This window comes from Phacochoerus africanus, chromosome 8 (genome assembly GCF_016906955.1).
Source record: "Phacochoerus africanus isolate WHEZ1 chromosome 8, ROS_Pafr_v1, whole genome shotgun sequence".
NCBI lineage: Eukaryota > Metazoa > Chordata > Mammalia > Artiodactyla > Suidae > Phacochoerus > Phacochoerus africanus.
The window spans coordinates 96,439,599-96,583,777 of record NC_062551.1 but is presented as its reverse complement, the minus strand read 5'-3'; the positions used below and the strand labels follow the sequence as shown (position 1 = coordinate 96,583,777).

General features: G+C 41.6%; 3 protein-coding genes across 8 annotated transcripts in view; 1 reads left to right on the top strand and 2 right to left on the bottom strand.

Annotated features, from left to right (window-relative positions):
* The window catches only part of SPIRE1 (spire type actin nucleation factor 1), a 180,378-nt gene extending 116,207 nt beyond the window's left edge, over positions 1 to 64,171 (bottom strand). For 3 of the 4 annotated variants that reach the window (XR_007136624.1, XM_047793645.1, XM_047793646.1), the window contains exons 1-2: positions 63,872 to 64,171; positions 37,958 to 37,992 (exon numbers count right to left, since the gene is read on the bottom strand). Coding sequence is in view for 2 of the 4 variants with exons in the window: in XM_047793645.1 (XP_047649601.1) it covers positions 37,958 to 37,992; positions 63,872 to 64,169 (333 nt within the window). In the remaining 2 variants the exon portion in view is untranslated. The remainder of the gene's footprint in view (positions 1 to 37,957; positions 37,993 to 63,871) is intronic. The other variant, XM_047793648.1, reaches the window with a different exon arrangement.
* Positions 64,172 to 89,110: 24,939 nt separating this feature from the next.
* CEP76 (centrosomal protein 76) lies at positions 89,111 to 107,067 on the bottom strand. 3 transcript variants are annotated; one of them, XM_047793640.1, is made up of 12 exons: positions 106,789 to 107,066; positions 106,117 to 106,272; positions 104,799 to 104,880; positions 103,966 to 104,190; positions 102,267 to 102,452; positions 100,358 to 100,455; positions 99,857 to 99,985; positions 97,354 to 97,542; positions 95,068 to 95,234; positions 93,004 to 93,337; positions 90,818 to 91,035; positions 89,112 to 90,129 (listed from the first exon to the last, which is right to left on the bottom strand). In XM_047793640.1, exons 1-12 carry the CDS (start codon positions 106,849 to 106,851, stop codon positions 89,991 to 89,993), a joined length of 1,986 nt encoding a protein of 661 aa, XP_047649596.1. In that variant the 5' UTR covers positions 106,852 to 107,066; the 3' UTR covers positions 89,112 to 89,990. The 3 variants fall into 3 exon arrangements, with proteins under 3 accessions (XP_047649597.1, XP_047649598.1, XP_047649596.1); XM_047793641.1 differs by lacking the exon at positions 99,857 to 99,985 and having other exon boundaries at positions 89,111 to 90,129; positions 106,789 to 107,067; XM_047793642.1 differs by lacking the exon at positions 102,267 to 102,452 and having other exon boundaries at positions 89,111 to 90,129.
* A 148-nt stretch (positions 107,068 to 107,215) lies between these two features.
* Positions 107,216 to 122,139, top strand: PSMG2 (proteasome assembly chaperone 2). Its single transcript, XM_047793638.1, is given in 8 exon segments — positions 107,216 to 107,357; positions 110,157 to 110,328; positions 115,027 to 115,085; positions 118,069 to 118,187; positions 119,835 to 120,008; positions 120,289 to 120,299; positions 120,302 to 120,408; positions 121,847 to 122,139. Coding segments are annotated over 8 exon segments (792 nt in total). The 5' UTR covers positions 107,216 to 107,300; the 3' UTR covers positions 121,940 to 122,139.
* Positions 122,140 to 144,179: the final 22,040 nt, after the last annotated feature.

The window sequence follows — 144,179 nt, the reverse complement described above, 5'->3', positions numbered from 1 at the left end:
TAATAAAAAATTTTGTCAGCAATTTAAAATTACTGAAAAAAATAAAATTACTAAAGATTCATTTGAAGGGCTTTTTAAATGTATAATAATACTAGTAATCTGTTAAATGTAATATTATCCCATTTTTCATTCATATGTCTTCTCCCAAGAGTAAGATTCTTTTTGTATTCAGATTCTTTTTGATCATCAGAAAAATCAGACCATTTCTAAAAGTGAGTTTAGAGATCACCTAATCAATTCCTTTGCTTTATAGAAAGGAAGATGACTGTGAAGACAGGCTGGACAGCCTGCTGAAATTCACACAACCAACCAGTGGCAGACCCCACGCCCAGCACCCCTTCCTGCCCCTCGCCATGGCTTTTCCTGACAGAGGGGGTCCAGTCAGTCTCCTGCAGGGCAGCAGTCTCCAGCCTGTGCCTATTTGCACACACCCGCTCATCACCACGCTCACCATGGGAGGGCAACATCACTGCCCGTGTGGGGAGAGGGTAAGGTGGCTAATCACCACCCTGCCACCACTGCCCTCACCCCAAGAGTGTGCTGCTGCCCAGTGGGTATCACTGCTGTCAGGAGTTACTAAGACGGAAAAGAAAGGATAACTGCCACTTAATGACAACACAGAAAACTTTGGAATATTCACTTCTATTTTATGAGTCTAATCAAGTGCTCTTATCATCTGCTACTATTAGGTTCTCTGATCCCTACTCAGGTATTTGCTGTATGGATATTCTTCCTGTTACCTGATCAAAGCCCAGCTATTATGAGCCATTAGCTACAAAAAATAAGAGCCTTCAGCTTCATGCTATAGTTTTAAATCAATTAAAAGCATAATTACAAGAGTTTCATCAGAGTTAATACCTAAATTACTACTTAAGATAGGCTTAAAAATATAAATAAATATAACCCATTAACTGAAATTAATTAGAAAGCAAATTCTCTACTTAGAAAAGTTAAGACCGCACGGGTATGAGAAACACTAAGGTTATCACTTAACTATCAATAAAGACTAATATATTATTTAATAGATCAACTCATTTGATAACACGTAATACTAACAACTTTAACAGTATAAAACAATAGTTTTGAAAATATTCTGTATACCATAAATCACTTCACAAATAAAAGGTATCATTAATTATTATCCTTATCCAATAAATAAAACTATAAGATTGTTAAAGATCATCAATGATATACATTGGAAACGGAGGCATCTTTCATGTGTTCATTCATTCAAAAACACATTGACTAAGAAGTTCCTGCTAAATACCCAGCACTGCCCTTAGGGCTAAGAAATGCAATCGGAAATAATACAGTTTCTTTCCTGAAGGAGTTCGCAGTCTAGTGGGAGACGTACTTCAAAAAGCATGCAAATAAAATATAGCAGACAAGTTCCCACAGTGGCTCAGCAGGTTCTGAACCCGACTAGTATCCATGAGGATGAGGGTTTGATCCCTGGCCTTGCTCAATGGGTTGGATCCAGCGTTGCTGTGAGCTGTGGTTGAAGGTCACTAGCGTAGCTTGGATCCCACATTGCTGTTGCTGTGGCTGTAGTATAGGCCAGCAACTATGGCTCCCAGCCTGGGAACTTCCATATGCTGCAGGTGTGGCCCTAAAAAGCAAACAAAAACAAAAACAAACCAGCAGACTGAGTGCTTCTAGAAATAATAAAAAAGGTCACTGATAAAGCACAATGAAGGAGTAATTAATCCAGTCTGAGAAAACTCCCAAGAAGAAGGAATTATAAACTTAGGTTTATAAAATGATACTAGCTAGTCAAAGTGGGAAGTGTGTTATGAGCAGAAGGAACACTACTGCAAATGTCTGGAAGTGAAATAAAGATGAGGTCTTAGAGGTGGATCAATACCACCAAAGCAAAAAATGAGAGGGAAGGGATGGAACAAGAGAGACATGCAGATTAAATACTCTATGAAATGAATAAATAAATCAATAGCCCAAGCGCTGAGAAATGAAGGACTGTTTAAATAAATTATATCCATATAATAGAATACTATGCAATCATAAAATATGATATTAAGATATATTTGATAACATAGAAAATGTTCTTTAAACAAATATCTATTGAGCATCTATTACTGCACTAAGCTAGTTAGACAAAGAAAAAAAAATTAAGTTGCAAGCCAGTATGTTCACATGTGATACAACTCTTATGGAAAGCATATAAATGTCCATAGGAAAAAAGATAAAACAACATTGTTGGGGAATGGGGTTGCAGGTGATTTTTCTTTTTTTGCTTATTTTTATTTTCTAATCTTTCCCCCTTATTATAAAAGTTAATATAAATCATCCAAAATAGATCAGAAGCCTTTCCTGAAGGCAAGTGTTACTAAAAGAAAACAAGTGGGGGGCGGGGGGAGACAGAAGCAAAGGACTAAGAGGTACAAACTACCACATATAAAATAAATAAGCTACAAAGATAAATAGTACAACACAGCAAATACAGCCAATATTTTATAACAACCATAAATGGAATACAACATTTAAAAATTGTGAATCACTACAATGTACACCTGAAACGTAGTTTTAAAAAATAAATGTGTATATTTAGGATGACATAATTATATCAAATACATATAAGAAAAAGGTTAGGAGTAAATGATACAGATATTACTTTGTTTTCTTATTTTATACCACACATTTCAAAACTAGATAATCTTATACATCAATAAGAAAAAAATGTGCCTCAGGTACCCAGGAAGTCATATTTATCCCACATCACCCTGACCAATTTGCCACAAGAAAAGATAGTGGGGAGGGATTAGAGGAGAAATTATACACACCGGGCAGGCTCTCAATGCAGCACTACTGTGCAAAACCTGCCTCACAAGAAGCCTCTGTAGAAGCGGCACAATGGCCTGCGCAGGAGACTATCAGATGGTCTCCTCCTGTCCTTCAGCACTCAGGCTATCAAGGGCAGACATGCAGCCAGAGCTGACTGTGTAGGAACAGAGAGCTTTCTAGTAGAGCCAAAGAGCTAGCAAAAATGAAGACCAGTATCACCTATCATTCAGTGAAAGAAAACAAAAATGAAAGAAAATATAAAAGCCAGGAGAGAAGACTAGAGTCTACTCTTATTTTATCTGCCAAATGAACTAAAACAATAATTTTCCCTGTGCATTCACCTTAAAAACTCATTACCAACTCTTGAAACAGTTCTGATTTTCTATATTTTCCCTTTTCTATTTCACAGACATTTCATTTTTCTCTTTCACCATACTACTTCCAATTTTCTTTTAAATAAGGTAGGAACAATCAAATATAAAGTATCAATCTGGCCACTTTGAGTATTTAAACCTTTGTTACACACACAAACTCAGGAAGAAATATTTTTTCTCACAAAGTTCAAAGAGAAATAGGAGATGTCCTATAGTGTAAATCACACAAGCGATTGTGATTTGAGTTATTATGAAATGTCATAAGGAGGAGAAATCCATAGCTTGTATTATAATGACTGTGGCACTAAAACTAATTTAAAATCATGTCTAATTTTGCTCACCCATGGTAAATATTAATATTTAAAATGATATGTCAATGCACAAAATACACAGTTGAGAGAGATGACTTTTGTCATTTACTTTGTAACCATCTACTGCATGTCCCTTAAGATCAATGTGGATGTAAGACCCTAACAGCACAGGTGCACGAATGTACTGCCTGCCACCCCTTTCCAATCTCCTCCTCCACTTGGAAGGTGTGACCACACAAAAACCTGCTCCAATCCTCACACCTTATTCCTTCATTCTAGATCTTGACAGAGGCCTTCCTGTCTTTCTTGCCTCATTCCCACATAATGCTCCTTTACATAACCTAAGTACCCCATTTTCATCATCTCTTAACTCAAAACTTCTATTCGTCATTTCATTTTTGCAACTTTTCTCTACCCTGTCTCTCTCAAACACACAGTTATCGCAGGCGTACAGTTTATGTACAACCCTTGTGGAAAGAGAGCCTACCCAGTGTGGCCAGCCTCGCTTCCTCGGGCCTGTATGGAGCAGCTGAAGGAGAACCAAGAGGCTGACAGGCCTGAGGTCCCAGCTAATCAGACAGATAAAAGCTGTCTGGGGTGGGACAGGGAGTGATGGGCTCTGCTTTAACCCCTGCTGAGAGACCTTGAAGACTCACCCAAACCGGCATGAGCCAGTAGAGTCTCCTATGCCAAACCAGTGCCAGACACTACAGAGAAACTGTAATACTATCTCTGTACCTGCCACTTTTCAACATTCACCCAACAAATGGCTTCATCTCAGGACCTCCGAATAGTTCAGCCTCTTAAAGGAATGTTTGGGAAGAAAGAAAACACTGCCTACTGATAGTCTGCTGAGAATTAAATACCAACAACCTCCATAGCTGGCTTCTCTTGCATAAAGAATATTCAAAAAAGTCGAGCAGATATGGTCTCCACTTTTTTTTTTTACCATCTGCTCACCTGCGTGAAAGAGCTGCTGAATTTCTCTGCCCTGCTTTCTAGAGGGCATAACCTCATGCAGGCTGTGGACTCAAATGGCACAGATGACCACATGACTGCATAGCTTGGTGTGTGGGCCCTCCCCGCCCCCAGCTCCCTGCCAGGGCTCCCAGCAGCCTGGGACTGGTCAGCACTGGAGGGAAGTGGGTGAGGAGAGCCAGGACTGCCCCGGCCAGTGTGCATGTGCAGAGGTGGCAGAGACTCTACATACTTTGGATTCTACACGAGAGACTAGCTTGAGTCACCAAACTAAAAAGGGTATATTATCTTTGACATTAAAAAGTTTTGAAAGATGTGGTATAAAATAAGAAAAGAAAGTAATATCTATATCATTTACTCCTAACATTTTTCTTATGTGTATTTGATACAATTATGTCTTCCTAAATATACACATTTATTTTTTAAAACTAAATTAGAATTGTACAACGATTATAAGATATTTTGAACCTAAAATTCCTCTCAATTATGTTGGAAGAAATAATTCTTTCAAGAATACTCCCTAAATTCCTGGTCCTTTATTAAAAGCAATATTTTGAATTCTGCCTAAGATCTCTTTTAGAGAGCACATAAAATTCAAATTACATTTTAATGTCCATACAGAGGAAAAAGTGTACTTCTGTCACCACTTGCTTTTAGGCTGTATCTATCCCAACATATCTTTAACATAAATCTCTGATTATATGCTTTCAGTTTTAGGTTTTTTAAAAAATAACAATGAAACTTCACGAGCCAAATTTAACCACCAATTTAAGCAAAAGTTTAAAGAACAGAATAAGCTTTTTATTGTTTTTTTATTTTATTTTATTTTGTCGTTTTAGAGCCACATACACAGCATATGGAGGTTCCCAGGCTAGGGGTCAAATCAGAGCTGTAGCTGCTGGCCTACATCACAGCCACAACAATGCAGGATCGGAGCCACGTCTGTGACCTACACCACAGCTCATGGCAACACCAGATCCTTAACCCAATGACTCACTGAGCCAGACCAGGGATCGAACCTGGGTCCTCATGGATTCTAGTCAGATTCATTTCTGCTGAGCCATGAAGGAACTCCCAAGAATAAGCTTTTTAAATGCAATTATTACATATTGTTAATCAATAAAATCTATTTTGATGCCCCAAAGTAAGATTAGTACTTTATGACCAACAGGGCAATAATAAAAATAAGCCTATAAATTAGCTTTAGCATATACAAATGTAGTAGATAACAAACCTTCATTTCAAATCAATGAAGAAAAGTAGAAGAACCATTAGTTAATGTCTTAGAAAACATTAGTTAATGTCTTCACACTGAACCATCCCCAAGTTTTCAGGTAAGATTAAAATTTACTTTTTAAAGTACTAGGGGAAAAAATGTGAAAATTTATCTCCCAATACTATGGAAAAGACTTCTCATCTCTTTGAGAGCAAAGAAAGAATCCATTTTTTAAATTCTGTAGGACAAAAAAAAATACCATATATAAATGTAAAAATGCTAAGAAACCAATTACAAATATTGCTAACATATGCCAAGGAACAAAATTAAAATAACAAATAATGGGCTTTTACTCAACACAAAGATGAATATCACAATAGAAAACCAAGTGAAAGACATAAATGAACTGATCAAAAAAACTTAAACCAAAATATGGGGATTTTTATGGTTGTTAAAAGTTCAATCATGCTGCCAACCAGTGAAGTGCATGTTTTTTTGGGTTTTTTTTTTGTTTTTTTGTCTTTTGTTGTTGTTGTTGCTATTTCTTGGGCCGCTCCCGCGGCATATGGAGGTTCCCAGGCTAGGGGTCGAATCGGAGCTGTAGCCGCCGGCCTACGCCAGAGCCACAGCAACGCGGGATTCGAGCCGCGTCTGCAACCTACACAGCTCACGGCAACGCCGGATCGTTAACCCACTGAGCAAGGGCAGGGACCGAACCCGCAACCTCATGGTTCCCAGTCGGATTCGTCAACCACTGCGCCACGACGGGAACTCCGAAGTGCATGTTTTTAATGAGATGTCCTTTCTGCCTACCATTCAGAAACGTATTTTTAAATGTTGATACTCAACACAGCTGCAGCTCAGATTCAGTCCCTGGCCCAGAAACTTCCATATGCCATGGGGGGGGGGGGGCAAAAAAGACATAAAAAACTGTCCTAAAATTTCCTGTATATCCTTCACCCAAATTTAGCCATAGTTAATATTTTGCCCATTTGCTTTATGTTCTCTCTCTCTAACACACATGCACGTACACAGTCTTTTTTGAAACCAGCTGAAAGTTGCATACATCATGTGCATCTCTTCTCCAAATATTTTTACTTCCTAAAAATAAGGAAGGACATGTCTTAGATGACCACAGTACAATTATCAAAATCAGGAAACTTAACATTGATATAATCTAATCTACAGTCTAAACTCAAATTTTACCAACTGTCCCCCAAGTATGTCCTTTGTTGCTATTTTTCCTAACCCAAGGTTGCCCACACCATGTGCTGGCCTGTCTTGTTTATCTCCTCTAACCTGGGGCAGTTCCTTTGTCCTCCCTGACAAGGACACTTGTGGGGAGCACAGGCCAGACTCTGGTCTCCCTCATGCCTCCAAGGTTCTGCAGACTTGGCAGGAATAGATCAGAAGGGGTGCTGTGACCCTTTCAGAGGGACAGAAGCACGTACCGCTGGTCTGTCCCAATACTGGTGATGTTAACATTAATACTATGGCAGCCAGATTCTGAGGTGACCCGTGACCCCAACCTCCTGGTGTTCAAGCCCTGTGTGTCCTCCCTTGAGGACCTGTGGCTTGCTTCTAACCAAGAGAACAGCAAAGATGACAGGATGTTCGTGACTACAAGTGTATGATTACGTCACAGAAGATGCAGCTTCCGTCTTGCTGGAGCGTCCTCTCCCTTGCTGGCTATGAGGAAGCAAGTGGCCATATTGGGGAACCCACATGCAAAATAGAGACAGCAGCTAAGAACTGAGAGCATACTTCAAACGGCCAGCAAAACAACGCAGCTGTCCGATCCTGACCACAAGGAACAGAATGCAGCAAACAAGCATGTGAGCAGGAAGTGGACCTGCCACCATCCAGGTTCCAGATAACCCAGCCCTGGTTGACACCTGGATTAAAGTTTCACTGGACTCTGGGCAGAGGATCCAGCAAAGCCATGCCCAGACTTGTGACCCACAGAAACTATGAAATAATTTTACACTGCTGAATTTGTGGTGAAAACTTTCTGGGCACTGTTATACATGGCAACAAAAAAATGAATACAATCACTCAAGGTGGTTTTGCCAAATTATCCCAGTGTACTGCTTCTCCCTTTGAAATCAACATGTAATTTATGAGGTGTCCCTCTGAAACCACGCCAACATCAGAGGTCTCATCAAACATTCTTTTTTCTTTTCTTTTCTTTTTTTAGGGCCGCACCCTCTGAATATGGAGGTTCCCAGAATAGGGGTCTAATCAGAGCTACAGCTGCCAGCCTTCACCACAGCCACAGCAACACAGGATCCAGGCCGCATCTGCAACCTATACTACAGCTCACGGCAACGCCAGATCCTTAACCCACTGACCAAGGCCAGTGATCGAACCTACAACCTCATGGTTCCTAGTCGGATTCGTTTCCACTGCACCATGATGGGAACTGCTCATCAAACTTTCATTGGCTTAATAAACCACTGGTGATTCCTGCCCAGGTCAACTATTACTATGATGTTTGGAAAATGACGATGTTCCCTCCATCATTCCTTCTATATTCATTAGTAGGCAATATGAGGAAAGAACTTTCCCTTCTCCTTCATTTATCTATTCATGTATTTATTTATATGTCAAATATACTTGTGGATTATTTTATTCCATGGCAGATTTAATCCACTATCATTATTTATTGTGATACTCAGATAACCCCAGATTTGACCAGTGGGAGCTTCTATAGGCTAACTCCTGAGTCCTTCTGACAAATCCAGTAACTTTTTTTAAACTGCCTTACTCAGGTACCATTTCCTTACCACAAAATTCACTTACTTAAAGTATATAATTTAGTGATTTTTAGTAAGTTTACAAAATTGTACAACCATCACCACAATCTAATTCTCAAATTTCAATTTTTATCACTCCAAAAACAAACTTGCCCATTTGCAGTCACTCCCCTTCTAATACCCAGCTCCAGGAACCCACTCATCTATTTTCTGTTTCTATAGATTCCCTTTTCGGGACATTTCAAATAAATGAAACCACATAAAATGTTGTCTTTTGTGTCTGGATTTTTTTTTTTCCACATAGCATGTTTCTGAGGTTTATCTGTGTTGCAGCACTTGTTCCTTTTTATTGGCAAATACCATTGAATTGTGTGAGCACGCTCCTTAGCTTTTTGGTGTGCTTCCTTAGCTCTTGGCTCAACCAAAAGTTCTGGGCTCATCTTCTTCCCTCCCTGCCCAGCCCTGGAATCAGCCATTTCTCAAGGGAACCCTGGCTACTTTCAGTGGGGAAGGCTATTTAGAAACCAAGATCTGGGTGGCAAGGAGTGCTCAGTGTTACAGGAGTGCCCCTCTTTAGTAACTTTACAAAATTATACAGGCTTCCAGACCCTTTAGCAATAGGTGTGTGTGCAAATAAATAGGTATCTATAAAGACACACATATATACTTACTTATAAACATAAAAGGTTGGCCTACTTTTTGTTGCTTACAGTTGAAAGCATCCTAACTCACATAAACAGCAACATCAGAGATGAGATAAAATTCCTTCCTTTTGGAGTTCCCGTTGTGGCACAGTAGAAATGAATCCAACTAGTATCCCCGAGGATGCAGGTTCAATCCCTGGCCTCAATCAGTGGGTTAAAGGATCTGGCGTTATTGTGAGCTGTGGTGTAGGTCGTAGACGCAGCTCGGATCCTGAGTTGCTATAGTACAGGCCGTCAGCTGCTATGGCATCGACCTCTAGCCTGGAACTTCCATATGCTGAGGGTGTGGCCCTAAAAGGCAAAAAAAAAAAAAAAAAAATCCTTCCTTTCTACAGTTAGGAAGGAAATGGAAGTGAAAACAAAACAAAACACCAGACTAAATGTTTAATTTCAATTGTGTTTTATAACTCTGAAACATGCCCAAAAGGCTTTACTTGGGCCTTTCTGGCAAAGAAATCTTTTTCAAGCAATGATCCCAAGTGCTGGATGTTAAATGTTTATTTTCACCTTCCCCTCTAGAAAATCACATAGAGGTACGAAACTACTCTGGTTGAGAGCTCCCCCACCCCCAATGCCTACCAATTCACAAACTGGCTTAGAAAACAGCTGGTGAAGAGGAATTTCTCATTCATGTGTTACTGTGAGTTCACCCTCTGAGATTGTCATTGTACATTTAAACACATTCCAGATAAACTACAACTAATTTTTTAATGTTTCTGAGATATGGTCATACTCACAAAAAGATTAGCATCTCCATGGACCAGAAACAGAACAGAAAGACAGCAATAAAGTCTTGCAGCCATGGTCTTTTGGTTTCTGTATCCAGAAGCAGCTAGAAGTTAGGGACTCAGGCACAGCTGGAGACTTAGGAACAGGTCTACTGTGTGTGGCTGGGATAAATCTGTCCTGCCATGAAGCCTATAATGTGGTAAATGGTACTGCCTGCTCAGGGATGGAGTCCATGATATCTATGACTCACTGCAGGAGGAGTACTTCAAGCCACCAATACAAGCACAAAGAGTGTAAGAAGAGTCAGTGCCCTAGTTATGCACAAAATCCTTCTATGGGTGTCAGGAGTCCAAGAACCCACTGACTTGTTAGGTAAACATGTGGTATACTGGAGTGTTTGTTTATCTGGGGAAAGTTCCTACTTTTTCACCAGACTTTCAATGAGGTTCTGTGATCTCCATATAGTAAAGAACCACTGCCCCAGTACAGGTGTAAGTTAACACAACATAAATCACATGATGGCCTCCAGAATTTGCAACTCAGTGTTCAGTTCTGCCACTTATTTCTTCAAAAATTTGAGTGCCAGAGGGTGTATAAATAAACACAAATTCTCTGCTCACTTATTTGTATGGAAAGAGAAGAGCCAGAGTGCCGTCTGTTTGTTTTTTGAACACTGCTCAAAACTCTCCAAGAATTGCACACTCATGGTTATAGCAGTACTATTTATAATAAGCAAGAGGCGGAATCAACACAAATGACGACCAAGGGATGAATGATTAAGTAAAATGTGATCCATACATACAGTGGAATATATTCAGCCTTAATAAGGAAGGAAATTCTGATACATATGCTTCAACATGAATGAACCTTGAGACATTACACTCAGTGAAATAACCCAACCACAAAGAGACAAACACAGTACAATCCCACTTAAATGAGGTACCTAGAGTGAAGTTCATAGAGACAGAAATCAGAATGATGGTTGCCAGGGGCTCTGGGGAGGAGGATTTCTTGTTAATGGGTACAGTTTCAGCTTTATAAGATGAAAAGATTCTGGAAATGTGTTGCACAACAAAGCGAATATATTTAGCCCTACACTGTACATTTAAAAGTGGTTAAGATGGACCCAGATACCTACAATCAATTAATCTTTGACAAAGGAGGCAAGAATATAAAATGGGAGAAAGACAGTCTCCCCAACAAGTGGTGCTGGGAAAACTGGACAGCTGCATGTAAATCAATGAAACTGGAATACACCCTTACACCAGGCACACAAATAAACTCAAAATGGCTTAAAGACTTAAACATAAGACAGATACCATCAAACTCCTAGAAGAGAACATAGGCAAAACATTCTCTGACATCAACCTTACAAATGTTTTCTCAGGTCAGTCTCCCAAGGCAACAGAAGTAAAAGCAAAAATAACCAGTAGGACCTAATCGAACTGACAAGCTTTTGCACAGCAAAGGAAACCATAAAAAAAGAAGAAGAAGAAAAAAAAAAGACAACTTACAGAATGGGAAAAAATAGTTTCAGATGATGCAAATAACAAAGGCTTAACCTCTAAAATATACAATCAACGTTTACAATTCAACAGCGAAAAAGCCAACAAACCAATTGAAAAAAATGGGAAAAAGACCTAAATAGACATTTCTCCAAAGAAGATATATAGATGGCCGACAAGCAAGTGAAAAAATGCTCAACATCACTGATTATTAAAGAAATGCAAATCAAAACTACTAAGAGGTACCACCTCACACCAGTCAGAATGGCCATCATGAATAAGTCCACAAATAACAAATCCTGGAGAGGGTGTAGAGGAAAGGGAACCCTCCTGCACTGCTGGTGGGAATGTAAATTGGTACAACCACTATGGAAAACAGTATGGAGGTACCTTAGAAAATTATACATAGAACTACCATATGACCCAGCAATCCCACTCTTGGGCATATATCCAGACAAAACTTGCCTTGTGAAAGACACATGCACCCGTTATGTCCACTGTAGCACTATTCACAATAGCCCAGACATGGAAACAACCTAAATGTCCATCAACAGATGAACGGATTAAGAAGATGTGGTATAGGGGAAATAACTATTAAAAAATAATAATAATAACAAAAAATAAAAAAAGAAGATGTGGTATATATACACAATGGAACACTACTCAGCCATAAAAAAGAACAAAAGCATGCCATTTGCAGCAACATGGATGGAACTAGAGACTCTCATACTGAGTGAAGTAAGTCAGAAAGAGAAAAACAAATACCATATGATTTCACTAATATCTGTAATCTAATATATGGCACAAATGAACCTTTCCACAGAAAAGAAAATCATGGACATGGAGAACAGACTTGTGGTTACCAAGGGGGAGGGGGAGGGAGTGGGATGGACTGGGAATTTCGGGTTAATAGAGCAAATTATTGCCTTTGGAATGGATAAGCAATGATATCCTACTATAAAACACAGGGAACTATATCTAGGCATTTATGACGGAGCATGATAACGTGAAAAAAAAAGAATGTATGTATGTATGTGTGACTGGGTCACCTTGCTGTATGGTAGAAAATTGACAGAACACTGTAAACCAGCTATAATGGAAAAAATAAAAATCATTATTAAAAAATGAGATAAAAAATGCATGCAGCAATAAAAAAATGGTTAAGATGATAAGTTTCATGTGTTTCTTTCCATAATAAAAAAAAATTTAATCACATTATTTTGTTTGCTAACAAATCTTAGAGGACAAATGTCCAAACTAAAAACCAGCAATAAAAGGAAAACTCAAAAATGTAATTAAAAATATCTCATGCATTACTGATGACTGAAATAAGGAGACCTTTGTGTAATAATACAATTATATTATCTGCAAGTTGAATTATTCCTAGGTAAGCGGGATTGGATATGTAATAGTCTTCAAATAAGTATCTGTTGATTCCATGTGATGGTATTTGCATTAGAGCAGTACTACTGCTGTACTAAGCCAAGCTCTCCAGTGGTCTACAAACTCAGTGGTGAGGACTCACTGCTCACAGGGCCCCGCCTGACCTGGCCTGCTGCTAGCCGGCTGACCTCACCCACCACCTCCTCTAGCCTCACTGGCCTCCCTGATATTTGGTGGCCACCTGGGTATCTCACTGCAGGGCCTTCACACTTGCTTGCTTTTTCTTCTGCCTAGCTCATTCTCTCACATCATTCAGACCTCTGTTCAAATGTCACTTCTAAAATATACCCCCCCTCTCCTCTGTCACCTCCACCCCTTGCCCATTTATGCTCTATTCCCTTGCCCTCCTCTATTTTTCTCATAGCACTTAATTCTCTATATTATTTTATATACATTTATTTGCGTATTGTCTATAAATAACAATGTAAATCTACACAAGCAGAGGTTTTTGTTTGCCTTGTCTGTGGTTATACTCCCAGTGCCTAGAACAGTGTGTGGCAAAGGTAGGTGTTTTCTTTGTAGGAAGAAAGAAAAGAAAAGAGAGAGGTAGAGGAAAGGAGGAAGAGAAGGAGAAAGAGAGAAAGAAAAAGGGAGGAAGGTATGGTGGAGGAGCGGATATCTACCTGCCCACCTAGCTTGTTTCCAGGGCTGCTTATCTACTAAACCAGCAAAGTATTTTCTTCCTTTAATTATTTGACTTTTACAATTAAAAATGCTAATGTTCCCTTTTATTAGTACTATACACATAATTAAAAAGCTGACTTACTCTCATATCTGCTGAACAATGGAATAAAAGATAACTTTGTTAGGATATACAATTTGCTTTTTACTTAGCTCAAGGTAAACAAATGTCAGAAAGTATTTCAAGTATCTGAGAAGACATCTGACCTAAGAGCAACACTAGAACTCCCAGCTTCATAATTATACTTGTTTAACTGTGACTCATGTACTGGTTTCCATAAGAGCACATTTCCTGGTTTTTAACTGCTTCAGTAACTTGTGACAACCACAATGTCCTGTTTCTTGAGAATGGATTGTGGTGATCCAACAATATTCATGGAAAAGCTTTAAAAGAAAAAGCAGATCATCTTTTTAGAAAGGCCTGTAATTGCCAACTTTCCTCTATGTCTCACACTTTTTTCTTTTGAGTCACCTCGGATAGATGCTTTCCACTGCAATCTTTTTTTTTTGTCTTTTTTTGTCTTTTTGCCTTTCCTAGGGCCATACCTGCAGCATATGGAGGTTCCCAGGCTAGGGGTCTATCGGAGCTGTAGCCACAGGCCTACACCAGAGCCACAGCAATGTGGGATCTGAGCCACGTCTGCAACCTTAACGGGCTTATTAGCAAGGTCAGGGATCGAACCTGCAACCTCATGGTTCCCAGTGGGATTCATTAACCACTGAGCCATAACGGGAACTCCCTTCACTGCAATCTTATTTTGATTTTCTCTCCTAGCCAAAAATCACTGAAACCCCTAAAGATATTGAATTTTATGGGAATCAACTAAACTTGTGGTCAGGCCCGAAGGCAATAAGCATGGCTTGTTGTCTGCCCTGCCCATCATCAGGCTTAGTCACAGGACTAGGCTTGAGTTTGGACAGCAGAAAGGTGCAGACTGATAGACGCACTCCAGACTAGTGAGAAAGCAAAATGTATGTTTCACCCCACATACCTCCTCCCCATCCCAATACATACCAGGTCTCTTTTGTTTTCTTACTATAAAAGCAAAATATATTCATTACAAATCTCAGAAAACATAAGCAATCTAAAAGATTATAGACTAGACCTAGAGAGTATCATACTAAGTGAAGAAGTCAAAGAAAGACAAATACCATACGCTATCACTTATATGGGAAATCTAAAAAAAGATACAAATGAACTCATTTACAAATCAGAAACAGGAGTTCCCATAGTGGCTCAGCGGAAACAAATCTGACTAGTATCCATGAGGACCCAGGTTTGATCCCTGGCATCGCTCAGTGGGTTAAGGACCCAGCATTGCCATGAGCTGTGTTGTAGGTCATAGGAGCAGCTTGGATCTGGGAGTGCTGTGGCTGTGGCATAGGCCAGGGGCTACAGCTCAGATTCACCTCCTAGCCTAGGAACCTCCATATGCCACAGGTGCACCCATAAGAAAAAGACAAAACAACAACAACAACAAAAAGACTCACAGAAATAGAAAACAAACTTAAAGCTGCCAAAGTGGAAGGGGGAGAGGGATAAATTAGGAATTTGGGAGTAACAGATACAAACTACTATATATAGAATAGATAAACAATAAAGTCCTATTGTGTAGCACAGGGAATTATAATTATATTCAATAGCTTGTAATAACGTACAATGAAAAAGAATATGAAAAAGTTTATAAATAGAAATATATAGATATACAAACTGAATCATTTTGCTGTATACCAGAAACTAACACAAAGTAAATCAACTATACTTCAATGAAAAAAAAATTTGTAATGAAAAACATTTATGACCCAATAAATGGAAGCATAATCTCTAATTTTAAAAATATCTATTTTCAACATAAATAAAAGAACATTATGTATAAAATATTACATTTCATATATATCTCACTGTTAACAGTTATCATATTGGTCCTGTGCATATTTGTTAATTAAAACTGGATCATTTGGTACCTACTATTTTAAAACCTCTTTTATACCATACTGGACCACCTTTTCACATAAACAATTCTATCCATTTGTTTTTAATAATGTAGAGTCTTCTGTTGCTTAACAGTGAGACATTAAGACAGATGCTAACTTTCCTCTCATAAAAAGTGCTGCAACAAAGGAAACAATGAAAAAAAAAAAAAAAAAAGACAACCCACAGAATGGGAGAAAATCTATACAAATGAAGCAACTGACAGAGGATTAATCTCCAAACTATACAAACATCTCACACAGCTTCATATCAAAAAAACCCAAAAAACCCAAGCAAAAAATGGTCAGAAAATCTAAACAGACATTCCTCTAAAGAAGACGGACAGTGAAAAGCACATGAAAAGATGCTTAACGTCATTAAATATTAGAGAACCGCAAATCAAAACTACAATGAGCTATCTAACACCTCACACCAGTCATAATGGCCGTCATCAAAAAGTCTACAAATAGGAGTTCCCTTGTGGCATACTGGGTTAGGGGTCTGCTATTGTCACTGCTTGGCTTGGGTCCAATCCCTGGCCCAGGAACTTCCACATGCCATGGGTATAGCCAAAAAAAGGGAAAAAAACCTATAAGCAATAAATGCTGGAGAAGGTGTGTTCACTATTGTGAACTGGAGAACAGTATTGAGGTTCCTTAACAAACTAAATATAGAACTACCATATGACCCAGCAATCCCACTCCTGGGCATATATCTGGAGAAAACCGTAATTCAAAAAGTTACATGCACCCTAATGTTCACTGTAGCATTATTTCCAATAGCCAAGACATGGACACAACTTAAATGTTCAATGACAGAAAAATGGATAAAGAAGATGAGGTAAAATACATATACAATGTGATATTACTCAGCCATAAAAAAATGCTATTTGCAGCAACATAAATGAACCTATAGGCTAACATATTAAGTGAAGTAAGACAACGACAAATATCATATGATATCACCTACATGTAGAATCTATTCAAAATGATACAAAAGAACTTACTTATAAAACAGAAACAAACTCACAGATTTCTAAATCAAACTTCCGGTTATCAAAGTTTACCTCTCACCATAATGGGGAGAGAGAAACTGGGAGGATAGGATTAACACACACATTACTATATACAAAATAGATAACTAATAAGGACCTATTGTACAGCACAGAGAGATCTACTCGATGTTCTATAATAACCTATATGGGAAAAAAGAATGGACACATGTATATATATAACTGATTCAGTTTGGTGTAAACTCGAAGCTAATACAACACTGTAAATCAATTATATCCCAATAACTTTGTTAAAAACCATTATGCTAAGTGAAAAAAAGGGGCTGCAAATAAGTATCTTATTGCTCCATCTTTGCACGTGTTCTGTATTATTTTCTTCGGAAAAGTTCCTAGAAGTAGAATTAAGCCCAGACTCCTTTTTTTTTTTTTTTTTGGCTACATCCATGACATAAGGAAGTTTCAGATCAGGGAATGAATCCAAGCCCCAGCTGCAACCTATGCCACAGTTGTGGTAACGCTGTATTCTTAACCCACTGTGCTGGGGTGGGGATCGAACCCATACCTCCACAGCAACCTGAGCTCTGCAGATTCTTAACCTAATGCACCATAGAGTGTACTCCTAAACTCAGACTCTTAGATATGTGATAAACTGCTCTCCAAAACATTAATTACAATCCCTACTCCTACATTTGCATATGAAAATACAGGTATATAATCTGATCTGTGAATTCCTTTTAACAAAGTTTTACATTAAGGTGATGACACCAATAATAATAGCAACAGCATCTGCCATTCCAGGAGCTGCTGTTCTAGATACTTTTCTTATCTGATATCTAATCCATACAACACCCCAGGGACAGGCGGTAACTAGGCTAAGGCAAAAAAACAGCAAATTTGAGGATTAGCACCAATACCAGGCCTAACTCAAAAACTCCCAAATGGGGCAAAACAATTTTAAAAGAATACACAGAGGAGTTCACATCGTGGCACAGTGGTTAACAAATCCCACTAGGAACCATGAGGTTGCGGGTTCAATCCCTGGACTTGCTCAGTGGGTTAAGGATCTGGCATTGCCATGAGCTGTAGTCTAGGTTGCAGACGTGGCTCAGATCCCGCGTTGCTGTGGCTCTGGCATAGACCGGTGGCTATGGCTCCGATTCGACCCCTAGCCTGGGAACCTCCATATGCCACAGAAGTGGCCCTAGAAAAGGCAAAAAGACCAAAAAAAAAAAGAATACACAGAATCAACTCCATGGCGCATGGTGTGCTAAAGAGCTCACAGGCACTATTAGGAGGCCAGGTACAAACTTTCAGAATTTTGCAGGCTGGCTGATTAACTTCTGATAGTCTAAAATTGGCCGACTCGTAATATTTCAACCACAGAAATCAGTGTTTTGTTTTGTTTTGAGAGTCATTTTACCAGTTCAGCAAATTCAAATATAGAGATCTATCTTCACTTTCCCCATCATCTCTCCTGGTTGTTTCCCAGAGGAGAAGAGCTGCTTATCTTTTCCCCACTAAACAGTTGCCTACTCTACTCCACTGCAAGGCAGAAGTCAGGTCTCCTACCTGCAGGTGTCACAGGGAGCCCCATCTACCCCTCTCTAGTGCCCACGGCCCACACCTCACCTGCTGTGAGCATGCCAGCACCTAAACCACCTTGCTGTGTCTCCACTGACCACAAAGGGACAGAAGTCACAAGCTCCCATTACCCATCTCCCACCTCACATCACACAAGACTCCACAGTTCCCTCTACAACACCTATGCCCACCCCTCCCCTCACCAACTCTTGAAACCCTTTCGTCAGGCACAACTTAGGGTTTCCTATATCTTCAACTTGTCTGAATGTTCCCCCTCACCTTTGTGCTCCCCAGAGGGCCATGCTGGCCTGGCTGTCTTTTCTGTACCAGTCCTCTGGGCCTGGAACTGGAGAAGATGTCCCCACACTTTCTCACATTCTCCCTCTCTCCTCCCCAAAGCCTCCACCGTAGACTCACAACCCCCACCACACACCCCAGTCCTCCTTGTTGCTGTCATCTAGAACTGCAACCACTCATGGCAGGGCAATGCCCCAGACTTCCTCATTACCAATAAGTGCAACTTTCCATCACCTCAATTTCAAGGATCCCTCTCTTTGACAACCTCCTTCTAGCTTTCTAATGCATTCCCTCTAGGATCTGATTGATTCTAATACTCTTTAGACCCCACTTGGACCTACAATCCATTGATCCTATGTTTGTCTCACTCTCCCTCACCTTCTTTAGCTACAAACCCCACTCTTCACCGACTCCCACCTGCCTCTGACAATCGAAGGTGACTCGAGCAAAACAGAAAACTATGCTAACTGATCTTACTTAAATTGATTTAAATTCACAATTCTGCATCTCATGTGTGTGGTTAATACAACCCAGAAGCCACCAACACTGCCTGGGTTCAGCCACTCTCCTAGCTGACTATCCTTCCTCCTCTCCCCTCCCCACACTACAAACAGGACCCTCAAATCACTTGAGAGCTGAAGTCATCAAAAGGGCACATCCACAAATCCCCACCATCACAGCTAGCTGCCATTTAATACCTTCTGCACATACACATACACTGTCTCCCCTCCTGTTACTCTACATGGACCAGCCTCACCTGTGTGCAGTCAGTTCTCAATGCCTTCTCTTATGCTCTACCCCCATTCCTTCAAGGATCACTTGCTGGCAATTTCCTCCTCTCTAATCTGCATCAACAGTTTCTCCTTCTATACTGGACCATGCCTGGATCAACATACAAATATGCTTACTTCTTTAATCAAGACAAAAATAAAACGAAAACTAAAAACTCTTTGGGATCCCAACTTCCCTGCTCCAGGGTTAGCCAGCCTCCAAGATATCTGGCCCCAGCAATCCCCACATTTGGCACTGGTCATCTTATGGAGTTCTTCCCACACTCTGTTCAGGTGACCAACAGAAGACAGCACAAGTGATGAATGTGACTTCTAAGGCTAGGTCATCAAAAACACCAGTTTCTGATGATCACACTCTTTGGAAGCAGTCAGCAGCCATGTCGTCAGGATACTTGAGCAAGTTCATTGGTGAGAAGCTGAGGCCCCTTGCAAACAGCCCAGTAAGCGAGCCGTCATGAATGCAGATCCTCCAGCCCTCACTGAGCCCTCAGATGACTGCAACTCTGGTCAACATCTTGACTAAAACCTCATGAGAAACTCGGTGCCAGAAGCACCCAAATAAGCCATTCCTGAATTCCTGACCCACAGAAACAGTGCGATAGCAGATGATTTTTGTTGGGTTATTTTGGTTTTTTGTGGGTTTTTCTGGCTACACCCATAGAATGCACAAGTTCCCAGGTCAGTGTTTGAACCTATGCCACAGTTGCAGCCTGTGCCATAGCTGCAGCAAAGCTGGATCCTTAATACACTGTGCCACAAAGGGAACTTTCAAATGTTTGTTGTTTTAAGCCACTAAGTTTTAGAGTAATTTGTCATGTCGTATATAAATGACATATCCACAGTTTACAGAAAAATGCCTCAAAAAGCTGTCTTTAGAGGAGTTCTGGCCGTGGCTCAGCAGTAATGAATCCAGCTAGTATCCATGAGGATGAGGGTTCGATCCCTGACCACGCTCAATGGGTTAAGGATCCAGAATGCCCTGAGCTGTGGTGTAGGGTGCAGACATGGTACAGATCTGGCGTTGCTGTGGCTGTGGTGTAAGCCGGCAGCCTACAACAGTACTCCAACTCCACTCCTAGCCTGGGAACTTCCATATGCCACAAGTGCAGCCCTAAAAAGCAAAAAATAAATAATCAATAAAAATAAGCTGCCTGTATACATTGTTACTGATTTCTTTCCTTTTAAACTCACTCCAGTAAGGCTTTTGCCCCCACACTAGTACACCAAAACTGCTTGTCAGTAACCACCACATTGTCAAACTCAATAAGCAATTCTTAGTTCTCATCTCACTTGATCTGTTAGACATTTCACAGAGTAGATCACTTCCTCCTCCTTGATATACTTCATTTACTTGCTTTCCTGGACACAACCTCACATGGTCTTCCTCCTACTTTTCTCAGAGGTCACTTCTTCTCAAGTTTTACCAGTTCCTCCTTGTCTCACCCCCTTCTTCGTGTTGGAGGATCCCAGGGCTCAGCCCTGAGCCCTTTCTCTTCTCTGTCTACCCTCATTGCTTTGAGGGTCTCAAAGTTTCATGTTTACATAGACCTATAATGGCTTTTAAGGCTCTGCTAACCAGTGAGGTCCTAACTTCAGCAGCAGCAGCAGCACCTAAAAGTTTGTTATCTCTGGCTCCACTCAAAAGCAACCAAATCAGGGAGTTTCCCATGTGGCACAACAGGATCGTTATAATTTTGGGAGCACTGGGACACAGGTTTGATCCCTGGCCCAGCACAGTAGGTTAAGGATCCAGCATTGCCACAGCTTCGGTTTAGACCGCAACTGTGGTTCAGATCTGATCCCTGGCCCAGGAGCCCCATATGCCATGGGGCAGCCAAAAAAGACAAAAAACAACAACAACAACCCAATCAGAATCTAAATTTTAGAAGATCCAAAGAAGGTTTGTATACATATTAAATTCTGAAAAGTACTGTCTTTTGTGATCTGCTCTCGCCATCACAGAGGCTTAGCAGGTACACTCCCCCACCTTAGGACCTGGGCAGTAGTATTCCCTCTTTCTGAAATACTCTTCCCCAGATATCTAGATACTCATTCCTGTAGCTCCTTCATAACCATTTTGGGAAGCCTATTGTAATCACCTTGTTAAAAATTATGAACATGCTACCATCATAGTTCTCTTTATTACTTTTTTCCAGTGCACTCATAAACTTCTACATACAATAGTTTATTTATTTATTTATTTTTGGCTTTTATTTATTTATTTTTTTTTGCCTTTTCTAGGGCCACTCCCACAGCATATGAAGGTTCCCAGGCTAGGGGTCGAATCAGAGCTGTAGCCACTGGCCTACACCAGAGACACAGCAACGCGGGTTCCGAGCCGCGTCTGTGACCCACACCACAGCTCACGACAACAAAGGATCCTTAACCCACTGAGCAAGGCCAGGGGTCGAACCCGCAACCTCATGGTTCCTAATCGGATTCGCTTACCACTGAGTCACGACGGGAACTCCTATTTATTTATTTATTTTGGCCACACCTGCAGCATATGGAAGTTCCTGGGCCAGGGGTCGAATCTGAGCTACAGCTGCGAGCTTACACCACAGCTGCAGTTGATCCTTAGCCCACTGTGCCAAAGTGGGAACTCCTTATATTTACTTTCTGTCTACCCCTGGTACAATACAAATATTTAAGGGCTGAGATTTTCATCTGTTTTGTTCACTGGTGAATCTCAAATCTTAGAAGAGAGCCTGGACACAGCAGGTGCTCAAGAAATATTTGTTGAAAAAAGAGTCTAGTCTTCAACAGCTTCTTCAAGGGCATGGCAATCAACTCACGCTGTGACTCATGTGCCCCTGAAATCACTTCCTTAGCAGTTATTCATGCCTGTATTCTCTCCCCCTCACCTACCTGGAATCTACTCAGTATATGTGAGAACATCCATCTACTCCTCTAACCAAGCCCCTCACTATACTGCCACTGCCTTCCCACTAAACCTCAGGATTTTTTAAAAAATAATTCACAACTAAAACTTTTGTGGTCTCTTCACATTTCTCATTTCTTAAATATTCCCATTCTTCTTTCTCCCTACTTCTTTAACTTAGTGTGGTTATAGAGCACTTGAAGCATGGCTAGCCCAAACTGAAAAGTGCTGAACTAAAATACACACCAGATTTGAAATACTTAGTATGAAAAAAAAGAATACAAAATTGTTCATTAATAATTCTCATATCAATTACATGTTGACAAGTTAGAAATAATATGTTAAATCAAATATATTATGCAAGTTGATTTCACCTGTTTCATTATACTTTTTAATGTGGCTAATAGAATTAAGTACATGGAGTTTTCCTGTGGTGCAGCAGGGTAAGGATCTGGTGTTGTTACTGCAGCGGCTCAGGTCACTGCGGGCCAATGGTTTGATCCCTGGCCCAAGAACTTCCACATGCCACAAGCACAGCCCCCACCACAGACACACATACACCAAAAAAAAAAAAAAAAAAAAGGACATTTATGGCTCCCACTATATTCCTTTTAGATAGCACTGCTCTACACCAGTTCCAAACAGAATGCTTCCTTCTGTCCTGGAAAATATTCTTCCCCTACTTTTTCTGTTTTTTGTTGTTGTTATTGACTGCACCCACTGCATATGGAAGGTCCCAAGCCAGGGATCAAATCTGAGCAGGAGGTTCAACCCACTCCTTAGCAATGCTGGACCCTTAACACACTTCTCCAAGCTGGGGATCAAACTGGTGCTTCCACAAGGACAAGTTAAATCATTAATCCACTGTGCTATAATGGGAACTCCTACTTTTTGTTTTAACAAGCAGGACACTAAGAAAAGAATGTCAGGGAATGCAACATGCAATTAAAAACAGAAACTAAAATCTCTGTAATGCTTTGAAATGATCACTTTGTGATCTTTGCTTGAAAGCAAAAATTTTAAGATAATGTTTTTCAGGCATACACATAGAGTATATTAAGTAATATTAAAATATAATATCACTATCTGTAAACATTTATCAAACTATAACTTAATAATCCATGCACTTTTTTCTCAATGTCCTATACTTCAACAAAATATTTAAAATATAATGTTAACACCACACAAATTAATTTTATCCAAACCAAGTGACAGTGTGTTTCTTTGATTCCTGCTTTTGCATGCTTCCTAAAATTGTAAAGGAGAGAAATAAAAGCACCCTCTTCCTTTCATTTCTTCCCTTTAAAGTCAGAGTCCAGTAACAGATCATTTAAATACTATCCCTTCTCACAGCAATCTCCTTAGCAACCTTTTACAGTTAGTCATGGGTTGCAAAATTTTCCCCATCTCCCATTCTTTAAAGAGCCTGTGTCCCTTCCAGAATAAAGAAATTTAAAACAGAAAACAAGCTCTTTAAATGGAAATGTTAAGGAGATTTCGCAATCTCCTTCATTGCTTTTGCCAAATCCTCTTCTCTAGCATTCTGCTTTTTCTCTCTTCTCAAGGTAAAGCAGATCTGGTAACCCGGACCTCTGTGAAAACAACAGTGGACACTTCTAATGATACCTGGCAGTCATTATGAAAGGCCATACCCACTAGCCCACACCCAGAGACCCCATTTCACAAATACAGGATATTGATTCATTTTTGTTGTTGTTTTTGATGATTCATTTTTAATTAATTTACTAAATTTCTTTCTTGTATAAGCTGAACAGTATTTAACAGTATATTTGAAAATATCTTCATAAGAAAAGTATCAATACAAATGATTACTCTCGATTCATTTTATTATGTTGGTATCAACTACCTAATTTTATTAACCATGCATAAGGAAAAAAATAAAATCACAAGTTTAATAATCCAAACTTCATATAAATAACAGTTTAAGGAATCAGGTACTAATGCCTCTAGAGTTATGGGAAAATATTTGTGTCCAAAGCATATACCAAATTAGAGCCGGTGCCCACAGTCTCCTATTTTATGCCATGCCCCAAAAAGTATCATCTTCTCTCTCATCTCTCTGGCCTTGACTGAAATATGGAGGCAGCCACAGGAGAAAGAGGAAGAAGCTCTCCTCACATTAAGAAAGACAAATCAACATGATCACCAACGCAAAATGGAAAGACTGTCTAGCATGGTCTTTTTAATATGACTCCAACTATTTATAAAATGTAAAGGAAAAAGACACATTAGGCTCTCCCCAACCATCGACTCGCACACATATAATCTCCCTTCCCCACAATCCAAGGAGAGTTTTAACTTCTGCCAGGCCAGCTGAAACCAAGCCCCCCTAAAACTAAGTCCCTTGCTGAGCTTATGATTAACCTCCCTATCCAAATCTTTATTCTCTCTATCATCCTGCCTCTGTTCCCCTGAGGAATGAGGACTATCCAAGACAAAGGGGGTCTAAACCAAGCAGGACCTTGTGGGGCCTTCCCAGGCAGAAAAGCCCCTTGGTGTCCCCCATTTCCATTTCTTTCTTTCTTTTTTCGGCCGCCTGCATCATACGGAAGTTTCCAGGCCAGGGATCGAACCCAAGCCATAGCAGTGACAACGCCAATTCCTTAACTGCTAGGCCACCAGGAAACTTCCATCATTTCTTGTTTGCAGGAGGAAAAAAAAAAAAAAAAGGCTTCAGTCTCCTAGTCCTTTCCCAAATTCCAAAGAGCAGGCTCAAGCAGGTACTGATGAGGACAACCAAGTCACAGGACTCCCAGCTCCTCCTGAAGCGATACAGACTGTTGCCGCCTGATGCATATCTCTGAGATACTCTGTAGAAACTAAGCCCCCCACCCAGATGGAGGTTGGTGACCACATGCTGCCCACAGGCATGTAGACCCCAGACTAGTGGGAACCAGAAGTTGAGACTCCCGAAACATCACACTGTTTACCTTACCACCAACCAATCAGAAGAAGGTCCACAAGCCATCCTTGGACCCTCTCCCCAACAGTGTCTTTAAAACCCTGGCTTGAGAGCCATCCATGAGTTCCGGTCTTCCGAGCATGAGCTGCCCTTTCTCCTTGCTTGGCCCCTGCAAATAAACCTCACTTGGCTGCGAATATCAGCTGTCCAAGCTTGGCTTTCTGCACTGTGGGCACACAAGCCCTCGCTCAGTCACAATTTGGGAATCTAGACAGGACCTCTACCCATCTCCTTTGGTTAGTGCCCTAGGGTTGCTGGCCCTCTGCCAGCATGGAGCCTGGCCTCTGCAGCTGCCCTGGTGAATTTTGCCTCAGGAGCCAGCTGGGGATTCCTGTCTCAACCAAGTATCAGCAATCCTGGGCAATACTGCAGGCATGCAGTAAAGGAATGGTTTGGGGATTGGAAGACATCTATTGGTAAGCAACCAGCACAAAGATGCAGGCTAAAAACTTTTACTCTTGTATATCGGTGTCTTTCTAGGTCCACTGCTGGATACTGGGCTGATGGGTGGGGAGGGGGATTGGATTTGGTAAAATTAAGAACCCAGGGTTGCTTTTGGAACTGGTTTGGCTTTTGTCATGTGTGTGTGTGTGTGTGTGTGTGTATGTGTGTATCTGTAACTGAAAAGGTTGCACTATTTTATTTTTAATTAGCAGAAATGAGAAACAAAATTTCAGCTCCTAAAAACAATCCTTTAGGATGCATCCTATAAAACTGTACTATCTTTAGTTATGCTTCCATGACTAAAGGCAGAACAACATATATTTTTTAATACTGCATGGCCATCACAGTCTTTAGACTCTGGAGAAAAACGCCAAAGATGAGGCTCATCTGACAATCCATAATTGGTTTTGTCAGCTCGATAAAATATCTTTTCAGAATTCTGACCCTCAGGAACCCTAAGTTCTTCTAGGAGAACCTTGCATTTCTCTCTCTGTGCCTTGAGATATAAATGTCCTGCCAGAGCTCTCACAAACACTCACCTTATCTAGACCACCTCCAAATCCTGAAAGGAAAAAAAAAGGTGGGGGGAGGAGGGAGGCTTTTTAAATTTAACTTAACCCAACTGTTATTTACTATTGAGTTTTACACTGTAATACCTGAAAAGCATGACTAAAATTCTAAAATTAGGCTATGAGATCTTTCTGCCTATATACACGTGTATGTGTGCATTATAAATATATGCCTTTACCTTTGGGTGGTATTATCAAAATTAATTTGTAAAAGTTCTACTTAATTGGCTTAAAGAAAATTAAGCACTTATCTACTTCTCAGAAATATGAAAGCAAATAACCCAAATGAATTTCAGATTAATGTGATCTGGCAAATATTCAATATTAAATTACTATCATATTAAAATTTATCAATTTAATTAACATAGAAATGCCTTTAGAGTCATCAACATTAAGCATAATACTCTTATTATACCTAGGATTACTGAAAGTCAAGTAAGTTCATATTATTTCTGTTGCAAAATTTATCAGCAAGAAAAATGATATGATGAAACCTTTAAATAAATTAAACGTAAATGAGGTAAGTGGTTTTTAGGTAAATGTGGTTTGTTTTTGGATTTTGGGTTTTTTTTTTGCCTTCTTTTAGGGCCACACCTGGGGCATATGGAAGTTCCCAGGCTAGGGATCAAATCAGAGCTGCAGCTGCTGGCCTATGTCACAGCCACAGCAATGTGGGATCTGAGCTTGCAATGAACCATCCAAAAATGAAATTAACATGTCATTTATAACAGCATCAGATCAATTGATTTTTGACAAGGGTACCAAGAATACCCAAGGGGGAAAAAACAGTCGAAGAAGTAATGCTGGAACAAATGGATATCCACATGCAAAAGAATGATGTTGGACCCTTACTTACTTCATACCTTGCCTAAAAATTAACTGAAAATAAATCAAAGACCTAAGTTAGGAGCTAAAACTATAAAATTCTTAGAAGAAAACACAGAGGTAAAGTCTCAGAAGAAAACATAGAGAGATGGTAAATGCCCTGACTGTGGATTTGGCAATGGATTCTTAGATAGACTACCAAAACAAACAGGAACTAAAGAAAAAACAGCTTGGACTTCATCAAAATTAAAAGCTTTTGTGCTTGAAAGGATACCCATCAAGAAAATGAAAAGAAAAAACCACAGAATGGGAGAAAATATTTGCAAATCATTTATCTGACAAGGGACATGACTAGAATATAAAAAGAACACTTTAAAAATGGGCAAAGGATCCACAAAAAATTTATACAAAGAAGTACAAAGAACCAATAAGCACATCAAAACATGCTTAACATTCTTAGTCATCAGAGAAATCCAAATCAAAACCACGATATGCCATTTCACACCCCCCAGGATGGTTAGAATAAAAAAATCAGATAATGGAGTTCCCATCGTGGCTCAGCAGTTAACGAACCCAAATAGCGTCCATGAGGACACAGTTTCAATCCCTGGCCTCACTCAGTGGGTTAAGGATCCCATGTTGCTGTGGCTGTGGTGTAGGCCAGCAGCTACAGCTCCAATTCGACCCCTAGCCTGGGAACCTCCATATGTGGTGGGTGAGACCCTAAAAAGACCAAAAGGAGTTCCCGTTGTGGCGCAGTGGTTAACGAATCCGACTAGGAACCATGAGGTTGCGGGTTCGGTCCCTGCCCTTGCTCAGTGGGTTAACGATCCGGCGTTGCCGTGAGCTGTGGTGTAGGTTGCAGACGCGGCTCGGATCCCACGTTGCTGTGGCTCTGGCGTAGGCCGGTGGCTACAGCTCCGATTCGACCCCTAGTCTGGGAACCTCCATATGCCGCGGGTGCGGCCCAAGAAATAGCAACAACAACAACAACAACAACAAAAGACCAAAAAAAAAAAAAAAGACCAAAAAAAAAATCAGATAAAAACAGGTATTGGCGAGGATGTGGAAAATCCAAAACTTTTATACACTGCTGGTGGGGATGTCACCCTACTTTGGTAAACAGTTTGGCAGCTCCTCAAAAGTTAAAACACAGAGTTACCAGTTGACTCAACAATTCTGCTTCCATATACATATCCAAGAAAAATGAAAACTTAGGTTCACACAAAACCTTGCACAGGAATGTTTATAGGAACATTATTCATTTATTCATAATGGGCAAGAGGTGGACATGCTCAAATGTCCATCAACTGATGAATGGGTAGAAATGAAATATGGTGTATCCATAAAGTAGACTATTCAGAAATTAAAAGGAATGAAGTATTGTGAGTTCCCACTGTGGCACAGTGGGTTAAGGATCTGCCATTGTCTCTGTAGCAGCTCAGGTTCAATTCCCCAGTCTGGCACTGTGGATTAAAAGGATCCAGCATTGCCACAGCTATGGCTCAGATTTGATCCCTGGCTGAGGAACTTTCATATGCTGTGGGTGCGGCCCTGAAAAAAGGAAAAGGAATGAAGTATTGATTCTATTAAATAGATGAAGCCTGAAAACATGAAGTGAAAAATCACAGTCACAAAAAAACACATTTTATGATTCATTTATATGGAATGTGCAAAATAGACAACCTAAAGAGACAGAAAGTAAATCAGTTCTTGGTTGGAGTGGAAGTGGGATAGTAGGGGGATGGAGGATTATAGAAAAAGGGTACTAGATTTCATTTAGAGGTGACAAAAATGCTCTAAATGTGATTGTAGTGATAGCTGCATAATTCTGTATATATACCAAAAACCAACGCACTGCACATGTTAAATGGCTGGTTGACTTATAAAGCTTGTGAATTATATTTCAATAAACCTCTCACAAAAAATTAAGAAACACTATCATCAAAAGAAATCACGGGAGTTCCTGTCATGGTTCAGTGGTTAATGAATCCGATTAGGAACCATGAGGTTGTGGGTTCGATCCCCGGCCTTGCTCAGTGGGTTAAGGATCCAGCGTTGCCGTGAGCTGTGGTGTAGGTTGCAGACGCGGCTCGGATCCCACATTGCTGTGGCTCTGGTGTAGATCAGCGGCTACAGCTCCGATTGGACCCCTAGCCTGGGAACCTCCATGTGCCGAGGGAGCGGCCCTAGAAAAGGCAAAAAGCCAAAAAAAAAAAAAAAAATTACATAATTTGGGAGTTCCCATTGTGGCACATCGAAAATGAATCCGACTATTATCCATGTTTTAAATGCCTTACAATAGCTGCCAAATACTAAAATCTCTACCAAATTGAGGAAACATGTCAAGAAACACCATACTGAACAGGAGAAGCTCTCTTCATCAGCCTCGCTCTACCTTACTCACCCATCTCACACTTCTGGTCCTTCTAAAGACCATACAGACTGATCTCCAGGACAAATACTAGCCAGGAGTAGGCTAGCTACTCTTTAGGTCACCAGTGCATTTAGGTCACCTGGTAGGAAGTTGTATGCTCACCACAGGTCAGTTGGGTCTATTCCCAAACCCATTTATACAACTGTACTTATGTGACTACAAAAAAAATTTAAATAAATGATACATTAACTGATTAAATATGAATGCATAAATACTATCCCCCTCAAATTATAAGCAAACAGCAAATAAAGATATATATCAGAAGAATGACCCTATAAGATAGAAGAAAATTTCAGAAAGAAATACTTCTTCCGGGAGTTCCCGTCATGGCGCAGTGGTTAATGAATCCGACTAAGAACCATGAGGTTGCGGGTTCGGTCCCTGCCCTTGCTCAGTGGGTTAACGATCCGGCGTTGCCGTGAGCTGTGGTGTAGGTCGCAGACTCGGCTCGGATCCCGTGCTGCTGTGGCTCTGGTGTAGGCCGGTGTCTACAGCTCCAATTCGACCCCTAGCCTGGGAACGTCCATATGCCGCAGGAGCGGCCCAAGAAATGGCAAGAAGACAAAAAAAAAAGAAAAAGAAAAGAAATACTTCTTCCTGGAAGAGAAAATGGACCTACCTCCAATCTTTTTCTTTTTTCACATCCAAACTTTAATACAGCCTATAAGACCTGGCACACCTTATCTCCCTGCATTTCCTACACCTCCCCCTCACACCCTCCAAGCTGATATCCTGCTGTTCAAAAACAGCTTGCTCTCTGTCCTCACTATAATGACCTTCTGCCTGCAAAGTTCTACCCCATATCAAAATCCTTTCTAGCAGCCTAGTTATTAACTCCCTAAAGCCAAGTTTGTCATTTCCATAAAGATGAATGTGTCCCTAAGAGTAGCATATAATAGATGATCAATGAATAAGTCAACTCTATTATATACACATTTGGAAAGAGATGTCTAGAATATTCTAAATAGTCATTATAACTAGAAGGGTGTGAAGCTATTTTTACTTTCTTCTCTGTCTGTGGTGATTTAATTTTTACAACAAGCAAACATCATTTCTACAAATGAATAAAAGTACTTTGAAAAGTAAATAAAAATATGTAGCCTGTTCCCACTGATCCTATCAGTATTATATTATCTGTGCCCAAAAAATAGTTTTATTTTATTTAAAACACTTAAAATTTAAACTATTTATTAAGGCAGTTGATATAACCCGCGGATACGGCAAATTGTTAGGCAAAATTTCTAATATTAAAGAACATAGAGGAGTTCCCGTTTTGGTGCAGCGGAAACGAATCCGACTTGGAACCATGAGATTTTGGGTTTGATCCCTGAACTCGCTCAGTGAGTTAAGGATCCGGGGTTGCTGTGCACCGTGGTGTAGGTTGTAGACGCAGCTCAGATCTGGCGTTGCTGTGGCTGTGGCATAGCCTGGCAGCTGTAGCTTCAACTAAACCCCTAGCCTGGGAATCTCCATATGCCATAGGTGCAGCCCTAAAAAGCAAAAAATAAAGTAAAATAAATAAAAAATAAAAAAATAATAAAGAACATAGAAATGTGTTAAGTTACCTGAAAGGTAAACTTTCTGCTCCTTCAACAATAAAATATTTACTCCCAGATAATTTGTGTACTCTGAAATCCTTTGCCAACATACATACAGAATAACTGTCACTGGACTTCAAATACAGTAAAACCTGTACAAAGGAACAGTGCTTGTTAGAAACTTTGTGTTCTATGGTCAAACAATGTCCCCTGTATTTAAGACACCTATGACTGTACCGCAGAAAGGCTATTTTGGACATAAATGTTATCTGAGACAGAGAGAAAAGAGAGAGGAGATATGGAAGAGAGGGGGGCAGGGAGGAGAAAGTCAAAGGAACTATTATGATGTCCCCAGTCCACTTCTGATCATACAGGAAATCTAGGTAGATTATTTATTACATCATCAGCATCTCACTACAACCTCTACTAGAACTGATACACAGAAATAACAACTCAAACATAGACACGATTTACTCTGAGGACACAGTGATTTCCAGACCATATAAATTGTCAATCAAATGATCATTTAAATTCAAGAATGTTTGGGAGTCTTTAATCCAAAAGACAGGAAGTAGAATATGAGTATACTCCTGTTCCTTTTAGCCAGCTGTCCAAGAAGAAAATGCTGTTGTTACCAGCAGTTAATTTGAATTTACTTTCAATTCTTCCTAAGAACACATATAATTTTAACTTACTGTCATACAATTCCATTTATTAACCATTACAGCAAGACAAACCTTCTGATGAAAGACAGATATGATAATAACACCTTTTTGTTTCTGCCAGCTATTCCTGGATTTATTTAGTTTGGTATCAAATACTATTTTCACAATTATATAAAACAGGTTCATTATGCAGCAAAAGTTGTGCACCAATGCAAATTTTTGGGAAAAATATTACATACTTATTTCATGTTAGAATTTTTTAGTTACTTCTGAAGTTAACTGAAGGCTATCAAATGTTGATTAAAAGAGGGATTACTCATCCAATTAACGCCATGAGTCTACATGAGCCAGAGGTGAAATCAAAGTACAGGGGGCTAAATTAAGTAAAGATAGCATGGATGTGTTAAAGCAGTGAACACCCACATACTATCTTTGGCAGTTTATTTTAGCTTGCTTAGAAAACATTAAAATTTTTCACATAGTCCAGTTTGTGTCAAAAACTGTATATAACCAGAATGAAGTCCCAACACTAACTCTGATATACTTCTTGGCCAATTCTCAAAATTGTTGGGTTCCCCCACAAAGTAGACTAGTTCTAGGTCTGATTTCCCAGGAGGTTCACAGGTACGGCATAATCCTTGAGTCATTCTGAGTAATTTAGAACTTCACTAATTTACCAACCACTGCAGTACAGACCCAACATCAGCTAACAATGGGGCTGAAGGCTCATGGATTCCGTGAGTCCTTCACTCCTTAGCCTGGTCTCCATCCGGCAGGAATGTATTCCCTGGCTACATAATGCCCTGAGAGAGTCAAAGGTGAAGGGCAGAAAGAGAATAAGGAGACATGCCGCCGCTCCATTGTCCCAAATGGGGCACAAAATTAATTATCAACATTATGCAGATACCTTACACTACAGATGAATAAAGGCTGGATAAAAGCAAACATAAGAAAGGTGAAGAGAAGTGGTTCTGCAACATACTGGCTATATGGCTTTGGGCAAGTTACATAACCTCTCCATACTTTAGCTCTCATTTCTAAAATGTACATAGTAATGTCCACTTCATAATTCTGTTGTGAGACCTGAATTAGTTAATATCTGTTACAGTACTCAGCGTATGGTAAACTCTAAATTACTTTTTAAAGATGCATGTGGGAATGAAACAGAGTAGGTATTTTTACATGGTACTTCTAAGATGTGAACATGAATCTTTTTAATAGTTTTCCTCAGTAAAGCTTAAATTTTTCTATTACGCTATAATTTTTATAAACTAGCTCTATCAAGATTAAAGTATTGACAAAAGTTATTTAATTTTATATAATGGTTTAACCAATCCCACTTAAAATACAGCAAATCCATCAAGGAGAACAGAACAGGACTGTTCTGGTTACTCATTTAACCTTTTTGCCTGCTAAAGGTAAAGGACCTTTGAGTACTACATAATTAAGTGTGGTTAATAGAAGACAGAATGTGATTTAACTTGGAAAGCTAAAAACAATGAAAACGCCTCAATTAAGACGCTTGAAAATTCAAATCTTATATGTTTTAGTATTGTTAGGTGACTAGCCATTTTTTTCAAATATAAAAGTATAACCCACAAAACTATTTAAATAATGGCAGTATGGAAAACTTGCAAACTGGGTTTGAAAGTTCCCCTAAACTGTGGACTGGGACTGCTTCTTTGACAGGCAAATCCCCACAAATACAGGTCAGTCACTCAAGAGTTTATAAATCACAGTTTGAGCTGTGACCCATTCCTAGAGGGGAGGCCAAGGGAGGGAACACACTACTTACATTACATGTCATCCTCAAAAGCACAGGGACAGAATACACATCAGCGATTGCCAGGGACCAGGGGGTTGGGGCGTTGGGGGGGACCTAAGGGGGTGATGAAACTTGATTGTAAGGATGGTATTTGTCAAAACTTGAAGAATTGTAACTAAAAAAAGTTAAATTTTACTAGTATGTGGAATTCCCACTGTGGCTCAGTGGTTTAAGAAACCAACTAGTATCTTTGAGGACGCGCGTTCAATATCTGACCTCACTCAGTGGGTTAAAGGATCAGGCATTGTCATGAGGGGCAGTGTAAGTCAAAGATGCAGATCGGATCCTGTGTTGCTGTGGCTGGGGTGCAGACTGGCAGCTGCAAATCTGATTTGATCCCTAGCCTGGGAACTTCCATATGCTATGGCTGCAGCCCTAAGAAATTAAAATTTAAAAAATTTTACTGTAAGTAAATTATATCTTCAAAACAGAGAAACAAAGTTGTAGGAAAAATTAAATTGTCTACTAAAGTAAAATTTTTGCTTGTCTTTTTTTTTTTTTTTTTTTGCTTTTTAGCATATAAAAGTTCCTAGGCCAAAGAAAATGAATCTGAGCTGCATATGCAACCTACACCACAGCTGTAATAACGCTGGATCCTTAACCCACTGCACCACAGAGGGAACATTACTTGTCTTTTAAGACAAATTATATGAAATATTTCCCTTCATGAGTTCAAATGCTGGAAAATACTAGCATAAACAAGAATAAAAATTTTCCAAACTGTGAGAAATAAAGTAAAATATCTGATTTTAAGAGACATTATGCTATTCCTGAGGTACAAAATCCCATACAAGTTGACTCAATGCCTTTGCATGGCGCTGTGTTCATTAGCCAGGCTGTGTGCTAAATGCTCTATGTGCACAACGGCCCACCTTTCAGATCAGGCGAGAGAGAAGGGAGTATAAACTGAGCTCAGGCACAAAACCCCCCAGCTGCCTCCGCCCAACAACACCTTCCAACGAGATTAGTCTCTGTGAGGATGTAGGTTGGATCCCTGGCCTTGCTCAGTGAGTCAAGGATCTGGCATTGCTGCAGCTCGACGTCCTCAACTTCCACTGTCCACCTCGGAGCTCTGGTTTTACCTCTCTCAACCCTCAATTCTACTGCACTGTTAGTACCTCTGCTATCCGGGCCCCAGCCCAACAGTTCTCAAACTGGCCAATCTTAAAACACTCAAAAACTACCAGGGAGTCCAAGAAGATTTGTTTATATGAGCTATAATCTATCAAACATTTACTGTTTTAGAAATTAAAACAGAAAATTTTGAATCATTCAAATTAAATTGTTTAAAAATAATATTAAATATGTTAGTATGTGTTAAGTAACATTTTTATAGAAAGAAACACTCAAAAACTTCACCAAAATAGAGCGGGGGTGGTACTCTTTTACATTTTTGCAAAACACTTGAAGTTCATCCTGAATAAAAGCCAGCAACATCTACTCTGCTTCTGCAGTCAATCTGCTGTGACGGTTATGGTCGTGCCGCCACATGGCCTCTGAAAGCACCAGTGTACACTCCTGAGACAGTGAGAGTAAAAGGGCAAATAGTGTCTGAGTATCACTGTGAAAACAGTTTGAGCGTGAAAGGGTGTCAAGAACCCCCAAAGCCCTGGCACCACCCTGGAAAACCACTGCTCTAGCTGTGGCCATCTCTAGTTGAGTCACTTTAGTGTCACCAGACACCCACCCATCCCCTCACTCAGACTCGGGTTTCTCTCGGCCCCTGTGCCATGGGCACCAAATGTACTGTCTTCCTCAACCCCAATAACAAAACAAAACAAAACCTCCTACTTAAACTGTTTCCTTCTCTCAAGTCAAATTTCTTGAGAAAGTTCCCACTGCCTCTACTGCCCCTCCCTTGTAATTACCAAAGTGATACAGAGACCTCTCATTTCAAAAAAATCCAAACAACAGATAAATCACCATCCACAACCCCAGCCTCTTCTCCAGAGGTAATAAACACTGTTACTTTAAAAATACCCCAAACCCATTTTGTAAACTAAATACGAGATTGAGCTTTTTATTTTCTCCTGATTTTTCCCTCTTCAAATAGTTACACCAAAAAAAAAAGTTCTGAAAGAGAGTTCTGTTTAAATCCCAATTCTTTTGGTGACTAAATTATGGATCACAGGACAAAAGCTATCACCTGGGAGATAAGATGAAGTGACATTCCTATACATAGCAAGTGCTAAACAAAATGTTAAAACCATGTTGATTTTATGGCAACATAACATAGTAATAAGAATGAGACTTTCAACTATGCCTTGTATGTAAAATCCTCACATTTCATTACCTAAATGCAGGTGAATGCTGATGACATTTGTATCACTGTGATATAGACAACAGTGTCTTCAGAGTTTATAAAATATTTGCAGCCATATTATCTCTTTAAAATTTCACCACCCATGAGGTAATTACCTTAACATTTTATAAATAAGAGAGCCAGAGTTCTTAGAGAAAAAATTACTTGCTCAAAATTACATATCCATAGAAAGATGCACACTATAAACCACAGACAGAATTTATATTTTTGGACTCAAATCCTACTCCTTTATATCATACTGAACAATACATCAAAAATGCTCACAATATAAAAATATTAGCTTCTTGCCCATTTTTACAGCTAATTTGGAAAATATAATCTCCACTCCCAAAGTTGAACAGAAAATACAAAAAAGAGTTGACTAAATTCTAAATGTCAAAAAGAATAAATCTTAGCTTCTTTATTACACAATATAATCCCTTTGGAAGTTTGCGTTTTTACTTAAAACAATTAAAATTTAATAAAACCAACATCAACACACAGATATATTATAAAATTAGAAAAATAACTTCTTAAATCCTTAATTAGGTACTACCATTACCAAAAGACCTTTATTAAAAAATAAGAAACGGGGAGTTCCTGTCGTGGCACAGCAGAAACGAATCCAACTAGGAACTATGAGGTTATGGGTTTGATCCCTGCCCTTGCTCAGTAGGTTAAGGATCGAGCATTGCCATGAGCTGTGGTGTAGGTCGCAGATGTGGCTCAGATCCCGAGTTGCTGTGACTGTGGCGAAGGCTGGCAACTCTAGCTCCGATTCCACCCTGACCTGGGAACCTCCATATGCCGTGTGTGCGGCCCTAAAAAGACAAAAGACAGGAGTTCCCGTCGTGGCGCAGTGGTTAACGAATCCGACTAGGAACCATGAGGTTGCGGGTTCGGTCCCTGCCCTTGCTCAGTGGGTTAACGATCCGGCGTTGCCGTGAGCTGTGGTGTAGGTTGCAGATGCGGCTCGGATCCCACGTTGCTGTGGCTCTGGCTTAGGCCGGTGGCTACAGCTCCGATTCAACCCCTAGCCTGGGAACCTCCATATGCCGTGGGAGCGGCCCAAGAAATAGCAACAACAACAACAACAGACAACAGACAAAAGACAAAAAAAAAAAAAAAAAAAAAAAGACAAAAGACAAAAGACAAAAAAAAAAGAAAGAAACCTGGAGTTCCCGTTGTGGCTGGCTCAGCGATAACGAACCTGACTAGTATCCATGAGGATGCAGGTTCAATGCCTGGCCTCACTCAGTGGGTTAAGGACCCGGCATTGCCGTGAGCTGTGGTATAGGTCGCAGGCACAGCTCAGATCCTGCATTGCTATGGCTGTGGTGTAGCCTGGCAGCTACAGCACCAGGTCAACCTTCACAAGCCTGGGAACCTCCATATGCCACAGGTAGGGCCCTAAAAAAAAGACAAAAAAAAAAAGAAAAGAAAAAAAACCTACTTAAATAAATGACAAAGCATTTAATTCATCATTAAGCTTACTGAAACACTTTCAAAGTCCCTATATTTTCCTACACCGAGGCAACTCCATATGAGTCCAACACATTTAAATGATTTATTATGACACACTAGATTGAATTTAAAAACTGAATGTAAATTATTTCTTATTAAGGGTTCTTAGCTAACTTCATTTCACAGATAGTAAGACAGGAAATTTCTTCAACTATAATTAAGCCAATCTTTATATCTTTATAACACACCTTGGAGTTCCCGTCACACCTCAGTGGTTAGTTAACGAATCCAACTAGGAACCATGAGGCTGCAGGTTCGATCCCTGGCCTTGCTCAGGTGGTTAAGGATCCAGCGTTGCCGTGAGCTGTGGTGGAGGTCACAGACGCGGCTCGGATCCGGAGTTGCTGTGGCTCCGGCATTGACTGGAGGCCACAGCTCTGATGAGACCCCTAGCCTGGGAACCTCCATATGCCTCAGGAGTGGCCCTAGAAAAGGCAAAAAGAAAAAAAAACAACAACAACAACAACAAAAAAAACACACCTTGACATTTTTAAATTATGGCAATTCTTCACATTTTACTCTTCCTAACTATAAAAGATATATATACTTTCTCTCAACACATCCTTATCAGAAGACCAAAAACCCATAGCAAGATATTTCTTTTTTTCTGGCTGTGCCCAATGGCAAATGAAAGTTCTAGGGCCAGGGATCAAACATGTGCCACAGCAGCACCCAAACGGCTGCACTCACAAGGCTAGATCCTTAATCTGCTGCACCACAAGGGAACTCCCATAGTGAGATATTTCAGTACTCAAGTTTGTCTAAATAGGACTGCAAAGCTGCATTACTAAGAAATATTTGAGCCTTTCTCTTACCTCTGTTTCTGTACAATGTGAATATCCCAATTTACCTGTAATAAAAATATAAAAAGTTACTTTCAGAGGATTTTGGCTTATCATAGATTAAAAAAAAAATTTGAGCTATTCTGACTATAGCTTAAATATATCTTTGAAAATCTATGCAAATAGAAGTTTCTAGAATGACCAAATATTCTAGAAGGTCCTGCTTAAAGATTCAAGATTAAATAAACCCATAAAAAAAAATTAAAAAGATGGAAAGAATTATACTTAACTGTAATAAGATGCAAAACACACATATATTTAATATGCATATATATAAATAAATGAAAATAAAATAAAAATACTTGTTCTTTTTAAATACTTCAAAGGCATTTAAAATACTTCGAAATGCCTTAAAAAGTATTTAAAAGACTCTTGGGCTCTTCCCCAAACATTTCCAGTTTAAAGGTACAGGATCATTTCAATGAAAGCAAAAATGTTCCAAATTCCTATTTATTTGAATCTATGAAGGGTCTTTTTCTTTAATAAATGAACAGATACCACCGCAGCATTAATTTAGTAACTCTCCAAACAGAGACTCATCTTCAGAATAAGCAGGCTGAACATTTATTTGGCTGCACCAACAGTAATGTTCTCTTTCCATTACTGAGATACAACACCAAAGGAAGTGCACAGTTACAGATCTCTGTCAATTTGGGTGATTAAAACATACTTTTTAAATTTTAAAAAAACCAGCTATTTTAAAGGAGAATCATTTATTAGTTTTAACAGAAACGATATTTATATTAAATACTAAAAAATTTAATTTCCCCAGTCTACACTTCTTAAATCTTATTTGTTCTAAGTTCAAATATACATCTATCTCCACCTCTTTCCCTCCACCCAAAACTATCTTTCCTCCTAACTTCCTCTCCCAGCCGAGTACTCCCATACCTACTCCACAGGGGTTGGCCCATCAGTCTGTGATTTAATGCTTAACTACAAATATATACCTTAAAGTCTACAATGATGCCACCAAAAAAATCCTAAATAATGTTTTTATATGCCTCTCAACTCTTAAGATGAAAAATAAAGTTGAAACCCACAATTTCTGATGACCTAATGATCCTAATGTGTAACACTGGCTGAAACTGAGACCAGAAAATAAGAAACCTTGGGTTCTGTAAATTTAAAAAGACAGGTAAGCAACAAATAAAAATTATATGAACACATAGATAAAATGGGTTTAATATATGTTTAGTATGTGCTACAGTTTGATAACATTTATATAATATTATTGTATCAAATTATATATTATAGTTATGTATATAATATTATATATTATCTTTTTGTTTATATATGACTGCTCAGAACACTAGTGCTTTTGGTAAATTAATTATACCTGACTCCTACGAGAAATGGTAATTAATTTAACTTAGGAATATACTGTGGAAAGGAACAGCTCAAAGAAGTCACCAAATACCTCTCAGCAAACACTTACGGAGGCTCTACTCTGCACAGGAGGAAGAAAGGAGGGGAAATACAGTATTAAGCTACAACAGAGAGTCACCTCTTTGAGAGCACATGGATATTCATTTTTGGTGGACATTCATTTTTGGTATGATGTATTCTCAGGGTAAAGGGAATTACAAAGAAATACAGAACTTTATGTAGTAGGTTTATTGTTGGTAATAGTGTTGATGAAAAAAATCTTTTTTTTTTTTTTTTTTTTGCTTTTTAGGGCCGCAGCATATGGAGGCTCCCAGGCTGAGTTGAATTGGAGCAGTAGCCACTGGCATACGCCACAGCCACAGCAACACCAGATCCGAGCCACATCTTCGACCTACACCACAGCTCACGGTAAACGCTGGATCCTTAACCCACAGAGCAAGGCCAGGGATCGAACCTGCATCCTCAAAGATACTAGTCAGATTCATTTCTACTGAGCCACAATGGGAACTCCTGAAAATTCTTGAATGATTTTGTATATATTGTAGCACTGAGCAATGAAATAAATACAGTGATATCGTTTGGAATCACGGATGGAAGGAAAGGAACATACAAACCTAACGTGAGGAGAGAAAACTGTGGGAGAGATAATACAGAGCTTCAGAAAACCGTCTACTTCCCAGCTCTGGGAGGGAGAAGCAACAGCACCCCAGTTTGCAGGGGCATACCCAAGCCATCCCCCTGAAAGGAACCAGGACTCCTTGGGAAACTGGCTGAAATCAAGGTTGGGACAGAGGAATTACAAGATGAGCTAGAACATTTCTTCGCACTAGAAAGCAATGAAGGTGCTCCTGAGTTGGAAAAATTAATACTGTAAAAATGGCCAAACTACCCAAAGCAATCTACAAATTCAATGCAATCCCTATCAAATTACCCATGACATTTTTCACAGAACTACAACAAAGAATCCAAAAATTTATATGGAACCACAAAAGACCCAGAATCGCCAAAGCAATTCTGAAGAACAAAAACCAAGCAGGAAGCATACACTTCCCAGACTTCAGGCAATATTACAAAGCCACAGTCATCAAGATAGTGTGGTACTGGTACCAAAACAGACAGACAGACCAATGGAATAGAATAGAAAACCCAGAAATAAGCCCAGACACCTATGGTCAATTAATCTTTGACAAAGGAGGCAAGAACATAAAATTGGAAAAAGATAGTCTTTTCAGCAAGCATAGCTGGGAAATCTGGACAGCTGCATGTCAATCAATGAAACTAGAACACATCCTCACACCATGTAACAAAATAAAACTCAAAAGGGCTTAAAGACTTAAATATAAGACAAGACACCATCAAACTCCTGGAAGAGAACATAGGCAAAACATTCTCTGACATCAACCTTATGAATATTTTCTCAGATCAATCTCCCAAAACAACAGAAATAAAAGCAAAAATAAACCAGTGGGACCTAATCAAACTGACAAGCTTTTACACAGCAAAGGAAATCAAAAAGAAAACAAAAAGACAACTTACGGAATGGGAGAAAATAGTTTCAAATGATGCAACTAACAAGGGCTTAATCTCTAGAATATGCAAGCAACTTGTACAACTCAACAGCAAAAAAGCCAACAACCCAATTTAAAAGTGGGCAAGGAGTTCCCGTCATGGCACAGTGGTTAACGAATCCGACTAGGAACCATGAGGTTGCGGGTTCGGTCCCTGCCCTTGCTCAGTGGGTTAACGATCTGGCGTTGCTGTGAGCTGTGGTGTAGGTTGCAGACGCGGCTCGGATCCTGCGTTGCTGTGGCTCTGGCGTAGGCCGGTGGCTACAGCTCTGATTGGACCCCTAGCCTGGGAAACCTCCATATGCCGCTGGAGCGGCCCAAGAAATGGCAAAAAAGACAAAAAATAAATAAATAAATAAAAGTGGGCAAAAGACCTGAATAGACATTTTTCCAAGTAAGATTACAGATGGCCAACAAGCACATGAAAAAATGCTCAACATCACTGATTATTAGAGAAATGCAAATCAAAACTACCATGAGATACCACCTCACACCAGTCAGAATGGCCATCATTAATAAGTCCACAAATAACAAATGCTGGAGGGGGTGTGGAAAAAAGGAAACCCTCCTGCACTGCTGATGGGAATGTAAACTGGTACAACCACTATGGAGATTAGTATGGAGATATCTCAGAAATCTATACACAGAACTATCCTACGACCCAGCAATCCCACTCCTGGGCATATATCCAGACAAACCTTTCCTTATAAAAGACATATGCACCCGCATGTTCATTGCAGCTCTATTCACAATAGCCAAGACATGGAAACAATCTAAATGTCCACTGAAAAATGATTGGATTAGGAAGATGTGGTACATACACACAATGGAATACTACTCATCCATAATAAAGAACAAAAGCATGCCATTTGCAGCAACATGGATGGAATTAGAGACTCTCATACTCAGTGAAATAAGCCAGAAAGAGAAAGACAAATCTTATATGATATCACTTATATCTGGAATCTAATATAAGGCACAAATGACCCTTTCCACAAAAAAGAAAATCATGGCCTTACAGAATAGACTTGTGGTTGCCAAGGGGGAGGGAGGGGGGTGGTTGGGGAGCTTGGGGTTAATAGATACAAACTATTGCCTTTGGAATGGATTAGCAATGAGATCCTGCTGTGTAGCACTGGGAACTATGTCTAGTCACTTATGATGGAGCATGATAATGTGCGAAAATAGAATGTATACATGTATGTGTAACCAGGTCACCATGCTATACAGTAGAAGAAAATTGTATTGGGGAAATAACTATTAAAAAAATAATAAAATATATATATTTTTAAAATGTTAAGATACAAAAAAAAAAAGTAATGAAAGACTCAAAGAATGATAGAGCGATAGCAAAAGTGTACAAAGTCCCATGAAGTAAGAATTTCTCAATGATCTCTATTATAAAACTGAAAACGCTTTCCTGGGAGTTCCTGTCGTGGCACAGCAGAAACAAATCCTACTAGGAACCATGAGGTTGTATGTTCGATCCCTGGCCTCGCTCAATGGGTTAAGGATCCGGCATTGCCCTGAGCTGCAGTGTAAGTCACAGAGGCGGCTCGGATCCGGCATTGCTGCGGCTGTGGTGTAGGCCGGCAGCTACAGCTCTGATTAGACCCAAGCCTGGGAACCTCCATATGCCTTGGGTGTGGCCCTAAAAAGACAAAAGACAAAAAAAAAAATGCTTTCCTGTAAGAACATCAAAAGTTTCTGTGAGAACATGCACCACTTTTAGTTATTCTATCTGAACTGGTGACTAAGTCATGCAAATATGGAAAGATGGTTAAGTATGAAGTGCCTACCACCTGCACTACCCTGTCATCCAAATCCCAGGCCCGACTCTGAGCCAGGAACCAAAAAAATCCCAATTACATGATAGAAGAGCTTAAAGGAACCTTGGAAATGACCTTGCCTAAGCCACCCATCCGCAAAGTAGTAATCTGAGTCTGAGGAGCCAAACACATGTGCAAAATGACAGCGCAAAGAGAAGACCCCAAGGCTCTGACCTGCTCATGAGTATCAGTGTGGCTTTGTCATCCTGCCCTTCCATTCCCACTTGCAGGGGCCAGTGTCCCAGCATCTACCGTGGATGTTAACGCTTCTGGGGAAAGGCACCCCTTGATTTAACAGTTGGAAGCTGCCAGTGCAGCACTTACAATTTTCATTTGACAACTTTTGAGGCTCTCTTCAAAAGATGGCCACCTCTGTGCACAGAACCAGACCTAAGGAACCCTTCTAAAACCTACAATCTTATGGCTTCACTTTCTGCAATCCCAGTAACCTTAGTTGATAGTGGGCCTAACCAGGTTGCAAATTATTAAATGCAATAAATTAATTCTTTCAATAAAAGTAACTTTACTGATACATTGATTCTATTGATTTGTATTGGGTTGAGTTTAATTAGAAGGCTAGATTATCTATTTGATGATATAAGACAAAAGCAAATACATGAAATGGTATTTAAACATTAAGCTTCAAAATATTTCAACCTTATCAAAGTACTCATACACTAGGAAGAGGGATGATTTGCCCAGCTAGCCAAAAATTCAGTTCAGTACTTCTCAAAAGGAATAAGCACTTCAACAGTGCTGCAAGAATCAAGGCTGGGTTTAGACCCTTCTTTTTAACTCATTCTAAAATATCTGATGCTCTTAAAATTTACTAGACAAGTTCTCTCATGTCTAGTAAATAGACACAGAAAATAGAAAAACTAATGTCTTCCTATAAATTGACAAAGAATGGCTTTAAAACACCACACTACCCCTAGTAATGCAATGTCCATCATAAAGAACTCATCGCCCAAAGAACACTGTCATCTTTAGCAGACATTTTATTTATTTATTTTTAGGTCTTTTTGGGGCCGCACCCACAGCGTATGGAAGTTCCCAGGCTAGGGATCTAATCAGAGCTGTTGCTGCTGGCTTACATCAGAGCCACAGCAACGCCAGATCCGAGCCGTGTTTGCAACCTACACCACAGCTCACGGCAACACCAGATCCTTAACCCACTGAGTAGGGCCAGGGATGCAACCTGCATATTCATGGTTCCTAGTCGGATTCATTTCCGCTGTACCATGATGGGAACTCCCTTTAGCAGACATATTAAATCTCAAATGCTGATCATTAGATGTCCCACTCAGTATGCCTGCTCAATAAGGTACCAGAGGGAACATGCCAATGAACACAACACATTTAGAAAGCCACAAAGCCTCGGCTGTTCACACAGCACAATTTCTGAAATGGTCTCTCCTCAATGGAATCACAAGTTGTGATTAACCACACATCTATTTGGTGGAAATTAAGGCACAATTTCAAAAACTTCACAAATGTTCATGTAAAATGAGTAATACTTTTATACTAAGGTAGTATTTTAGTCTTTGGAATAGAAACCTTAGTACATGGCTGAATTATCACAATCACAGAATTAATACGATTCAAATTAGCTTATTTGCAAAAGAGAAACTGTGCCCACCAAAAAGACATAGAATCTCTGGAATTTCTAGGACAAATAAATAGTTCTGAGAATTATTCTCCAATTTTCTCCTATGTGATCACACCATGGCCAGTGTTTAGGTCTGTCTGTTCTTTTTTATGCTGAAATGGAGCAATATCAATAGGTATATCCACCATCTTGCCAGCTTACCTCTGCCCTCCTCATTCCTTCAATAAATATTTATTGAACACCTACTATATATTTGAGGATCAAGCAGTGTGCTGACTACATTTTTTGGGTTTGGAATAAGAGAGTCTTTTTGACTTACTTTATCCCTGGAAAGAAGGCTTCAAAGACTTAAATGGTAATAGAGTTGACGTTTACTAGGTCCTTACTGTGTGACAGGCGACAGGACAAGCAGTTCACTTTATTACTTCTGAGCCTCACAACAACCCTATGACAGGTACAATTACTAACCTCTACCTTACAAACGGGAGATGAAGAGCAGAGGCCTTAAATACAGCCAACAGCCCATCTGAAATTCAACCCCAAAAGCCTGGCCTGCAGTCCTTGCTCTTAACCATTGTACTCTGCTCTCTTGTGCCCTGTGCGTCATTCTCTCTGGCACTGTCCTGTCACCCCAGACACCATCAAATGAGAAGCACAGTACAGATGTGTCAGGAAGCCCTGGAGAGCTGTAAGGTATGCTTACTTGTATAACCAGTGCTGCTCTCAGACTCTGATTTTGACCCCAGCCCTCATGAGAAACATAATTTTTCATCTTGATACCACTTATGCTACAATGCATTCATTATTCTCTCTTCATTCATGGACAATTTGTCTGTGTGACGGGTTCTCCCCAGAATCTGACTCCCCTTCTTTGAGATCATCTGACCCCCATCAGCAGACTCTGATTCTAGAACCTTCAGCCTCAAGTAGCCTTTCCCATAAATCTCAAGTTTATCCTAATTCTGAACAGTGGGAACTTCTGCCTTAAATTTTTTTTTTTTTTGTCTTTTATCTCTTTAGTGCCGCACCCGCATATGGAGGTTCCCAGACTAGGGATCAAGTTGGAGCTGTTGCTACTTGCCTACACCAGAGCTCATGGCAACGCCAGATCCTTAACCCACTGAGTGAGGCCAGGGAATGAACCTGCAACCTCATGGTTCCTAGTCAGATTCGTTTCCGCTGCACCACAACGGGAACTCCATTTTTTTTTTTTTTGGTCTTTTTATCTTTTTTTTAGGGCCACACCTGCATCATATGGAGCTTCCGAGGCTAAGGGTCCAATCGGAGCTGTAGCCGCCAGACTACACCACAGCCACAGCAACAGCAACATCGGATCTGAGCCATGTCTGCAACCTACACCACAGTTCATGGCAACGCTGGATCCTTAACTCACTGAGCAAGACCAGGGATTGAACCCACATCCTCATGGATGCTAGTTAGGTTCGATAACCATTGAGCCATGACAGGAACTCCTGCCTTAATTTTAACTTACTCTGTACTGTACTTTGTATCCTAGATTCTTTATATTAAAAAAAAAAAAAAAAAAGCAAGCAAGCCTTGACTTATTACTGCTAGTTGCCTTCCTAGGAACAATCCACCCTTGGACTTAACGTCCCCAGCACAGACAGAATACTGGCTCTATCTGCAGCCCCCGCCTCCCTTTCTGGCTCTGCATGCTCATCCAATGAGTGAGCCCAGCTGACCACTTCACAGAACTAACACCCCTGTTTCTGTCCCTCCTCCACCACAACACCTCCCAAATCTAGGTGGAAATTTGATTCAGACTACAAACCCTCCCAACCTATTCCTTTGTTCTAGAGTAACCAGAATATAACTGAGCTAGTTCTGAAATGAAAGTTCTAATAATATGTTTTGTTAATTATTGTGTTATTTTTTCTTTCTATTCAGCAAACTTAAACTTTCTATCATCTCACAGAACAAATATCAAGTATTTTCCACTGATAAATAATTACTTCATTATCAGCATAACTTTTTTCAACAAAACTCAATTATCTTTGTCTACTTCATGTAATTCAGCAACACTCAAAGGTTGCATAGCAAGTACCTATGCAGACTCTCCTCCTGTGCAGATTGTAATCGAGTGGCCATGGCTGTCTAGGATGCTATCTTCAGAAGAGTTCTAAGGGCAAGCATGAGGTGGGAGGAGCCTATGACCCTTCAGCAATGTTTCCCTGGGGACAGAAGGGAGGGGCAGTGCAGAGGCTGCATTTCTGACACTCCTGTGTTGGGATGTGATGATGGAAGTTGTAGTTCTTTTTATGTACAGTGTGGATTTAGGTTTAAACAAATTACCCTAGTGATATCAATTTAAACATTAGTTACCTAAATTTCATGAGACCTAAAAAATACACTGAGATCACAGCACTTTATCACTTTTTTCAAGAACAAGGAGACTAGCAACTGCCAATCCCAAATGTTCTCATATTTCCTATCAACTGAAGAAATCTGGTTTTCTTGCATTTCATACACACCCTGTGTATTCTCCTTAGAATCTCCTCTCTGCTGTTGCCTCTGATCTTGCCAAGAGAAACTCTGCCAGAGGGAGCTCAAGTACTTCTATTCTCAAACTCAAGCTTCTTTAGACACAGTACCATAACCAACATCCATATCCACTTGCCCAAATATGTTATTTATTCTCTATCAAGATTGGGCATATCTGGAAAAAAAAAAAAAAAAGGAGTTCCCGTCGTGGTGCAGCAGAAACAAATCCAACTAGGAACCATGAGGTTGTAGGTTCAATCCCTGGCTTCGCTCAGTGGGTTAAGGATCTGGCGTTGCCATGAGCTGTGGTGTAGGTCACAGACGTGGCTCGGATCTGGCGTTGCTGTGGCTGTGGTACAGGCCAGCGGCTACAGCTCTGACTGGACCCCTAGCCTGGGAACCTCCATATGCCCTGGGTGGGGCCCTAAAAAAGACAGGGGAAAAAGAAAAAAAAAAAAGATTGGGTATATCTGGAGTTCCCGTCATGGCTCAGTAGAAATGAATCTGACTAGTATCCATGAGGACGCAAGTTCAATCCCTCAGTGGGTTAAGGATCCAGTGTTGCTGTGAGCTGTGGTGTAGGTCACAGATGCAGCTCAGATCTGGCATTGCTGTGGCTATGACGTGGGCTGGCAGCTGCAGCTCCAATTCGACCCCTAGACTGGGAACCTCCATATGCCACAGGTGTGGCCCTAAAAAAGAAAAAAGATTGGGTATATCCGATTTAAACTATAAAAACTACCTAGGCACACATATTCAGCTAATTAAGTTATATACAGTAAGGGTTATTTTTATTATACCTATAAGTAAAACCCTAAATTCTTTCAACGCAAATAGAATCAGAATAACTGTTAATTGCAAAAGCAGTCAGAATCGAGGAGCAACTATCATTAGACAATTTTTTTATTATCTGTTTTTGTCTTTTTAGGGCCGCACTCACAGCATATGGAGGTTCCCAGGCTTGGGGTCAAATCGGAGCTACAGCTGCTGGCCTACACCACAGCCACAACAACACGGGATCTGAGCCACGCCTGTGACCTACACCACAAGCTCAAGGCAACACCAGATCCTTAACCCACTGAGTGAGGCCAGGGATCAAACCTACATCCATATGAATACCAGTCGTGTTCATTACTGCTGTGCCACCACAGGAACTCCCATTAGACAATTTTTTAACAAAATTTAATCAAAGCACTTCAAACATTCATCTGTTTACGAAGGGAAGAAAGGCTCAGTGAAAATGTATGTGTGCAGTATGTATGAGTAGACAAAATACTCTTACATAAATTTCCTCATTTGATTCTTCTAACAATTTTGTAAGAAAAACTGGACATATATTATTTCCACTCTACAGATAAGGAAATAGAGAGTCAGAGAGGTAACATAGCTTGCCTGACGTTATAACTAAGTGATAGTAAGTGTCAGAACCAAGAATCAAAACCACATCTTCTGGGACTTCCCATTGTGGTGCAGTGGAAACAAATCCAACTAGTATCCATGAGGATCCAGGTTCGATCCCTGGCCTCGCTCAGTGGGTTAAGGATCTGGCATTGCTGTGAGCTGTGGTGTAGGTCAAAGACTCAGTTCGCATCCCCCATTCCTGTGGCTGTGGTACAGGCCAGCAGCTATAGCTCCAATTCCAGCCCTAGCCTGGAACTTCCACATGCTGCGAGTGCAGCCCTAAAAAGAAATTAAAAAAACAAAACAAAAAAAACAAAAAAAAACCCACATCCTCTACAGCCAACTCCATGTTACCATGTGACATTAACAGTTGGTTTGCAACCTTCTGGAAGAGCAAAGGAACTTGCTAGGAATCAACATTACTCCATAGGAAAAATATTTTTTCTAGGCCAACTTAACTTCCAGCCAGTATAAGTCATCATCTTCCCACCCCATCCTGCTCCTCCTGCCTTCCTTACCATCCAGGCAGGTAGGCAGGAAGTCTGAGAGCCTTCAAGATTCCTTCCTCTTTCTTATCCCCAAGTCAAAACTAAGCAGCTCTAGCTCCTAAGTCAATCTCAATCTGACTCCTTCTTCCCATTCCTACTGCCCTTGTTCAGACCTCCATCCCCTCCTGTGTGAATAACCTTAATATTCCTAACTGGTCTGGCAACTTGAGGCTACTAAGATCTAATAATAGGATGCAGTGCCTAGTGCTGTCTCTGCCCTCAGTGTACTCAGTTCAATCCATCTTCCACAGGGCTTATCTTCCCAAACAGAGTAATCTGCTTACATCATCTTCCTGTTTTAAAATCCTTATATGGCTCTCCACAGCCTATACAGACTATAAATACAAACTTCACTGTGTGGCACAGAAAGCCCTTCATAGCTGATCCCAGCCAACATACCTTTCCTGCCTCCTTCTCCACCCCTCCCACACACATCCTTCGCTCCAGGCGCAGTGGCCGCCTACTGCAGAGAAGACAAACAGGTTCAACCTCACGTGCCAAGTCCAAATAACTGGTAGTGACTACTTGAAGCACCCTGTTGAGAACTCTGAAGCTGCTTATAAATTTAGCAGCAAAAATGTGATGACTGATAACACAGTTTCTGCTACTGGTATGGGGAAGTGGGCGTCAGCACAAATGCCACACTGCAATCTGTGTACCCTGGTTCTTTGAATAGTTCTTCCACATTTCTAAACCTCTGCGCTTACTGCTGCTTCTGCCCAACATGTTGTTCTCCTTTTATCCCACTGCTCATCCTCCAAGACCTCCAGGAAATAGACATCCATGGTGAAACTTGCCTTACGTCACACCAAGCAGAGTCGGCCACTCTCTCCCCTGGGCTCAGAGCTCTCTGTACATGTCTCTATTATTCTGGAATTAATGTACTATATTTTAAGTGTTGATTTACGCTCCTGTGATCTTCTTGAAGGCACTTCCTTCTTCCCTACATCTTCCACATCTAGTCCAATATACTTAGAAGGCACTCAAATATTAGTGAAGTGAATAAATGAAGACTTGTAATAGAGGATTCCTCTAACGTGGTATTTCACTAACATCAAGAAGATATGGCAAGCCCAAGAACAGACAGGTGACTATCTGTGTTGTGCCACCTCTACTCATCATACATTTCCATGTATAGCTTTATCTCTCTGAAACACATACTATTAAGGGCTATACTACATAAGAATTTGGCTTCCAATTAGATTAGGCAGAGGAGAAAATGGGAAACACAAGGGGAAAGACCACAGACACAATTTTTTAAAATATGTATTAGCAGGAGCAGTATAAAAAGATCTAAGAATTAGTTTTCAGAAGCTAAATGTGTACGAGCAAATCTTGTTATTAGCGATACAGCCTTTCCATGTACATGACACTAGGCAAATCCTTATTAAATTCAAACTAATGTCCCAGGTTGGCTTTAATTTTTAAAGTTTGTGAGGTACAGGAGTTCCCATCATGGCACAGCAGAAACAAATCCGATTAGAGGTTTTGGGTTTGATCTCTGGCCTCGCTCAGTGGGTTAAGGATTTGGCATTGCCATGAGCTGTGGTGTAGGTCACAGATGTAGCTCGGATCCCATGTTGCTGTGGCTCTGGCGTAAGCTGGCAGCTGTAGCTCCGATTGGACCCCTAGCCTGGCAACCTCCATATACTGCAGGTACGGCCCTAAAAGGCAAAATAAAAATAAAAATAAAGTTCATGAGGTTCAATCACTTTGGAATGCTTTTGGCAATATTTGCTAACACTAAACATACACATACACTATGAACTAGCAATTCCACTTTCAAGGATATTCTTGACACAAATACTACATTTGCTCACAAAAAGACATGTTTAATAATTATTCATAATATCCAATAACTGGATGTCTAAATGTAAGATCCAAACACTCAAATGTCCATCTAGAGTAAAACGGATATATTATACTATAGTCAAACAATGGAATAAGATACTAAAATGTAAATGAACAAACTACAACTACATGCAACAATGTACATCAATCTCACAAAGTTCAGAGAAAGAAATTAGACATAAGGCAGTAAAACACTGGCTGATTCTAGATATTTAAGTTCAAATACAGGCAAAACCTGTAGCATTACAAGTCATGATGGTAGTGACTTTGAGTGAGTGGTGACAGAAAGGGTGCATAGGGAAACCTTCTGGGATGCTAATACTGTTCTGGTCATCAAACTGTGTCCTGCTTATGTGAGTGTACTCACACTGTTGAAAATTCATCATTTATGATTTATGCATTTTTCTGTTAGTTATATTTTAATTAAAATTTGCTTTAAAAATGAAGACAAAATAGAAATATTTTCAGACTAACCAAAACCGTGAATTCAAAGTGGCAGACCTGTACTAAAGTAAATACTAAAGGAGCGCTATAGGAAGGAGGAAAATAATCCTAGAAGAAATTATAGTAATGTAGGCAGACACAAAGAGCAAGGAAAGAACAAATATGTGGAAGAATCTATGTGAATATTAAATTGTACTAAAATATTGTCATATTTTAAAACTATGAAAACTAAACTACATGTCAACAATCATAAAAAAGAGAACAAAAGAAAAGAGTTCTCATTGTGGCTTAGCGCTAACTAGCCTGACTAGTATCCATGAGGATGCGGGTTTGATCCATGGCCTTACTCAGTGGCTCGCGGATCCAGCGTTGCCATGAGCTGTGGTGTAGGTAGGCAGCTGCAGCTCTAATTTAACCCCTAGCCTGGGAACTTCCATATGCCGCAGGTGCAGCCCTAAAAAGAAAAAAAAAAATCTATACACATCTAACTATAGCCTCATTGACAAAAAGGTTAATCCACTAAGAAGATAGCACAACACTAAATTTGTAGACACCTAAAAATAGTCTCGGTGCAAATTTTTTAATATTTAATTTATTATTGGGAGTTCCCTTCATGGCTCAGTGGTTAACAAACCTGACTAGGAACCATGAGTATGCAGGTTCCATCCTTGGCCTCACTCAGTGGGTTAAGGATCTGGCATTGCCATGAGCTGTGGCGTAGGTCGAAGACACAGTTCAGATCCCGTGTTGCTATGGCTGTGGCGTAGGCCAGCGGCTGCAGGTACAATTTGATCCCTAGCCTGGGAACTTCCATATGCCATGGGTGCAGTGCTAAAAAGCAAAAGATAAAATAAAATTAAAAATTTAAAAATAAAATAAATTTTTTAGAATTTAAAAAACATTTATTTTTTATCTTTTGAATTTTTTATTTTATTTTATTTTATGGCTGCACCCAAGGCACATGGAAGTTCCCAGGCCAGAGACAAAATCTAAGCCACAGCTGCAACCTACGCCACAGCTGCAGCAACACCAAATCCTTTAACCCACTGTGCCAGGCCAGGGATTGAATCTATACCTCTGCAGCAACCTGAGCCACTGCAATTGGATTCTTTTTTTTTTTTCCTTTTTTTGGCCACCCTGTGGCATATGGAGTTCCTGGGCCAGGGATCAGATCCAAGATGTAGCTGTGACCTGACTAAGTCACAGCAGCAGCAATGCCATATCTTTAACCCACCAGGCCAGAGACTGATCCTGAGTTCTAGCGCTCCCAAAACTCCACCGATCCCGTGATGCAACATCAGGAATTTCTCAGGCTGGATTCTTAACCCATGGCACCAAAGTAGAAACTCCTCAATATAAGTAAAAACTGACAGAATAATCCATGGCTCAATGAAGAAATTACAATGTAAATTAGAAAGGTATTTGAATTTAATGATAATGAAAATGTGATGATATGTCAAAACTTCTAGGAGAGTGACATGAGAAACACAGCAAAGTGAAAAACTTCTATTCATCAAAATACACCATTAACAACGTGAAAAGGAAAGCCACAGAGTTGGAGAAGATATCTGCAATACATATAGCTGGCAAATGGCCTGTATCCAGAGAGCATAAAAATCCAAACATGTAAAAATGAGACAAAAGACATATTAGAAGTAGACTGGCAGCTATGGGGGGGGGGAAGAATAGGTAGTTTCTACTTAACAGTTACAGTTTCAGTTTGAGGTGATAAAAAAATTTGGAAACAGGTAGTAGTAATGGTTGCACAACACTGTGAATGTAATTAATGTCATTAAATGGTTAAAATGAAAACATTTATTATATATATGTACATATACACATACATATCTTATACATATATATACACATATGTATAGTGTGTGTGTGTGTGTGTATAGCATAAGAAAAAAAATAACAGAAAAATGGTCAAAAGACCTGAAAGGAACTTTACAAAAGCAATATCCTCATGACCAATAAACATATGAAAAGGCACTCAACCTGATTAGCCATCAGATAAAAGCAACTTAAAACCATTGAGATATGTATTACCCAAATAGCTAAACTTTTCATTTTTTCCAAGTATTAGAGTGCATCTGGAGCAACAGAGACATTGCTAGTAAGAATGGTAAACTCAAACAACTACTTTGGAAAACTGCTTGGCATATCTACTAAAACTCAAGAGACACACATGCAGCAATCCATATATTCAAAAATGTTTATAGCAGTGTTATTTGACATAGCTAAAGACTCCAAACAATTCATATGTGCATCAACAGCAAAATGGGTAAAACAATTTTGATATTTTCATACAAGTAAAAACTACATAGCAATGGAAAAAAAACTAAAGCTACATGCAAAGCACTATCTCACAATCACCATGCCAAACAAAAGTAACCAGACACAAAAAACACATCATGTAAGATTCCATACATAGAAAGTTCACAAACAAGCAAGACTAATGTATGGTGATAAAAGGTAAGGCTACTCGCAATGTTCTTTTGTTCTTCAGGTTGGTATTTACATGACTGTATCATTCATGATTTGTGCACTTTTCTGTATATAAATTGAACTGTCAAAAAAAAAAGGAAAAAGATAAACCCCAAGAAAATAAATTTTGAGAAGGAAATGTCAAAAGTAATTAGATTTTTAGGCTGAAGTGGCTAATGTTTCAATTACCTTCAAATAGACATAACATACACCAAAAAATCTTTAAGACATTCCGATGACCAGCCTATCATCATTCAAACCAAAAATAGCTGCTGAACTCTCATGCAACTAAATGAAACCTGTTCAAACTGTATATAAATCTGGTATAATGTTTTCTTAATGTATTTTCTTTGTACGATGAGGATAATGCAAGCAGCAAATAAAACAGGTTGTCTATTTAAAATCAACAGAATGCCAATTAGATATTGACCTTTCGACAGCAAAGGCTGGAGCAAACAAGCCAAACAATTTCAACAAAAGAAAAAACAAATCTTGTCTTGACCTTGTTACCCTGCCACTCAAAAGTAATTACGCAGAAGTCAGAATTAGAGAAAATATCACTACCAGAGTTCCTGCTGTGGCCCAGCGGAAACAAGTCTGACTAGTAACAATGAGGTTGTGGGTTCGATCCCTGGCCTTGCTCAGTGGCTTAAGGATCTGGCGTTACTATGGCTGTGGCATAGGCCGGCAGGTGTAGCTCCAATTCAACCCCTAACCCGGGAACCTCCATATGCTGTGGGTGTGGCCCTAAATAGCAGAAAAAAAAACCAAACATTTGCTCAATGATAGATACTTTAGTTTTCACCTCTTTTGTTTGTTTGCTTTAAGACACTTTACAAGCATATCACAAAGAGTACATTTTATCCATACTTTGTACTTCGGAGCCATAATGAAAATGCATGTTTACAACATGGGGAACTATTTCAAATCTGGCTGATTGTCAAGATTCTGCATGGTTCTGCCACCGCTTGAGGGACACCCCAGCCCAGAGGTGCAAAAGGTACTTGCAAGAAGGAGGCTAGTGGTCACAAGATTTGTCCCAAACCAGTTCTTGACCATCTACACACCTCAGTCAATCCATACTGGACCTCAGAGCACAATTCTCCGACTTCCGTTCAGCTCCAGTATACCCAAGTGTATACCCCAATACAGGCCCTCTGGCTTCAGTTCCCAGGCATCTCTCCCTTCTGATAAAGCTCAGACAGACTGCTCTCTCCGAACTTCCCCACTCAACATGGCTCCATGGTATTCAACAAACAACTGCAGAACAAAAGAACCAATGTACAGGCAGACAGTGGTGGGCATGGGTAAAAGAGAGATACCAGAAAGAGATATGCAAATCTAGCAAAGTCTGAACAACAAAAATAACCAAACCTTTTACATTTCAATTCTTCTTCTGTATGAAAAACAAAACCACCTCAGTAGCAACAAGGGCACCCAGCCCTGAGCTCCCTGGCGATACAGCTGATTCTAGGGCTGGGGTAGAAAATACATATGATAAACCGTGAAGCATCCTGTGCCAGAAAACAAGGATGTGCTCAAAAACACAAAAGGATGGGCCACATCAAAGGGACACAGGAGGCAATCTGAAGGAGCTTCCAGTGGCCACAGCTGGAACAATCTGAGCAACAAAAGAAATAACATGATAATGGATAACAACTAAAGTATAAAATACAGGTAAAATCAGACTTCATAAATGATTGAATAAATAAGTAAATGAGGGAGAAGAGGCAAATCCTCCTTACAGAAGAATTCCAAATAATACTAAGCAGATATTTGCTTCTCTGCATTCCCCTTGAATGCAGGCTGGACTTAGTGACTCCTTCCCAAAGTACAGAAAAGGTAAAAACAGTAACTCTTTAGTGGAGAAATCTGGCAAACAAGGAACACCTCACCAGTGATTCTGTGTGGCTTTCACCTGCCCCAATCTGGTATGATGGAGCCCTTCCCCTCTCTGGTACTCTCCACTCAAATGTATAGCCCCAGCCTAGCCAGGAGAACATCAGACAAACCTAAATGGAAGAACATTCTGCAAACCCCCCAACCAGTGCTCCCCAAGAAATAAGGCCTTGGGAAACAAAGGAAGTCTGAGAAACTTCCGAAGAAGAGAAGAAACTAATGAGACATGACAACTAAGGGCAATAAGGCATCCTGCGTAGGAATTCTGCAACAGAAAACGGACACTAAGAGAAAAACTAGGGAAATCCAAACGAAGTCCGGAGTTTAGTTAACAGTAATGTGCCGTTGGCTTTGACAAAGGTACCCACTAATGTAAGATGTCAACATCTGGGGTACCAGGTGAGAGGTACACAGGAACTCTCTGTACTATCTTTGCAACCTTTCTTCTATCTAAAATTATCTCAAAAAGTTTATTTAAAAAACATTGCATTTGGAGTTGCCCTTAGGCACAGTGGGTTAAGAATCTAACTGCAGCAGTTCAGGTCACTGCAGAGGTTCGGGTTCAATCCCCAGCCTAGCAAAGTGGGTTAAAGTATCCCCCTTTGCTGTAGCTGTGGCTTGGATTCAATCCCTAGCCCGGGAATTTCCACATGCTATAGGTGCAGACAAAAAAAATTAATTTAAAAAACCCTATATTTGGCAATACGGCAACAGGCAATATTTTCCTTATAGTTTTGAACAAGTACCTAGGAGAGGATACTTTCTTTTTTTTTCTACTTAGTCAGTAAGAAGCAAATGGGAAATATAGTATGACTCTAATGATATGATTATGAGTGTGGGATGCAAATGCTGCCATTTTACAAAACCTATGAAGCAGGAAAGTGATTCTGATCTTAGAAATAAAACAGGTAGTATTAATCATCTTATCAACATATAGACATATTGGTAGATCAGTTATTTTTTTTCTTCTAAAGTTGAGTCAAGGAGTTTCCGTCGTGGCTCAGCGGTAACAAACCCAACTAGTATCAATGAGGATGTGCATTTGATCTCTGGCCCTCGCTCAGTGGGTTAAAGGATCCAGCAATGCTGTGAGCTGTGATATAGGTCACAGACACGTCTCGGATCTGGCATTGCCGTAGCTGTGGTATAGGCTGGCAGCTGCAGCTCCAATTCATCCCCTAGCCTGGGAACGTCCATATGCCATAGGTGAGGCCCTAAAAACACTAAATAAATAATTAAATAAAGTTGAGTCAAAACTCTTCGTAAATGTCTTCTCAAGGGCCCCAACCTACATACCAATATCTATATGTGACTAATCGTTTTCCACCATTTTCCTCTGCATAAGGCACAAATACACATACAAAACCACAGATGCATTACTCCAAAATTTCTACAAAAATGTGTTGCCACTCTCACACAAATGGAGCACATTAGAAAATAAACTTGGAGTTCCCGTCGTGGCGCAGTGGTTAACGAATCCGACTAGGAACCATGAGGTTGCGGGTTCGGTCCCTGCCCTTGCTCAGTGGGTTAACGATCCGGCGTTGCCGTGAGCTGTCGTGTAGGTTGCAGACGAGGCTCGGATCCCACGTTGCTGTGGCTCTGGCATAGGCCGGTGGCTAGAGCTCCGATTGGACCCCTAGCCTGGGAACCTCCATATGCCGCGGGAGCAGCCGAAGAAATAGCAACAACAACAAAAAAAGACAAAAAAAAAGAAAATAAACTGAAGCCAAAGTGACAGCAATCTTAACTAATTAGGGCTAAAATATATTAATCTTACATATGATCATCTGAACACATGGTTAAAGCCCCTCCCAGGAGCCTAGAAGGGAAGGGAGTAAAGAAGTGGATTCCGGGGGAGGGAGTGGGAGGGATCGGGAGCTTGGGCTTATCAGACACAACTTAGAATAGATTTACAAGGAGATCCTGCTGAACAGCATTGAGAACTTTGTCTAGATACTCATGTTGCAACAGAAGAAAGGGTGGGGGAAAGAATGTAACTGTAATGTATACATGTAAGGATAACCTGACCCCCTTGCTGTACAGTGGGAAAATTTTTAAAATTATTAAAAAAAAAAAAAAAAAAGACACACACACACACACAACAAAAAAGAAGTGGATTCCAAGTGAAGCTGCATTTCTGGTAAACTGATCACTCTATGTTCTATTTTCTCCTCTATAGTGACTACAACTATTTCTGTTTACATTGCTCATGGAAACTTGAACACTGGCTGCATATAGCAGGGACTTGATGCATGTTTTTGTTTTTTGTGTTTTTGTTTATTGGCTGAGCCCACAGTATGCAGAAGTTCCCAGGTCAGGGATCGAACCTAAGCCACGGTAGTGACAAGGCCAAATCCTTAACCACTGGGCCACCAGGGAACTACCCAATGCATGTCTTTAAAATTGGATTAATTCCACATAGCTGGACATATTGCTCAAAGGGAATAACTGCTACAACTGATAGGGTATTTCACTGACCCCTAACACTGTCATTCACCCCCAGCCTCTACATCCTGGACACATACCTTATACCACAAGTATTCCTTTCACTGAACGATCAGGCTGTAAACTCTCAAGAAAATTACCAAGAATGAACAAAAATTAGTATTTTTAAACATGCTTTCACTATTTCAACCTTTTCTGCAAATATTCTGTCTCTGTTTAAAATCAAAAAGGATATTATTCCAAGACCTCTTCCTACCAAATTAGCATGAACCTTGCTGAGAAGCTAGACTGATTATATCCTCTTTTCAAATCCCAAACAAAGACCCAGTGTTCCCTATACCAAGGGATGCCTTTATTAATCTGTACCCAGTCCTTTATTTTTCCTCCTAGGAAAATCTACTACCAATCTTAAGATTATTTTAGATCAAGACGTACTCATAATTTTTTAAGTGTTCTTTATACATTTAAGCTAAAGGTACATCAAGAATTTTGAAACCAAAATCTGAAACAAGTTACTTTTGTTACATAGGTCCTTAGGGTCTAGAAAGCTGCTAAGACCACTGCACTGGTTCTAAGCTTTAGTACTACTATATTAATTCTTTGTGGCATCCCAGAAAAAACATGGTCTTATCTTGTGGAGACTGGAATATAACATAATTTCCATCAATTACTACTTTCTAAAGAATGTGTATACTAAAACATGTGTAAAGAATATGCCAGGAGTTGCCATCATGGCGAAGCAGAAACAAGTCTGACTAGGAACCATGAGGTTGCAGGTTCAATCCCTCACTCAGTGGGTTAAGGATCTGGCATTGCTGTGAGCTGTGGTGTAGGTCACAGACATGGCTGGGATCTGGCATTGCTGTGGCTGTCACAAAGGCAGGTGGCAACAGCTCCAATTGGACCCCTAGCCTGGGAACCTCCATGTGCCGTGGGTGCAGCCCTAAACACACACACACACACACACACACACACACACACACACACACACACAAAGACACAAAATAAAAAGCAAAAACAAAAACAAGAATGTGCCAGTTAGGTGCACTAGTGACAAAGAGCAGATTATATATCAAGAGCTTGAGTATCTTTAACTCGTTAGTTAATGGTGTAAGTTAAAACTTCATCAACATGTATGTAATAAACTTTTACCAAACAATAAGGTCTTTTTTTGATAAGTACATAAATACTGGGGGGGAGGGGGGATTAAGTAAGCCATCTAAGATAAATCATAAACCCTCTTGATTCCAATCAACAAATCGCCCTCCTGTCATCACAGAAACACTTCATAAAAGACACTGCCCATTTTAAGCTCCTCATTTATAATTTAATCTCTTCCTCTTAAGATATTCTCTAAAGAACTAATTTTTCAAGTTCCCATTGTGGCTCAGTAATAATGAACCAGACTAGTACCCATGAGGACATGGGTTCAGTCCCTGGCCCTGCTCAGTGGGTTAAGGATCCCGAATCCTGCAATGCCATGAGCTGTGATGTAGGTCACAGATGAGGCTCAGATCATTGCTGTGGCTGTGGTGTAGGCCAGCAGCTGCAGCTCCAATTCAACCCCTAGCCCGGGAACTTCCATATGTTGTGGGTGTGGCCCTAAAAAGCAAAACAAACAAAAAAACAAAAACAAAACTCATTTTTCCTTCTTTAATTTTTTTTCTCTTGCGGGTTCGTTTCTGCTGAGCCACAACAGAAACTCCTTTAATTTAAAGGAGGATTAATTTAAATCCTTCAGTCCTGTATCACACTGATTTCATGGCCATGTTAGTAAATGGCTTTAAGTTACATCTGAATGCTAAATAAAATTATTCATTCTTCATTGTCTTCTTCCGATATTGGTTTCATTCCCATATTTCCTACATTTTTCTATTTCTCTTACAGTATACTTCTAATTTTTTTTTTTTTTGTCTTTTGTTGTTGTTATTGTTGTTGTTGCTATTTCTTGGGCCGCTCCCGCGGCATATGGAGGTTCCCGGGCTAGGGGTCGAATAGGAGCTGGAGCCACCGGCCTACATCAGAGCCACAGCAACACGAGATCGGAGCCGCGTCTGCGACCTACACCACAGCTCACGGCAACGCCGGATCGTTAACCCACTGAGCAAGGCCAGGGACCGAACCTGCAACCTCATGGTTCCTAGTCGGATTCGTTAACCACTGCGCCACGACGGGAACTCCATACTTCTAATTTTTTAATTCAACTTGAATTTGAATATTCTGTATGTGTCAATACTATTAAAAGAAAATAAGGACTAAAATCAATTACTGCTACATTCAACCCCAAAACAAGTCAAGAATGAGTGTGAAGTGCATTTTCTTTCTATGGGACTAAATGGAGCAATACTGCTGATAGTGCTAAGAACCAACTATTCACTCAGCAGCAGAGGGAATGGTGGCCAGCTGAAAGAGTCACTCACTTGGGGATTACAACCAGGATCCATTTCTCCACACTGAACACAATCTTGGGTACCTCCCATCATATTCTAGAAAGTGGGTCTCAACAGGGGACAGCTGGCCGTGTCTTGAGACCTTTGTATAATCATGACTCAGGCGATTGGGCATGTAGTTAACTGGTACCTGGTGGGTAGAGACCAGGGATGCTGCTGACCATCCTACACAGGTACCAGACAGCCCCTACAACAAAGCATTATTCAGTCAAAAATGTCAGTGCATAGGCTGAGAAACCCTGACCTAGACATGTGTCCCAATTCTGAGTAAAAATACAGAACAGCTGGACAGAGGCAGTATGACCATATGAAAGGACCACAGGATTAGGAGAGGAAGGGAACTAAAACTCCCTGAGTAGCTGCTACATACCAAGCCTTGTGTTAGGCACTTTACACCTACCATCTCACTCAAACTTCTATCCTGTGGAAAAAAGTAATCTGGGAGTTCCCGTCGTGGCGCAGTGGTTAACGAATCCGACTAGGAACCATGAGGTTGCGGGTTTGGTCCCTGCCCTTGCTCAGTGGGTTGACGATCCGGCATTGCCGTGAGCTGTGGTGTAGGTTGCAGACGCTGCTCGGATCCCGCGTTGCTGTGGCTCTGGCGTAGGCTGGCGGCTCCAGCTCCTATTCGACCCCTAGCCCGGGAACCTCCATATGCCACGGGAGCGGCCCAAGAAATAGCAAAAAAAAAAAAAGACAAAAAAAAAGTAATCTATTCTCATTTTACAGATGTAAAGATTGCACTTAAGTAGATTAAGGAACTTATTCAAGGTCACTCAGCTGGAAGGGGAGGAATGATGATTCCAATTCAAATGAAATCTCTTTCATTCCACAATACTACCAGGACCTGGATTTGATTCAAAGAATTACCAGTGTGAATATGAGCATATCACTTAACTTTCTAAACCTCCATTTAGGAAAAAAGTCAATGGATAACATGTGAAAAAAAAAAAAAACAATGCAGCTGACTGCCAACATAAAATCACGTTAAATACCTCAGAATGAAAAAGAAAGTGCTTCTTAGAATGGAGATGTCACAATTACCATTTTTTCTTAGAAAAAGAATTTTTTTTTTAAATGACTGCACCCAAGCCATATGGAAGTTCTGGGCCAGGGACTGAATCCAAGCTGCAGCTGCCACCTATGCCACAGCTGGGACAACTCGAGATCCTTTAACCCACTGCACTGGGCCACGATAGAAGCTGCACCTCAGCAGCAACACAAACCGCTGCAGTGGAACTCTCAACACACTGCACCACAGTGAGAATTCTAAAAATAAAATTTAACAATGGTATACAGTACCAAGTTATACAGGATTTTTAAGAATCAAGATTAAATGTTCAGAAGACACTGTGCTCCCCACAGCCACGCAACTACTCTTAATACTAGAAGGAAATAAACTAATATAAACAATATTTTAGTATGAACTTCCCAGATTTTTACTCAATCGGCCTTAAAATGCTCAAGATCATACATATCAGTAACACAAACTGGGCTCTCCCCAAAACCAGCAGCAAAGGTCACCAGCAGAACTAAGAAGGAAGAGAATGGATTACAAATCCACTATTGCTGCTGTAGGAAACAACTCTGCCATTCTCTCCAGAAAGAGTGTGTTACACTGAGGTCAACATGGTATCATTCATAGTAATGATGTAAAAAAAGAATACATTTCAACATGAGGTTATGATTTTTTTTAAAAAACTACCAGCAGAATCCAGCAGTCTTTGATAATTAAACTACTAATAGTTCACAAACATAGCTTAAACTATACTCTCTTGGGATTAAGCTCAAGGACAATGTAAATTCGGAATTGTTCCTTTTGGAAATCACCACTACCAATGCCACTTGTTTTTGTTTTGTTTTGTTTTGTTTGCTTTTTAGGGCCGCACCTGCAGCACATGGAAGTTCCCAGGCTATGGGTCGAATTGGAGCTGCAGCTGCTGGCCTACGCCACAGCCACAACACCACCAGATCCGAGCCACATCTGCAACCTATACCACAGCTCATGGCAACGCCGGATCCTTAACCCACTGAGCGAGGCCAGCAATCGAACCTGGGTCCTCAAGGATATTAGTCAGATTTGGATTTGTTTCAGCTGAGCCAGAACAGGAACTCCCCCAATGCTACTTCTAAAACCAGGCTGCACACAACCATTTTTCCCTTTGAAGACATGGCTTTGCTATATTTTATAAAAGCATCTTTTCATGTCATGTTAATAAATTGTAAATAAACTGCAATTATAAATATTTCCCACTAAGTCCAAGTTTAAAAGCAACAGACATCAAATAAACTAAAAAACTGTCTTAAATAATTTCAAAAGAATTCTAAAAAGACTAGCTTTAAATAAATAAAAATTCTAAAAATCTGTTTATCTGACACCAAAAATAAATAACTATTCTGTTGGAACTGAAAAAACTGATAACATAATCTTGACTGTTCTCTACCCCGATCAATTTAATGAGGATTTTCATTAGATGTCACATTATTAATTCTGAAGCACATCTTTCACCTTAAACATTTTGACACTTCCATCAACTTCCTAAAAGTGAGGGTGGATTTTTTTTCCTGTTTTTAATAGATTTGTCTCTCGAAAGACTGAATTAGATAAAAACTGATAGGAGAAACCTATTATCAACCTCTTTTTCATCCACAGAAATTTGGGTAAGCCCTAGCTATATGCTGACGGGTAGGTGATAGTCTTCCAGCATTTACATCAGAAAATGACCTAAGTAAAATCCACTGTACCTATTTATCTGACAACCTGTCAACTTTTTAACCTCACAAGCCTGTTTTCCATCACAACAAATTGTAAGGTGCACGGAAACCATATTATTTATTTTTATCATAATTCAGTCGCTTCCTCCATTTCTCCCAAAATAGCTTTCTCTCCTCAGGGCTCAATTGTCTGCGTTTTCAACTGAGAGAACCTGGTGTGCAGTGGTTTAAAGTACTACCAGCCTCTCGCTGGATGAGCGCAGCCTCGGGACAGCCGGCCAGGCCAGGTCTCTGGAAGCCGGCAGCGCCCAGCGCGTCCCACCCGGCCTCGGCCCCGAGCACCACCCGCGCGTTCACACGGCCCAGAGCTTTCCGCCTGCGACCCCACGCCTCCCCGCCGGCCGCGGGCAGGGGCGCTGGACAGGCGGCGCACTGACCCTGGAGCCCGCACGGCTCCCGGGGACACCGCCCACGCTCCCACCGCCCGAGCTCCAACACCTCCGTGAGGGTGAGGGGCACGGCGCGGAAGGACGGGGGGCGGCGGCCCCGGGAGCTGCAAGGGAAGGGCCCGGGGCCTCGGCAAGGGTCCTCCTGCGAGACATGAAGGGAGAGTGGACCGGGGCGGAAGCGCCGGGGGCCGGGATGGGGGTCGTCCGTGGTGCTGCTGGAGATGGGGGTCGCGGTGGGGGAGGGCCCGCGGCGGGGTCCGCGGTGGGAGAAGGGGTAGCGGGGCGGGCGGAGGCTCACCCGAGGCGGGGGCCGGCTCTCCCGCGTCGCCGGCGGCAGGCTCCAGGGTGACGGCGCCGTCCCTCCACACGCGGATCTGCGCTGCCGAGCGCACCCGGCGGCGGGGCTGGCGGCGGCCAGCGTCCGCGGCGCGCAGGGAGCCGCAGCATTGGTAGCACACGGCCCACGCCTGCTCCTCGTTGATGGGCTGGTTATAGAGCCGCAGGATCTCCTCCAGGCTCAGCGCTGCCGGCGGACCCGCGGCCTCCCCGGGGTCCGGAGGCCCCTCGCCGCCCTCCCGACCGGCCGGCTGAGCCATCCCGCGGGTCGCGCCGCGCTCGCAACGCCGCGTCGCCTCAGCTGCGGAGCATCGTCTTTGCGCGCCGCCGCCGCCTCATCCCCGGAACCCCGCCCAGCGGGCCAGGCGCGCCGCTGCGGGTAGAGGGCGGGGACGGGGCGGGACCGGGGCCGCCACCAGGAAGGGGACGGGCCAGGGACTGAGCCGGGGAGCTTGGTGAGAAACCAGACGGAGGACCCGGCCCGGTCAGGGGGCCTGACAGGACCGCCACCAGCAGGTAGCAGAGCAATGGCGTCCGCGGCCCCGCCCCCAAAGCCCCGCCCGGGGGTAGCCCCGCCCTCTGGTCTCGCCCCCCGGGTAGGTCCCTCTTCCTTGCTCCGCCCCATGGTTAACCCCGCCCCTTAGTCGGTCCCGCCCCCAAAGCCCCGCCCCAGGGATTCGCTCCTCCCTGTCCCGCAAAGGCTCCCGTCGAGTGCCAGCTCCTGGGCGCTGGTCCAACCACCGCACCCTCTCTCTTTCGGGCCAACCCTCACAGTGCCCTTGCTCCTCCCGGTACCCGCGCCCTGCTCTGCTCTGTCGGGTACTATCTCCATCAAGGCACCAGACAATTGGCTTGGATAACCTCCCTCTACACTCCCAACTTCACCCTAAGCCCCAAGAGGACTGGATCTTTAATGGGTTTTACTCACCGGCTTTTTCCAAGAGCGCATTTCAGGGCCTGAGGTACAAACTTGTTGCACATTATCTGCCGATGGTAACATTCTACTGAGATTAGTGCCGAGTGAGAAACTTGAGTTGGAAGCATCAACCAAGCAAGGAAAGAACCTATAGTAAGTACCAGTAAGCCTTTTAAGGCAGTTATTAGATATGGCACTCTCGACATTGTTTTTTTTCTTTTTTTTTTTTGCTTTTTAGGGCCACACCTGTGGCAAATGGAAGGTCCTGATCTAGGGGTTGAATCCATGCTACAGCTGCATCCCAGGATCTGAGCCTCTTTTGCAACCTACACCACAACTCACCACAAAGTGGGATCCTTAAACCACTGAACGAGGCCAGGGATGGAACCCATATCCTCGTGGATACTGGTGGGGTTCACTGTTGCCAAGCCATACCGGGAACTCCCAACAATTGCATCTTTTAGTAGAAATTACTGCAGTCTATTATTAATGACCAAAATACCACAGTACATGCAGCAGAATTAGGGAGAAGAGAAGAAAACAGGAGAGAGTATAAAAGGAAGAAACTGAGTGAGTTCCTGCTATGGTGCAGTGGGGTAAGAGTCCTACTGCAGCTCAGAGATGCAGGTTTACCATTGCAGTGCATTAAAGGATCTGGCATTTCCATAGCTGCAGCTTCAATCCAATCCCTGGCAGGGGAATTTTCATGTGCAGTGAGTGTGGCCAAAAAAAGAAAGAAATTGAAAGACGAGAGGAAAAAAAATTCTCCTTAGGCACTCAATTATAATATCATTACAAGAGAGAAAAACAATTATTTAACATCACCTAATAATGGGTTTATAATCCTTTTTATAAAAATGCAATATGTGTGCCACAGCCCTGAGTAGAAAAGGACCAATTTCTTACATGATATTGGTAGGATGTATATATATGCCTCTTGATTTAGAAACACAGAAAGAAGGGAGTTCCTGTTGTAGCACAGTGAAAACAAATCCGACTAAGGACCATGAGGTTTCAGGTTTGATCCCTAGCCTTGCTCAGTGGGTTATGGTTCCGGCGTTGCCGTAAGCTGTGGTGTAAGTCACAGATGCAGCTCCGATCTGGCGTTGTTGTGGCTGTGGCATAGGCCGGCAGCTACAGCTCTGATTCGACCCCTAGCCTGGGAACCTCCATATGCCATGAGCATGGCCCTAAAAATACAAAAAATACAAGAAGTATAAAGTCTAGGAGTTCCCATTGTCACTCAGCAGGTTAAGAACTGGACATAGTGTCTGAAGATTTGGGTTCGATCCCTGGCCTCACTCAGTGAGTTAAGGATCCAGCATGGCTGCTAGCTGCAGTGTAGGCTACAGACGAATCTCAGATCCAGTGCTGCCATGGCTGTGGTGTAGACCACAGCTGCAGCTCCTATTCAACCCCTAGTCCAAAACTTCCATATGCTGCAGGTGCAGCAGTAAAAAGAAAAAAAAAAAAAAACTCTAAGAAAAAAAATGTAGAAATACCCCCACAGAGACAATTCCTAAGTGTTGCTATATTAAAAGTTTAGACCATGTGTGAATTTTGAAAAATAGAGAGGGCTTAAAAATACTAGATTGAACAGAGCAGAAAACCAGCAGAATGGTCTACGTTTCTAGACAACACCACCATCTTCTGGCCTTATGGGATATTGCTGCAGCATTGCACTTGGACAACTACAGCCGAAAGTCAATAATATTTTTGTCCATACCTCATTCCCCGCAAAACAAGTAAATGATCTAATCAGCTGAACAATGCATGAGCCAGACTGTTGCTACTCCAGCAGGCATAGGTCAAAATAAGTAAACCTCAGGTAAAGGTAACAATGACAGGAAAAAATCCTAGCTATCTTCTATTATAAACCTAGTCATTGTATAACCTGTACCTGATGCTTTTTTATACAAAGACAGTATAACTGCTATTTTTTTTTACTTTTTTTTTTCTTTTTTGGCCGCCAGAGGGCATATGGAGTTCCCAGGCCTGAGCCGCAGTTGCAACCTACCCTGAAGCTGCAGCAATGCTGGGTTCTTTAACCCACTATGCTGGTCTGGGGATCGAACCTGTGTCCTGGTGCTGCAGAGACACCATCGATCCCATTGCACCACAGTGGGAAGTCCTGTACTATTTTTTAATATGATTTCCAGAACCCTTTGCAATTTGGATAAGCCCCACCGTCCATCATCTCCAGGGCTCTTAGAAAATGACTGATGACAATGATGCAAAGGCTCTCAGATGCTGACATATTCTCGGCAGGTCTAAGCCACGATGGGATAACCTGGGACATTCCCACTTTCCCATCTTCAACTCAAATTCCAAGATGCCTTTATGTACAGTATACTTTGTTCCAATTTCTGTCATTGTTTTTATTCTGTAGATTCACCATTTCTAAAAAATTTCTCTGTATAGTTAAAATGTCTGAAAAACTCAAATCAACATTTATACGCCTTTTTCTTTCTTTCTTTCTTTCTTTTTTTTTTAGGGCCACACCCGTGGCATATGAACGTTCCCAGGCTAGGGGTCAAATCAGAGCTATCACACCTGCCTACACCACAGCCACAGCAACAACAGATCCAAGCCTCATCTGAGACCTACACCACAGCTCACGGCAATGTTGGATCCTTAACCCAGCAAGCAAGGCCAGGGATTGAACCCACAATCTCATGCTTATGGGTCAGATTTGTTTCCACTGTGCCACAAAAGGAACTCCATTTTTTTTTTTCTTTTAGGGTATACTCCTTTTTCAAAGTGCTTTGTGGTCTGTGAAAAGTGGTGATGTCACTCTGAATATGATTTTAGTTTTTGTTGATTTTGTTATGTTTATTAAAAAATAGAATCCTTGGGAGTTCCTGTCATGGCTCAGTGGTTAACGAATCTGACTAGGAACCATGACGTTGCAGGTTTGATCCCTGGCCTCGCTCCATGGGTTAAGGATCTGGTGTTGCCATGAGCTGTGGCATAGGTTGCAGACGTGGCTCAGATCCCGCGTTGCTGTGGCTCTGGTGTAGGCCAGCAGCTACCCCTAGCCTGGGAACCTCCATGTGCTGCGGGAAGTGGCCCTAGAAAAGGCAAAAAGACAAAGAAAGAATCCTTGAATGTTTTATCAGCTTATGTTTATTCATCATTTTTGCAGAATAAATGTACTTCGTACTTCATACTCTGGATGTGCTGGCTGAGCTGCTCTGTCTTTCAAGGAGCACCACCTTCAGGGAGCACAGTTTGCCTGTGCAGCCCAAGCTTATCCCAGACACTCCCAGACAATTGCTCCTAAGAGGCACATTCACCTAGAAAAGTGCACCAAAAAGGGAAAAGTAGAACAGCATATTTTTTCAGTTACAACCTAAGTTTTCTCTGTCTACAATTATAATACCTTATAACTTTAGTGATATTTTATGTTTTCAAGGTGCTTTCTTCAGTTATACAGCTAAAGGTCAGACATTTTTAATGCTTTATCACAAGACAAAACACAGGGCTAGTAATGAAAGAGGCAGGGCTGCAATCCAGGCCTCCTGAGCAGCCCTCTCTCTCTACTGCCTGAAAAAGACTCCCTAAACTAGCCTAGACCAAAAAAAAAAAAAAAAAAAGTCCTTACACTTCATCACACTGCAGGAATACAATAAAAAGTACATGCTTTAAAAATTGTACATACCAGAGTTCTCGTCGTGGCTGAGCAGAGATGAACCTGACTAGTATCCATGAGGATGCAGGTTCGATCCCTGACCTTGCTCTGTGGGTTAAGAATCTGGCGTTCCTGTGAGCTGTAGTGTTGTTCACAGACGCAGCTTGGATCTGGCATTGCTGTGGCTGTGGTGCAGGCCAGCAGCTGCAGCTCCGACTGGACCTCTAGCCTGGGAACCTCCACATGCTGGGGGTATGGCCCTAAAAAGACAAAAAAAAAAAACTGTACATACCAATGTGATCAATTAAATTTTGATTTTGGTTTTGGTTTTGTTTTTGTTTTTAGGGGTGTACTGGCAGCATATAGAGGTTCCCAGGCTAGGGGTCAAATCGGAGCTATAGCTGCCAGCCTACAGCACAGCTCACAGTAAAGCCGGATTCTTAACCCACTGAGAGAGGCCCAGGTTCAAACCCGAATCCTCCTGGATCCTAGTCAGGTTCATCACCACTGAGCCACAATGGGAACTCCTCCCTGGATTGGTTCTCGTGAATTTGTCAGCACTTAAGTTTCACCACAGCAGTCATCTTCGGTGGGAATGATCCTCAGGGGTCAGTAGCCTATCCCTGTCAAAGGGCTATAATTGACCAGTCCTTCACTCCATCAATAATCTGAAATGCAATTTTATTTTATTTTATTTTTGTCTTTTTGCCTTTTCTAGGCTCCTGTGGCATATGGAGGTTCTGAGGCTAGGGGTCTAGTTGGAGCTGTAGCCACCGGCCTACGCCAAAGCCACAGCAACACGGGATCTGAGCCACGTCTGCGACCTATGCCACAGCTCATGGCAACACCAGATCCTTAACCCACTGAGCAAGGCCAGGGATCGAACCTGCAGCCTCATGGTTCCTAGTCGGATTCGTTAACCTCTGAGCCACGACAGGAACTCTAAAATGCAATTTTAAACTCATCTCTCGTAATTTTGGATATCAAAGTGAATATTAAGCAAAAATCTTTAAAATTAGTCATGAAAACTAGCATGTGATCTTATATGCAGAACCAGAAGTACAGAGGCCAGATAAGAACACAGCAAAATTGGTTTCCTCAGGTCTATAAACTTGTAAATAATTAGACTTTTTCTTTCCTATGGCAAAGATTTCTATTGGAAAACATTTGGAAAATATCCATTCATGACCTTTTTCTAAGTTATAACCTAAACCAGTGTTTTCCCACACATTTGCTTTCTTTTTTTTTTTTTTTTTTTAACGGCCACACTTGTGGCATATGGAGTTCCCAGACCAGGAATCAGATCCAAGCCACAGTTTCAACTTGTGCCACAGCTGCAGCAAAGCTGAATCCTGTAAACCACAGTGCCAGGCAGGGATCGAATCTGCATCCTGGCACTGCAGAGATGCCACGGGTCCCTTTTTGCCACAGAAGGAACTCCTCCCACATATTTTCATTCTATAACATCCAACGTGTTTGTAAGTTTACCTCGTCTAGCGTGATGCAATCAAGTTATATACCCACTGATAAAAACTGAAGAGAGGAACAAGGTAAAATATATGAACAGGAGCATATCAGCATGTTCAGGAGGGACCCTGGAAAATACTAGGCCAAACAATAGTTACGCTTCACCTTGTTAATGTAATTCTCCTTTGAAACAATTATTTTTAAACCAACAGGGAAAGATAAGATCCTTATTCTGCATGTAAGTGAAATTATTAGTTTCAATGAGTTAAGAAGATTGGATTTGGAAAAGACCTCATAGATCTAAATTTTAGGCCAAGTGACTGTTCTACTCAAGAGAAATTTGATTCTGCAGGGCTTATGTGATTTACTTGAAATTACTGCTAGTTGACAAAGGTAATTCAAATATCCTTCCTATAACATAAGCTTTCCAGATGCTCTTTTTCAGCCATATTACCTAGTTCTCATCGATGTCAAAAATTAGAATAAGCAGTAGCTTACTTCTTAATTCCAACAGGAAATAGAAAACAATATAAGGCATAAAAATATCTTTGATAGAAAAATGTTGACGTTCAACAATAATTGCTTGCAAATGTAGAATTCTCAATAAAACTTTTAAGAAACCAGAGTTTCAGATTAAGTTAAAGAGACCACATCCAGTAGTTCCCATCATGGCTCAGCAGAAGCGAATCTGACTATTATCCACAAGGACACAGATTTGATCTCTGGCCTCACTCAGTCTGTTATAGATCTGGGATTGCTGTGAGCTGTAGCGAGCTGCAGATACAGCTTGGATCCCACGTGGCTATGGCTGTGGTGTAAGCTGGAAGCTATAGTTTGGAAACAACCCCTAGTGTGGGAAACTCCATATGCCATGGGTAGAGCCCTAAAAAGACAAAATAAATAAATAAATAAATAAATAATAAATAATAAAACCAAAAGGATTTCCATCCTGACTCAGAGGAGTTTGAGTTGCATTTATTAAAAAAAAAAAAAAAAAAGAGAGGATTTCCTGTCGTGGTGCAGTGGTTAACAAATCCGACTAGGAACCATGAGGTTGTAGGTTCGGTCCCTGCCCTTGCTCAGTGGGTTAACGATCTGGCGTTGCCGTGAGCTGTGGTGTAGGTTGCAGATGCCGCTCGGATCCCGCGTTGCTGTGGCTCTGGCGTAGGCTGGTGGCTACAGCTCCGATTGGACCCCTAGCCTGGAAACCTCCATATGCCGCAGGAACGGCCCAAGAAATGGCAAAAAGACAAAAATAAATAAATAAATAAATAATAAAAATAAATAAAATTTAAAAAAGAGAGCTATAACCCATTTTCACATTGAAATTATACCTTCTTGATGAGACAAAGCTAAACCATTTTTTTCCTAATATCTGTTACCTTTTGTAGACCTTTATACAAACAAATAAACAAAAAAGAGCCCTTTCTTTTTGCTCAAAAATGTTTCTCCTTTTCTCCTAATGTACACAGGCAGAAGTCTGGAACTGCTTTCAGCTCTCAAATTCTATTCTGACCCTGTGAAAAACTCATTTCTCTTCCAAATCAACATGTAACCACCACAAACATGGATCACCTTTTAATTTAATTAAATTAGTAAAGAGTTAAGCACCTTCATGTTATCCTGAAGCCTTGCCTTGGTGATTTCCGTGGAAGGTTATGGGTACAACTATACTCCTCATGTTTATTCGCTGTTCTGTGAACTGGAGATCCTGTGGCCTCTTCATCCTTTCTTAATGGTCGTGCATGGAGCACAACTTTCTTTCTCCTTTCTCCTACTTGCTATGCATGTCTTTCCCCTCAGGAACTGGAAGTGTAACCCTTCCTCTTACTTCCTGCCTAGTAATCACAATCCTTATTAAGAAACTTTAGAAAAACAATCCTTGACATTGAAATTCATAAAGACATGACTCCCAGATTTCAACCTGAAGCTCTACAATATTTTTTTTTTCTTGTTTGGTCACCCCCACAGCATACAGAGTTCCCAGGCGAGGCATCAGATCCTAGCTGCAGGCACAACCTAAGCTGAAGCTATGACAATGCCAGATCCTTAACCCACTGTGCTGGGCCAGGCATCAACCTGCACCCCAGTGCTCCCAAGCCGATCACATTGTGCCACACGAGGAACTCCATCTACAATATTTTAAACAAACAAATCCTAACTTTCTCTTAATGGTATTAATAAGAATTGACAAACCCTTCGCTAGACTGCCAAAAAAAAAAAAAGAGAGAGAGAAAGAGCAAGCAGGTTCCAATTACTAGAATCAGAAATGAGACGACATGACCACTGACCATATAAAGAAATAAAAAGGTATAAAAGGAATATTATAAACAACTCTACACCAAATTAGATAACTTAGATGAAAGGGACAAATCCCTAAAGACACGCAAAATACCAAAACTGCCTCAAGAAGTAGTAGTATAATCTGGCTACAACTATAGCACCTGAAGAAATTGAATTAGTAATAAAATAAAAAACTACACAAAATAAAGCTTCAGAATTCCACCAATTAAAGTAAGAAATGACAGAAATGGGGGAGTTCTCTGATGGCCTAGCAGGTTGAGGCTCCTACATTCTCACAGCTGTGGCTCTGGTTGCTGTTGTGCGGCATAGATTTCAATCCCTGGCCAGGAATTCCCACATACTGCCTAGGTGGCAAAAAAGCAAAATATATACAAAAAAGAAAAAAAAATGGGAGAGAGAACCTGAAATAAACGTTGCAACTCTCATTGAAAAAGAAAGAAATAAAGAAATGACAGAGGTGGGATTAAGATGGCAGAATAGAAGGACTGGACCTCACTTTCTCTCATAAAAACAACAAAATTACAACCAAATGTGAACAACCTTCAACCAAATGGACTAGAAACATTCAAAAAGATGTCCTGCTCCAGACAACAAAGAGGAGGCCACATCAAAATGGTAGGAGGGGTGATTTTGCCATATAAGCAACCTTATACTGCTGGGTGGGAAGCCCACAGACTGGAAAGTAACTGTATCACAGAGACTCACCTACAGGAGTGAGAGTTCTGAGCCCCATGTCAAGTCCTCATGCATGGGGATCTGGCAATGGGAGAAAGAGCCCCTGGAACATCTGCCACTGAAGCCCAGTGGGGCTTGGTGCAGAAACTCCATGGGACTGGAGGAAATGAAGACCCCATTCTTGAAAGGTGCACACATGATTTCATGTGCACTGGGTCCCAGGGCAAAGCAGAGATCCATAAGAATCTGGGTTGGACCTGACTGCAGTTCTAGGATCATCGCCTGGGGAAAACAGGTTGACTGTGGCTCCTTGTGGGGAAGAACATTGGAGGCAGAGCTCTCGGGGATATTCATCAGCATGCATTTCTCTGGAGGTGGCCATTTTGGGAAAATCTGGCCCCACCCAGAAGGACTGAGAAGCCCCAGGCCAAACAATAATCCAGGTGGGATCATAGCCCCACTCATCATAAACCGGCTGCCTAAAGATCCCCCAGACACACAGCCACCTCTAATCTCTCCCAGAGACAAAGCCCCAACCACCAAAGGGATAGGAATCAGCCCCACCTACCAGTGGGCAGGCACCAGTCCCTCCCATTAGGAAGCTACAGCAAGGCCCTCACATCAACTTCAGCCACAAAGGAGGCAGACATCAGAAGTAAGAGTTGGACTTCCCACTGTGGTGCAACAGAAAAATGAATCCGTCTAGGAACTGTGGGGTTACAGTTTGACCACTGGCCTTGCTCGGTGGGTTAAGGATCTGGTGTTGCTGTGAACTGTGGTGTAGGGTGGCAGACACAGCTTAGATCCTGCATTGCTGTGTGCTATGGTGTAGGCTAGCAGCTGTAGCTCCAATTTGACCCCTAGCCTGGGAACCTCCGTATGCCACAGGGTGTGGCCCTAAAAGCAAAAAAAAATAACGAATAAATAAATAAAATAGTAATAATAATAATAAAAATAAAAAGAAGTAAGAGAGGCTACAACTCTATTAGTCTGCAAAAAGGAGACCACAACCAAAAACCTATAAAAATGAAAAGGCAGAGAACTATAACTCAGATGAGGGAGAAAGAAAAAACCCCAGAAAAACAGCTAAGTGATCTGGAGATTATCAGCCTCCAGGAAAAGACTAGACTGATGATGCTGAAGATGATGCAAGACATTGGAAAAAAACTGGAGGCAAAGACTGATAATTTACAGAAAACACTGAGCAAAGAGATACAAGATATAAACTTAAGCAAGAAGAGATGCAAAATACAATAACTGAAATAAAAAATTCATTAGAAGCAGCCAACAGCAGAAAACAGGAGGCAGAAGAACAGTAAGCAAGGTGGAGGACAGACTGGCAGAAATCACTGATGTGGAACAGAAAGAAGAACAAAGATTGAAAAGAAATGAAGACAGTCTCAGAGAGAACTCTGGGACAATGTTAAATGCACCAACATCCGTATTATAGGGTGCCAGAAGGAGAAGAGAGAGAGAAAAGGACAGAAAAAAATATTCAAAGAGCTAACAGCTGAAAACTTCCCTAACAATGGGAAAGGGAACCACTCACTCAAATCCAGGAAGCACAACGAGTATCATATAAAATAAACCCAAGGAGGAACACCCCAAGACACATATTAATCAAACTGACCAAAATTAGAGACAAAGAGAAAATATTGAAAACAGCTAGGGAAAAGAAACAAATAAGTACAAAGGAACCCCTGCCCCTGATAAGATTATCAGCAGATTTTTCAGCAGAAACTCTGCAAGCCAGAGGGAGTGGCATGGTATACTTAAAGTGACGAAAGGAAAAACCTCCAACCAAGATTACTGTACCCAGTAAAGCTCTCATTCAGATTTGAAGGAGAAATCAAAAGCTTCACAGATAAGCAAAAGCTAAGACAATTCAGCAACACTAAACTAGCTTTATAGCAAATACTAAAGGAACTTACTTCTCTAGGCAAGAAAAGAAAAGACAATAACTAGAATAAAAATACCACAAATGACAAGGTTCACCAATAAAGGCATATATACACTAAAGATAGGAAATCATCCATGCACAATTATGCTACCAAAGTCAGAAATCATGAGAAAAGGAAGAAACAAACGCAGGACACTGGAGATGCACTCACAATTAAGAGACCAACAACTTAAAACAATCTTATATGTATTAGACTTCTATATTGAAACTTCAAGGCAATTGCAAAGCAAAAATCTAAAGTGATACACAAACAAATAAGATAAATTAACTCAGAGTTCCTGCCCTGGCAGAGCAGAAACAAACCAATGAGGAAACATGAGATTGTAGGTTCAATTCATCCACAGACGCAGCTTGAATCTGGCATTGCTGTGGCTGTGGTGTAGGCCGGAAGCTGCAGCTCTGATTAGACCTCTAGCCTGGGAACCTCCACATGCCATGGATGTGGCCCTAAAAGGACAAAAAGACAAAAAAAAAAGAAAAAAGAAAAGAAAAGTTGACTCAAATACAACACTTGAGATAGTCATCAAACCACAAGAGGAGAGAACAAGAGAAGAAGGGAAGAAAAAAGAGCAACAAAACAAAATCCAAAGCAATTAATAAAATGGCAATAAGAATATACATATCAATAATTACCTAAATGAAAATGGACTAAATACCCCCAACCAAAAGACATAGACTGGATGAATGGTTACAAAACAAGACCCATATATATGCTGTCCTCAAGAGACCCACTTCACTTCTAGGAACACATACAAATTGAAAGTGAGAGGATGGAAGAAAAATATTCCATGCAAATGGGAACTAAAAGTAAGCTGGGGGAGTTTCCGTCATGGCACAGTTGTTAACGAATCCGACTAGGAACCATGAGGTTGCGGGTTCGGTCCCTGCCCTTGCTCAGTGGATTAACGATCCGGCGTTGCCATGAGCTGCAGTGTAGATTGCAGACGTGGCTCAGATCCCACGTTGCTGTGGCTCTGGCGTAGGCCGGTGGCTACAGCTCCGATTGGACCCCTAGCCTGGGAACTTCCATATGCCGTGGGAGCAGCCCAAGAAATAGCAAAAAGACAAAAGACAAAAAAAAAAAAAAAAGAAAGAAAGCTGGAGTAGCAACACACATATCAGACAAAATATACCTTAAAATAAAGAATACTATAAGAGACAAGGAAGGACATTACATAATGATCAAAGGATCAATCCAAGAAGAAGGTAGAAAATTTTTAAATATATATGTGCCCAACATAGGATCACCACAATATAAAAGGAAACTGCTAACAACCTTAAAAGGAGAAATCAACAAAGCACAATAATAGTGGAGGACTTTAACACCCCACTTACAGCAATGGACAGATCATCCATACAGAAAATCAATAAGGAAACACAGGCCCTGAATGAAGCATTGGACCAGATGGATTTAATAGGTATTTACAGGACATTCCACCCAAAAGTAGCATAATACACATTCTTCTCAAGTGAAAATGCAACATTCTCTAAGATTATTCATATCTTGGGCTACAAATCCAGCCTCAGTAACTTTAAGAAAATTGAAATCACATCAACCATCTTTCCGACGACAACACTATATGACTGGAAATCAACTACAAGAAAAAAAACTTCAAAAAACACAAAAACGGGAGTTCCTGTGGTGGCTCAGTGGTTGACAAATCTGACTAGAAACCATGAGGTTGCGAGTTCGATCCCTGGCCTTGCTCAGTGGGTTGAGGATCCTGCGTTGCCGTGAGCTGTGGTGTAGGTCGCAGATGTGGCTTGGATCCCACATTTTTGTGGCTCTGGCGTAGGCTGGCAGCTACAGCTCTGATTGGACCCCTAGTCTGGGAAACTCCATATGCTGCAGGAGCAGCCCAAGAAATGGCAAAAAGACAAACAAACAAAACAAAACAAAACAAAAAAACACAAAAACTTGGAGACTAAACAACATGCTACTAAACAACCAATGGATCACTTGAAGAAATCAAAGAGGAAATTAAAAAATACCTAGACGCAAATGACAACTAAGATACTACACTCCAAAATCTATGGGATAGAAAAAGCAGGTTTTTTTTTTTGTTTATTTGGTTTTTTGCCTTTTCTAGTCCTGTTCCATCAGCATATGGAGGTTCCCAGGCTAAGGGTCCAATCGGAACTGTAGCCACCAGCCTCCGCCAGGGCCACAGTAATGCAGGATCCAAGCCACGTCTGCGACCTACACCATAGCTCACAGCAACGCCAGAACCTTAACCCACTGAGCAAGGCCAGGGATCGAACCCACAACCTCATGGTTCCTAGTTGGATTCATACAACTGAGCCATGACGGGAACTCCGCAAAAAGCAGTTCTAAGAGGGAAGTTTACAGCAATACAAGCCTGACTCAGGAAACAAGAAAAGCTCAAATAAACAACCTAACTTTACATTTAAAACAGCTAGAAAGAGAAGAACGGACAAGATTTAAGTTAGCAGAAGGAAAGAAATCATAAAAATCAGAGCAGAAATCAATGAGATAGAAACAAAGAAAACCATAGAAAAGATCAATGAAACGGAAAGCTGGTTCTTTGAAAAACAAAATTGATAAACCCTTAGCCAGACTTATCAAGAAAAAAAGAGAGAGGACTCAAATCAATACAATTAGAAATGAAAAAGGAGAAGTTACAACAGACATCACAGAAATACAGAGGATCATAAGAGACTACTACATGCAACTATATGCCAATAAAATGGACAACCTAGAAGAAATGGACAAATTCTTAGAAAAGTACAATCTTCCAAGACTAAACAAGATGAAATAGAAAAGATGAACAGACCAATCACAAGTACTGAAATTGAAACTGTGATTAAAGAACTTCCAACAAACAAAAGTCCAGGACCAGATGGCTTCACAGGAAAATTCTATCAAACATTTAAAGAAGAGCTAACACCTATCCTTCTGAAACTATTCCAAAAAATTGCAGAGGAAAGGACACTCCCAAACTCATTCTATGAGGCCACCATTACCCCAATACCAAACCAGACAAAGATACCACAAAAAAAGAAAATTACAGGCCAATTTCACTGATGAACATAGATGCAAAAATCCTCAACCAATTATTAGCAAGCTGAATCCAACAATACATTAAAGGATTGTACATCATGATCAAGTGGGATTTATCCCAGGGATGCAAGGATATTTTAATATCCGCAAATCAATCAGTATGATACATCACATTAACAACTGAAGAACAAAAACCATATGATCCTCTCAAGAGATGCAGAAAAAGCCTTTGATATTATCCAACACCCATTTCTTTCTTTCTTTCTTTCTTTCTCTCTTTTTTTTTTTTGTCTTTTTGTCTATTTAGGGCCACACCCAAGGCATATGGAGGTTCCCAGGCTAGGGGTCTAATAGGACCTGTTGCCACCAGCCTACATCACAGCCATAGCAATGACAGATCTGAGCAGCATCTGTGACCTATACCACAGCTCACAGCAATGCAGGATTCTTAACCCACTGAGCGAGGCCAGGGATCGAACCTGCAACCTCATGATTCCTAGTCAGATTTGTTTCCACTATGCCATGACAGGAAATCCCTTCAAAACATATTTCTGGTAAAAACCCTTCAGAAAGTGGGCATAGAGGGAGCCTAACTCATCATAATAAAGGCCATATATGACAAACTCACAGCTAACATCATTCTCAATGGTGAAAAGCTGAAAGAATTCCTGCTGAGATCAGGAACAAGACAAGGATGTCCACTCTCGCCATACTATTCAGCAAAATTTGGAAGTCCTAGCCACAGCAATCAGAGAAATAAAAGAAATAAAAGGAATCCAAATTGGAAAGGAAGAAGTAAAACTATCACTATTTGCAGATGACATGATACTATAACTAGAGAATCCTAAGACTCAACCAGAAAACTTAGAGCTCATCTGTGAATTTGGCCAAGTTGCAGGATACAAAATTAATACACAGAAATAGACTGCATTTCTATATACTAACAATGAAAGATCAGAAAGAGAAAATTAGGGAAACAATCCCGTTTACCATCACAAACAAAAGAATAAAATACCTAGGAGTAAACCTACCTAAAGAGACAAAAGACCTGTACTCTGAAAACTATAAGACACTGATGAAAGAAATCAAAGACGACACAAACAGATGGAAAGACATACCATGCTCTTGGACTGGAAGAGTCAGTCATCAAAATGACTATAGCACCCAAGGCAATCTACAGATTCAATGCAATCCCTATCAAATTACCAAGAACATTTTTCACAGAACTCAAACAAAATGTTTTAAAGTTTGTTTGGAAGCACAAAAGACCCAGAATAGCCAAAGCCATCCTGAGAAAGAAAAATGGAGCTGAAGGAATCAGGATCCCTGACTTCAGACTATACTACAAAGGTATAGTCATCAAAACCACATAGTACTGGCACAAAGACAGAAAGGTAGATCAGTGGAAAAGGATAGAAAGCCCAGAATTAAACCCACGCACCTACAGTCAACAAATCTATGACAAAGGAGGCAAGAATATACAAAAGAGAAAAGACGGCCTATTCAATAAGTGGTGCTGGGAAAACTGGACAGCCACATGGAAAAGAATGAAATTAGAACACTCCCTAACACCATACACAAAGATAAACTCAAAGTGGATTAAAGACCTAAATATAAGACCAGATACTATAAAATTCTTAGAGGAAAACATAGGCCAAACACTCTCCCACATAAATGACAGCAACATCTTCTCAGATCCACCTCCTGGAGTAATGACAATAAAAACAAAAATAAACAAATAAACTTAAAAGTTTCTGCACAGCAAAGGAAACCCTAAACAAAACGAAAAGACAACCCACAGAATGGGAGAAAATCTTTGCAAATGAAGCGACTAACAAGGGATTAATCGCCAACATTTATAAACACCTTCTGCAGCTCCATACCAAAAAAACAAACAACCACATCAAAAAAGGGCCAGAAGATCTAAAGAGACAATTCTCCAGAGAAGACATACAGATGGCCAAAAAACACATGAAAACATGTTCAACATCACTCATTATATGAAAATCAGAACCACAATGAGGTACCACCTTACACCAGCCAGAATGGCCATCATCAAAAAAGTCTACAAACAATAAGTGCTGGAGAGGGTGAGCAGAAAAAGGAACCCTATTACGCTGTTGGTGGGATTGTAAATTGGTGCAACCACTGTGGAAAACAGTATGGAGATTCCTCAGAAAACTAAAAACAAAACTACCACTTGATCCAGCAATCCCACTCCTGGGCATCTATCCAGAGAAAACCATGACTAGAAAAGACACATGTACTCCAATGTTCATTGCAGCACTATATACAATAGCCAAGACATGGAAACAACCTAAATGTCCATCAACAGAGGAGTGGGGTAAAGAAGAAGTGGTACATATACACAGTGGAATATTACTCAGCCATTAAAAGGAAAGAAATAACGGCATTTGCAGCAACATGTAGACCTAGAAATTATTATGCTAAGTGAAGTCAGTCAATCAATGAGACACCAACATCAAATGCTATCACTGACATGTGGAATCTGAAAAAAGGACACAATGAACTTCTTTGCAGAACAGATACTGATTCACAGACTTTGAAAAACTTGTGGTTTCCAAAGGAGACAGGTCGCGGGGTGGGAGGATGTGCTGGGGTTGTGGGGTGGAAATGCTATAAAATTTGGTTTTGTTGATCGTTGTACAACTATAAATGTAATAAAACTCAATGAGTAATAAAAATAAGTAAATAAATAATAAAGTAAGAAATAACAAAAATTTTTCACAAATTCTTCCAAAAAATAGAAGCAGGGGAGTGGGGGGACACTTCCAACTCATTTTATTAGGCCAGTGTTGCTGATTCAGAATCAAAGACATCACAAGAAAAGTAGACTACAAACCAGTAACTTATGAATACAGACACAAAAAATCCTCAACAAAATAGTACTAGCAAACTGAACATTGAATTATACACCATGACCAAGTACAATTCACCCTGGAACTTCAAGTTTGGTTTAACATTTGAAAATCAATTCAAGAAAAAAAAATCAATTGATGTAACACATCATATCAATAAAATAAGAAACAAAAATCACATAATCATCTCAACAGACGCGGAAAGAAAATTTGACAAGACCTGGTATCCTTTTGTGATGAAAAATATTTTTAAGAAGGAGTAGAAAGGAACTTGCTCAACCTAATAAAGGGCATCAGTGAAACATACCAATTAACTTCCACACTTAACAGTGAAAGAATAGAAGAGTTCCCCCACGATCGTGAACAAGACAAGGATTCTGCTTTCACCACTTCTATTCAGCTCTGTGCTGGGGATACTGGCCAGGGCAATTGGGTAAATAAATGACTGAACAAGTAAAAGACATCCAGATCAGAAAACAGTAAAACTATTATTCCTTAAAGATAATGTGATTGTATGAGAATCCTAAAGAATCCACAAAAAAAGAAAATATTAGAATAAGTTCAGCAAGGTTGTAAGATATAATATCAATGCACAAAAATCCGCTGTATTTCTATACACCTGCAATGACTATTATAAGAATAATTTTTTTTGTCTTTTTTGGGGGGGGCTGCACCCTCAGCATATGGAATTTCCCAGGCTAGGGGTCAAATTGGAGCTGCAGCTGAGGCCCAACAGCCACAGAAATGCAGGGTCTGAGCCAAGTCTCAACCTATACCACAGCTCTGGCAATGCCAGATCCTTAACCCACTGAGTGAGGCCAGGGATTGAATTCTCAACTTAATGGATATCAACAGGACTTGTTACCACTGAGCTACAACAGGAAGTCCCCAAGAATAAAATGAAGAAAAAAATCCATTTATAATAGCATCAAAAAGAATAATAGGGATAAATTTAACAAAAGAAGTACAAAACCTATATTCTGAAAACTACAAAACATTGTTGAAGGAAATTAAAGATTTAAAGCAAATGCGAAAACAACCTATGTTCATGAATCATAAGGCTTAACACTTTTAAATGGTGATACTCCCCAAAGTAAGTCACAAATTCAAGGCAATCTTAGATCCTAACTTTTTATGGAAATTGACAAGCTGATTCTAAAATTCTTATGGAATTGCAAAGGACCCAGAATAGCCAAAACAACCTTGAAAAAAAAAAAGTTGGAAGACTCACACTTCCCAATTTCAAAATTTCCAAGCAAGCAGTAATAATCAAAATGCATGATACCAGCACAGCAGAAACGACTGGCACAATTGGAATAAATTTGAGATTCCAGAAATAAACCTAAACATCAATGGTCAGCTGCTTTTCGACAAAAGTGCCAAGATCATTCAGTGGGCATAGGATAGTCTTTTCAACAAATGGTGCGGAACAACTGGACATTCAAAGGAGTGAAGGTGGACTCTTACCTGTTAATTTTTGTAACAGATATAAAAATTAAAGAATCCTGGAGTTCCCATCGTGGCGCAGAGGAAATGAATCTGACTAGGAAACATGAGGTTTCGGGTTCGATCCCTGGCCTCACTCAGTGGGTTAAGGATCTGGTGTTGCCGTGAGCTGTGGTGTAGGTTGCAGACATGGCTTGGACCCTGCATTGCTGTGGCTGTGATGTAGGCCAGCGGCTACAGCTCCAATTAGACCCCTAGCCTGGAAACCTCCATATGCTGCAAATTCGGCCCTAAAAAGACAAAAGACAAAAAAAAAAAAAATTAAAGAATCCTTTGAGAAAGGATTAAAGACCTAAATTAAGCTATAAAAATCTTAGAAGAAAACAAAAGAATAAATCTTCCTGAGCTCGAATATGGCAGTGGATTCTTAGATATGACAACAAAAACAAGGATGAAAATAGAAAAAAAAGATATATTGGGGTACATTTAAATTTAAAACTTTAGTACTTCATATGACATAAGTAAGAAAAGTTAACCCAGGCGTTCCCGTTATGGTGCAGAGGAAATGAATCTAACTAGGAACCATGAGGTTGGGGGTTTGATCCCTGGCCTCACTCAGTGGGTTAAGGATCTGGCGTTGCCATGAGCTGTGGTGTAGTTTGCAGATGCGGCTCGGATCTCATGTTGTTGTGGCTGTGGCATAGGCTGGCAGCTATAGCTTTGATTGGACCCCTAGCCTGGGAACCTCCATATGCCGCAGGTGTGGCCCTAAAGAGGGAGAGGAAAAAAAAAAAAAAAAAAAGCAAAGGATCCAAATAGACATTTCTACAAAGACATACAAATGTCCAACAAGCACATGAAAACACAATAATAGGGAAATACAAATCAAAATCATGAGATGCCATCTCACACCCAGCAGGATGACTAGAATCAAAAAGTCAGATAACAGGTGTTGCCAAGAATGTTGAGAAATCAGGAAGTTCCTGTGTGGCACAGAGGGTTAAGGATCTGGTGTTGCCGCAGTTGTGGCACAAAACACAACTGCAGAATGGGTTCGAACCTGGGCCCAGGAACCTCCACATGCCATGGGTGTAGTCAAAAACAAAAACAAACGAACAGAAAGAATGTGGAGAAATCAAAACCCTCATACACTGCTGATAAGATTGAAAAATGGTGCAGCTGCTTTGGAAAACTGTTTGGCAAGGTCACCAAAATGTTAAACATGGAGTCGCCAAACTCAATAATTCCTCTTCTAGGTATGTACCCAAGAGAAATGACATGTCCACACAAAACCTTGTACACAAATGTTTATGGCAGCATTATTCATAACAGCCAAAGGGTGGAAACAACCAAAATGTCTACTGACTGGCAAGTGGATAAACAAATACAGGATATCTATGCAATGGACTATCATTTGCCCGTAAAAAGGAATAAAGTAATGACATAGCTACAACACAGAATGAACCTTAAAAACACCATGCTGAGTGAAAGAAGCCAGTCACAAAAGACCATGTATTACATGATTCCATTCATGTAAGTTCAGAATAGGAACTCTATATAGAAGGTAGGTTAGCCATTGCCTAGGGCTGAAGTGGGGGTGGGGCAAAGGGCAGGGAATGGGGACAAATGAAAACAACAGCTAAAGGGCACAGTTTCTCTCTGAGGTGATGAAATGTGCTTAACTGGTGATCACTGCACAGATCTCTGAATATAGTACAAACCACTGAGCTGTCCATTTTAAATTTGTTAATTGTATGATATGCAAATCACATCTCAATAAAGCTGCTAAAATTTTATTTGGTGACAAAATCTCTTTGCTTAAGATCAAATCAAATAGGTCAAATCAAATAGTCATCTCCTAGTTTGGTACTAGCACTGCCCCCATTCCCTCACCATACATTTGGGGGGAAAAAAAAAGAGCTTTTGTAAATGTAAGGTGACAACTGGTCAATAATGTCTAATGTATAAATTAATGGATTTCAGAATCAACTCAAAATGCAGGCTGATATGACTAAAAGAGTCTCTGGAAGCATGTTAGTGGGCACTAGCTATCCCTGTGCCTCAGCCACTCCGTCAAACTCTTTGAAGCACCAATTAGAGAGCAGAATTCTGTGTACTTTCTATTACCCACTGACCACACTGAAGGTAATCTTAGGCAGCTTGCTGCCTTGGTCAGGGCCTAAGCTTCCCTAGGTCATCCTCCCTAAAAGTAACTCTGGCCTCATCTGCCAGTGACTCAATACCCCAGATATTTTGCAGTTTGTGGTAGGTTATGCGGTGGGTACTGTAAGAGACACATGCCTTCCAAATTGCTGCCTCTTGGGTAGAGCCACCAAAGGAGAAATGGAAAACTGGGTTGGCGCATTGAGGAGTGGGTAGCACCTGTTTTTTAATGGAGGAGACAGTAGCTAGGGTATCAGGAAGATTTTCCAAGCTGTATGTAGGATGGTTACTTGGTCATTCCCAAGAATGCTGTCCCCAAAGAGAGAAAAAAATTCACATTTGTGCAGAGATGCAGCAAAAGGAAATAAACTTGAAGTCAGAACTCAGTTCTGTAACTGCTCTGATAGAGATATGCATCCTTAGACAGGGGAACCTTAATTTCTCTGATCTCCATGTCATTAATATATCAATTCAGTGGACTGGAAGACCTGATTCAAGTCAAAAATCCTGAAATTTCAGGCCATGAAATATTAACTCACATGTAAAAATAGCAAACGGTAGTTAAAATTCTAGTTTTGACCAGAATCCCAAAAGGCTGTGGTTGCCAACAAGGAGAGGGAGTGGGCGTTTGGGGATAGTAGATGCAAACTATAGCATTTGGAGTGGATAAGCAATGGGATCCTGCAGTATATCCCAAGGAAGTGTATCTGATCACTTGCGATGGAACACGATGGAGGGTAATGTGAAAAAAAGAATGTATATATATATATATATATATATATAACTGGGTCACTTTACTGTACAGCAGAAATTGACAGAACATTGTAAACCATCTATAATTAAAAAAAAAAAAAAAGCCCAAAAGGTTAGCTACCTTCAAAAATGCTAGGAAACATCTATTTAAGAACATTAGTTCTAGAGTTCCCATCGTGGCGCAGTGGTTAACGAATCCGACTAGGAACCATGAGGTTGCAGGTTCGGTCCCTGGCCTTTCTCAGTGGGTTAAGGATCCGGCGTTGCCGTGAGCTGTGGTGTAGGTCGCAGACGCGGCTCGGATCCCACGTTGCTGTGGCTCTGGCGTAGGCCGGTGGCTACAGCTCCGATTCGACCCCTAGCCTGGGAACCTCCATATGCCGCAGGAGCGGCCCAAGAAATAGCAAAAAAAAAAAAAAAAAAGAACATTAGTCCTAAATTTAGTAGAATCAGAGAAAGCAATATTTCACTTCACAGGAATATGTGAACCACCCCCAGGAGAGGTGACAACTTTTCTCCTTTACTTCTAACAGCCACGACCACTTCAGAACTGATGTCACGAAGTGATTCACAAACCAAATACAAGTCCAGTGTAACTATAGTAACCACACCAAGCACATCTCAGAAGGAAATATTAACCATTTAATACCCACATTTAAATGCCTTAATGATTATAAAGGAACTTATACTTTAAAAGTAGAATATGCTATAAACAATATGTTAAAAGTTCTTCAAAACTAGATGGCTTCTAGTTTATGTGTTTGGCTATTTGGTTTTTAAGATTTTATATAGGCTTTGGCTAATCTCAAATTATTTAACTGTTCGAAAGCAATGCTGCTTTCATTGGTATAAAAGTTAAGCGCATGTTAAAAACAGATCTGACTCCTGTACTTATCTACTATAAGTACGAAATTGTTATTTTAAGCCAAAGGAAAAAATTTATGAAATTGCATAGTCTAACCTACTTTCTTGTTTAGTAGAGCATGAAACCAGAAGTGTGAATGAGTTACTTTAAGCAGTTGATGGTTTGTAACTAAAGCATAACTAATGCCTTCTAATAGTCAAATGCCTGGCACAGATTACTACTTTACTAGCAATATTATTTTTGAATATAAAGCCTACGATTTGTTTGGCTCAACTCTTGCCTTTGTTCAGAAGCAGAAAAATACTTTCAAATGTGCGTACATTCCAGAACTGCCAAGTTATTGATGTTTCTGCAGACCACAGCTAAAAACGTATACCTCAATACCAGAAAAAAATCTTAAAGGCACTTGGACTATTCAATTAGTTGAAACTGAATTTAATAAGTTTTATTCAATAAGTCCACGCTTGAGTAATGAAGTTTCTAGGTTTCTGATATTCTATTAAATAAACACACCTATTAATTATATATATATATATATACACAGAACTACTTTCGTGCACATATTGTCAAAAAGAACACATTAGAAGCATTATATTAAAAAATTCTTACAATTTTAATAGAAAAACAACTTTTATGACAGAATTATATATACAAGGTAAATTTAATTTTTAAAAAGAAAATTGTTAGTAAGAAGAGTAACATAATTCTAGTGATAAATACACTGAAATATTTTGAAATAAATCATCTTTAAAGGAAAATATTAATTCATGCTGGACTCTAATACTAAAGTGCATAAAAAGGAAATTTATTTTACAATATACACCAAAGGTGCATTATAAGTGCATGTGCTACTCTGGCACAATGAGGCAGAAAGCCCAGCCTCAAAGATAACACAACCTTGAGCTTAATAGCATCTGCTTCTTAGTTCATGTTTCATAAATAGTTTGTTCGAAAAGCTGAAAATTACAAGCAATTTTCTGTTGAGAGCTTTATGAGTAATTTTGGCAACAGAATAAAGAAGTCTTAATTCTTGCTAATTCTTTCATGTTATGTCAGTCTCTCAAGAAACATCTGATCGTTTTCCAATAAAAAATGATAGAAGAAGGATATTTTCGGACTTTTTAAATGTTAAATCATAAATATTTATCATGGAGTTCCCGTCGTGGCGCAGTGGTTAACAAATCCGACTAGGAACCACGAGGTTGCAGGTTCGGTCCCTGCCCTTGCTCAGTGGGTTAACGATCCGGCGTTGCCGTGAGCTGTGGTGTAGGTTGCAGACGCGGCTTGGATCCTGCGTTGCTGTGGCTCTGGCGTAGGCCGGTGGCTACAGCTCCGATTCAACCCCTAGCCTGGGAACCCCCATATGCCTCGGGAGCGGCCCAAGAAATAGCAACAACAGCAACAACAACAAAAAGACAAAAAAAAAAAAAAAGAATCTGGCATTGCTATGGCCTGTGGTGTGGGTCGCAGATGCAGCTTGGATCCAGAGTTGCTATGGCTCTAGCTTAGGCCAGCAACTACAGCTCCAACTGGACCCCTGGCCTGGGAACCTCCGTGTGCATGGCTGCGGCCCTAGAAAAGACAAAAAAATAAATAAATATTTATCATATGTAAAGAAAAGGTTGGGGGTTGGGGCCTCCACTTGCATAATAAAGTTCCCCATCCAGGGATCAAATCTAAACTGCATCTGTGACCTATGCCACAGCTGCAGCAATACCAGATCCTTAACCCACTGCACCAGAGCACAAACTCTTAAAATTTTTTTAAAGAATGAATTTTAGGGAGTTCTTGCTGTGGTGCAATGGGAGTAGCAGTGTCTCTGCAGCGCCAGGACACAGGTTTAATCCCTAGTCCAGCACAGTGGGTTAAAGGATCCAGCACTGCCGCAGCTGTGGCAAAGGTTACAACTGTGGCTCAGATCTAATCCCTGGCCTGGGAACTCCATCCACATGCCTTGGGGTAGCCAAAAATGAGAGGGAAAAAAAAAGGGAATAAATTTTAGTGTATCTTGCTGTTCCCTTGAGTTGCAGTGGCTTAAGGATCCAGTGTTGTTACTTCAGCAACCTGGTTTGCTGCTGTGGCATGGGTTCAACCCTTAGCCCAGGAACTTGCACATGCCGTGGGTGCAGACAAAAAAAAAAAAAAAAAAAGAGTAAATTTTAGGATACCTTCTTTTTTTTTCTTTGTACAGCTGTACCTACAGCAAATGGAAGTTCCTGAGCCAGAGGTTGAATCAGAGCTGCAAGTGCAGCCTACATCACAGTCACAGCAACAGCAGATCTGAGCTGCATCTGTGACCTACATCCCAGCGTGCAGTAACAACACCAGATCCTTAACCTACTGAACAAGGCCAGGAACTGACCCTACATCCTCAGAGAGAAAATGTCAGGTCCTTAACCCACTAAGCCACAACGGGAACTCCTATCTTTAGATTTTAATTTTTAAATCAGTAAATCATTGTATTTGTGATAGTAATTAAAGTGTTGAAAAAAATAATTTGCACCGCTAACTGGTACACAGTTACTTTCTTAAGATGACCAATGGATGGAGGTACTGAACTAGAGCTGTGTGGAGACACTGCTTCTTTACAATGTCACACTGTGACAGCTTTCTCCATGCTTACTGTTGCTCAATTTAAAAACAAATGTCAGCATGGAAGCACTCACATATGCTATTTTTCAGTGGCCTCAGGTAATGATCCTCTGATTTACATTCATCACATATACACGGATATTTATACCACAAAGGTAAAAGGAAAGAAAAAAATATGGTTTCAGAAGATGGAATCCATGACAGGCTAGTAACGAATCCTTTGACCACAGAAAATATACAAAAGCTGCCAATATTAATTACAGATAATTTATCAATATCTTAAAGGGTATGATAAATTTTTTCTAAAATACCCAATTCAGGAGTTCCCATCATGGCTCAGTGGTTAATGAATTTGACTAGCATTCATGAGGACTCGGGTTCGATCCCTGGCCTCACTCAGTGGGTTAAGGATCTGGCATTGCTATGGCCTGTGGTGTGGGTCACAGATACAGCTTGGATCCCGAGTTGCTGTGGCTCTAGTGTAGGCCAGCGACTACAGCTCCAATTGGACCCCTGGCCTGGGAACCTCCATGTGCATGGGTGTAGCCCTAAAAAAGACAAAAATAAACAAATAAAAAAGACAAAAAAAAATAATAAGATACCCAATTCACTTTTATAATGACTCAAACTAACAAATTATTTATAAATTATTCGTGTACCTTCATGTGAGGTTTGTTTTGTTATTAATATTTATGCTTTTCTGGTACTAGTTTTTTTCCTACTCCTGCATCCACGCCTTTCCATACATCTCTGGAAAGTTATAATATCCCTATGGTTATGAATAAACTACAAAATAATTCATCAAAATGTATTTTCACCTATGTAATAAATCTGTTATGAAGTTAATTTTCCTAATTTATATAAAATAATCCATTAATCTATGAAAAATATTAATTTTACTATGGCTCAAACCCTTAGACAAATATCTTTCTGATTACCTGTTAATGTAATGAAAACTGAGCAAATTTTATATTCATATTTAAACTACTACCTATAAACAAATTAACATTTATTAAAATAGGATATATATTTAATTTATACTAAATTTCACTCAGATGTATAAAGTTTTCATCCCTAAATTTTAAATACACACATCATGATCTTTTTCAAACATTATTAGTCAAATACATATAAAAGTGAAACATGACATCCAAGACAGATTGTGACTTTTAAAATAATGAAGCTCTATACAGCTAGTGAGGTACAATGTGTAAAATTCAAATGAAACACAGGTATATATTTTTTTTTTTTGTCCACACCCTTGGCATGTGCAAGTTCCCCGGACACCAGGGACTGAACCTGTGCCATAGTAGTAACCTGGCCCACTGCAGTGACAACGCTGGTTTCTTAACCCACTGAGCCACAAGAGAACTCCCAGGTATATTCTTACAGAATATAAATGTTACTCCTATAGTACAGAGCGATATTTACAAGCAAACATGATCCAAACAGCACATGCAGATTCAGGGTAAGTAAACACTCGGACACGAACTGCCAGTCGCACCTGGTCTCCACGGCAACAGATTATTTCTTCACAGAAAGGAGACCTACAGAAGAAAGAAAATGCATTCAGTTAAGAAACAAACGTAGGTTTTACTTTCCTATTCCTAACAAAGTCAGCATTTAAAAGGACTTTTTAAGGAGTTCTCCTCATGGCTCAGTAGTTACCAAATCCAACTAGGACCCATGAAGTTTCGGGTTCAATCCCTGGCCTTGCTCAGTGGTTAAGGATCCAGCGTTCCCATGAGCTCTGGTGTAGGCTGCAGACTCGGCTCGGATCCCGCGTTGCTGTGGCTCTGGCGTAGGCCAGCAGCAATAGCTCCGATTAGACCCCTAGCCTGGGAATCTCCATGTGCCGCTAGTGCAGCCATAGAAAAGATAAATAAATCAATAAATAAAATAAAACAACTTTTTAAAATCCTGTCTCTGCTACCAACAGCTCTGCAATTTTGGTCAAGCTATTCAAATTATAAACTATTTCCTCAAAGTCTATATATCTAAAATAGTACACTAGACAACATCAGTGATTGTCAACTGGATTGTACCAAAATCACTGGGAAAATTATTTCAAAGTCTCTAGAGCTTCATGTCAGCCCTAATGAACCACAATCTGTGGCAAGAGGACAAGTGTTATAAAGACTCCTAGGGTGATTCTAAAGCCTTTCCTAAATAAGTACCAAACTGATTGCTACAATTAAGCCAAAAACACTTCTGACATCATAAATTCCACCTTACCGAAGACATGTGGCAAACGCACGCCTTGCATTTCTATACACAAAGTGTATTGGGAACCCTTTAAACGTGTGCCCATCAGGCACAGCCCTCCTTATGGCATCTTGAAACTCCTCGTTGCCTGCAGATATACTTGTTGTACGCTCAAATTCATAAGCAGCCAGAGCTGGTGATAAGAGATAGGAAAGCTGGTCTTCCCACACAGTAGTGAGGCCAAGATCCTAGAACAGTTGAAAGGGAAAAAGAAAAAGCAAGATACATTAATATTTTAAAAATCAATTATAATTGAGATGCTGATTTTTAAGTATGCCAAGAAAAGATTTTTAAAACCTGTTATAATTTTCTGAACTTCCTATTATTACAAAGATAAAAACAGAAGCAAAAAATAAAAGGAATCACAGGTATCAGGTTATACTTCTTAGAGAAGTAACAAAAAAGGTCAATAGAATGATGTTAGCAAAGGCTCCGAATCTTATACTTAATATCCACCAGAGTGGATAAGAGTGCTACTATAGAAGACAGTGTCATGAATTCTGAGTTCACATTTTATTTAATTTTAAAGAGTTTAATGAGATTGAATCTGCTTAATTCGATTGCTCCTACTATAAATTCAACAAACTATATAATTAAACTCAAATATTTATGGAACACTTATTCTGTAAGTAGCACTGAAGAACACATGCTACAGGCCCTCAGGGAGTTTAAAACATTTTGAAGGCAACTATAATTTCATGTATAATATCAAATGAGTTACTGATATCTGGACACATTATTTTTATTTACTTATTTTTTTGTCTTTTTAGGGCCACACCCACAGCACATGGAAGTTTCCAGGCTAGGGTGGAATCAGAGCTACAGCTGCCAGCCTACGCCACAGCCACAGCCACACCAGATCTGAGTCATACCTGCAACCTACACCACAGCTCACGGCAATGCCACATCCTTAACCCACTGAGTGAGGCCTCACGGATGCTAGTCAGATTTGTTCCCACTAAGCCATGATGGGAACTCCTTTTTTTCATGTTTTTAAATGTTACAGACATAAACTCAAAATTCTAAATATTTTGATTATCATAATAGACCTTTAGCATTTTATAATTTCACATTCAAAGCTTAACTGGTTTCAAGTGAGCCCAAGGTCCATGATCAGCTATACATTTCCTGTGGCAAAAAATATCTTACTTCTTGGTTTACAGGCCAATTAACTTAGCTACTGATCAAATCCAGCTCAGTTTTGATTTCTTTTCCTACATAAAGTAACTCTTGTAACTAGAAAGCAACACAGATGATGATGGCAAAGGGGACACAGGGAAGAGGCCTTCACTTCCAGCAGCGCAGTGAGCTGGGGCCCTGACCAACCTATTGTTGAAAACATACTACAAATACCACATTAAGCGCTTTCCAAAACATGCTTTGATGAATTGTTAAGTAAGATTTTAGAGGCCAATGCAGAACGACTGGGAGCCCAGAAAATCCACTTGATAAATCAGCTTGCCTTTGATGGTCTCAAGGGAACAAGAAAACAGGCCTCACCCAAGGTGCAGAGTCTACTTTGGAATCCCAAATGGTGAATTAGAAATCCATCTTCAGGAGTTCCCATCATGGCTCAGTGAAAATGAATCTGACTAGTGTCTATGAGGACACAGGTTCCCTGGCCTCACTCAGTGGGTTAAGGATCCAGCATTGCCGTGAGCTGCAGTGTTCCGTCGCAGACACAGCTGGGATCCCACGTGTCTGTGGCTATGGCTGTGGTGTAGGCCGACAGCGACAGTTCCTATTGGACACCAGCCTAGGAACCTCCATATACCTCAGGTGCAGCCCTAAAAGACAAAAAGACGAAAAAAAAAAGAAAAGCAACCCAGCATTTTCAGTGGGAAATGACTTGAACGAGTACATCACAAAGAGGAAGTTCAGGTGGCGGTGTTCACAGAGGTCTGAGCAGGTCCAGAACTCCTCAATTCTAGAAGGATGAAGTCAATTCTCAAAGTACTGGTGAATTTAGAAATTTCTGAATCTCAGAACTTTACCCTTGTGAGTTTCAAAACTATAAGATTCTTGAAGGTAGGGAGTGAATTTGCTTTGTTTAAGGGTAGAATAGTGACTGGTACTATTTATATGCCAAAAAAGTGTGTTAGATACTTAAACAAATGAAAAAAATGCGTGAAAGCTCAAATTTCAGTGTTCATTACCTTCCTGTGTTCTGATACAAGTAGCCTCAGTTGCATTTCAATTTCATTGCTTGTTACAGAAGCATCGATCGTGGACGCGCATAGCGGGGGGAAGGGGGGAAGGGACGTTGTAGCCCCCGGAGCACACACGGATTTAATTGCTTCTTCACTCATGGGTTTCCACTTGGACTCATCATTCAAATCAAATACACAGCTTTCTACTGAGTCAGAGGGCTGACAATTTCCTAGGAACATCTGATGATTGAAAACACAGCCAACTGTTTTATATGGATACAATGGTTTAGGCTGTTCAGCAGCTGGAGGTTCATCAGGATTGGTAGGTTTGTGGATATACCTGTAAAAGGATAATCATAATTGTGTGTATAAGAACTTAAAAATTAAGAAGGCAGAATCTTACTGAGGATAAGTTATTTTAACACTTAAGGCCATTAAGTATATCCAAGACTAGAGTCCAGTACTTGCTTTTCCTTCTTAAATTTCCAGTTGGATTCTCTATATTAATCACATGGCACACTGCACAATATAGAAACCAACTTTATCCCTTTAGCACAAGAACACAGTCTATCTACATCATTAAGATAAAAGATGTTTACCATATAACAAAATAATTTACACATTTTTAGGCAGACTAAAAGGATCATCAACCAGAGGAAAATAAAGAGGGCCCAGGGCTGTGCCTTCAGGAACTCCCACAGGTGAGAACAGCAGAGAACAGCCAGAGAGGAGACACGAAGACTCCAAGATAGGCCACAAGGGAAGCCAGGGAGAGAATGTGCCAGAACGAGGGGGCATCTCACTCTTAGTGAATCTGATGACAGTGAGAAAAACGTACTGTGGATTTACCACGTGGCGTTGATGACGACATCAAATTTTCAAAAGAAATAAGGATTTACAACTTGAATTTATTTTAGGCTTAAGAAACATACATCAGAAAAAATATACGCAATTACACAAAATTAAAAATAAATTTTAGGAGTTCCTGTCGTGGCTCAGTGGTTAACGAATCCAACTAGGAACCATGAGGTTGCGGGTTTGGTCCCCGCCCTTGCTCAGTGGGTTAACGATCTGGCGTTGCTGTGAGCTGTGGTGGAGGTTGCAGACGTGGCTCGGATCCCGCGTTGCTGTGGCTCTGGCGTAGGCCGGTGGCTACAGCTCTGATTAGACCCCTAGCCTGGGAATCTCCATATGCCTCGGAAGCGGCCCAAGAAATAGCCAAAAAAAAAAAGAAATTTTTAAACCAATTTTATGTTGGTAAAAAATCATCTCAGGTGTACAAGCTTTCTTAGAATTAATGGTTATCTCTATTTTTTTTTTTTTTGCTTTTTAGGGCCACACATGCAGCATATGGAAGTTCCCAGGCTAGGGGTCGAATTGGAGCTGCAGCTGCCAGCCTATGCCACAGCCACCAGAACATGGAATCCAAGCCTTGTCTGCGACCTACACCGCAGCTCATGGCAACTTTGGATCCTGAACCCACTGAGTGAGGCCAGGGATAGAATCCACATCCTCATAGTTCTTAACCCACTGAGCCACAATGAGAACTTCTCTCTTTTTTTTTTTGGCTGCGCCCGAGGCATGCAAAAGTTTCCTAGGCCAGGGATCAAACCTGTGCCACTGCAGAGACCCCAAGCCACAGCAGTAACAACACTGGATCCTTAGCCCACTGCACCACCAGGGAACTCCAATAATTATCTTAATGGAAGTAATTTTTTACATAGTCATCACAAAGGCTCTAATAACTAAAATTATCAATATGTGCCTTTGAGTACCATTAATATAAACAAAGAACCTATAATTTATAATACTTGCACCTTCCTTTTTTTTTTGGCCACATCCATGACGGGAAAGCTCCCAGGCCAGGGATGAAATCCCCAATGCAGCTGCAACCTACACCATAGCTCCAGCAATGCCAGATCCCTGACCCGCTGTGCCAGGCTGGGCATCAAATCCATGCCTTAGCAGCAACCCGAGCTGCTACAGAGACATCAGATCCTTAACCTGCTGCACCAAGGCAGAAACTTCTGCACCTTTTTTCACATTCTTATATAAGCTTAGCTGACAAACCTGTGTCCTGTTAAACTCTCCCAAAAGGTGATGGTTCCATCAGTCCCACACGTCATAACCCATGCATGGGGCACTCCTTTGGCCTTAGTCCCAACACAGACAAAGGCTTCCAGCCCGTACCCAAGAAGGAGGCTGCAGAGAAGGTTAGCATGGTCTTCACAGTCACCCTGGAGGTAGAGGAACTAAAACTTAGTATTTATTCTTCATACGTATTTTGCCTTACAAAAGAATTACTTAAATAATAATTTTAAATACAGACCATTTCTACTATATTTGAAATTAAAGTTTAAATCCAGATAAACAACTTTTGGGAACTACAACCTAGGAATAAACCGAAATAATTTTTTGGATAAGTAATGTTTACCTATTTCCAATTGTCTTTAAGATAAAACCTTCCTACCTGACAAATCAATCTCCAGTCTAAATAGTTTCCAAACACTTTGCCTTGTGAATACCCATATATACTATTTACACAACTCCAGACTAGAAATTACTTCAAAAATACATTAAAGAGAATTCTTTTTTCTGTTGATTCAACAGAGTTGGAATGCTAAAGACAGTCTTGTTTTCATAATATTATCAACCTTTTGAGAACACAGGAAATTAGAAAACACCCCATAATATATAAAATAGTTTACTGAAACCAATTCATTTACATTTAACATCAATATACATATATAAATTATTATTTTTTTGTTTTTGATTTTTTTTTTTTTTTTTGCTTTTTAGGGCAGAAGTTGTAGCATATGGAGGGTCACAGGCTAGGTGTTCAATTGGAACTGTAGCTACTGGCCACAGACACAGGCATAGCAACTCGACATCCGAGGAGTGTCTGCGACCTAAACCACAGCTCACCACAATGCCAGATCCCTAACCCACTGGGCGAGGCCAGGGATACTAGTTGGATTTGTTTCTGCTGAATTATAGCAGGAATTCCTAAATTCTTAAACATATACTTACAAAACACCATGCAATCCAAGATGTTTTTGGTTTTTGTTTTTTTTTGCTTTTTAGGCCTGCACCTGTGGCATATGGAGGTTCCCAGGCTAGGGGTCTAATCGGAGCTGCAGCTGTCGGCCTACGCCACAGCTCACAGCAACTCCGGAACCTTAACCCACTGAGCAAGGCCATAGATCAAAACCCACAACCTCATGGTTCCTAGATGGATTCATTTCTGCTGCACCACAACAAGAACTCCCCAAGATGTTTTTCCATATTTAATTTGTACTGCCACTTTCTCTTCTAAAAAAAAATCTAAGCAAATTTTAACGTGAGCGGTATTAGAGGACCACGGTTCTGTCCTGGTACTATCTCTAACCCACAAATTACTGCTCAACCTTGGTTTCTGACATCACAGTACTGGTGGGTCCCTACCCTACAAAAATCACATTATGTTAAATAAGAAACTACATGAGGGAGTTCTGGTTGTGGCGCAGCAGAAACGAATCCGACTAGGAACCATGAGGTTGCGGGTTCGATCCCTGGCCTCGCTCAGTGGGTTAGGGATCAGGCATTGTTGTTAGGTCGCAGACGCAGCTCGGATCTGGTGTTGATGTGGCTGTGGTGTAGGCCGGCGGCTGTAAAAAAAAAAAGAAAAGAAAAGAAAAAAAAACTACATGACTACATGAGACTCATCGACTTGGAAAAGAGACTTGAGGTTGCCAAGGGAGAGGGGGAGGGAAGGGGATGGACTGGGAGTTTGGGGTTAATAGATGCAAACTATTGCATGTGGAGTGGAGAAGCAATGAGATCCTGCTGTTTAGCACAGGGAACTGTATCTAGTCACTTGTGATGGAACATGATGGAGAATAATGTGGAAAAAAAGAATATATATATACATATATGTATGTGTGTATGTATGACTGGGTTACTTTGCTGTACAGCAGAAACTGACAGAACAATGTAAATCAACTATAATGGAAAAAATAAAAATCCTAAAAAAACTATATGTGAAATAAAGATGCTAATTTCTTTCTTGATGTAGTGACATTTAAAAGTTAGAGAAAATGGTGAAAATAAGACCCTGAATTGTTTATACTGACAACAGGTACTCTTTAATTTTTTTTGGCAGCACCCGCATCATGATTCCCAGGCCAGGCATGGAAACCATGCCTCAGCAGTATAAGCAGAGCCACAGCAGAATCAATGCCAGATTCCTAACCTGCTGAGTGAGAAGGGAATTTCTAACATGCACTTTTTTTCTAAGTTAATTCTTTTACAAATGCACCATAAATTCACAACAACGACGACGCACTGCTTTTGAGTTCCATTATGTGTGTGGGATACCTTGTTTCTACAGAGAAAGGCCAGCAGAGTGCACCACTGTTCCTGTTTACCTCCTCCTCCGATAACAGGGGCTCTTTCGTAACCAAGGACATTAACAAATCTTGCTGCCTGCCTTGGAGTATCCAGAAGCCTCCCAGCTCGAAGTGGTTTAACATAAGAACAGACGGGTCTATTTATCCCATTTTCATCCTGCAGGAGAAGGGGAAAACATTATCTGTGATGACATGTTACTCATTTCCAATTTTAACACTTTTTCTTAGAACACATTTATGTGAGAGAAAGCAACTCTATAGACAACACTCACTGAGTGAGTGCTCACCCTGCATCCAGCACAAGGCTGCCGAGTGTTGAGTATACCATTTTTCTTTTAATCCTCCTAACATCATTTTCATTTCCAACATAAAGAAACTTATGCAACAGAGCCTGAGCTTTCTTACTCCAAAGCCTGTGACAGCAGCACTTAAACTCTGACCCAGCAATCCCACTCCTGAATATATACCCAACTAAAAGCAACTAAAATCAGCATCTCGGGAGTTCCCGTCGTGGCGCAGTGGTTAACGAATCCGACTAGGAACCATGAGGTTGCGGGTTCGGTCCCTGCCCTTGCTCAGTGGGTTAACGATCTGGCGTTGCCGTGAGCTGTGGTGTAGGTTGCAGACGCAGCTCGGATCCCGAGTTGCTGTGGCTCTGGCGTAGGCCGGTGGCTACAGCTCCGATTCAACCCCTAGCCTGGGAACCCCCATATGCCGCGGGAGCGGCCCAAGAAATAGCAACAACAACAACAACAACAAAAGACAAAAGACAAAAGACAAAAAAAAAAAATCAGCATCTCAAAGAGCATCTGCACACCTATCCATCTTCACTGCAGCATTATTCTCAATGGCCAAGTTAGAGAAGCAACCCAAGTGTCCATGGAGGGATGAAAAGATAAAGAAGATGCGGCCTGTAAATACATAGCAGAGTATTACTCAGCTCTTTCAAGGGTCATTTCTCCTGTCTACATCCTCCCTCCCTGCCCGGCCCAGTCTTCTGGCCCAGGATGCCACATGGCAATGAATAGCTCACCTCAGGCTACATAGACAGTGGGAGCCATTTACACTGTTTGGTTTCTCTTCACCCTTGTCCTGATGTCACTTCTACCTTGTCTGGCCTGCCCAGCCATTCGATGTACAGATGATGCTACCAGAAAATCAGAAGCCACTGCCCTCATTTCCACCACCAATCAACTAGGGTCTCCCATTCCCAAGCTCCTCATGTAGAAAACTGAACACCTTTTTTTTTTGGCCACGGACATGGGATGCAGAAATTTCCAGGCCAGGGATGGAACCTACGCCACAGCAGTGACAATGCCAGATCCTTAAACTGCTGAGCCACCAGGGAACTGAAACTGAACCACTTTTAGCCTGTCCTAAAATCTAAGGAACTAGGGGTAAAGCTAGACAAATGTACAGGACCTGAGAAATATCACTCAAAATACTACACTATACTCATATAAAAGCCTACATGAGGCTAAATACATATAAAATATTTAAATTGTTCCTTAGAAGTTATAAAAAATGGACCCAAGCATTTATCTTATGTTGGCTGATTTACTTATTTATTTATTTTGCTTTTAAGGGCCGCACCCGTGGCATATGGAGGTTCCCAGGCTAGGGGTCAAATCAGAGCTACAGCAGCCGGCCTACACTACATCAACACCAGGGCTGCATCTGTGACTCACCACAGCTCATGGCACCACTGGATCCTTAACCCACTGAGCGAGGCAAGGGATCGAACCCGCAACCTCATGGTTCCTAGTCGGATTTGTTTCTGCTGTGTCAAGGTGGGAACTCCTTACGTTGTTTATTAATAAGAGAAAATGGACTTAGGATACAGAGAAAATAGAAGCCGGGTAAACAAGGGAAATGATGTGGTTATGTATTACTGGTCACTAGCTTAGACACTTTGTTTACATAGAACCATTACACATAATAACAACAAATCCCAGTTCTGCACACAAAAGCTGAATTTACAAATAAACTACGAAGTGTCCTAGTATTTTATTATTCCGTACTAAGCATCAATCAAGGACATACTCCAAGTTAAACAAAATGAGTTTTTATCTAGTTTAAATCAGACATATTAAAAAAAGGTTTAGAAAAACAACTGAAAATGAAAAGGGAGTTCCCTGGTGACTCAGTGGGTTAAGAACTGAACATTGTCCCCACTGTGGCTCTGCTTCCAGCTGTGGCTCAGTTTTGATCCTGACCCAGGAACTTCCACAAGGTACAAGTGCAGCCAAAAAAAAAAAAGAAAGAAAAAAGAAAAAAAAAAAAACAAAGATTATGTCACTCACCTACTTAACACTGTAAGAGAGCATTACAAAATCAGCATTCTATTTTAAAATTAAACTTGCATTTGTCTGAAATAAATACATTTCACAAATTTAAGCTAAGTGAAATTTATAGTTACAACTGTAAATCTTAAATACAGGTGTAAAGCTTTTTTCATATAACTTACTAACCTGTGCAAAAATCTTAACCAGCCGTGAGTTGTGTGAGGGTCGAATTTGCAAATATTCTCTCCACCACTGCTTAGCATATACAAGAAATAACCTCTCTTTCTCTGCAGTTTTCTGACGTTCCAAAGCAAGCTTGAAATTTAAAAAAAATCAATTAACATTTGCTCTCTTTAATTAATCACTACAAAAAACCTAACAAATTTATGTACTTCCTCTGTCTCCACCACTACCCTAACTGAAGCTGCCACTGTCTCCTGGCTTTAAGAGCCTCCTAACTTCCCCCTGTCCTCACACTTCCCTAGGACAGTCCAGTCTCCATACAATAGTGAGAAGCATCTTTCTGGACCCCAGACAAAAAGTTTTAAATAAGGAATAGTATTGTCATTCTCTTATTTAAAACTAATAAATGATATATATCATTTTCTAAAAAGGGAACACTTTCTAAGATTAACAGGAAAAAACATTCTATGAAACAAAAACACAGAGAAATTCAGAATTACTTACTTGCGTGTTCACTACTTCCTGAGATAATGTTTGATTGAGTGGTGGGTACATCTCAAGTTTTATATTTAAAATCCCCACAGAAACTTTTGATTCTGTACCTGTAAAATAAATAAATATTTATAACTTCAGAGACAGCAATATTGTATAGTCAATCAAAGTTTAACCAAAGTAATTTAAGAATTTAGTGCTTTACCACTTAAACGGAATAAAATATTCAATGTCACCTTTAATATTCATATTAAAAATGAACCAAATAAAATTAGTTTTTATTTTGTACAAAAGCCTTTATCTAGTTATAAGGATATTATCTATTTTCTTAGCTTTCAAATTACCTCATAAGGGACTTTTCAGATGTGAAGGATTCAGAAGACTTAATATTTATCTTCATTACATGCATAATACCAAGTCAGACTTACACTACAAAGTCAAAGCAACTGTTCATACTTTGTTCTTAGAAAATACTTATATACTTTGTCACATGCAGTAAGTCCCATTTACATTATATATGAGTACAACTTTTCAACCCATGCCTGGATTTAAAGAATTAGAAAACAAATATACTTTATAGCAGAACTATTTAATATTTCTATGACAAATCAGAAATTTCCAGGTCATTACTATGACTATCATGTTAGGCCTATATTTGAAGACAGCTAATGGGTACCTCTTTTAAAAATAAATCTTGGAGTTCCCATCGTGGCTCAGTGGTTAACGAATCCGACTAGGAACCATGAGGTTGCAGGTTTGATCCCTGGCCTCGCTCAGTGGGTTAAGGATCTGGCGTCGCCATGAACTGTGGTGTAGGTCGCAGCTGTGGCTCCCAAGTTGCTGTAGCTATGGTGTAGGTCGGCAGCTGTAGCTCCGATCCGACCCCTAGCCCGGGAACCTCCATACACCTCGGGTGTGACCCTAGAAAGACCAAAATAAATAAATAAATAAAATAAAAAGAAAAAAAAATTTTAAAAAATTAAAAAATAAATAAATAAAAAATAGAAATAAATCCCCTACATAAAACTTTTGAGTTAAGGAAAGACATATTCTGGGTCTAACTAATCAAAATCTAAATTACTAAAGGTATACTGTCCCCTGCCTAGGTTTAACTCTGTGGCCAAGTTTCAACACCAGAGTAATTCCATTATATTCTGAGCATCAACTACTGTAGGTTTTACACTATTTTTCACTTCTTTAGCAGATATGTATTACATACTACGTGGCATGCAAGAGTCCAGGGAAACAATGAACAAGACACGTACTACCTCTGTTCTCAAAGAGTACCACCCATGGATGCTGATGCTCAGCAAGTTTGCCCTTGTCTGAGCCCACTTCCACTACCAAATATAGTAGGAAAATATCTATTCGCTGTTCTGCAAGACCCACTGCTGCAGGACGCCCAGGTACCGATGGAGATGTGAGGTATTCTGCAGTGCGCTGGGGGGGGCCTGCCTACAGATGCATGTGTATACCTGCATGCAGAATCTTGATTTCCTTTATAGCAAAATAAATGTAGGGAGTAGAAAGCCCTCAAAATTTCTATATGTATCTCCCAGAAAAGGAAATCTTCTTGGAGTTTCCATTGTGGCTCAGTGATAACGAACCCAGCTAGTATCCATGAGGACAAGGGTTTGATCCCTGGCCTCGCTCAGTGGGTTTAGGATCCAGTGTTGCTGCGAGCTGTGGTGTAGGTCGCAAATGAGGCATTATTGATACCTGAGTTGCTGTGACTGTGGTATAAACTGCAGCTCTGATTCGACCCCTAGTCTGAGAATTTCCATATGCTGCAGGTATGGCTCTAAAAAGCAAAATAAAATAAAAACAAAATAATAAAGTAAAATAAATAAAGTAAAATATAAAATGCATTTACAAACAAACTGTGGTTATAAGAAGCTAGAAATGATATTATTCATCATACCTACACCCATAAGTTCCACAGTAAGATTGGTTACTCCATTTTCTGAGCCCAAAACTGATCGCCATTCAAGAAAATAGGATGCTACTAAAGTGGTCTCAGCAAATATGTCTGTTTTGATTAGCACCATGTGAACTGGGTCACTTATTGATAACATTGTTGTTGAATCAGCCATTCTAGTTCCATCACCTAGCAACATAAACCACAAAAAAATTACACATTACATAGCCAGTTAGGCCAATGTAAAATACTTTTATTGAAAAAGGCACTAATAACAAACATATAAAACTAAATAGAATAAGTTGGTAATGCCTCAGAAAGCATGCAACAGACTGGGAATAAAAGTCCTTGGAGTTCCTGTTGTGGCTCAGCAGTTAACGAATCTGACGGGCATCCATGAAGATGCAGGTTTGATCCCTGGCCTTGATCAGTGGGTTAAAGATCCGGCGTTGCCATGAGTTGTGGTATAGGTCGCAGATGCAGCTTGTATCTGGCGTTAGTGTGGCTGTGGTGTAGGCTGGCAGCTACAGCTCCGATTCGGCCCCTCGCCTGGGAACCTCCATATGCTGCAAGTGCAGCCCTGAAAAAGCAAAAAAAAAACCCTACAGTCCTTTTTCAACCAGTAACTTTTAAGAGGACTGGTAGATATGTGACAAGCTATCTAGTTACTTAATGAATATCAGTGTTACATAACCTATAAATGATAAGTCTGCTCTTCAAAAGTACATAAAGTATATGCTTCTATACTAAAAAGCCTTCAAATATGTCAACATTATTCTCCAAAATACCTTTATCCCTACACCTCTAGAAATTACCACTAGATTAGCTACACAAAACTGAAAGATCCAGCACCTTGGAGCTAGCAATTTAAGCTATTAACTGCCTTATTAAGGTTAACATTTTTCACCAGGGGGAAAAAATAATAAAATTTTAGTAGTGCATTAACCTATTCAGTAATTTAAATTTCTGAAGGTATGATTCTACAACTCTGTTAAGTTTACAAATATAAAGATTTTTGGAGCTCCCACTGTGCCCCAACGGGATCAGCAGCATCTTGGGGGTGCTAGGCAGTAGGTTCAATCCCCAAACCAGCAGCATGGGTTAAGCACCCAGGTGTTGCCGTAACTGCAGCTTAGTTCGCGACTGCAGCTCAGATCTGATCTCTGGCCCAGGAGCTCCATATGCTTGGAGCAGCCAAAAAAAAAAAAAAAAAAAAAAACAAAACATATATACACACACACACACAAATACTTTTCTACTGACAACTAAAATATATACCTTTACAGAAGAAAAATTTAAAATAACTACTCAAGTACCATTATTTTAAAGTTATAAAAACAAGTTAAAGATTCATATCTAAACTTCAATTTTTAAGTCACGTAATACTGTAAACAGAGCCATCTCATTCATAAATGAAAAGGTTCATGTTTCTTCCTCCACCCAATGGACATTTAAATTTTTACTATGAAAAACCACCATTAAAACTGTCAAGAAATAATCTTTAGGGAACATTAATCAGCCAAAAATACAGCAAAAAATTAAGAGGTAGTTTACATAGAAAAAAGCAGTGAAGAAAAAATAAAACAAAGGCATGGGGAAATTCATCTGTTAAAAAGCTCTCCTTATGCAGAAGTTGTATAGTTGTTTTGCAGTAAGATCAAAGATTTACAAAATTTAATGAAAATTTATTATGGTTTCTTACCTAAGTTTTCTCTGTGTACTTCAAGTAAAAAGCCATCATGAAAATCTGGTTCACAGGCACATGGAACAGGTTTAGAACGAAAACGTTGGTTTCGAAAATGTAAACATAAAGTAAAAGTTGAACAAGGTTGTCCTGGTAAAGGCTCGGGTTCTTGCAGGTGTTCCAAGAAAGCTTTTCCACCCAAAACCTGAAGGTAAAGATACCTCCGTGTTGGATCAATATTAGCTGTAAAGTGTAGCAATATATATAAGGAAACTGCCAATTAACTTAAGGAATGTGATCAAGACAATAGGAAATAATAAACTGACATAAATAAAACCAAAGACCAAAAAAAAAAAAAAAAGAATAACAAATTTACTATATACCAGGACCATTTGCACCCTAGGAAGAATAAGACGTTATCTTTTTAGTTTACACTGGCTACTTTCTCCCTGCAGAAAGGAGTCAGAGCCCAGGTTGGAAATACTTTTGCCTATTCAAGATTGCCTCAGGTCCATGAACCAATTCAGACAATTATCAAGTTAACATGTGTACTTGTTAGATAATGACATTATCATTAAAAAAGCAAGGCTGCTCAATTTATAAATTATATTAACACATGAGAAACAGGTGGTCCTGTTTTTGCTTCCACTCAGTTATACATTAAATCCTCTGATATACTTTATGCAAAATAGAATCTAAGTTTTTTGGATGATTAATCACATTAGTATAAGTATTTCATTCTAGAAAAAAAATGGAATGTTTTATATCACTATAGCACATCAATAAGCAGTACTATCTATGACTAGTGTTAAAGAGAAACACACACAAAAAAGAGAGAGAAACACACATACTTTTTTTTAACAGTGTTGACTGTCTGTCAGTAATGCAAACAGATTGTTTTGGAGAGGAAGGGAGTTCTTGATCAACATTATCCTAGAACGGCAGAAAAAAATCAAAACAAATTAGAAAACAGAAAGTATAGCTAAGCAAGGAAATCCAATAACAAAACTAAAAACTGAACAAACAGTAGCCAGGATAAAGCCCCCTCAAAAAAGTCCTTCCTTTCCTAGCATACTTAGAAAAACGAAAAGCTGGCAAAAATAGTAGTGCAACTGGTCACTTCTAAAGTCTAACATAAGAGATTAGTGGTCTTCAAGCCATGTCCCATAGAATGCTAAAACAAATTTTTAACACTTTATAAAAGGTTAAACATTCTCCAAACCTCATATAACATCTGGCTTGTGATTCCACCAGGATTGGAACTGGCTTTAATCAGGAAGTGATATTCACACAGCAGAAGCTGTTACTAGGTCAATTTTTATAACAAATGAATTTATAAATCTCAAAAACCAAAAAAGGATGCTGCATTAAAATACTTATCCCCTGGTGTATGAAGTCCATCCAATTTCTTCATTCTATTACTCAGGTATTGAGGTCACAGTCTCTCATTATTGCCTCATTTTCAAAAGAAGACCTACTTACTAATTTGTGCACCGAGAGGCTGTCACCCCACTACTGACCTATTTGTATGAAAAGATTTGAAGTTTCTGATGCAGATAATAATTCTCTTAAAAAACTGATAATGCATTAATCTTAGAGAAGAGAGTACCAAAAGAATGAATTTTAAAAATGAGTCTCATCTAGAAAATTATAGAACTATATTAGTTTAAAAAATCAGGTTAGGGTGAACTAACTTGACATATGTATGTATATATACACATACACATATACATACTTAAAAGTCACAGACCTAGAGAAAAACAAGAGAAAACTCTCACTGTAAAGGGAGCGAGATGGCCCATAACTCCAATTTCACTGATATCAATCCTACTTGCTACATTCAAGGGTAGTTAGCACATACTTGAAACAAAGATATTTACTACTAGACAAAATGATCTTATATCAAAAGCAGTTTTACTAAAAGAAGAGGCCTCTGGAGTTCCCTGGTGGCTCAGAACGTTAAGGATCCAGCATTGTCCCTGCTGTGGCTTAGGGTTGTTCCCTGGACCTGGAACTTCTGTATGCCACAGTCCAAAAATAGTAATATAAAAGGAGAGGCTGCAAATGTGAACCCTTAGATCAGCCATAGGCATGATAATACACTTAAACAAAAAATATATACATACATACTTATCTTCTATAAATTTCTTCCTTTAAAAGATTACTCACAGTAACAAAATTAAGTTCTTTCATCACATCATCAACGATTCCCCGGCGTCTAAGGGCTTTGATCAAATCTTCCGTTGATAACTGTTGTTGATCAGGTGCCAATTCTTCCCGTATAGTTTCAGCAAGGATTTCTCTTATCCTGCCATGGACATCCATCTATGCAGAAAACTCGCATTATGACTCAAAACACTACAAAGCAGTCAAAGATTACCAACTAGCTAATCTCTTTCTAAAATGCTGACTCAGAACAACAACAATAATAACGGGTAGTGAATAGACTAAATTCAAGAAAGCTTCTAGAGTAATAGTAAGTGTAAACGGATACCAAAATTCAGTAAGAATAAAGGTAAGGTTTTTAAAAGAAAAAAAAAAAACTTTAAAGGGGAATTTTTTAGTAGAAATCATACATATCATCTCTATTGGTTATCTGCAGCCTTTGTTACCATTTCAACAGACACAAGTCTGAGAGTAGAGCGGAGACCTAGAGAAGGCTTTCAGCTATTTAGGGGTGACGGTGAACTAACTCATCTACCTTCAGAACCTGGGGAAAATCTGCACAGCACGCGGAGAGCTGGCGGCCCCGGCACGGCCCCAAGAGCCGAAGCCGTCTCCGCCCCAGGAGCCCCGCAGCCCCGCCGCCTCCCGCCCCTCACCCGGGGCCCGCCGCCTCACCTTGCTCAGCTGCTGGTGGATGAGCTGCTTCAGTTCAGACGCCTTCTCCGGAGGCAGCGACATGCTGGGCTCGCTCTCGGGTACCCGGCGGTCCCAGAGTCTCCGCGGCGGTGCAACAGCCCGCGACCGCTCGCCTCGCGCGCTCCCAGGGTCTCCGCGTCAGGCGGGCAAAGACCAGGAGGAGCCAACTGCTGTTTCTAAACGGCGGCCAGGTTGCCCCCTCGCCGCCTGCCAGTCAGCTGGGCCGGCGCCCCCCCTTGCCCCTGGCAACCCTGCCCGCGGCCTCCGCGCCTCCCGCCAGCTTCCGCGCCGCCGCCGCCGCCGTGCACGCCCCCCACCCCACCCCCTGAGCCGCCCCGCCCCGCGCGTTCCGCCCGGCAGGCAGCGGGACGGGCACCTCAGGACCCCGCGCCGGTGCCCTGGAAGGACCCCGCCCCGGAAGCGTCGAAGGACCCCGCGCCGGCGGCCTGGGAGGGCTCCGCGCAACCTACTCTTCCGCCTGCGGCGAGGCCATGTTCGTTCCCTGCGGGGACTCGGTCCCCGACCTCGCGGGATGCACGCTCCTGATGGTGAGTCCAGCCCTGGCGGGCGGGGGGCGAGACCGGGCGGCGACCTCCAGGCTCGCGCGGGGCCGTGTTCCGGAGCCCTTGCAGGCAGAGAGCCGACCCTGCGGGTTTGCGATCTGCTGTCCGCTCTGGTCGCCGGTTTTTCGCTGTACACTTCATCCTGGGAAACCATTTCTCAGCGAATTCTAGGGTCAGGCTCAAACTCGCAAGTCATTGTCAGTATTCAGGAGCCTCCGGCGTGGCTAGATGTCACGTTTGCCAGTAGCTAGCACATGGTTTTATCGCTGTACATTCAATGTTTCAGTGAGCGTTCTTTTCTGTCAAAATGTGAAAGTAAGACCAGGTTCTTATCCTCAAAGAGTTTGCAGTCTAATTGTAAACACATGTAGGTAAATAAAGTTAGAACCTTGAAAAAGGTGCAGAAAAGCCCTAAGATCTGTTGGGAGAGGGAGGGGCACAAACACCTGCTGAGAAAAGTTTCCTATGTGGAATCTGAAAAACTAACATAGAACAGATTGGTGCTGGCTAGCAGGGTGGACAAAAGAGGTGAAGGGAATCAAAAGGTATACACCTCCAGTCAAAAAAAGTCCTGGAGGGAGTACCCATTGTGAACCTGACTAGTATTCGTGCGGATTCGGGTTCCGATCCCTGGCCTTGCTCAGTGGATTAAGGATCCCGCCGTTGCTGTGAGCTTGGTGTAGGTTGCAGACCCTGCTGGTGTCCCGGTTGCTGTGGCAGTAGTATAGGCCAGCAGCTGTAGCTTCAATTTGACCTCTAGCCCAGAAATTTCCATATGCCGCAGGTTCGGTCCTAAAAAGCAAACAAACAAACCAAAAAGGCCTGGAATGTAACTGGCAGCATGGTGACTGTAGTTAATACTGTGCTGTATATTTGAAAGTTGCTGAGAGTAGATCTTAATAGTTCTCATCACAAGAAAAAAAAGTTTCTGTGGCGACAGATCTAAACTAGACCATAGTGCTCATATGGCAATATGTACAAATGTGGAATCACAGTTTGTATACTTGACACTGATAAAATGTTGTATGTCAAGTATGTCTCAACTTTTTAAAAGAATGGTAGTTGAAAAGTCAGCTTTTGACAATTTTAATTATGTTAATGTACAGAGGAAATGTCAATGAATGCTAAAATTAGCATGTGATAGGTAGAAAGATTGACATCATTTCAAAGGATCTCCCTGAAAAGATATTTATTAATCACAAAAGAGAAAAGTTTATTTTTGCAGGAGGTACCTGGCATGAAAAAAAAAAGAAAAAGAGAAACTTCATAGAGAAAGAAATGTCCAAAAGTTACCAGCGGTGGAGTTCCCGTCGTGGCAAGTGGTTAACGAATCTGATTAGGAACCATGAGGTTGCAGGTTCGATCCCTGGCCTTGCTCAGTGGGTTAAGGATCTGGCGTTGCCATGAGCTGTGGTATAGGTCGAAGACGTGGCTTGGATCTGGTATTGCTGTGGCTGTGGTGTAGGCTGGCAGCTACAGCTCTGATCAGACCCCTAGCCTGGGAACCTCCATATGCCGAGGGAGAGGCGCTAGAAAAGGCAAAAAGACAAAAAAATTTAAAAAAAAAAAAAGTTACTAGTGGTACCTTTGATAGCTAGTGAAGTGAAGAGGGAAGTTGTATTGGGTTGAAAAAATGGAACGAAAAGTCAAGACATGTATGTGTTTGCATTTGTTCATTAATTCAGAAATCAAGTTCCTTCTTATATTTTAGTGGGCAGCCAGAGGGAATTTTGGCTCTGGAGGGACACTGAAAAGTGAGGTGGTAGCTAGGGGAGTGTGTGTGAAAGGGGAGGGTTTTTTTATTTTGTATTTATTTATTTATTTATTTTTATTTTTTGCTTTTTAGGGCCGCCCTCAAGGCATGTGGAGGTTCCCAGGCTAAGAGTCGAATCAGAGCTACAGCTGCCAGCCTATACCACAGCCACAGCAACATCAGATCCAGGCCACATATTCGACCTACATACACCACAGCTCACGGCTTAACCCACTGAGCAAGGCCAGGGATGGAACCTGCAACCTCACGGTTCCTAGTTGGATTTGTTTCCACTGCGCCACCACAGGAACTCGGGTAGAGTTTTTTAGAAGGAAAGATCAGGGTTTGGGCAGATGTTTCATTTTGTACATGTTGAATGTTCATTGTCTGTGATATAACCGCGTAGAGATAGTCTTTAGGCTCTGGGGTTTAGATTAAGTGTTCAGCGGGTAGGTGGAGTTGGCATTGGGCTACTTGAAGTCATGGGGATAAAATGTAGGTGCTTAGCGTGAAAAAGAAGCTCACTCCAATTTTTAGGCACTAACAAAGCAAGTGGAAAGAAGACCCAAGAGCACTGTTGTTCATTCCTCACAGCCTTTCCCACCTCTTAAAAGAGTCTTTTTCCCAAGTCTGGGTGTGGCTGTCTCCCTTACCTCTTTCATGGTTACTGGTCATCTGAAATGACTCTTTTCTTGATCACCCTATTTAAAATTGCATGCAACCACAAACACACACACACCCTTACTCAGTTTTTCTCTATGGCACTTACCATTGTGTATTTTACTATTTATTTTGTTTATCACAGCAAACTACTCTCTCACTAGATGGAAGCTGCACAAGAGCAGGAACTTTTGTCTACCTTTGCACTCCCAGTGCCTAGTACAATGATTGACACATGATAGGTATTCACTAAGTGTTAACTTAATAGTCTCAAAGGTGGGGTGATGAAAGGGTCAGTAATGAGCCGTGACAGTAACTTTTAAGAGTGTTGCTAATTTGGATGGCATACTGAACATACATTTCTCTTTCAGCCCGCAGTGTCTGTTGGAAATGTTGGTCAGCTTGCAATAGATCTAATTATTTCTACACTGAATATGTGTAAGATCGGTTACTTCTATACTGATTGTCTTGTGCCAATGGTTGGAAACAATCCATATGCAACTGCAGAAGAAAATTCAACAGAACTCAGTATAAATGCTGAAGGTATGTTTTTATTCTCCTACAAGTTGGAGTAGTTGTAAATTAGGAATGGACGCTTCGGTTATGTCCTGCAGCCCTTAGAGCTGGCTCTGTGCAGAATCCACTGCCGGTCACATCATATGCATCCTGATGTAGGTCTTAGCCTTTTCTAAATGGCAACTCCCTTGAGAGATGAGATATTTACTGGTGTCCTTGGATAGAATTTGAGATTTCTTTCTCTCTCTCTTTCTTTTTTTGGCCACACCTATGGCATTTGGAAGTTCCTGAGCCAAGAATCAAGCCCAAGCCACAGCAGCAACCTGAGCTACTGAGTAACAGCACTGAATCCTTAACACACTCTGCCGTATGACAACTCTGAGATTTCTATATATGGTTTTTTTGCCCTTTTTTTGGGGGGGGTGCATCTGTGGCATTTGGAAGTTCCTTGGCTAGGGGTTGAATCAGAACTACCTACAACTGCCAGCCTGCACCACAGCTCACAGCAACGCCAGATCCTTTAACTCACTGAGCAGGGCCAGGGATCAAACCCACATCCTCATGAATACTCGTCAGGTTCCTTACTGTTGAACCATGACAGGAACTTCTTGCGATTCCTTTTTTTTTTTTTTTGTCTTTTGTCTTTTGTCTTTTTCGGGCCGCACCCATGGCATGGCTAGGGGTGCAATTGGAGCTATAGCTGCTGGTCTACGCCACAGCCACAGCAACGTGGGATCTGAGCCACGTCTGCAACCCACACCACAGCTCACAGCAATGCCAGATCCTTAACCCACTGAGCGAGGCCAGGGATCACACCCGCAACCTCACGGATACTAGTCAGGTTCATTAACCACTGACCAACTACAGGAACTCCTGAGATTTCTATATTTTTAACATGTTTTTTTTTTTCCCCTTTCATCCTCAGGTTTATTTTCCATCCTTACTGGCCTATGTAAACATCAGTGATTCCAGGGAAAAGAATTGCCCTGGGCCTAGTCTTGTGCGTTTAGTGTATGCTATCTGATATAGGCCTCAGGGGGCCTCTCCCATTGTCATAGAATCCATGATAATACAGAACCCCTAAGGCTCAGAGAGACTGAATCGTCTAATACTGCGAAGGTGTAGGCATCCCCATACATCTCCATAATCCCTCATTGGGCCATCAAGCTTGACTCATCAGGGCACACGGTTCATGTCACAGCATTATAATCATATGAGACTGCCCTACCTGAGCAGGGGAAATTCCCCAGGCCCCCCCACCCCCACCCCACTTACTTGGTGTGTGGCCAGCTGCTGGGTCAGCCTCTCAGTTGTCTGTTCACCCTTTTCAGGTAGAAGCCAGAGGTGACAGAGAAGATGAAAGATCATGCATAGGTGGAATGAGAAAGAAGGGAGCGTTTAAGACTTCTGTGTTATCACGAGACAGTTCCAGTTGTTGCCTTAAGGGAGGAAGGGCTATGAGTGGTGGAACTAGAGTGTGTATGCTTAGCCTTTTGATGACAGCTGATCTATTGAGGGTCCCCTCTGAGCTGAATGCTTTGCAACCACACATACTCATTCCCTTAATCCTCACAGCTGCTCCCTAGGGGGTTTCATAGATCAGGGGCTCTCACACAGAGAAGTTACAGCCTGGCCCCTGAGACCTGCCTCCCAAGCACCACAGCACCCTGCTTATGCATCTGCACTCCCACACAAGACCCACTGGCTTTCCTGACAAACTGGCAGCTGGTCAACTGGATAAAGTTCTTGCTTCCTTTTTTTTTAAGTGCCACAACTGAGGCATCTGGAGGTTCCCAGGCTAGGGTTTGAATCAGAGCTATAACTGCTGGCCTACACCACAGCCACAGTAACAAAGGATCCGAGCTTTGTCTGTGACCTACACCACAGCTCACAGCAATGCTGGATCCTTAACCCACTGAGTGAGGCCAGGGATAGAACCCAGGTCCTCATGGATACTAGTCAGATTTGTTACTGCTGATCCATGATGGAAACTCCATGGATATAGTTCTTTAATCCACTTTTTGTTTTTGGGTTTTTTTTTGTCTTTTTGTCATTTCTTGGGTCGCTCCCGCGGCATATGGAGGTTCCCAGGCTAGGGGTCTGATCAGAGCTGTAGCTGCCAGCCTACGCCACAGCCACAGCAACGCGGGATCCGAGCCGCATCTGCGACCTACACCACAGCTCATGGCAACGCCGGATCGTTAACCCACTGAGCAAGGCCAGGGATCGAACCTGCAACCTCATGGTTCCTAGTCGGATTCATTAACCACTGCGCCATGACGGGAACTCCCACTTTGTTATTTTTTAAGATAAAGTATTTTGAAATAATTTCTAGACATCATGACATTCCAGCCCCAATTAACAAAATTAGCAGTTTCTTAATATCTTCCCATATACTATCCATACTCAAATTGGACCAATTCACCCAAAAATGTCCTTTAGTCTGTCCAAACCAGGACCCATAGTACCTCTCTGTTGTGCCTTTGAAATCTTTTACTTTTGGAGTTCCCTGGTGGCTCAGTAAGTTAAGGACCAAGTGTTGTCACTGGTATGGCTCAGGTCACTGCTGTGGCTCGGGTTTGATCCTTGGCCTAGGAACTTCCACATGCTGTGGGTTCAGCAAAAAAAAGGAAAAAAGAAATCTCTTATTACTCTACATAGCCTCTTTTTCCCCTTCTTCATGAAACTGACTTATTGAAGAAAACTGGAAACACTGTCCTCTGGAATATCCCACCTTCTACATTTGTCTGATCACTTCCTACTCTATCCTTCTTCACCCCAAATGTACCTAGTGGTCACCAGTTCTGCCACTGCACCATAGCCCTGGTCATAGCACAGCTTACCAGCTCAATGAGATGGTCCTCAAAAGAAGTTGGGCACCAAATCTTAAGCATCAGTGGATCAGGCCCCTCGTAAAAGTTGCTGAAATTGTGGACCCTTTTCACAAAAAAACTTACACATATTGACTCAGAGAAAATTTTGCGTGTTATTTCAGGTCTTTCAGAAACTTCTAAAGAATAGAAATGTACACAGTCCAGGGATTTTATTGCATAGCTAACATTCTCCTACATTTTATTCTTCCTTCTGTTAATCCCAATGAGTGTTAACTGCTTTCTCCAAAGAAGAGGGGAGAATATCAGAAACCAGCAACATTCTCTTTTTTTTTTTTTTTGCTTTTTAGGGCCACTCCTGCAGGACATGGAAGTTCCCAGGCTAGGGGTCTAATCAGAACTACAGTTGCCACCCTACACCACAGCCACAGCAATGCCAGATCCTTAGCCCACTGAGTGAGGCCAGGGGTCAAACCCGAATCCTCATGGATACTAGTTGGATTAATTTCAGTGAGCCACAAGGGGAGCTCCTTCCCCAGAACATTCTTAGGAAGGATTTCATTTGTCATAATGCTAGAAATTTCCAGGGGACTACTTCTCTAGTTTTACAGTCAAAGAAGAGAAATAATGTTATTTATTTATTATTTATTTATTTTTGTCTTTTTAGGGCCACACCTGTGGCATATGGAGGTTCCTAGGCTAGGGGGTCTAATCAGAGCTGTAGCTGCTGACCTATACCACAGCCACAGCAACGCCAGCCCACTGAGCGAAGGCAGGGATCAAACCTGCAACCTCATGGTTCCTAGTTGGATTTGTTTCTGCTGAGCTACAACGAGAACTTCAAGAAAAATAATTTTTTTTTTTAAGTCTTTTTGCTTTTTCTAGGGCCGCTTCCCATGGCATATGGAGGTTCCCAGGCTAGGGGTCTAATCGGAGCTGTAGCCACCGGCCTACACCACAGCCACAGCAACATGGGATCCGTGCCACGTCTGCAACCTACACCACAGCTCACGGCAACGCCGGATCGTTAACCCACTGAGCAAGGCCAGGGATCGAACCCGCAACCTCAAGGTTCCTAGTTGGATTTGTTAACCACTGAGCCACGACGGGAACTCAGAAGAAAAATAATTTTAGATATTTTCTTACAGTTCACTTTTCAGGAGTTCCCATCATGGCTCAGTGGTTAATGAACCCAACTAGTATCCATGAAGATGAGGGTTCAATCCTTGGCCTCACTCAGCAGGTTAAGGATCCAGCATTGCCATGAGCTGTGGTGTAGGTCGCTGATGTGGCTCGGATCCCACATTGCTGGGGCTCTGGTGTTGGCTGGCGGCCATAGCGCCTAGCCTGGGAACCTCCATATGCTGTGGGTCCTAAAAAAATACAAAAACAAACAAAAAGTTCACTTTTCAGAAATTAATCTTTTTCACAGAATAAAGCCCACAGGTCAATTTTGAAGGTATTTTGTTTTAACCAAATGATACAGTTCACATGCTCTATGTTTTAATTACCAAAAACAGGGGCATTCCTGTAGTGGCTCAATAGTTAACGAATCCGACTAGGAACCATGAGGTTGTGGGTTCGATCCCTGGCCTTGCTCAGTGGGTTAAGGATCCGGCGTTGCCATGAGCTGTGGTATGGATTGCAGATGCAGTTCGGATCCCGTGTTGCTGTGGCTTTGTCGTAGGCTGGTGGCTACAGCTCCGATTAGACCCCTAGCTTGGGAACCTCCATATGCCGAAGGAGCAGCCCAAGAAAATGGCAAAAAATAATGATAATAATAATTACCAAAAACATTTTAAAAAGTTCTTCTAATTCAGTTTTAATTGTTATCGTTAATTTCATTTATAATACCCCTTTGTTCAAACTATTGTGTGGTTTCATTTTCTTATAGTGTATGCATCGCCTTCAAAGAAACTAGTGGCTCTTCAGTTAAGATCCATTTTTATTAAGGTTAGTATGTTATTTGTGCCTTTATAAGTTTGTTGAAGTAAAATATAATGAGAAAATACTTAATCAGTATCATTAAGATTCAAAAATAATTTGTTTATATTAGTATAGTTAAGCAAGATCTGGTTCTATAGAGAAATAATCTTAAAAATTTCAGAGTTGTTACCATTATTTCACGAATACATTAAAAGGAATTAGAACATATGGCTTGGGACTTAACATATTCTTGATCCAGGTAGCATTGGTGAAAAAATTTAGGCATGTGAATATTATAGGATTATTCTATTTGTGTTACATTTGGCATCTATATAAAATTATGCATACATCAGAATGTATTCCATTTTTTTTTTTTTTTTTTGCTTTTTAGGGCCACACCTGCAGCATATAGAAGTTCTCAGGCTAGGGGTCTAATCAAAGCTGCGGCTTCCTGCCTACACCATAGCAATACCAGATCCAAGCTGTATCTGTGACCTATGCCACAGCTTGTGGCACCACTATATCCTAAACCCACTGAGTGAGACCAGGGATCAAACCTGCATCCTCATGAATACTAGTTGAGTTCATAACCTGCTGAGCCACAACAGGAACTGCTATATCAGAATATATTCTGGGAGTTCCCATCGTGGCTCAGTGGTTAGCGAATCCGACTAGGAACCATGAGATTGCGGGTTCGCTCCCTGGCCTTGCTCAGTGGGTTAAGGACCTGGTGTTGCCATGAGCTGTGGTGTAGGTTGCATACTCGGCTCAGATCCCACGTTGCTGTGGCTCTGGCATAGGCCGGTGGCTACAGCTCCAATTAGACCAACCCCTAGCCTGGGAACCTCCATATGCCGTGGGAGCAGCCCTAGAAATGGCAAAAAAAAAACAAAAACCAAACAAAAAAAAAAGGAATATATTCTGAATCTGGAGTTCCCATTGTGTCCATGGGGATGTGGGTTGGATCGCTGGCCTCACTCAGTGGATTAAGGATTTGGCATTGCTGTGAGCTGTGGCATAGGACGGCAGCTGCAGCTCTGTTTCAGCCCTTAGTCTGGGAACTTCCATATGCCTTGGGTACAGCCATTGAAAAATAATTAATTAATTAAATTTTGAATCCAACTTCTTTTCTCTTCCTGGCCACCACTTCAGTCCAGCCATCATCATCTCTTGTGCCCCCGACTCTGCACCCCCATCCACCACAAACACCACCACCCATGAGCGTTTAAGTCTCAAGCAAATCACGTCATTTCTATCTTCAAGTATCCGGGGGCTGTGCATTCACAGCTGCTACCATGGCCTGTCATCCTCTCCCTCTGGACTGACACGGCAGCTGCTGCACACATGGAGCTATTTAAATTTTGATTCATTAAAAGTAAATAAAAATTCAGATCTGGAGTTCCCATCATGGCTCAATGCAAATGTACCCAACAGGTATCCATAAAGACTCGGGTTCAATTCCTGGCCTTGCTCAGTGAGTTAAGGCATCTGGCATTGCTGTCACCTGTGGTGTAGGTCACAGGTGTGGCTCGGATCCCACCTTGCCGTGGCTATGACGTAGACTGGCAGCTACAACTCCAATTTGACGGTAGCCTGGGAACTACCATATGCTAAGGATGTGGCCCTAAAAAGACAAAAAAAGTTAATTATAAAAAAATTCAGTTTCCTGTCACAGTAGACATATGCAAGTTCTCCGTAGCCACTCGTGCAAGCAGCAGCCATGAAGAGTGTTTCCATTTCCAGAGTCTGCTGCGTCCAAGCCAACATCCAGCTCCAGCTGTCCTGTGTGCCTACGGCCTGCTTCCCCCTTTACTCACCCTGCTCCAGCCATGCTGGCCCCCTGTTTTGTTGAGACAGGTTATGCTCATCCTCTCAGTCTTTCCACTAGTTTCTCTGCCTGGACGACTCTTCCACTTGAGATATAAATGCTACCTTCCTTTAGTCTTTGCCCAACTGTCACCTCTTCAGAAAGGCCTTCCCCAACCACGCTTTCTGTCATCTCATCCCAAGCAAGTCTTCTTCACAAGGCAGCACTGCCTCCGTCCCCACTTCAAACTACAACAGAGAGGAGGGACCTGTGCCAGATGGATTGCCTTCTGGATTTCCCTGATTATTTCCTCCTGATTAGATTCAGGGCAGAAATTTCTGTCAGGAACATCTCATAGATAACAGTGTGGTATTTGTTTTGTTTTGTCTTTTTAGGGCTAGACCCAAGGCATATATGGAGGTTCCCAAGCTAGGGTTGGAATCAAGAGCTGTAGCTGCCAGCCACAGCCACGGCAACTTGGGATCCGAGCCACATCTGCGACTTAACACCACAGCTCCCAGCAACACGAGATCCTTAACCCACTGAGTGAGGCCAGGGATCCAACCCTCATCCTCATGGATGCTAGTTGGGTTCATTAACCACTGAGCCAGGACGGGAGCTCCAGTGCGGTGGTTTTTTTGTTTGTTTGTTTGTTTTTTGTTGTTGTTGTTGCTATTTCTTGGGCCGCTCCCACGGCATATGGAGGTTCCCAGGCTAGGGGTCGAATCAGAGCTATAGCCGCCGGCCTACGCCAGAGCCACAGCAACATGGGATCCGAGCCGCGTCTGCAACCTACACCACAGCTCACGGCAACGCCGGATCGTTAACCCACTGAGCAAGGGCAGGGACCGAACCCGCAACCTCATGGTTCCTAGTCGGATTCGTTAACCACTGCGCCACAACGGGAACTCCCAGTTCGGGGGTTTTTAAGTAGGTAGATCACTGAAGGAGACACCTGGGAAACCAACATGTGGCTTCCTCCCTATTGGCTTGTCTCTGACGGTAAAGATGAGATGGTCCCTGAGCCTCACCTTTCACCCTTAGCCTGAGGACAGCGAGTGGATCTAGAGAGAATGATAACTTTAGTATATGTGAGCTGTGCATCATCACATAAAGTGAGTGAAGTATTACACAGACTACTCCTATTATGCTCTAAGACCTAACTTACAGCTTTTCTTTTTATTCTTTCAATGGTATACACAGTATAAATCAAAGTCATTCTGCGAGAAACTGCTCTCCTGGGTGAAAAGCAGTGACCTTGCCAAAGTCGTCGTTCTTTCGAGCAGTCACTCCTATCAGCGCAATGACCTCCAGCTCCGAAGGTATGTTTGGCCTTTGCAAAGTTATTTTTGTTATAACTAATATGATGTTATGGTGATTTCTCTATGAAAAAGTTAAAATAGGTGTTCCCTGGTGGTGTAGCAGTTAAGGATTCAGTGTCGTCACTTGGAGTTCGATCCCTGGCCTGGGAACTTTTGCGTGGCCAGGGCGTGGCCAAAAAAAAGTTAAATTTTTAAAGCCACATATATCCTTTTGTCTCCTCCCTGGAATTTGGAGAGAAGGTAAAAGAGGAGTTCCCATCGTGGCTCAGTGGTAACAAACCTGACTAGTATCCATGAGGACCTGGGTTTGCTTCCTGGCCTTGCTCAGTGGGTTAAGGATCTGGCATTGCTGTGAGCTGTGGTGTAGGTCGCAGACATGGCTTGGATCCCATGTTGCTGTGGCTGTGGTATAGACCAGCAGCTGCAGCTCTGATTCAACCCCTAGACTGGGAACTTCCATATGCTGTGGGCTCAGCCCTGAAAAAAAAAAAAAAGGAGGAGGTATCAGGAAGAGAGAGTTGGGTGGGCCCTGGCAGGTCCTGGGGCTGTGGCAGTGGGTGAAGGCAAGGTGGTTCTGGGGCTCTGCTTTAGGTGCTGTCGTGTGCCTGGCACAGAGCTCAGCTGACGAAGAGGAGAAAGGGTACCTAAGGTTTATCGGTTGATCATTTTTGAAAGATTAGATTGATTTTTTTTTCCTCTTCTTTTGACAGCATGTGGAAGTTCCCCAGGCAGGGATCCAATCTGCACCACAGCAGCTGCTGCAGTGGCAATGCTGGATCCTTAACCTGCTGTGCCACAAGGGAACTCTGAAAGATTGAATTGATATTTCTGTTGATTTCTATATATTCAACCATTTGTATTTGCAGAAATCAATTGCCTTCCAAGTATAGCTCCCAGGCATGTCAGATTGAATTCTCAAATACAAAACAAAGTATCCAAGAGTTAGAAAATATAAGCTATTTTATCATTTGTGTACCTATTAAGTGATGATAGAGCACTATCAGCCAAGAGTAGCTGTTCAAAACTAGAGTGAATTTCTAGGACTCTCAAAGTAGACGTCCCATTTCTGAGACTCTCACAGTCTACCTTGTGGAAGCGCTGCTATGGGAACCTTCATGCCAGCCCTGCCTTAGGTTCAGTTTTCCTGTCTCTTTATATGCTCTCCTAAGTTGGAAACAGCAAGCCAGAGCAATACTGTTCACACGTTATTCTTCCACAGACTGATGAAACTTGTGTTTTGCCTTGTGCAACAGGATATAAGGAGAATGAGGAGTTCCCGTCGTGGCTCAGTGGTTAACGAATCCGACTAAGAACCATAAGATTGCGGGTTTGATCCCTGGTCTTGCTCAATGGGTTAAGGATCCGACGTTGCCGTGAGCTGTGGTGTAGGTTGCGGACGCAGCTGGGATCCCATGTTGCTGTGGCTCTGGTGTAGGCCGGTGGCTACAGCTCCGATTCGACCCCTAGCCTGGGAACCTCCATATGCTGCGGGAGCGGCCCAAGAAATGGCAAAAAATAAAAGACACACACACACACACACAAAATATATATATATAAGGAGAATGAGATGATTTTTACTAAAAGAGTTGTTATTTGTCTTAATGTTCTTACAAGTTTTAGAAAGTTAATTACATGATTTTTTTCTAGTACTCCTTTCAGGTATCTGCTTACACCCTCCATACCAAAAAGTGTTCAAAATAAAATACAGAGCCTTAATTGGGAAGAAATGGAAAAAAGTCCATGCATCCCTGAAATAGATGATTCTGAGTTTTGTGTCCGTGTTCCTGGAGGAGGTATCACAAAAACACTCTATGACGAAGGGTGAGTTTGCCTGTGCACTTGTTCCCTGCCTTATTTGAAAATGAAAGTGAGATAATTGGGAGAGTGTCTGGATTACTTATTGGAAATTTGAAAATGTCTTTGCTAAATAGGTGCTGTGTTACAGTCAACGTAGGGGTTGAAAATGTGCTTATAAGTGATCTTATAATGTGGCATCTCCTTGCCTAAGACTTGGCAGGTTATCTCAGCTATAAAACTGACACCCTGGAATCATCATCTTGTATCAGCAAAAATACATTTACTTACTCTTTCTTTGTTGCAGCTGTTCTAAGGAATCCCCATGGCAGTTCTGCTGAAATTCGTTTCAGAAGGAGACAATATCCCAGATGCATTAGGTCTCGTTGAGTATCTTAATGAGTGGCTTCAGATAATCAAACCATGTGTAAGTTTTACCGAAACTTAAACCTCTGCATTTCTCTGGTTATGTATTCCTAAACTTGCCTTTTTATATAGGATTTAAGTAGGCCAAATTAGGGAAAGTTGGTTAAATATAGACTGATTTTCTGCAATCTTAGTGTTGCATTAATTATACCAAATAGCTTTTTATAAAGATAACCAAGTCCTCTTAGGAATTCAGAATTTTTTTTTTTTTTAAGCGAAGGGTATAGCTGTATGAACAATACTGTACCTACTGAATATGCATTATAATTAGAATACTTTTCTCTGTTATGAAATAAGAGCATTACACCAGGGAAATCGGTTAGCCTTTAGCCATAACAGAAGTATCCAGAGGCTGCTGTCTATGGTAGGTAACTGTATAATTCATGCCTTTGCAGAGAACAAATAGATACAGGTCTCACAGAGCTGACTTTTTTTTTTTTTTTAACCCATGTTTCTTTCTTTTTCTTTTTCTTCTTCTTCTTCTTTTTTTTTTTTTTTTTTTTTTTCTCTTTAGGGCCACAAGTGCAGCACATGGAAGTTCCCAGACTAGGGGTTGAATCAGAGCTACAGCTGCCAGCCTATACCATAGCAATTCAGGATCAGAGCTGTGTCTTGGACCTACACTGCAGACCATGGCAATGCCAGATCCTTAACCCACTGAGCTAGGCCAGGGATAGAACCCCAGTCCTCATGGTTACTAGTTAGGTTCATTACCACTGAGCCACAATGGGAACTCCAACCCTTGTTTCTTTTGAATTTGATTCTACTGTATGGACTCCATTCTCAGCCTTTGGGCATATCTTTATCATTTGGAACTTGAGGAGATTTATCTTCAATTGATATAAGGACATAGAAATTTATTTATTATTATTATTATTATTATTATTATTATTATTTTGCTTTTTAGGGTCGTGCCCGCAGCATATGGAAGTTCCCAGGCTAGGATCCTATTGGAGCTACAGCTGCCGGCTTACACCACAGCCACAGCAACATCAGATCTGAGCTGCATCTGCGACCTACACACAGTTTATGGCAACGCCAGATCCTTAACCCATTGAGCGAGGCCAGGGATCGAACCCGCAATCTCATGGTTCCTAGTCGGACTTGTTTCCACTGTTCCATGATGGGAACTCCAAGACATAGAAATTTATTACTGTGTTTTTTCCTTATGCAAAACTCAGCCCAGTTCCTGTGTAGCACAGTGGGTTAAGGATCCAGTGTTGCCACAGCTTTAGCACAGGTTACAACTGCAGAGCACGTTCGATCTCTGGCCCAGGAACTTCCACATGCTGTGGGCACAGCCAGAGAAAAATAAAATAAAACCCAGCTAAAACCGTTAGAAGCAAAAGGAATAACAAAAAGAGAGTTGTGTAATACATGTTAAAAGGAGATTTAGTGGTGAAGTTGAAGAATTAAAGTATCTTGTTCTTCCCTTGCAGTGTGAGGACTCCACAGAGTCAGCCTTGCCGTGGAAAATGCCCAGTTCTTGGAGACTGCTCTTTGGTAGTGGCCTTCCCCCTGCACTTTTTTGATCTGTTTTTAGTTTTATACCTCATGTCCCAAGACACTTACTACCAATACAACTGTTAAACAGCTATATAAAAAAAAGTTGTATTGCCTGAGGATATATCAGGAAATCTCAAAGAGAAGATTAATGAAAGATGGTTTCTGCCATGATTTTCATCATATACAACAAATGTAAATTTTGTGCAATAGAGTATTTCCTAAGTAATTTTGTCTGAAATGTGTCCTTTTATCTTTTTTAATGCAAACTTCTATATTAGTTTCCTATGTCTGTGGTAACAAGTTACTGCAAAGTTAGTTGCTTAAGACAAAATATATTTATTATTTTACAGTTCTAGAAGACAGAAATCCAAAATAGGTATCACTGGGCTAATCCAGCTGTTGGCAGGGCTGCATTTCCTCTTGAGGGTCGAGGAGAGAACCCATTTCCTACCCCTCCTCGGCTTCTAGAAGTGACTGTGTCCTCTGGCTCATGTCTCCTTCCTCCATCCTTAAAGCCAGCAGTACAACCTCTTGAATCTCTCCCTCTTTTACTTATATGAAGACTTGTGATTACATTGGGCACATTACAACAATCCAGAATAATTTCCCTATCTCAAAAGAATTTTAGCAAAAGAAAGTTTCCTTTTTTTTTTTTTTGTCATTTTGCCTTTTCTAGGGCTGCTCCCATGGCATATGGAGGTTCCCAGGCTAGGGGTCTAATTGGAGCTGTTGCTGCCGGCCTACGCCAGAGCAAGGGCAACTCGGGATCCTAGCCACATCTGTAACCTACACCACAGCTCACAACACCAGGGATTGAACCCACAACGTCATGGTTCTCAGTCGGATTCATTTCTGCTGTGCCATGACGGGAATGCCAAAAAGTTTCCATTTTGAGTGTCTACTACATGCCAGTCACTTTCTACACATGATCTCATATCTTATGTTATTTGGTTGTTAGCTCTGTGTCTTGGCTTTCTCTTCTGGAAAACAAGGGTTTATAACATAAGGGATATACCCTGTTGCACAGTACACAGCACATGACTTATCTGTAATAAATTAGATAAATTATTCTGGGTTCTATAGCCTCTTTTTGTTTCCTTGTTGGGAACTACTGTGGGGTGGAGTGGGGGGTGTCAGTCAGATGGTGGAATAGGAAGTACAAGCCCTCAATCCCACAGACACCAGCTTATGGACCAAAATACATTTACAAGAACCAGAAACCAGTTTAAGAGTTGCATTTCCCAGGGGTTCCTGTCGTGGCACAGGGGAAAGGAATGGACTAGGAATCATGAGGTTGCGAGTTCGATCTCTGGCCTCATTCAGTAGTGATCTGGGTTGCTGTGAGCTGTGGTATAGGTCGCAATCGAGGCTTGTATCCTGCGTTGTTGTGGCTGTGGTGTAGGAAAAAAAAAAGTTGCATTTCCCCAGGTGCGCACAGAGGTGAGAACAGCTGCACTGAAATGGGTAAGGAGAGCAGTTTCACTTTACCCACAGGTGTCTCCCCCAAATCGACCATTCAGTATGGTTGAGAGAGTCACCAGCTCGCTGCTTCTGGAGTAGGAGTGGGGAAGAGTGGACCATGCATCCAAAATGTTGGCTTTTTGGAAGGCTGCTGGAGTCACTGGTTTCTGTCCCTGCTGAGTTGGAGTCCTGATGAAAATGGTATAGTTTAGATGGCTGGAGGGGTGCTGAAAGCAAGCGGGGCCAGGAGTAGCCTGCTGCAGTACCAGATAGCCTACAGTGGTGGGACAGACCAGCACTGCACAATCAGAAGGCACCCACTGGCAGAAAGGTGGGTGGAATAAAGAGGGAAAGATGAATAAACTGTGGGTCCAACAATCCAGCTTCTCAGAGGGATGCTTGAGGGACAGGTCTCACCTGACTCAGGATGCTAGTGGCAGCCAACATACTTTGTATCTCTGGGGACTGCTGAGGACAAAGGAGAGGGTGGCATCTTGCTATTGTAGCACCAGAGAACCAGCACACCACAGGAGCAAGAGATTATAACCCTTAAAAAAGAAACATGCAAACCCCTCTAATTGGGAAATCACATGCACAAGACAGAGAAATTACATCCTCCAAGAAGGATTTCAGAGGCCCCCAGAATCTCCAACTGGGCTGACAGGTGAAGGTCTTTCCTGAAGAAGACTGGGAAAGGTAGCTCTTTTATCAAATATGTAAAACCCAGAATTCCCGTCGTGGCTCAGTGAACCCAACTACCATCCATGAGGATGCAGGTTCAATACCCTGCCTCACTCAGTGGGTTAAGGATCAGGGGTTGCCATGAGCTATGGTGTAGGTCGCAGATGCGGTTTGGATTTTGCTTTGCTTTGGCTCTGGCATAGGCCAGTGGCTACAGCTTGGATTCGACCCCTAGCCTGAGCACCTCCATATGCTGCGAGTGCATCCCTAAAGAGACAAAAAGACAAAAATAGGTAAAACACAACAACAACAACAAATCAAGGCACAAGAATAAAGAGAAATGTGGTTCAATCAAAGAAACAAAAGAAATCTCCAGAAACCAATCCCAAGGAAACAAGTGTATGAATTACATGACAAAATATTCAAATGAATTGTCTTCAAGAAGCATGATGATCTACAAGACAGCACGGAAAACTAAGTGAAATAAGAACAACACATGAACAAAATGAATATTAAAAAAGAGAAACTAATTTTAAAAAGAACCATACAGAAATTCTGGAGCTGAAGAATATAATAAATAAATTGAAAAATTCACTAGAGGAGTTCAACAGCAGACTTGATTAAGCAGAAGAAAGAATCATCGATTCTGATGATTGAAATTATTAAGTGAGAGGTATAAAAAGAATGATGGAAAATGGAGGAAGCCTTTAGGACCTGTAAAACAGCATAAAATGGACCAATACAGGCTTTATGAGAGTCCCAGAAGACGAAAAGAGAGACAAGGTTTTGTGTGTGTGTGGGGGGGGGTTCTTTTTTCTTTTTAGGGTGCAGGTGAGGCATATGGAGATTCTCAGGCTAGGTGTCAAATTGGAGCTATAGCTGCCAGCCCATGCCCACAGCCACAGCAACACCCAGATTTGAGCCCCAGCTGCAAACTATACCATAGGTCAGAGCAACGCTGGATCCTTAACCCACTGAGTGAGGCCAGGGATTGAACATGAATCCTCATGGATCCTAGTCGGATTTGTTACAGCTAAGCCGTGATGGGAACTCCAAAGCTTATTTAAAAAATAAAATAAAATTAAAAAATGGGGTGTTCCCATCATAGCTCAGTGGTTATTGAACCTGACTAGGATGCATGAGAATGCAGGTTTGATCCCTGGTCTCAGTCAATGGGTTTAAAGATCCTGCTTGCTGAGAGCTGTGGTGTAGGTTGCAGACGTGGATCGGATCCCATGTGGCTGTGGCTGTGGCCAGCAGCTGAGACTCCAATTTGACCCCTAGCCTGGGAACCTCCATATGCCGCAGGTGCAGCCCTAAAAAGACAAAAGACAAAAATATAAAAAAGTGGCTTGAAAACTTTCCTATTCTGAGAAAGGAAATGGACATGCAAATTTGAGAACCTCAAAGTTCTCCAAATAAAGTGAACCTAAACCATCCCCACCTAAGACAACTTACAACGAAAAAAAAAGTTACAAAAAAATCAGAGACAGAATCTTTTTTGGGCAGGACTTTCTTTAGCATTTCTTTTCTTTTTCTTTTTGGTTTTTAGCGCGGCACCCATGGCATATGTAGGTTTCCAGGCTAGTTGTTGAATTGGAGCTACAGCTGCTGGCCTACATCACAGCCACAGCAACATCAGATCTGAGCCACATCTGCGACCTACACCACAGCTCACAGCAATGCTGGTCCTTAACCCACTGAGCGAGGCCAAGGATTGAACCCACAACCTCATGTTTCCTCATGTAAAAATCTCTGATAAAATTAAATAGACAAATATAGAAACTAGTAATGGTGTAAAAGGTGGTGTATAAAGCACTTTTAATTCTGGGATAGAATTTAAAAGACAAAATCATAAAAATAGCTAAAACTATTTTAATTCATAAATAACATATAGATGTAATTTGTGAATCAATAACAAAATGAGGGTGGAGAGATATAAAAGGAGAGAGTTTTATAGGTGATTCAAGTTAACAGCATAAAATAATTATGTCCTTTTTTTTTTTAGGACTGTACTCATGGCACATGGAGGTTCCCAGGCTAGGGGTCCAGTCAGCCCTATAGCCACCGGCCTACACCAGAGCCACAGCAATGCATGATCCGAGCCGTGTCTGCAACCTACACCACAGCTCATGGCAATGCCTGACCCTTAATCCATTGATTGAGGTCAGGGATCGAACTGGCATCCTCATGGATGCTACTCGGGTTCATTAACCACTGAGCCACAGTGGGAACTCCATAAGATGTCTTATGTAGCCCCACCACAACCACACAGTAAACAATGGTAGAAGATACATAGAAGAAAAAGTATGTCAACAAAATAATCAATGAAACACAAAGAAAGGTAGCAAGAGGAAAAGAGGGACCAGGAGTTCCCTGGTGGCCTAGTGGTTAAGAATCTGGCCTTGTCATTGCAGTGGCTCCAAACACTGCTGCAGCATGGGTTCAGTCCCTGGCCTGGGAACATCCATGTGCTGTAGGTGCTACTAAATAAATAAATAAATAAATAAAGCACCTGTCACTAGAGAAAAAAAAACTGTCACTGGAGAAAAAGAAGGACATTTTATAAGATAAAAGGGTCAATATATGAGGAAGCTATAACAATTATACCACCCAAATACGCAAGGCAAACAATGACAACATTTAAGAGAGAGTAGATAATAATACAGTACTAGTAGGAGATTTCAATACTCATTTTCACTAATGGATAGGACAACCAGATAAAAGGTCAGTAAGGAAACAGAAGACTTGAACAACACTATAGACTGGACCTACAGATACATGCAGAACAGTCCACCCAAAAGCAGCAAAATGCACATTCTCTCAAATGCACATGGAACATTCTCCAGATAGATTACATTAGGCTACAAAAAATCTTAACAGGTAGTTCCTGTCATGGCTCAGTGGAAACAAATCTGACTAATATCCTTGAGAATAAAGGTTCAATCCCTGGCCTCACTCAGTGAGTTAGGGATCCGGCATTGCTGTGAGCTGTGCTGTGGGTCACAGATGCAGCTCGGATCTGGTGTTGCTGTGTCTGTGCCAGTGGCTACGCTACAGCTCCAATCTGACCCCTAGCCTGGGAACCTCCATATGTCACGGGTTGGGCCCTAAAAAGACCAAAAAAAAAAGTCTTCACAAATTTATGGATGTTGAAATCACACCAAGTATCTTTTCTGACTAATACAGAATGAAAATAGAAATCTATAGCTGTAAAAAAACTGGAAAATTCACAAATAAGTGGAAATTAAATAGCACATTTTTAAATAACCTATCAGTCAAAGAATAACTCACAAGTGAAACTAGGAAATATCTTCAGACAAATGAAAATGAAAGCACAAAATGCCCAAATTTATGAGATGCAGTACTAAGAGAGAAGTTTGTAATAGTAAACACTTAAATTAAAATAGAAGAAATTTCAGAGTTCCTGCTGTAGTACAGCAGGTTAAGGATCTGGCATTGTTTGTGTGGAGATGTGGGTTAAGCATATGGCATTGATACAGCCGTGGCATATGTTGTCTGGGATTTGATCCCTAGCCCAGGAATGTCCACATACCATGGCTGTGGGGGAAAAAATAGAAGAAATTTCTTAAATCAACAATTTCTCTTTATACCTCAGAGAACTAGGAAAAGAACAACTTAAACCTAAAGTTAGCAGAAAGAAGAAAACAAAAATTAGAGAATAAATAAAGAATAGAAAAAAAAAGGTCAACAAAAGTAAGGGTTGGTTTTTTTAAAAAGACCAGCAGGAGTTCCCGTCATGGCGCAGCAGAAACAAATCCGACTGGGAACCATGAGGTTGCGGGTTCAATCCCTGGCCTTGCTCAGTGGGTTAAGGACCGGCACTGCCATGAGCTGTGGTGTTGGTCATAGATGCGGCTCGGATTTGATGTTGCTGTGGCTGTGGTTGCCTGGGGGAGGGGAACGGGGAGTTGTTCTCAGGGCATAAAATTTCAGTCCCACAAATTGAGTGATTTGAGCCCCCCTTCCTCTTACAGGGTCTTGTGTCAGACTTGTCTTGCTCACCCATGGTAATGTGAGCACATTGTTCTGATACTGAGAACAGGAAAAAATTTACAGAAATGCTCTGGAGGTTTGGCTTCCCGCACGCACCTAGGGCTGGGGTTTGAAGAGCTTGATCTCAGCGCTTATCTGGGTTATACTACTAAAAAGGAAATATCCGTTACGATTCTTCACTGCAAATATTCCTCACTACCTTTTTATTTCCTTTTTTGGCCACCCCTTGGCACATGGAGTTCCTGGGCCAGGCATCAGATCTGAGCCGCAGTTGTGACCTATGCCCCAGTCACGGCTACTGCGCTGCAACGCTGGATCATTACCCCACTGTGCTGGGCCAGGGTCCAACCTGCATCCTGGCACTGCAGAGACACTGCCAATCCTGCTGTGCCACAGTGGGAACTCTTGTTTCCTTTTTTTTTTTTAAAGTACAGGTCAGTTGTTTTCTGTTTTTGGGTTTTTTTTTTTTTTTTTTTTTTTTTTTGCTGTTGCTTTGTAGGGCTGCACCCACAGCATATGGAAGGTCCCAGGGTAGGGGTAGAATCGTAGCTGCAGCTTCTAGTCTACACCACAGCCACAGCATTTCGGGATCTGAGCAGCATCTACGACCTACACCACAGCTCAAGGTAATGCCAGATCCTTAACCCACTGAGTGAGGGCAGGGATCAAACCGCATCCTTATGAATATGAGACAGATTCATTTCCACTGTGCCACGACAGGAACTCCCTTGTTTACTGCTTTTTATTGCAGTTAACACAAATGTTTAGCTACACTTTGGACTGGAGTTCCCTTTCGGCACAGCAGATTAAGAATCCCATATAACTGCCAAAAGCAGAAACTGATTAGATTGTCAATAATAATTCAAACAAGATTCTTTTCATTGAAAGAAAACAATGTACCTAATTTAACGTACCTAATTTTTACTAGGCTTTTAAATTTTTTATTGCTAAACAGAATATTTTTCTAATTATTAATTCAGTGCATGCATATTCTAAAAGATTAGATAATACAAAAGAGAGTCAAAAACAAATACCTTCTATAATCGTTATAGCCAAAATTTAAAAAACTGTTAACTTTCTCGTGTGATTCTACCCAAATAGTTTTTGATATATATGTAACTGCAGAAATATGCAGACATATTTTAAAAACAAAGTGACATTATATTGTATATAGAATTCTGTATCTTGTTTTTAAACATTCTTATATAAGTGATGAACACACTCTCACTGTAAAAAATTTTAACAGTGTAAATGTGAGATGCTCTGTCAGCTTCTCCTCCCACTGGTCCCAGTTTGCCTTGTCCCTCCCTTTATGCAAGAATTCACTTTTCCGTGCACTCCCATCATGCAAGAATTCAGTATGTCTAGCTCTCCATTAAAACATCCAGTAGAGGGAATTGTTCCACCGTTTCTCTTTTAACATGTAGGTTATATTTCTTTTTTCTTCACAAAAAAAATCTATCTTGGATGCCATTTACACAATGCAGAATGTGTAGTAATTTATACATATATTTAGTGCTACTGATTCGTTTCTAACCAAAGCAAGTTTTTAAAATCTTATTTTCTGCCTTCAACTTTCTTGTTGGTTTGCTTGTTTTCGTTTTCTTTGACCCTGAAATATGTGTTTTTAAAAGGATATTGCAGAGTTCCCTTCATGACTCAGTTGTTAACAAACCCGACTAAGATCCATGAGGACTCGGGTTCAATCCTGGGCCTCACTCAGTGGGTTAAGGATCTGGCATTGCCATGAGCTGTGGTGTAGGTCGAAGACACAGCTCGGATCTGATGTTGCTGTGGCTGTGGTGTAGGCCGGCGGCTGTAGCTCTGATTTGACCTCTGGCCTGGGAACCTCCATAAGCCGCAAGTTGGGCTCTAAAAAAGCAAAAAAAAAGATATTGCTATTGAGAATACTTATGGGAAAAAAATCCCTACTGTTGGCAGAAATATACTTTTTCCCTTAAGAGGAAGAAAAATCAGATAAAACAATATGGGAATGAAAATTATTTCATTCAGCAGTAATTCAATTTAAATTTCTAAATAGATTAGAATTATTGAAGAGACTATTTGTATTTAGTTACTCTGAAAATATTTGTTTTTTCCTAGATGACAAATTCTGAAGATACTTGTTTTTTCCGAGATGACAAACTCTGAGCCTTTCAACCATATTTTATGTAAATGACATGTATATTTTAATTTCATAGTGGTTCTCAATTAAGAGAGCTGACAGAACGTGCAGGCAGGCAGATCACTGAGCTGCTGTCAATTTGCATATAAACGAAGAAGTTAAGTGAAAACAAATTGGTTTCAAAACACTATCATATAGTCTCATTTGGGAGGAAAATGAGTATCGCTCATAGCAAAAAGGTGGGGTAGCCAAAATGTTAGCAGCAGCTATATATGGGTGATTTTTTTTTGTCTTTTGTCTTTTTTTGTTGTTGTTGTTGTTGCTATTTCTTGGGCCGCTCCTGCGGCATATGGAGGTTTCCAGGCTAGGGGTTGAATCGGAGCTGTAGCCACTGGCCTATGCCACAGCCACAGCAATGCGGGATCCGAGCCGCGTCTGCAACCTACACCACAGCTCACGGCAATGCCAGATCGTGAACCCACTGAGCAAGGGCAGGGACCGAACCCGCAACCTCATGGTTCCTAGTCGGATTCGTTAACCACTGCGCCACGACGGGAACTCCTATATGGGTGATTTTTTAAATTTTTCATCTGTTGGTTTGCCTGTAAAGTCTAAATTTTCTACAGTTAATATATACTTGTTTTGAAAGAAATGAGAGCAATGCAGTCTATGCCACTGAATTCTCTACTTCAGAGCAACTCCAGGCCTGGGCTGCAGGGGGCACCCCTGACCTGGCAGCAGGTCCCAAAGTCCTGCAACAGGCAGAGGAGCCAGGTGCTTACAGGTGATGCCCTCATCTCAATAGGGCTGGATGAGTGGTGGGCTCTTTTTGCACTTTCAGTATTTCTTCCTTGGGTCTGGCTAGAGCATCCTCCTCATTCAAAAGAAGGGAAAATTTTCCAAATTTGGCCTAAGGAAATAGGTATTTCAAGGGAACACGGCTGACCAATTTCAGTTAAAGTAATAAAAATTTAGGGGGAAATTCTGGACTCAGTGAAGTTGCCCAGGGAACAGGCTGTACCACAACCATAAATTTACTTACAACCTTTGGCAAAATGGCTCGGAGAGGATGCACAAGGCCATAGGCACAGCAACTGAACTCGCTTCTGGTGTTTCTACTTAAGAGATATTAAATTATTTCAGATACTTGGAATTGTGAATATGATATTTGGATTAATATTGATTGATCAATATGTATTTGAAATGATAGGGTTTTTGCTTGTTTTTTAGGGCTGCACCTGTGGCATGACTTGCAGCTGCCGACCTATAGCCACAGCAATGCTGGATCTTTAACCCACTGAGTAGGGCCAGGGATTGAACCCTCACCCTCATGGATACTTGTTGGGTTCATTTCTGCTGAGCCACAGTGGGAATTTTGAAATGACAGATATTTTAAATTCAATATCTAACATCCATGGCATCATAGCTTAAAAATCTGTCTATCTACATGGCGCCGGTTCCCAAATGTCTATTTCCAGCTCATCTTCTCTTCTGAACTCTCCCTTGAACATCTCAACTACCCTCTCAGCCTCTGAATTTGGGGACCAGGCAGGCCTCCAGTTCCCTCCATCCCTGCTTCCTTCCCTCCTCCCTGCTCCGTTGACATCTTTCCTCCAAGGTCCTCTGCCAGAAGGCTGAGCACGGCCTCTCTCCTGCCCTCCACAAGCACAAGCCCATGGGCTTTGCTGTCGCAATCTCCAGACTTTGACCATGGCTCACCAGCATCCCTGTCACCTGGTGCTGCCACCAATACCTCATAGACTCACCTCCTCTGACCTCCTGTTGGAGACCCTCAAAGACCAAGGCCCTGGAAAGGAGTGGGCACCAGAGCCAGGCGTGGTCCAGTCGGGCAGTCCCTGGGAGAGGGCGGGGAACACCAGGCACTGGACCCAGGAACTCACTTCCTACTGGAAGCTGATAACCAGACCCTTCGAGTGGGGTTGGCAGTGTGTAAAGTTCGACCCTGGTCACTCTTATCTATGAAACTTGCACTGCTACATATGCAAGATGCACAGGCCATTCGCACACTATCTGATCCTGGGTAGAGGTAACTTAAGGTATTTAAGTGCACTGTGGCATCTGGGGAGGGCAGAGGTCGCTGGGAGAGGTGGGTTCGGTACCAGGGAGGACAAGGTGGTGAGAGGAGGCAGCTGAGGTCACCAAGGGACCCACAAGGCAATATGGCTGTGCAAGTGGCATCCACTGGCAGTGCAGGAGACAGGACCTGCCTGCAGGGGTCCTGGGCAGCAGCCCCCCACATGAGCAGACACCTAAGTAAGCTATGCGTGTGTGATCACACATGTGCACACATGATTACAGCATTTAGGCACATTTGAAGGCTACTGATTCTGTGCTAAAAGACCCATGTTCGCAACCAGGTCCAGCATGTGGCGTGGCCTCACCGAGCTTTTTTGGGGGGAAAGAATGCGTGGTTCCCGGGCAGAGGCCAGCACCATGGCCTCTCCAAACTCCCCTCCATTCCCACCCGTGTGGGTCCCCACTTGCCTCACTGTAAAATTGTTCCCCAACAGTGCTGTGGCCAGCATTTCTCAACCAGACCACCCATTCCTCAGTCACAGCCCTTTTTAAGACAGATGAATTTCAAGAGAGAGAAATTCACCCTTTTCAATGTTTCAATTTCAGTATTTGATCTTGCTGACCTTGAGACAATTTGAAAATAGTAATTACTAATTACTCAGTAAATATTGAGTGACACCTACTATGCGCCAGGCACTGTGCCGGCACTGTGGACCCTGGCCTCTCGGGACGCTAACATTCTGGACAAGCTGCAATCAGAAAGCACAATAAGGAATTCCTGTGGTGGCTCAGTGGTTAATGAGTCCAACTAGGAACCGTGAGGTTGCAGGTTCGATCCCTGGCCTTGCTCAGTGGGTTAAGGATTGGGCATTGCCGTGAGCCATGGTGTAGGTCGAAGACACGGCTTGGATCTGGCATTGCTGTGGCTGTGGTATAGGCCGGCGGCCACAGCTCCGATTCGACCCCTAGCCTGGGAACCTCCATATGCCGCGGGTGCAGCCCCAGAAAAAGACCAAAAAAAAAAAAAAGCAAAACAATAAAAACCAACTCTTCGTAAATGCAGAAATGCAGGGAGCACAAGGGGAAAGCACAATCACCAGGGCCAGGTCAGTTTTTCACGTCACTGTCTTGCTTTAATGCTTAATACGCCTCTAATGTCTCCCTGTGTGTGGCCCAAGCCCCTGTCCCTCCAGCCCCACTCCCACCTCAGCCAATATCAGTGATGCAAGCGCAGGCCTGGACCTCACCTCTTCCAACGGCCTCCAGCCTGCGAGCCAGGCTCACCCACTTCCTCACTCTTGGATGGTGTGCTCACCTCTGAGGGCCCCCAAAGGCTTTGGAGACAGAGCTCATGGTCCTCTGGGGTCCCTGGTGCTTTCCAACTGCTATCCACGTTCAGGCCCTGAAACATGTGCAGTATCACTCCCAGGGCGCGGTCATCCCTCAGGAGTTACCTGCTTTCCAGGTATGTGATGGGCCCTGAGAACAGCTCCAGTTGTTGAATAAATGAGTATAAACCATTAAGGAGGGACACCTGCACACACGGGGTGTCTCTGGGTGTTCCAGACCTGGTCCCCTGCTCTCAGAGGATCAAGCAAGGAGGAAAGCGATTCCGTCCTTCTCTGCCAAACCCTGGCCTGCTTGCTTGCTTTTCTTTTTTTTTTATTCTTTTATGGCTGAATCTGTGGCATATGCAAGTTCCCAGGCCAGGGAGAGAATCTGAGCCACAGCTGTGATCTATGCCGAAGCTGCAGCAACGCTGGCTCCCTTAACCCACTGCAAGGGCCTTGGATTGAACCCAAGCCTCTGCAGCAACCCGAGCCACTGCAGTCGGGTTCCTAACCCACTGGGCCACAATAGGAATACCCAAACACTAGTTTTCAATGTTTGAGTAACTGTCTGTAAAACTGATTAGAAATAAGACGTCATATTTTCAAACCACTTGTATTTTCTATTATTACCTTGCAAGCGTTCAGTAAAGGATTTTTGGTTGCTGCCTATAAAACTCTACATGATGGCCTGTTTGGTTGGTAACTAGAATCTCATTCAATCAACTCTCCCTGTCTGTCCACCATGCTCAGCTGTGCCCAGGACCTTAGGCGAAACCCTGAACATGGTCATGACTCTTCACTTCTGAGAAGCGCATTTTCATGAGGTAGTAAATTTCAACAGGCATTAGAAAACATTTCTTCCAGGAATTGCTTTTCGGTGACCCAGAACATGGAGATGCAGAGCCCAGCACGGCTGCAGCCAGCTCCTGGCCCAGCTTTGCCCAAGGAAACCCAGCCACAGCCTAAGGCTCTACCCACACCACCTGCTAGAAACCTGCTGAACTTGAACACAAGCTGAATATCATTAAAGCATCAATGGATGAGATTGTTTTCAAAGAAAAAAAAAAAGGTCAAATGATCATTTGGAAGCTCCTAGGAGCCAAGTGGACAAATGGTGTCAAATGCCAAGGTGCACAGAGAAGCGCAGCATTGAGAACACTTCAAACAAGACAGATACAGCACGTGAAACCCGAGACCAGGAGCAGGACTTCCAACCGAGAAGGCACACAGTCCTGGGGACTCACCTGCCATCCTCCTTTTCCTGGAACCTACCGTTTTCTTCCTGACATTTATGTCAGACCCTTATTCCAGGGAATTCAGGGGGGCCCCTGCCAAGGAGCCCAGCACGCCAGCTGCAGGCTGGGTCTCTGACCCAGACACACCACACACACAGGTGCTTCCTTCCCGGCCTGGGGCCTCCCCTTCCCGCCCCCGCCCCCAGCCAGCCCAGCCTCCTTCCCTGGGGTCTGCAGGACGGAAGCCTAACCCACCCTTGTGTGGGTTGGAGAGAAGGAGAGCTATCAGCTACCAGCTGAGACAAAGCACCTGAAGATTCTCCACCCTGCTAAAGCTCCCACTTTGAAATAGCAGAGCCTGCAGTACCCTGGTGGCCCAGCGGGTTAAGGATCCCATGTTGCCATTGCTGTGGCTCGGGTTCAGTCCCTGGCCCTGGCACGTCCTCATGCCTCTTGCGGCTGTGCACATGCAGAGAGAGAGAGAGAGAGAAAAAAAAAAAAGAAAAAGTGGAGCTCCACAATTCCGCCTTTGCTCCCACTGAAGAAAATATGTTTGGCCCAATGCAAGGGACACATGGAATTCCCAGGCCAGAACAAGCCCAAGGTGACAGGTTCCCACAGGGTGGCTGCCAGGCTGTGCCCATGCACCTTGCACCCCAGCACCCCCAGAAATCAGGCAAACACCCAAGAAGGAGCTCTTAGATTCACTGGAGAGCGAGAATTTCTAGAGAATCACTGACTCCAAAGGCCACTCCCTGTGCTTCACCATATTTTAACTTTGGAATGTGACCAAGGGTGGGAGAGCATAGGGTAAAGGTAAGTCTTTCGTTGCAAAGAAAATAGAAGATCTCCAATAACTTAAGAGACTAAAAGGAGACAATTCTGGCTCAGTGACAGTACAGGGAGGCAATTTACCTTCCAAATTCTAATAACGTCCCCTGGGCTTGGTCCTGATCCCTTTCTCTGTTCTCTTTTCTTTTTTTCCTTTGCTTTTTTAGGGCTGCACCTGCAACATGTGGAGGTTCCCAGGCTAGGGGTCCAATTGGAGCTACAGCTGCCAGCCTACACCACAGCCACAGCAACACCGGATCTTAACCCTCCGAGCGAGGCCAGGTGTTGAACCCACATCCTCATGGATACTAGTCAGATTCGTTTCCACTGAGTCATGATGGTAACTCCTCTTTGTTCTTTTTTAACAAAACCCTCTTCAGTTCTTAACTGCTTTCCACTGTGCTGGACTGTTAGTTGGACCCTCTCCAGTTGCAGGGCGGCGGCAGGAGCGGGGAGGGGGGGTGTTCCTAGCAAGTCCAGACGTGCAGCATCCAGACCCCACATCCAGTGAAAATAACCCCTTTTCCATGGGGCCAAATGAAGCCCAGGCATATTGGGCCACAGCCTGAATTAGTGACTATATCTGGGGCTGGTCACTTAATGCCCTTGGGAGATGGGACTTGGTAGAAATCAGCCCTCGCCAAGCACGTACGCTGAGGGCGTGGTGTCAGGTGGGAGAGTCTGTGTCTTTCCGAGTTGTATAATGAAGTATTTAAGAGTGCATATATGATGTAACTTATTTCACAGTGTTTTACTAAAAACAGATAAAGTAAATATGGAAAAAATAATTCAAAATCTAGTCATTGTGTATATATTTATACAGTTCTCTCTACTTTTTTCTGAGGTACTTCAAAAATAAACACACACGCAAGTATTTTCAAGTAAGCATTTTCAAAAGTAATTTTTTTTGGCCGTGCCCACAGTATGTAGAAGCTCTCAGGCCAGACGTCAAACTTGTACCACAGCAGCAACCTGAGTCACAGCAGCAACACCAGATCCTTAACTCACTGTGCCATAAGGGAACTCCCAAAAGTAATTTTTTAAAAAAATGCTACCATAACATGTCTACATGGAATTCTGCTACAACTATAAGGTGTCATATAGTTTTTGTTTGTTTGTTTTTTGGCCGTCCCACGGTATATACGCCACAGCTGCAGTGATGCTTGATCCTTGACCCACTGTACTAGGCTGGGGATTGAACCTGTATCCCAGTGCTCCCAAGATACCGCTGATCTTGTTGCACCACAGTGGGAACTCCAGGTGTCATACAGTTATATCAAAACTTTTAAAATTAAAAAACAGGTAATATAAGAAATGTGTGTGTGTGTCTGTGTCTGTGACTGGGTTGCTTTGCTGTACGGCAGAAATTGGTACAATATTGTATATAAACTATATTTTTGTTTGTTTTTTTGTCTTTTTGTCTTTTGAGGGCTGCACCTGCGGCATAGGGAGGTTCCCAGGCTAGGGGGAGCTGTAGCTGCCGGCCTACACCACAGCCATAGCAACGCGGGATCCGAGCCTCATCTGCAACCCACTCCACAGTTCACGGCAAGGCCACATCCTTAACCCACTGAGCGAGACCAGGGATCGAACCCACAACATCATGGTTACTAGTCAGGTTTGTTAACCACTGAGCCGCAATGGGAACTCCCTCCCTATAAAGTATACTTTAATTTAAAAATGTTAAAAGAAAAGACATTATGCATTAGTTTCTTAGAACTGCAAAAACAAACTGTCACAGACTGGATGTTTAAAACAGGAATGGACTCTCTCACAGCTCTGGAGGTACAAGTCAGAAGCAAGGTGTCCACAGGGCCGAGCTCTCTTGGCAGGCTCTGGGGCAGGACCATCCTGCCCTCCAGCCTGTGCAGTGGCTTCGCTTTTCCTGGTGGTCTCCCCTCTGTGTGTCTCCTCTTTTCATGACGACACTGGTCAGACTGGATGAAGGGCCCACCTCCTGCAGGCTGGCTTCACCTTCACTGCAGTGACCCTGCTTCTAATTAGGGGCCTGGGGGTGACCCTGCCCAACCTCAGGAGTCTGACACATCCACTGGGCCAGGCTGACCCACTGGGTCATTCCTGCTGCATTTAGGGTTCCTCCAGGGCAAGGTTGTCCCCCAGAAGGATTGAAATGAGATGTAAGCAGACTCAACCCAGGCCTGGAGCTGCAGCTTCCAGGGGTGCAGCAGGTGCATCTGAAGACGGTCTCTGAACCCACTGCTTTGCCTCTTCACATCAGCTTTGAGGACAAGCAAGTTCAGATTTTTGCAACTTTTAAAATACGAAGTATTTTGGTTCTAGAGTTCATTTGCTTAGCTGCTTGGGAAGAAGTTAATGTCACGCTGACGCTGGGGCCAGGCCAGAGAGAGCAGATCACACCTTGCACAAATATTTGGGTTTAGGACTAGCAAAAAGCATCCATTTGTGAAACTGAATAGGAAGCGATTTTACTTTCAAATACGCAATGTCCTCTGTGAAATACGACTGCCTGGCCACAAAAACTAAAAGGTTATTTCCTTTGATTTTGCATCTGTCACTGAGTTTCTCAGTTATTTTTTTTAATATCAGATTTACAAGGTCCAGGAATTTTACTTATTTATTTATTTATTTTTGCTTTTTAAGGTCGCACCTGTGGCATAGGGACGTTCTCAGGCTAGAGGCTGAATCAGAGCTGCAGCTGCAGGCCTATGCCACAGCCACAGCCACAGCCACAGCAACAGGGGATCCGAGCCATGTCTGTGACCTATACCACAGCTCATGGCAACACTGGATCCCTGACCCATTGAGTGAGGCCAGGGATCGAACCCACCCACTCATGGGTCCTGGTCGGATTCATTTCAGCTGTGCCACAAAAGGAACTCCTAGAAATTTTATTTAATGCAAAGGATTATCTCTGGTTCCATTTAAGTGGAACCAAATGACATGATGATATGAACCCAGTACCAGAAGAGTACACAGTCATCAGCAGATGTCCCTACCTGCCCCGCTCCCCACTCCCACTTAGCCCTTCTCCAAGGAGCACCCCTGATACTGTGATCTTCTCTTTCAGACCTTTAACACGAATGGAAAAGCTACTTATGTTTCTGCATGTGAGTGAGTGTGTGCTGGTGCTTATTTATTTATAAAAGTGTATTCGAATCATATATATTTTGGGACAACTCATTTTTCTTAATGAAGCAATACATCATGGACACATTGACACCCAGTGTTCCAGTCTGACTCTCCAACTGTTGCAAGACATGTTTCCCTGAAAACTCCATCTTGTCCTTCTTTACTTTATCCCATCTTCTTGACTTACTTTATCCCATCTTCCTGCTTTGAAAAACAGTCACAGTGCTGGTAAATGACTTAAGTTTAAGAGCAAAGACCTAAAGGCATAAGTTACTTAAGCTTAAGAACTGTTATGTGCCTAGAGGTCAGAGTAAGAGCTTAACCCTTTACCACCTAAGTGGCTTTTTAAATAGTAAAAGAACTTATATATAGTAAACAAACCCTGTACCATCCACCCATAGCCACTCCTCACTTGATCTCACAATAAAAGCAGGGTGGTTTCTTGAGGCAGGGCGCTCTTGGTCCCTGAGACCTTGAGTTCCCTGGCTCCCACCTTTACTTAAGATAAATGTCTCTGTGTCTTGTTTTATGTTAACTACTTTTCCTTAAGTTCCACAGCACCCGTTCTTCAGCCCCATCCTGCTGAGCTGGCCCTGGCATCCAACTATTTATTTAGTCTATGCTCCTCTCAAGGGACATTTAAGTGTCAACAATTTTGGAACACCTCGTTTTAAATGGGAGTTTTTAGCTGACAATACCCTTTTGTTAGCAGCAGCTTTGGTTCAAGCTCTTTAAAAGAATCTGGAAAAATGAATTGGGGTGTAGCCATAAAGGACCTCCTTAAAGGAACGAGTACAACTTTTTGCAGTTTCTCCGTCATCAGTTTTATCGTTGACACTAACATTAACAAAATATTAAAGAGTAAAAAGCAAAGGGAACATCTGGTTTTCAGCCCAGCATGTAAGGAGCTTGGATGTTGTCACTGTGTCCTAACAACAAAGAAAAGGATAAACAAACTGAAAAATGAACGACTCTTTTTAGTGGGGTCACAGGGTAAACGGCAGATACACAGACTCACAATTTACCAGATCGGAAGCCCACGTGCAGAAGTTCCCGCAGCAGGAAGACCCAGACAGCAACTCCTGGAGGCTCGGGGTGGACAAGGCTGACAGTGACAAGGTCCAGGTCCCCAGGTCGGGGGAGGGGGGAGAGGGAAGGGGCACATACTTGTGAGTTTTATCTCCAGGAGCTCGACCAGAGAAAAACTCTCATGTTTCTGCCGGGGGAGGGGAAAGCAACTTTGGGGTTCACCAGAGCCCTCTGTCCTTCTGAACAAGGTCTGACCTCGGTAGAAACTCTTCCCAGAGCCGAATCCGCTGGGGTTTTATCAGAGCCTCCTCTACCCAGAAGAAGGGAAGTATACAACCCCAGCCCCCGGCAGCCATCTCGTCTTTCCTAACAGTGTGGGGTCAGGGGGTGGGGAACAAGGACCACTTGTGAAGGACACAGCCCAGGCCACAGGCTCACCATGGTTGGGACTGCATCACAGAACTGCATCACGGGACCGCAGGATGCCTCCCTACCCCTCATCCCCTCATCCCACCACTACAGGCTTCTTTATCGCGGTTCCTTTACCCAGAACATCATATCCTGTTGTAAAGGAAAATTAGAAAGCACACCAAAGGCAAAACACACAATTTGAAGAGACAGAGCCAGCTTTAGAACCAGACGTGGCAGGAATGTTGAAATGACCAGACTGCGAATTTAAAACAACTAGGATGAAGACAAGGGCTCTAGGAGTTCCTGTTGTGGCTCAGTGGTTAACAAATCCGACTAGGAACCATGAGGTTGTGGGTTCGATCTCTGGCCTTGCTCAGTGGGTTAAGGATTCAGCATTGCCGTGAGCTGTGGTGTAGTTTGCAGACGAGGCTCAGATCTGGCATTGCTGTGGCTCTGGCGTAGGCCGGTGGCTACAGCTCTGACTAGACCCCTAACCTGGGAACCTCCACATGCTGCAGGTGCGGCCCTCAAAAGACAAAAGACAGAAAAAAAAAAGTATAAATTTCTAGTTAAAAAACAAATGTCATAGTGATGTCATGTACAGCACAGGGAATATAGTCAATAATGTAATAACTCTGTATGATGACTAATGGTTATTAGACTTACCATGATGACCAATTTGTAGTGCATATAAATGTCAAATCACCATGTTGTACATCTCAAACTAATATAAAATTGTATGTCAACTACACTTCAATGAAAGAAAATTTTAATGGAGTTCCCTGGTGGTGCAGTGGGTTAAGGATCTCTAGCATTGTCATTGCAGTGCCTTGTGCTGCTGCTGTGGTACAGGTTCCATCCCTGGCCTGGGAAGTTCCGCATGCAGCCAGTGTGACCCCCCCCTAAATTTTTTGTCTTTTTCAGGGCCACACCTGAGGTTCCCAGGCTAGGGTCAAATCAGAGTTACAGCTGCTGGGCTACACTACAACCACAGCAATGCGGGATCCGAGCCACGTCTATGACCTATACCACAGTTCATGGCAACGCTGGATCCTCAGAAAAGGCAAAAAAAAGAAAAAAGAAAGAAAGAAAGAAAGAAAGAAAATCCAAGAAATGTGAGACAACTACAAGAGGTATAAGGGTATAAGATATGCAAAATGGGAATACCAGAAGGTGAAGTAAGAGAAAAAGGGAAATAAATATTTGAAGCAATAATGACTGAGGGACTTTCCGTTGTGGTGCAGTGGTAACGGGGAAGCTGACTAGTATCCGTGAGCACGTAGGTTTGATCCCTGGCCTCATTCAGCGGGTTAAGGATCTGGCATTGCTGGGAGCTGTGGTGTAGGTTGCAGATGTGGCTTGGATCCCAAGTTGTTGCTGTAGCTCTGGCGTAGGCCTGCAGCTGTGGCTCCGATTCGACCCCTAGCCTGGGAACTTCCATATGCTGTGGGTGCTGCCTTAAAAGACAAAACAAACAAACAGAGAGGAAAAAAAAAAAAGACAGCAGACATTACCTCACTCTGGTCAGAATGTCCATCATTAAAAAGTCTACAAATAATAAATGCTAGAGAGGGTGTGGAGAAAGGGGAATTTTCCTTTACTATTGGTGGGAATGTAAATTGGTGCAGCTTGCAGGATCCAGGGTGGGAAAAAAATCCTCTCTGCCAAATACCACTGATGTGCTCTGACCAATGATTGCTTCTTCTGATCACAGAGATGCACACAAACAGGTGGATGGTCAAGTTTTTGCATATTCCTCTGTTACTGCAAGTGAATTTGAGGGGATTTAAAGGGCTGGTGCCATTTGTTTTCCCCTTCATTTTACTCTTTCCTTTTGGGAACCAAACATTAAAGGCTAGGTCGATCAGAAGCAACCACATATATGGGGGAATTAACAAATCACCATCGTGCAAAGAGAAAGGCATGGGCTAAAAAAAGACCTGAAATGACCTCAATTTACACCTCAGGCTGATCCGTGGCACAGAGACAGCCTACAACAATCAAAAATAAGGAAGGAAGGGACGGATGGAGAGAGAAAGAGAGAGAGGAAAAAAGGATAGAGAAGAAAAGAAAATGAAAATCCTGGAGTTTCTGTCATGCTTCAGCGATAATGAACGTGACTAAGATCCAGGAGGATGTGGGTTCAATCCCTGGCCTTGCTCAGTGGGTTAAGGGCCGGTATTGCCGTGAGCTGTGGTGTAGGTCACAGACGTGGCTCGGATCTGGCATTGCTGAGGCTGTGGCTGTGGCCAGCAGCTGCAGATCTGATTTGACCCCTAGGTCGGGAACTTCCATATGCCACTAGTGTGGCTCTAAAAAGCAAAAAAAAAAAAAAAAAAAGGAAAGGAAGAAAGAAAATGAAAGTCCTGAAGATAGGGGGAGGGAGAGATGCTGATTTCCAGATGTACTGCATTATTAGATTCAAATGTCCGGTTTTCAGCAAAGAACCTGGATAGCAGATCCACTTGACAAAGACTTTAAAACAACTGTCCTAAAGATGCCAAGGAATGAAAAGATGTGAAGAAAGTCAAGAAAATGATGCAGGAACAAAATGGATATATCAGTGAAGAAGAACCTGAAAGAAACCAAGAAGAAATTCTCCAGCTGAAAAGTAAAATAAATGAAAATTTCACTACAGGGATTCAGGGGCATATTTGAATAAGCAGAAGAATCAGCGAACTTCACGACAGGACAACTAAATCCTGGGTCTGTGGAACAGAAAGAAAAAAGATTGGGGCAAAGTAAGATCCAAATGGCCAAAAAGCACATGAAAAGATGCTCAACACTGGGGAGATGCAAACCATTTCCCACTCACAAGATGCCTACCTTGAAAAGAGCAGAAAATCATATGTTGGTTAGGATGCTGACACTGGAACACTTGTGCACTCTTGGGAGAAATGTAAAATAGTACAAGTGGTGTGTAAAACAGACTGGGAGGTCATTAGAAAAATTATAAATAGGGAGTTCCGACTGTGGCACAGCAGCTTAAGGATCTGGCGTTGCTCCAGCTGAAGTGTAGGTCCCTGGCCTGGGAACTTTCATATACCATGGGTGCAGCAAAAAAAAAAAAAAAAGTTAAAAATAGAATTATCATATGATCGTGCAATTACACTTATGAGGATATACTGAAAAGAACCGAAAGCAAAATCTGGACACCCATGCCAACTGAAAGCAGCATTATTTGCAATTGTTAAAATGCGGAAGCACCCAAGTGTCACTAATGGATGAACAAAATATGTGTGTATATGTAATAGATTTTTTTTTTCTTTTTAGTTGGATTCTTAACCTGTTGAGCCTAGTCAGGTTCATTAACCGCTGAGCCACGACGGGAACCCCTGGTTGTCATTCTTTGTGCCCACGCCGCCCTGGAGAAGGTGCCCCGAGTCCCATCCCTGCAGATGGATGCTGCCTTCCTGTCATGTGATGCTGTCTCAGGAGCTGGAGGTACATCACTCCAGTCATGGCCCAGGTCATGCTACCAAAGTAACACAACATACGGGAGAAGCCCATCAGTGCAGATTCACAGGATTGGCTCCGAGCGCGCAGGTTTGGGTAGAGATGTGTAAGGTTAATGACGCAAGAAAGCACGGAGAAATGTTCAGAAACAGCCTCAGAGTCAATATTCTCAGGCAAGGCATCGGCTCAGATGCTACCTTTTCTTCAAAAATCTGCTTTACATTCCATAAACATGACTAGTGTCCCTTTATTTTATTTTTTATTTTTTTTCGTCTTTTTGCCATTTCTTGGGCTGCTCCTGCGGCATATGGAGGTTCCCAGGCTGGGGGTCTAATCGGAGCTGTAGCCGCTGGCCTACGCCAGAGCCACAGCAACGCGGGATCCGAGCCGCGTCTGCAACCTACACCACAGCTCACGGCAACGCCGGATCCTTAACCCACTGAGCAAGGCCAGGGATCGAACCCAAACCTCAGGGTTCCTAGTCGGATTCGTTAACCACTGAGCTACCACAGGAACTCTGACTAGTGTTCCTTTAGAATGC

What these genes read in the sequence shown, in the direction of transcription:
- CEP76 (XM_047793640.1), bottom strand. Translation starts at nt 106,851, where the DNA reads ATGTCGCTGCCTCCGGAGAAGGCGTCTGAACTGAAGCAGCTCATCCAC. An exon ending in TCCACCAGCAGCTGAGCAAG is followed by an intron (nt 106,273 to 106,788) that starts GTGAGGCGGCGG and finishes TTTTCTGCATAG; the next exon opens with ATGGATGTCCATGGCAGGAT. An exon ending in GCGTTTGCCACATGTCTTCG is followed by an intron (nt 90,130 to 90,817) that starts GTAAGGTGGAAT and finishes TTTCTTCTGTAG; the next exon opens with GTCTCCTTTCTGTGAAGAAA.